At 40.1% G+C, this 133940-nt stretch overlaps 3 protein-coding genes across 6 annotated transcripts in view; all 3 read right to left on the reverse strand.

The window, feature by feature from the left end:
• The window catches only part of orc2 (origin recognition complex, subunit 2), a 72199-nt gene extending 31188 nt beyond the window's left edge, over positions 1 to 41011 (reverse strand). For all 3 annotated transcript variants that reach the window (XM_061890087.1, XM_061890086.1, XM_061890085.1), the window contains exons 1-11: positions 40862 to 41011; positions 32614 to 32687; positions 31477 to 31635; positions 27455 to 27538; positions 24878 to 24955; positions 24769 to 24800; positions 24635 to 24692; positions 18530 to 18837; positions 16560 to 16669; positions 16333 to 16465; positions 11610 to 11706 (exon numbers count right to left, since the gene is read on the reverse strand). In XM_061890087.1, the coding sequence (XP_061746071.1) occupies positions 11610 to 11706; positions 16333 to 16465; positions 16560 to 16669; positions 18530 to 18837; positions 24635 to 24692; positions 24769 to 24800; positions 24878 to 24955; positions 27455 to 27538; positions 31477 to 31635; positions 32614 to 32683 (1129 nt within the window). In that variant the 5' untranslated portion in view covers positions 32684 to 32687; positions 40862 to 41011. The remainder of the gene's footprint in view (positions 1 to 11609; positions 11707 to 16332; positions 16466 to 16559; positions 16670 to 18529; positions 18838 to 24634; positions 24693 to 24768; positions 24801 to 24877; positions 24956 to 27454; positions 27539 to 31476; positions 31636 to 32613; positions 32688 to 40861) is intronic.
• Positions 41012 to 42701: 1690 nt separating this feature from the next.
• zgc:162816 (uncharacterized protein LOC571260 homolog) lies at positions 42702 to 80857 on the reverse strand. Of its 2 annotated transcripts, XM_061890088.1 has the most exons (11): positions 80680 to 80857; positions 74189 to 74344; positions 73985 to 74114; positions 66860 to 67010; positions 63101 to 63281; positions 62884 to 63002; positions 59748 to 59874; positions 51554 to 51616; positions 51379 to 51484; positions 51220 to 51305; positions 42702 to 43382 (listed from the first exon to the last, which is right to left on the reverse strand). In XM_061890088.1, exons 2-11 carry the CDS (start codon positions 74332 to 74334, stop codon positions 43259 to 43261), a joined length of 1233 nt encoding a protein of 410 aa, XP_061746072.1. In that variant the 5' UTR covers positions 74335 to 74344; positions 80680 to 80857; the 3' UTR covers positions 42702 to 43258. The 2 variants fall into 2 exon arrangements, with proteins under 2 accessions (XP_061746072.1, XP_061746073.1); XM_061890089.1 differs by having other exon boundaries at positions 42702 to 51305; positions 80680 to 80843.
• A 2727-nt stretch (positions 80858 to 83584) lies between these two features.
• Positions 83585 to 121076, reverse strand: col6a2 (collagen, type VI, alpha 2). Its single transcript, XM_061890700.1, has 32 exons — positions 120866 to 121076; positions 116596 to 116705; positions 114043 to 114143; positions 113158 to 113301; positions 110018 to 110380; positions 109916 to 109936; positions 109775 to 109840; positions 109584 to 109682; positions 109471 to 109497; positions 109311 to 109337; positions 109158 to 109202; positions 109024 to 109077; positions 108883 to 108945; positions 108754 to 108816; positions 107878 to 107931; positions 107772 to 107807; positions 107627 to 107689; positions 107247 to 107309; positions 107107 to 107169; positions 106970 to 107032; positions 106844 to 106894; positions 106682 to 106780; positions 106543 to 106605; positions 106400 to 106435; positions 106276 to 106321; positions 106048 to 106200; positions 105891 to 105985; positions 91446 to 91627; positions 91190 to 91368; positions 91068 to 91106; positions 88030 to 88373; positions 83585 to 84338 (listed from the first exon to the last, which is right to left on the reverse strand). The coding sequence occupies exons 2-32, from the start codon at positions 116669 to 116671 to the stop codon at positions 84072 to 84074; spliced, it is 3045 nt and encodes a 1014-aa protein (XP_061746684.1). The 5' UTR covers positions 116672 to 116705; positions 120866 to 121076; the 3' UTR covers positions 83585 to 84071.
• Positions 121077 to 133940: the final 12864 nt, after the last annotated feature.

The raw sequence follows: 133940 nt of genomic DNA on the forward strand, positions 1-133940 counted from the left end.
TTTCAAAAAAAGCACAAAGTTGTTCATTTATATTAGGCCTTCAAACAAAACATGCATTCCAAAAAAATTAAAGTGCATTAAAGTGGATAAACCCACAACAAATGAATTATTGTCCTTTTGGCAAAAGTCTGCTTAGCCACAGTAGATATGCTAATAATGTAAACAGAAGGCTCAAGTAAATCTCAATAAGTGTGTGCTTGTAACCTCATACACTTATACAGGTACACAACATTGTAACCTCATACACTTATACAGGTACACAACATTGTAACCTCATACACTTATACAGGTACACAACATTGTAACCTCATACACTTATACAGGTACACAACATTGTAACCTCATACACTTATACAGGTACACAACATTGTAACCTCATACACTTATACAGGTAGCCTACACAACATTGTAACCTCATACACTTATACAGGTACACAACATTGTAACCTCATACACTTATACAGGTACACAACATTGTAACCTCATACACTTATACAGGTACACAACATTGTAACCTCATACACTTATACAGGTACACAACATTGTAACCTCATACACTTATACAGGTACACAACATTGTAACCTCATACACTTATACAGGTACACAACATTGTAACCTCATACACTTATACAGGTACACAACATTGTAACCTCATACACTTATACAGGTACACAACATTGTAACCTCATACACTTATACAGGTACACAACATTGTAACCTCATACACTTATACAGGTACACAACATTGTAACCTCATACACTTATACAGGTACACAACATTGTAACCTCATACACTTATACAGGTACACAACATTGTAACCTCATACACTTATACAGGTACACAACATTGTAACCTCATACACTTATACAGGTACACAACATTGTAACCTCATACACTTATACAGGTACACAACATTGTAACCTCATACACTTATACAGGTACACAACATTGTAACCTCATACACTTATACAGGTACACAACATTGTAACCTCATACACTTATACAGGTACACAACATTGTAACCTCATACACTTATACAGGTACACAACATTGTAACCTCATACACTTATACAGGTACACAACAATGTAACCTCATACACTTATACAGGTACACAACATTGTAACCTCATACACTTATACAGGTACACAACATTGTAACCTCATACACTTATACAGGTACACAACATTGTAACCTCATACACTTATACAGGTACACAACAATGTAACCTCATACACTTATACAGGTACACAACAATGTAACCTCATACACTTATACAGGTACACAACATTGTAACCTCATACACTTATACAGGTACACAACATTGTAACCTCATACACTTATACAGGTACACAACATTGTAACCTCATACACTTATACAGGTACACAACAATGTAACCTCATACACTTATACAGGTAGCCTACACAACATTGTAACCTCATACACTTATACAGGTAGCCTACACAACATTGTAACCTCATACACTTATACAGGTACACAACATTGTAACCTCATACACTTATACAGGTACACAACATTGTAACCTCATACACTTATACAGGTACACAACATTGTAACCTCATACACTTATACAGGTACACAACATTGTAACCTCATACACTTATACAGGTACACAACAATGTAACCTCATACACTTATACAGGTACACAACAATGTAACCTCATACACTTATACAGGTACACAACAATGTAACCTCATACACTTATACAGGTACACAACATTGTAACCTCATACACTTATACAGGTACACAACATTGTAACCTCATACACTTATACAGGTACACAACAATGTAACCTCATACACTTATACAGGTACACAACATTGTAGCCTCATACACTTATACAGGTACACAACATTGTAACCTCATACACTTATACAGGTACACAACATTGTAACCTCATACACTTATACAGGTACACAACATTGTAACCTCATACACTTATACAGGTACACAACATTGTAACCTCATACACTTATACAGGTACACAACATTGTAACCTCATACACTTATACAGGTACACAACATTGTAACCTCATACACTTATACAGGTAGCCTACACAACATTGTAACCTCATACACTTATACAGGTACACAACATTGTAACCTCATACACTTATACAGGTACACAACATTGTAACCTCATACACTTATACAGGTACACAACATTGTAACCTCATACACTTATACAGGTACACAACATTGTAACCTCATACACTTATACAGGTACACAACATTGTAACCTCATACACTTATACAGGTACACAACATTGTAACCTCATACACTTATACAGGTACACAACATTGTAACCTCATACACTTATACAGGTACACAACATTGTAACCTCATACACTTATACAGGTACACAACATTGTAACCTCATACACTTATACAGGTACACAACATTGTAACCTCATACACTTATACAGGTACACAACATTGTAACCTCATACACTTATACAGGTACACAACAATGTAACCTCATACACTTATACAGGTACACAACATTGTAACCTCATACACTTATACAGGTACACAACATTGTAACCTCATACACTTATACAGGTACACAACATTGTAACCTCATACACTTATACAGGTACACAACATTGTAACCTCATACACTTATACAGGTACACAACATTGTAACCTCATACACTTATACAGGTACACAACATTGTAACCTCATACACTTATACAGGTACACAACATTGTAACCTCATACACTTATACAGGTACACAACATTGTAACCTCATACACTTATACAGGTACACAACATTGTAACCTCATACACTTATACAGGTACACAACATTGTAACCTCATACACTTATACAGGTACACAACATTGTAACCTCATACACTTATACAGGTACACAACATTGTAACCTCATACACTTATACAGGTACACAACATTGTAACCTCATACACTTATACAGGTACACAACATTGTAACCTCATACACTTATACAGGTACACAACATTGTAACCTCATACACTTATACAGGTACACAACATTGTAACCTCATACACTTATACAGGTACACAACATTGTAACCTCATACACTTATACAGGTACACAACATTGTAACCTCATACACTTATACAGGTACACAACATTGTAACCTCATACACTTATACAGGTACACAACAATGTAACCTCATACACTTATACAGGTACACAACATTGTAACCTCATACACTTATACAGGTACACAACATTGTAACCTCATACACTTATACAGGTACACAACATTGTAACCTCATACACTTATACAGGTACACAACAATGTAACCTCATACACTTATACAGGTACACAACATTGTAACCTCATACACTTATACAGGTACACAACATTGTAACCTCATACACTTATACAGGTACACAACATTGTAACCTCATACACTTATACAGGTACACAACAATGTAACCTCATACACTTATACAGGTAGCCTACACAACATTGTAACCTCATACACTTATACAGGTACACAACATTGTAACCTCATACACTTATACAGGTACACAACAATGTAACCTCATACACTTATACAGGTAGCCTACACAACATTGTAACCTCATACACTTATACAAGGTAGCCTACACAACATTGTAACCTCATACACTTATACAGGTACACAACATTGTAACCTCATACACTTATACAGGTACACAACAATGTAACCTCATACACTTATACAGGTACACAACATTGTAACCTCATACACTTATACAGGTACACAACATTGTAACCTCATACACTTATACAGGTACACAACAATGTAACCTCATACACTTATACAGGTACACAACAATGTAACCTCATACACTTATACAGGTACACAACAATGTAACCTCATACACTTATACAGGTACACAACATTGTAACCTCATACACTTATACAGGTACACAACATTGTAACCTCATACACTTATACAGGTACACAACATTGTAACCTCATACACTTATACAGGTACACAACAATGTAACCTCATACACTTATACAGGTACACAACAATGTAACCTCATACACTTATACAGGTAGCCTACACAACATTGTAACCTCATACACTTATACAGGTACACAACATTGTAACCTCATACACTTATAACAGGTACACAACAATGTAACCTCATACACTTATACAGGTACACAACAATGTAACCTCATACACTTATACAGGTACACAAACATTGTAACCTCATACACTTATACAGGTACACAACATTGTAACCTCATACACTTATACAGGTACACAACATTGTAACCTCATACACTTATACAGGTACACAACAATGTAACCTCATACACTTATACAGGTAGCCTACACAACATTGTAACCTCATACACTTATACAGGTACACAACATTGTAGCCTCATACACTTATACAGGTACACAACATTGTAACCTCATACACTTATACAGGTACACAACATTGTAACCTCATACACTTATACAGGTACACAACATTGTAACCTCATACACTTATACAGGTACACAACATTGTAACCTCATACACTTATACAGGTACACAACATTGTAACCTCATACACTTATACAGGTACACAACATTGTAACCTCATACACTTATACAGGTAGCCTACACAACATTGTAACCTCATACACTTATACAGGTACACAACATTGTAACCTCATACACTTATACAGGTAGCCTACACAACATTGTAACCTCATACACTTATACAGGTACACAACATTGTAACCTCATACACTTATACAGGTACACAACATTGTAACCTCATACACTTATACAGGTACACAACATTGTAACCTCATACACTTATACAGGTACACAACATTGTAACCTCATACACTTATACAGGTACACAACATTGTAACCTCATACACTTATACAGGTACACAACAATGTAACCTCATACACTTATACAGGTACACAACATTGTAACCTCATACACTTATACAGGTACACAACATTGTAACCTCATACACTTATACAGGTACACAACATTGTAACCTCATACACTTATACAGGTACACAACATTGTAACCTCATACACTTATACAGGTACACAACATTGTAACCTCATACACTTATACAGGTACACAACATTGTAACCTCATACACTTATACAGGTACACAACATTGTAACCTCATACACTTATACAGGTACACAACATTGTAACCTCATACACTTATACAGGTACACAACATTGTAACCTCATACACTTATACAGGTACACAACATTGTAACCTCATACACTTATACAGGTACACAACATTGTAACCTCATACACTTATACAGGTACACAACATTGTAACCTCATACACTTATACAGGTACACAACATTGTAACCTCATACACTTATACAGGTACACAACATTGTAACCTCATACACTTATACAGGTACACAACATTGTAACCTCATACACTTATACAGGTACACAACATTGTAACCTCATACACTTATACAGGTACACAACATTGTAACCTCATACACTTATACAGGTACACAACAATGTAACCTCATACACTTATACAGGTACACAACATTGTAACCTCATACACTTATACAGGTACACAACATTGTAACCTCATACACTTATACAGGTACACAACATTGTAACCTCATACACTTATACAGGTACACAACAATGTAACCTCATACACTTATACAGGTACACAACATTGTAACCTCATACACTTATACAGGTACACAACATTGTAACCTCATACACTTATACAGGTACACAACATTGTAACCTCATACACTTATACAGGTACACAACAATGTAACCTCATACACTTATACAGGTAGCCTACACAACATTGTAACCTCATACACTTATACAGGTACACAACATTGTAACCTCATACACTTATACAGGTACACAACAATGTAACCTCATACACTTATACAGGTAGCCTACACAACATTGTAACCTCATACACTTATACAGGTACACAACATTGTAACCTCATACACTTATACAGGTACACAACATTGTAACCTCATACACTTATACAGGTACACAACATTGTAACCTCATACACTTATACAGGTACACAACAATGTAACCTCATACACTTATACAGGTACACAACATTGTAACCTCATACACTTATACAGGTAGCCTACACAACATTGTAACCTCATACACTTATACAGGTACACAACATTGTAACCTCATACACTTATACAGGTAGCCTACACAACATTGTAACCTCATACACTTATACAGGTACACAACATTGTAACCTCATACACTTATACAGGTACACAACATTGTAACCTCATACACTTATACAGGTACACAACATTGTAACCTCATACACTTATACAGGTACACAACAATGTAACCTCATACACTTATACAGGTACACAACATTGTAACCTCATACACTTATACAGGTACACAACATTGTAACCTCATACACTTATACAGGTACACAACATTGTAACCTCATACACTTATACAGGTACACAACATTGTAACCTCATACACTTATACAGGTACACAACATTGTAACCTCATACACTTATACAGGTACACAACATTGTAACCTCATACACTTATACAGGTACACAACATTGTAACCTCATACACTTATACAGGTACACAACATTGTAACCTCATACACTTATACAGGTACACAACATTGTAACCTCATACACTTATACAGGTACACAACATTGTAACCTCATACACTTATACAGGTACACAACATTGTAACCTCATACACTTATACAGGTACACAACATTGTAACCTCATACACTTATACAGGTACACAACATTGTAACCTCATACACTTATACAGGTACACAACATTGTAACCTCATACACTTATACAGGTACACAACATTGTAACCTCATACACTTATACAGGTACACAACATTGTAACCTCATACACTTATACAGGTACACAACATTGTAACCTCATACACTTATACAGGTACACAACATTGTAACCTCATACACTTATACAGGTACACAACATTGTAACCTCATACACTTATACAGGTACACAACATTGTAACCTCATACACTTATACAGGTACACAACAATGTAACCTCATACACTTATACAGGTACACAACATTGTAACCTCATACACTTATACAGGTACACAACATTGTAACCTCATACACTTATACAGGTACACAACATTGTAACCTCATACACTTATACAGGTACACAACAATGTAACCTCATACACTTATACAGGTACACAACATTGTAACCTCATACACTTATACAGGTACACAACATTGTAACCTCATACACTTATACAGGTACACAACATTGTAACCTCATACACTTATACAGGTACACAACAATGTAACCTCATACACTTATACAGGTAGCCTACACAACATTGTAACCTCATACACTTATACAGGTACACAACATTGTAACCTCATACACTTATACAGGTACACAACAATGTAACCTCATACACTTATACAGGTAGCCTACACAACATTGTAACCTCATACACTTATACAGGTACACAACATTGTAACCTCATACACTTATACAGGTACACAACATTGTAACCTCATACACTTATACAGGTACACAACATTGTAACCTCATACACTTATACAGGTACACAACATTGTAACCTCATACACTTATACAGGTACACAACAATGTAACCTCATACACTTATACAGGTACACCAACATTGTAACCTCATACACTTATACAGGTACACAACATTGTAACCTCATACACTTATACAGGTACACAACAATGTAACCTCATACACTTATACAGGTACACAACAATGTAACCTCATACACTTATACAGGTACACAACAATGTAACCTCATACACTTATACAGGTACACAACATTGTAACCTCATACACTTATACAGGTACACAACATTGTAACCTCATACACTTATACAGGTACACAACAATGTAACCTCATACACTTATACAGGTACACAACATTGTAACCTCATACACTTATACAGGTACACAACATTGTAACCTCATACACTTATACAGGTACACAACATTGTAGCCTCATACACTTATACAGGTACACAACATTGTAACCTCATACACTTATACAGGTACACAACATTGTAACCTCATACACTTATACAGGTACACAACATTGTAACCTCATACACTTATACAGGTACACAACATTGTAACCTCATACACTTATACAGGTACACAACATTGTAACCTCATACACTTATACAGGTACACAACATTGTAACCTCATACACTTATACAGGTACACAACATTGTAACCTCATACACTTATACAGGTACACAACATTGTAACCTCATACACTTATACAGGTACACAACATTGTAACCTCATACACTTATACAGGTACACAACATTGTAACCTCATACACTTATACAGGTACACAACAATGTAACCTCATACACTTATACAGGTACACAACAATGTAACCTCATACACTTATACAGGTACACAACAATGTAACCTCATACACTTATACAGGTACACAACATTGTAACCTCATACACTTATACAGGTACACAACATTGTAACCTCATACACTTATACAGGTACACAACATTGTAGCCTCATACACTTATACAGGTACACAACATTGTAACCTCATACACTTATACAGGTACACAACAATGTAACCTCATACACTTATACAGGTACACAACAATGTAACCTCATACACTTATACAGGTACACAACAATGTAACCTCATACACTTATACAGGTACACAACATTGTAACCTCATACACTTATACAGGTACACAACATTGTAACCTCATACACTTATACAGGTACACAACATTGTAGCCTCATACACTTATACAGGTACACAACATTGTAACCTCATACACTTATACAGGTACACAACAATGTAACCTCATACACTTATACAGGTACACAACAATGTAACCTCATACACTTATACAGGTACACAACAATGTAACCTCATACACTTATACAGGTACACAACATTGTAACCTCATACACTTATACAGGTACACAACATTGTAACCTCATACACTTATACAGGTACACAACATTGTAACCTCATACACTTATACAGGTACACAACAATGTAACCTCATACACTTATACAGGTAGCCTACACAACATTGTAACCTCATACACTTATACAGGTACACAACATTGTAACCTCATACACTTATACAGGTACACAACAATGTAACCTCATACACTTATACAGGTAGCCTACACAACATTGTAACCTCATACACTTATACAGGTACACAACATTGTAACCTCATACACTTATACAGGTACACAACATTGTAACCTCATACACTTATACAGGTACACAACATTGTAACCTCATACACTTATACAGGTACACAACAATGTAACCTCATACACTTATACAGGTACACAACATTGTAACCTCATACACTTATACAGGTACACAACATTGTAACCTCATACACTTATACAGGTACACAACAATGTAACCTCATACACTTATACAGGTACACAACAATGTAACCTCATACACTTATACAGGTACACAACATTGTAACCTCATACACTTATACAGGTACACAACAATGTAACCTCATACACTTATACAGGTACACAACAATGTAACCTCATACACTTATACAGGTACACAACATTGTAACCTCATACACTTATACAGGTACACAACATTGTAACCTCATACACTTATACAGGTACACAACATTGTAGCCTCATACACTTATACAGGTACACAACATTGTAACCTCATACACTTATACAGGTACACAACATTGTAACCTCATACACTTATACAGGTACACAACATTGTAACCTCATACACTTATACAGGTACACAACATTGTAACCTCATACACTTATACAGGTACACAACATTGTAACCTCATACACTTATACAGGTACACAACATTGTAACCTCATACACTTATACAGGTACACAACATTGTAACCTCATACACTTATACAGGTACACAACATTGTAACCTCATACACTTATACAGGTACACAACATTGTAACCTCATACACTTATACAGGTACACAACATTGTAACCTCATACACTTATACAGGTACACAACATTGTAACCTCATACACTTATACAGGTACACAACAATGTAACCTCATACACTTATACAGGTACACAACAATGTAACCTCATACACTTATACAGGTACACAACAATGTAACCTCATACACTTATACAGGTACACAACATTGTAACCTCATACACTTATACAGGTACACAACATTGTAACCTCATACACTTATACAGGTACACAACAATGTAACCTCATACACTTATACAGGTACACAACATTGTAACCTCATACACTTATACAGGTACACAACATTGTAACCTCATACACTTATACAGGTACACAACATTGTAGCCTCATACACTTATACAGGTACACAACATTGTAACCTCATACACTTATACAGGTACACAACATTGTAACCTCATACACTTATACAGGTACACAACATTGTAACCTCATACACTTATACAGGTACACAACATTGTAACCTCATACACTTATACAGGTACACAACATTGTAACCTCATACACTTATACAGGTACACAACATTGTAACCTCATACACTTATACAGGTACACAACATTGTAACCTCATACACTTATACAGGTACACAACATTGTAACCTCATACACTTATACAGGTACACAACATTGTAACCTCATACACTTATACAGGTACACAACATTGTAACCTCATACACTTATACAGGTACACAACAATGTAACCTCATACACTTATACAGGTACACAACAATGTAACCTCATACACTTATACAGGTACACAACAATGTAACCTCATACACTTATACAGGTACACAACATTGTAACCTCATACACTTATACAGGTACACAACATTGTAACCTCATACACTTATACAGGTACACAACAATGTAACCTCATACACTTATACAGGTACACAACATTGTAACCTCATACACTTATACAGGTACACAACATTGTAACCTCATACACTTATACAGGTACACAACATTGTAGCCTCATACACTTATACAGGTACACAACATTGTAACCTCATACACTTATACAGGTACACAACATTGTAACCTCATACACTTATACAGGTACACAACATTGTAACCTCATACACTTATACAGGTACACAACATTGTAACCTCATACACTTATACAGGTACACAACATTGTAACCTCATACACTTATACAGGTACACAACATTGTAACCTCATACACTTATACAGGTACACAACATATCCCAACGTCACACGCCACTATTCGGCCTTGTTTTTAACTCATTCCACCGAAGGCCGAATGTGGCTTTTTTTTTTGCCATATTCGGCCGAATATATTCGGTTACCGAGTAATCGGTGCATCCCTACTCGAAACATAATTTCCATTGTTTTCAAAAACACAATGTCTGAAAAATGTTAAATAAATAATGGATTGTTCTGTTCATAGTAGCAGGCTTTGTGTATTATTCTTATGACCCTTTTTTGAAGTTTATAGGGTCTATGTTTGTTTTATAATTCGAGGACGGACTGTGAAAATGTGTCGATGAAAAAACGGGACGAGGTGCGCTTACTCTCTCTCAGGGCCCGCGAGATGTACTGAATCTGGTCGGACGGCGTTCGGAAACTCCCCTGGTGCTCGAGGATGTCGCATGTCAGGGCGTTCAAGATCTGCACGGAGTACAAAAGCAAATTAAAAACTATGTTTATTAAATTACCAAGACTGTATTTTGTTTCCCACTCGGGGCGGTATAGCTCGGTTGGTAGAGTGGCCGTGCCAGCAACTCGAGGGTTGCAGGTTCGATTCCCGCTTCCGCCATCCTAGTCACTGCCGTTGTGTCCTTGGGCAAGACACTTTACCCACCTGCTCCCAGTGCCACCCACACTGCTTTAAATGTAACTTAGATATTGTAAAGCGCTTTGAGTCACTAGAGAAAAGTGCTATGTAAATATAATTCACTTCATTTCACTTTTAATAGTCTAAGACAGTGGTTCTCAATTGGGGTACTTGAAGGTATGCCAAGGGGTACATGACATCATTTTTTAAATACTGTATTTCCTTGAATTGCATATAGTATGCGCCTGCCTTGAATTACTGCCGGGTCAAACTCTCTTCCCAAAATAATTAGCGCATGCTTATTATTACCACCTGGTCAAACTCGTCATGTCATCATTTTCAAAATAGAGGAGGCTGATTTTAATACCGAAATCGCATAAAGGGAAGAAGATTAAGAGCTATTCAGTAGGATTTAAGGTCCAAGCTTACATCGCACTCACATTTTTACTGCATCCCTTTGGTAAGTGCCGGAATGAGAAGAGGTTTTTAAAATAATTAGCGCATGCCTACTTTTACCGCATGCCTTTGGTAAGCGCAGGAGTGAGGAGAGGTTTTAGATTAATTATCGGCCCGGCGGCAATTCAAGGAAATACGGTATCAATCAATCAATCAATCAATGTTTATTTATATAGCCCCAAATCACAAACGTCTCAAAGGACTGCACAAATCATTACGACTACAACATCCTCGGAAGAACCCACAAAAATTCTAAAAATAGCAAAAAACTCTAAAAATAGCAAAAAAACAAAAATCCTTTATAAATATATCCATCCATTTTCTACTGCTTATTCCCTTTCGGGGTTGCGGGGGGCGCTGGCGCCTCTTTATAAGTATATTTATTGAATATATTCAACAAAATAGGAATGTAATAAACTGTGAAAAGCAATGCAACAATGCAATATTCAGTGTTGACAGCTAGATTTTTTTGTGGACATGTTCCATAAATATTGATGTTAAAGATTTCTTCTTTTTTTGTGAAAAAATGTTAAGAGCTATTCAGTCGGATTTAAGGTCCACACTTACATCGCACTCCAATTTTTACTGCATACCTTTGGTAAGTGCCGGAGTGAGAAGAGGTTTTTAAAATAATTAGTGCATGCTTACTTTTACCGCATGCCTTTGGTAAGCGCAGGAGTGAGGAGAGGTTTTAAATTAATTATGGCCCCGGAAATACGGTATTCTAAAAATCGTCATCCATCCATCCATCCATCCATCCATCATCTTCCGCTTATCCGAGGTCGGGTCGCGGGGGCAGCAGCCTAAGCAGGGAAGCCCAGACTTCCCTATCTCCAGCCACTTCGTCTAGCTCTTCCCGGGGGATCCCGAGGCGTTCCCAGGCCAGCCGGGAGACATAGTCTTCCCAACGTGTCCTGGGTCTTCCCCGTGGCCTCCTACCAGCTGGACGTGCCCTAAACACCTCCCTAGGGAGGCGTTCGGGTGGCATCCTCTAAAAATAGCAAAAAATCAAAAATCCTTTATAAATATATCCATCCATTTTCTACCGCTTATTCCCTTTTGGGGTCGCTGGCGCCTCTTGATAAATATATTTATTGAATATATTCAACAAATGTAATAAACTGTGAAAAAAAATACAACGATGCAATATTCAGTGTTGACAGCTAGATTTTTTTGTGGACATGTTCCATAAATATTGATGGTAAAGATTTCTTCTTTTTTTGTGAAAAAATGTTAAGAGCTATTCAGTAGGATTTAAGGTCCAAGCTTACATCGCACTCCAATTTTTACTGCATACCTTTGGTAAGTGCCGGAGTGAGAAGAGGTTTTTAAAATGATTAGCGCATGCTTACTTTTACCGCATGCCTTTGGTAAGCGCAGGAGTGAGGAGAGGTTTTAAATTAATTATCGCCCCGGAAATACGGTATTCTAAAAATAGCAAAAAAATCAAAAATCCTTTATAAATATATCCATCCATTTTCTACCGCTTATTCCCTTTCGGGGTCGCGGGGGGCGCTGGCGCCTCTTTATAAGTATATTTATTGAATATATTCAACAAATGTAATAAACTGTGAAAAGAAATACAACAATGCAATAGTCAGTGTTGACAGCTAGATTTTTTGTGGACATGTTCCATAAATATTGATGGTAAAGATTTCTTCTTTTTTTGTGAAAAAATGTTAAGTGCTATTCAGTAGGATTTAAGGTCCAAGCTTAGGGGCGTGTTGGGGTGTGGTTAAGAGGGGAGGAGTATATTTACAGCTATCCACCCATCCATTTCCTACCGCTTGGGGTCGCGGGGGCGCTGGTGCCTATCTCAGCTACAATCGGGCGGAAGACAGGGTACACCCTGCACAAGTCGCCACCTCATTGCAGTATGTGTAGAAATCTTTATTTATAATTAAAATCACTTGTTTATTTTCAACAAGTTTTTAGTTATTTTTATTTTTATATTATATTTATCCAACACGCCGGATTGCAGTCAGCTGGAGGCGTGTCTTAATGAAATTAAACAATGGATGTCCGCTAACTTTTTGCAACAACGCCAAAAAAACGGAAATGCTGATTATCGGTCCTGCTAGACACCGACCTCTATTTAATGATACAACTTTAACATTTGACAACCAAACAAGTAAACAAGGCGACACGGTAAAGAATCTGGGTATTATCTTCCACCCAACTCTCTCCTTTGAGGCACACATTAAAAGCGTTACTAAAACGGCCTTCTTTCATCTCCGTAATATCGCTAAAATTCGCTCCATTTTGTCCACTAAAGACGCCGAGATCATTATCCATGCATTTGTTACGTCTCTTCTCGATTACTGTAACGTATTATTTTGGGGTCTCCCCATGTCTAGCATTAAAAGATTACAGTTGGTACAAAATGCGACTGCTAGACTTTTGACAAGAACAAGAAAGTTTGATCATATTACGCCTGTACTGTATATACCTTTATATACATATATACATACATATATACCTATACTGTATGTACCTTTATATACATATATACATACATATATACCTATACTGTATATACCTTTATATACATATATACATACATATATACTGTATATACCTTTATATACATATATACATACATATATACCTATACTGTATATACCTTTATATACATATATACATACATATATACTGTATATACCTTTATATACATATATACATACATATATACCTATACTGTATATACCTTTATATACATATATACATACATATATACCTATACTGGCTCACCTGCACTGGCTTCCTGTGCACTTAAGATGTGACTTTAAGGTTTTACTACTTACGTATAAAATACTACACGGTCTAGCTCCATCCTATCTTGCCGATTGTATTGTACCATATGTCCCGGCAAGAAATCTGCGTTCAAAGGACTCCGGCTTATTAGTGATCCCCAAAGCCCAAAAAAAGTCTGCGGGCTATAGAGCGTTTTCCGTTCGGGCTCCAGTACTCTGGAATGCCCTCCCGGTAACAGTTCGAGATGCCACCTCAGTAGAAGCATTTAAGTCTCACCTTAAAACTCATCTGTATACTGTAGCCTTTAAATAGACTCCCTTTTTAGACCAGTTGATCTGCTGTTTCTTTTCTTTTTCTCCTATGTCCCACTCTCCCTTGTGGAGGGGGTCCGGTCCGATCCGGTGGCCATGTACTGCTTGCCTGTGTATCGGCTGGGGACATCTCTGCGCTGCTGATCCGCCTCCGCTTGGGATGGTTTCCTGCTGGCTCCGCTGTGAGCGGGACTCTCGCTGCTGTGTTGGATCCGCTTTGGACTGGACTCTCGCGACTGTGTTGGATCCATTATGGATTGAACTTTCACAGTATCATGTTAGACCCGCTCGACATCCATTGCTTTCCTCCTCTCCAAGGTTCTCATAGTCATCATTGTCACCGATGTCCCACTGGGTGTGAGTTTTCCTTGCCCTTATGTGGGCCTACCGAGGATGTGGTAGTGGTTTGTGCAGCCCTTTGAGACACTAGTGATTTAGGGCTATATAAGTAAACATTGATTGATTGATTTTTTTTTTTTCCAAATATTTCAAGAAAGACCACTACAAATGAACAATATTTTGCACTGTTATACCATTTAATAAATCAGAAAGTGATGACATAGTGCTGTATTTTACTTCTTTTTCTCTTTTTTTCAACCAAAAATGCTTTGCTCTGATTAGGGGGTACTTGAATTCAAAAAAATGTTCACAGGGGGTACATCACTTAAAAAAGGTTGAGAACCACTGGTCTAAGAGACTAAATAGTCATTTTTGATTGGCTTTTGGCATATTCTAAAACTAGAAGGAATGGTATATTATCATTAGTGTTTGAACCTGACAATCATAATATTCTCTGTTAAAATAAAGCCAATAATGACATTTCTTGTGGTCCCCTTTGTTTTAAAAAGCATCAAAATGCATTTTGGTACCAGTACCAAAATATTGGTTTTCAGGACAACACTAAGTTCGACTTGAATTCTATTTTTTCTGAGTACTCACAGATTTCAGCGTGATGGAGGGGAAGAACCCGTTGACCACGAGGTGCATGTGTTGAGACAAGTAAGACAGGCGGAAGTCCTCCAGCAGAAACTTCTTGCTGCCCAAACCGTAGAGCAGCACACTGAATCCCAACCTTCAGACCAACAAACACACTTATTTCATTTCTGCGTTCGAAATGGAGGAGCGGGCGAGATGAAGAAAATGAAAAAAAAAAAAAAACCCCTCACTGTAGCTGGAGCATCCATTTGCTGAAGTGCTGTTTGTGTTTGTCGTGGAGCTGCTGGATCTCTGCCAGGTAGCACGATGGCTTCCCCTCTAAAAGCTGCACAAGCGTCTCCTGCAAGTGAAGGAGAAACTTTCAGAATCTTGTGTAGCGTCAATATTTGTACATACAGTCGTGGTTAAAAGTTGACATACGCTTGTAAAGAACATAATGTCAGGGCTGTCTTGGGTTTACAATCATTTCTACAACTTGTATTTTTTTGTGATAGAGTGATTAGAGCACTTCTTTTTATTTATTTTTTGCTGTCATGACAAAGGGAGGTTTTTGTCATGAAAAAGGGAGTTTTTTTGGGGTGATGCACTAATTGTAAGTGAGTATTGTGTTTTTTATGTTGATTTATTTAACAAAAATAAATAAATAAATAAAAATTAAATGTTTATTTATATAGCCCTAAATCACAAATGTCTCAAAGGACTGCACAAATCATTACGACTACAACATCCTCGTAAGAACCCACAAAAGGGCAAGGAAAACTCACACCCAGTGGGCAGGGAGAATTCACATCCAGTGACAATGCTGACTATGAGAAACCTTGGAGAGGACCTCAAATGTGGGCAACCCCCCCCCTCTAGGGGACAGAAAGCAATGGATGTGGAGCGGGTCTAACATGATACTGTGAAAGTATCAGTAGAAGCATTTAAGTCTCACCTTAAAACTCATCTGTATACTCTAGCCTTTAAATAGACCTCCTTTTTAGACCAGTTGATCTGCCGCTTCTTTTCTTTCTCCTATGTCCCCCCCTCCCTTGTGGAGGGGGTCTGGTCCGATGACCATGGATGAAGTACTGGCTGTCCAGATTCGAGACCCAGGATGGACCGCTCGTCGGGACCCAGGATGGACCGCTCGCCTGTATCGGTTGGGGACATCTCTACGCTGCTGACCCGCCTCCGCTTGAGATGGTCTCCTGTGGACGGGACTCTCGCTGCTGTCTTGGATCCGCTTTGAACTGAACTCTCGTGGCTGTGTTGGAGCCACTATGGATTGAACTTTCACAGTATCATGTTAGACCCGCTCCACATCCATTGCTTTCGGTCCCCTAGAGGGGGGGGGGTTGCCCACATCTGAGGTCCTCTCCAAGGTTTCTCATAGTCAGCATTGTCACTGGCGCCCCACTGGATGTGAATTCTCCCTGCCCACTGGGTGTGAGTTTTCCTTGCCCTTTTGTGGGTTCTTCCGAGGATGTTGTAGTCGTAATGATTTGTGCAGTCCTTTGAGACATTTGTGATTGGGGGCTATAGAAAATAAACATTGATTGATTGATTGAAGTCCAATCCATAGTGGCTCCAACACAGCCACGAGAGTTCAGTTCAAAGCGGATCCAAGACAGCAGCGAGAGTCCCGTCCACAGGAAACCATCCCAAGCGGAGGCGGATCAGCAGCGTAGAGATGTCCCCAACCGATACACAGGCGAGCGGTCCATCCTGGGTCCCGACTCTGGACGAGCGGTTCATCCTGGGTCCCGACTCTGGACAGCCAGTACGTCATCCATGGCCACTGGATCGGACCGGACTCCCTCCACAAGGGAGGGGGGGACATAGGAGAAAAAAGAAAAGAAGCGGCAGATCAACTGGTCTAAAAAGGAGGTCTATTTAAAGGCTAGCTCAAAAAGGCAGAATTCTTCTGCGGCCCCATACCCATCGAGCCCCGTGGTTGGGGACCACTGCTCTTGATCATCCTGACCAATTTTCTCTCAGCAGCAGGTGATAGCCTGCGTTTTCTTCCTGATCGTGGCAGTGCCAAAACTGTGCCATTCATAAAAAAATGCTGAATGAATATTTTTTGTGACCAACAAGTATGCTCTCCAATCACTCTATCACAGAAAAATAAGAGTTGTAGAAATGATTGGAAACTCTTTACAATTGTATGTAAACTTTTCCCCAAGACTTTACCTACATGATGTTTTTATACACCCACCCGGTCTAATTTAGGTGTGTGTAGACGTTGAAGGGTGCGGTCTGACGTCACAACCTTTGAGCTGCCGTGGGCCTCAAAATACTCTTCGACCATGCTGGGCCGCTTGGCAGACTCGGGAGTGCTCTTGCTCTTTTTGGAGGGGGTCTTGTAAAGTGCTGCCGACAGACCTTTACCGGGTGTTCTTAGGGCCTTGTTTTCGTTGCCGTCTTTTTCTAATTTCTGCTCGTCTTCCACCAGGACTTCATCTTCCTCCTCACCGGAATCAGACGGAGAAAGATCGCTGTCGCTGTCCGATCTTAGGCTCGGCGCTGAAAGTGTACAACCAGTGTGTTATACTAGAGATCGACCGATTAGTGGCAGCGATACTTGGCATTTTGATGCTTATCGGTATCAGACTTTTATCATCATTGTCTGACTGAAAAGAACTTAATCGGCAGACAAAATATAAACACGGTATTTCTTATATAAAATACATATAATTAGTGAAGTAGTAATAACCACTAGTAATGTGCGGATAGATACAAAACATCGACACCGCCGATACCATGAATTGATTTATGTGGACCCGGACTTGGACAAGTTGAAAAACTTATTGGGGTGTTGCCATTTAGTGGTCAATTGTACGGAATATGTACTGTACTTTGCAATCTATGTCAGGGTTTGTTGACAAACCCCAAGATGCAGAGATGGAGGCAGGCATGGAGTGAGAAAACATGATTTAATTAAAGCTGCAAGCAGCGTTGGTCGGGTCCGCCTTTGGCTGCTCCGCTTTGGCTGCTGCCCCCGCGACTGAAGCCCTGGTCTTAGTCAGACCAACATAGAGGTCTTTGTTTCATGTCTCTACGACATTCCTAACAGAAGTTACAAGCAGTTTTGTCTGGAAAAAGGTGACGGCTTTTTACAAAACTTTTATTTTGAAGGGGTAATTGCCAACTTCCTGTTGATTTTAACTGAAAGATGCCTATTATCAAAATGTAGGTCTAAGTAAGACCTACATTGAGGTTTTTGTTTCATGTCTGTCCGACATTCCTACCAGAAGTTACAAGCAGTTTTATCTGTTTCCTCTTCCTAGGAGCAGTTTTTTCTGTGTTTTATTCAAAAATTGCAATAGAGCGCAATTTTGAGTTTTAAGGTTTGGTTTTTTCACTAGATCGCAATTTTTGCCAGTCCTGATGTGTGTGCCAAGTTTGGTGAGTTTTGAAGCATTTTAAGGGGTTCAAATATCAGTTCAAAGAGACCAAAATTGAATATTTTGCGAACATTTTGTTTTGAAGGGGTTTTTGCCAACTTCCTGTTGATTTTAGGTATAGGAGTTTCTAATGGGGAATTTAGGTCTTCCTAGAAGCAGTTTTTTCTGTGTTTTATTCAAAAAAATTTCTAGAGCGCAATTTTGAGTTTTATAATTTTTTTTTTTCGTTAGATCGCAATTTCTGCCAGTCCTGATGTGTCTGCCAAGTTTGGTGAGTTTTGAAACATTTTAAGGGGGTCAAATTACAGCTCAAAGAGGCAAAAATAGCATTTTTAGCGAAAATTTTGCTTTGAAAGGGTTTTGCAAAATTTCTGTTGATTTTAGGTATAGGAGTTTCTAATGGGGAATTTAGGTCTAGGTCAGTTCTACATAGAGGATTTTGTTTCATGTCTCTACGACATTCCTAACGGAAGTTACAAGCAATCCATTTTTTGTCTTTTCCTAGGGGGCGCTAGCGCGCAATTTTGATTTTTCTGGTTTGGCTGCCTAATATGTTGGGAAGAAATTCCTGACCGACGCCTGTATCAAATTTGGTGTGTTTTGAGGCATGGTCAGTGGGTCAAAATACAGCGCATAGGCGAGTATCCGTGCGGAAGAAAGAAAGAAAGAATAATAATAATAAAACGTTACAGAAACAATAGGGTCCTTGCCTATGGCAAATGTCTCCTGTGGAGTCCTTTGCCATAGGCAGGGCGGACCCTAATAAAAATACCAAGACAAAATCAAACAAAAGGGTACTAACACTAAGGGTCTTTAGCATAGAAGCTAGCAAGAAACAAAAGAGGGCCTAGCGTGGAAACTAGCGGGTAGCAAACAGGAAAACAGAAGTCGTTACTTGTAGAGTGAAAACAAAACAGAAGCAGGGAACGAAAGACAGTAAGTTACAAACAAACGAGTGTAGCTTACCGCCACGCTGCAATAAAACGACACGATAGCGACATGTGGCAACGACAATACAAATGACAATACAATGATCCAGCCACTGACACAAGACGAAGAGGGTACAAATGGGAGCGGGCTGATTGGCAACAGGTGTGACCAGGTGCCAATCAGCCACAGCTGAGGAGGAACACAGCACTCAGGGAACAAGACAGGAAGCTGACAAAATAAGAGCACTAGACAGGAACTAAAGGCAGGAGATACTAAACACAGAGGAAACAGACAAATGCAGAGGAAAACTAAAACATAGACAAACTGTAAAGGGAAAGCCTGACAATCTACCCATAAATGTTTCAATCAATCAATCAAAACCAGATCTTCATGCGCTAATATCGATTCCCAAATGAAAAAATCGATACGTTTGATAATTTAGTTCAGAGGTGTGCATACTTTTTACGACACGGGCTGCATACTGAAAAGTCAAATTAGGCGAGGGTCATTTTTATATATTTTTTTTAAATAAAAAAAAGGCTAAAACAGAAATTGTGTCAGCTTTGTATTATAGGTGACTAAGCATATTATTAATAATTATTAGTTAGAACATAGCAATTGTGTTCTTTTTGTCTTACATTTTTAGTGTTGTTTTTTCCCCAGGTTAAAATTGAATAAAAAACAATAGTTATTGTGTAACTGCATAACTTAGTGTGTCAAAAATTGTGCCTGTTTGAAAATATTAATGTTCAGTAATATATTTACCAGTGTTTATAATTGCTGTTGTAATGTTTAAAGTTAATTAATTTATAAGTTCGTTTTTTTTTTAATTAACTAAAAAAACATTATTCAGAAGTAGATTTTGAGGTATTATAATCTGAAATACACAACTTTATAAATATCTGCAGGCACATTTGCACAAAGTATCGGCATCTCCATGAGCTTCAAGAGGTAGTCACCTGAAATGGTTTTCCCTTCACAGGTGTGCTTGAAGCTCATCGAGAGAATGCCAAGAGTGTGCAAAGCAGTAACCAGAGTGGCTTTTTGGAAGAAACTAGAATATAAAACATGTTTTCAGTTATTTATCCTTTTTTTGTTAAGTACATAACTCCACATGTGTTCATTCATAGTTTTGATGCCTTCCCGGCGAGCAGACAAAAGCTATCTTTGATCTTACCAATCGAAAGGATTGTAAAACTCCACTGTGTAGGATGGGAAGCGACATGAAGGTGTCAGTTTCTTTGATCTTTTCTAATCCACAGGAAGATTTTGTCTTGACCCGAGATCTACAAAGCGGAGAGGAAGCAGGGCCTGGTTCCCCTCCAGGCATCTTTTCTTTGAACTGTTTTGTGGCCGAGGGCAACAGCTGTTTACGACCCCCCTTCCTTTAGAAACAGCTGTTGCAATGTAATCAGGGAAGTCTTTCGTGAGAGCGTGGTGGAAGACTGTACAAATAGTACAGCCCAGACGTTTCTCCTCAATTGAGCTAAATTGAATCCAGTCTCTGTTTAATTCCTTGCTTCTTTTCTGGTCAAAGGGGAACATTATCAGCAGACCTATGTAAGCGTCAATATATACCTTGATGTTGCAGAAAAAAAGACCATATATTTTTTTAACTGATTTCCGAACTCTAAATGGGTGAATTTTGGCGAACTAAACGCGTTTCTGTTTATTGCTCTCTCAGCGACGACGTCAGAACGAGACGTCACATCGGTCGTCAACGCCATATTTCCTTACCACATCGAGTCAAATCAGCTCTGTTGTTTTCCGTTTTTACGACTGTCCGCCGGTACCTCGGAGACATAATGCCTCGTCGGTGTGTTGTCGGAGGGTGAAACAACATGATCATGGACGGATTCAAGTTGATTTACGTAGAATGTGCATCGATTAGCACGGCATGCTAATCGATGCTAACATGCTATTTAGGCTAGCCTCATTTGTGGCTATATTTACATCCAGCCTTTCCCTCCATCCACATTTAATGCCAAACAAACACTTACCAATCGACGGATTTAAGTTGCTCGTTTCAAGAGATGCGAAAGTCCCTTGCTTGGTTTTTACCGGCGATGCTACGACATGTGTCTGGATATCCTGCGACACTCAAAGCAGATGCATTCCCAACGATAAAGTCAACGAAATCACAAAGGTGAGTGTTGTTGTTATTGACTTATTGATCCAGTGTCAATGCGAAAGTCCTGATCGGTTGGTCTGCACATTTTACCGGCGATGCTAACGCATGGCCGAATAGCGCCAATAGCTATTCGCTCAATAGCTTCAGTTTCTTCTTCAATTTCGGTTTTGCTATCTGCCTCCATACTCCAACCATCTGTTTCAATACATGCGTAATCTGTTGAATTGCTTAATCCGCTGAAATCCGAGTCTGAATCCGAGCTAATGTTGCTATATCTTGCTGTGCTATTCGCCATTGTTTGTATTGGAATCGCTATGTGACGTCACAGGAAAATGGACCATGGCATCGCAAATAGCGAAAATCAAGCACTTTAAAACTTTTGTTCAGGGATGTAAAATTTTGAAAAAAACTTCGAAAAATAAAATAAGCCACGGAACTGATTTTTATTGGTTTCAACCCTTCTGAAATTGTGATAATGTTCCCCTTTAATAGATGTCATCAGTATTTGAACCTGACAGTGTTAAACCCATAAACTGCAATACAATTGAGTGTATGGCGATTTCTTGTGATCTAGAGAAATCCCATATTTTTACAGATTTTCCCAAGAGATTTCCCATTTTTTGAAATGTAAATGTTGATGTTCCTCTTAGGCACACGTAATAAAGGTGTTTGTGAAATCCCCTCATGTTTTTCGGTGCTAAATGAACCACAATTTTAACGCCGCATAAAACATTGTCGCTACAGGTCCGAAGTTTCCTTAAAAATAATGTTAAAAACCAAAATTAAAGCCGTTTACTGTCATATATTATTCATGTCTATTCGGCCACCTTGACTAATAATAATCGGTATTGGTATCAGCCCTAAAAAAACTAAATTGGTCAATCTCTAGTGCAGGGGTAGGGAACCTATGGCTCTAGAGCCAGATGTGGCTCTTTTGAAGACTGCATCTGGCTCTCAGATAAATCTGAGCTGACATTGCTTAACGCGATAATTATGAATAATTTAGCTGGTAATCACAGTGCTAAAAATAACGTGCAAAATATGAAACATTCTCATGCATTTATATCCATCCATCCGTTTCCTACCGCACCTGTTCAAGAAGTCGCATTAATGGTAAGAAGTATTGTATGTCACGATGGGGGGGTTGCAGCTTGCTGCGGGGTCGTTCTCCCAGGAAGGCAGACGGACTACTCGGGACATGGCATTTAGGTAAAAACATGATTTATTTTTAACTAAAAAAATATACAAACAAAAATAGCTCACAGCGGAGGAACAACTTGGGCTAAGGAACAAAGCTAACGCATAAACAGACTAAGAACATAAATCAAACAAAACTTACTTGGCATGGCATGAGGCACGAAACTATGGCAAGGCATGAAACAAGTCAGCACAGGGCGACTGACTGGCAAAGACGAGCTTAAATGCTGCCTCTGATTAGTGCTCGGGAAGCAGGTGAGCGGGCATTTTGTCCACCAGAGACAGGTGGACAAAATGAGCAACTAAGGAAACCAGACAAGGCAGTGGAAAAAAAACAGGAACTTAAAGAGTCCAAAGGACAAACAGCACATGGCCAAACAAAAACATGATCAACAGACATGACATTTGATTTATTATTGGTTAGCTTCAGAATAACAATGTTATTAAAAAGAATAAGACACTTATTATACTCTAAAAATGTTGGTCTTACTTAAAAATGCACGCATTTAGTTGTATTCAGTGTTAAAAAATATGATATGGCTCTCACGGAAATACATTTTGAAATATTTGGCTTTCATGGCTCTCTCAGCCAAAAAGGTTCCCGACCCCTGCTCTAGTGGATACCACAAAAAAAAATAAAATAAAGTATTGCACTTACTTGTCATTCGCTTCCTGAGCCTGTGGGGAGTTGTGGACACAAACTGCACCTTTTTGCGCTGTCGGGGGGAAAAAAGCAAACGCTAAAATGGTGCCATTTACAGCTAATTAAGTGCATTGACAAAAAAGACTCACCCTCTGTGGTGTTCTGTTGTCGGTTTTCTGGTCTGCACAGAGAGACAAAGGGAATTTAGTTTCAATAACTACTTATTGGTAAAAAAAAAAAAGAAGACGCTGGACTTACTGCGGCCTGTCCGAGTGGGAGTGGAGGGAGTTTCACTGAAGCTCACACTTTTTCCTGGGGTCCGTGCCAGCTCGCTTGCTGTCAACGCAAAGTGTTTAATGTACTTAAAAAAAACCTGTCGGAATAATTGTATCTAAGTTATCACAAAACTTTTGTGTTTCCATGAGTCCCCGGCGAGAAGGACAAAAGCGGTCTTTGATCCTACCAAGGAGAAGGCTTGTAAAACTCCACTGTGTAGGATGGGAAGCGGCATGAAGGTGTCGGTTTATTTGATGTATTGTAATCCACAGGAAGATTTTGTCTTGACCCGAGAATCTACAAAGCGGAGAGGAAGCAGCACCTGACTCCCCCTCCAGGCACCTTCCAACGGTTTTGTGACCAAAGGCAGCGGCTGTTTACGACCCCCGTCCTTTAGAAACAGCTGTTGCCATGTGATCAGGGAAAGTCCAAATAAAAGGGGAGGCGTACAATCTTTCGTCAGAGCGTGTTGGGAGACTGTACAAGAGTACAGTCCAGACGTTTCTCCTCAATTGAGCTAAATTGGATTCTGTCTCTGTTTAATTCCTTGCTTCCTTGTCTGATTAATAGATGTCATCAGTGTTTGAACCTGACATCTACTGTCAGTACCTTAGATCGATATTTTTAACCTTCTCAAAACTCAGGAAACCATAATCAACTTTACCTTTTGTTTAGTCCAGGGGTGTCAAAGTCAAATACAGAGTGGGCCAAAATTTTAAACTGAACAAAGCCGCGGGCCAAGGTTGAACAAATTAACCTTTTAATAGGGACCCAAACAAGTTTTGCGTTGAATATTAAACAAGCAAGGCTTATAACTTTATAGTGACATGCAAAATCAAGTTTCAAATAATAATAATCATAAAAAATATCAGTGGCATATCAAAAAAATCTAAATAAAAATTGAATGCCTCCTTTCTATTTGCAAGCTTCTGAGGGAAACATCAAAATGAACCTTTTCCACCGGCTAATAATACATTGGAAAATAAAATAACAATAATGAATGAATCAAACATTCAAGCTTTGAAGTAGCAAGAGAAAGTGCATGCATAAAAACGTTAATTATTGCTCAGTTTGCTGGAAGTTGCTCAGTTTGCTACACTGATTCGCTTTAACACTGAATATGGAACATGCAACGCTTTTATAACTTAATAGTGCAAAATCAACTTTGAAAAAACAAATGAAAAAACATCAATGGTATATTAAATAAAATTCAAATAAAAAAATGAATGCCTCTTTTCTATTTGCAGCCCTCTGAGGTAAATATCAACATTAACTTTTTCCGCAGGTTAATAAATTTGAAAATAAAATAATGCGGTGGTAGCGGGGGGTGTATATTGTAGCGTCCCGGAAGAGTTAGTGCCGCAAGGGTTTCTGGGTATTTATTCTGTTGTGTTTAAGTTGTGTTACGGTGCGGATGTTCTGCCGAAATGTGTTTGTTATTTTTGTTTGGTGTGGGTTCACAGTGTGGCGCATATTTGTAACAGTGTTAAAGTTGTTTATACGGCCACCCTCAGTGTGACCTGTATGGCTGTTGACCAAGTATGGCTTGCATTCACTTGTGTGTGTGTGTGTGTGTGGAAGCCGCATATAGGAAAAGCGGACGTGATGGCAGGTTAAAATGTGCCTTTAAGGCTGGCCCCCAATATTGTTATCCGGGCGGGAATCGGGAGAAAGTCGGGAGAACGGTTGCCCCGGGAGTGGCACTGAACTTCGGGAGTCTCCCGGTAAAATCGGGAGGATTGGCAAGTATGAGTATTAGCGGTGAATGCTGTATAGTACCGGCGGGTCAGCTCTAATGTTAATTTGAAATTGCCTCAAGGGCCAAATGAAATTACACAGTGGGCCAAATTTGGCCCGCGGGCCAGAGTTTGTCACCCATGGTTTAGTCTATCTAATTTTACCTCACCTTCCTTTTCTTTGATGCACTGCCATCAGAAGAGTCGGATTCATGCTTGGTAGAGAGTGAAAGGAGGTGAAAAAGGTGACTAAAAAGAAACAAAAGTGACATTATTCTTTCTTAGTGTAGTGAGGCGTGACTACCTATTAATCCGCCGCGCACATGTAACCAGTTCTCTTTTTCTTTTTGCGTATTATTGATGGTGGGAGTCCGTATGAAACTTCGGGATTGAACTAAGCAAATATTTTGGTCAGGTTTAGACTCAGCAATGTTATGTAACCAAGGAGTGACGTGAGTTGACTTTTTGGTTAGGCAGTCAGTCAAAAGTCACGGCCAAACATTTTGGGGGTGACTAAAATATGCCTGTGTGAATGGCAAACAAGTCTGTATAATAAATGGGTTGTACTTGTATAGCGCTTTTCTACCTTCAAGGTAATAATAAACACACGACTTTATATTAATGCATCATTCATTCATATTGAGAACAAATTAACTCACAGTGAAAATGAGGAATGTGTCTGAATTTGTGTGAACTGAACTAAAAAGCATAAAGACTTACAAATAAAGACATTTATGCCGCGATAACAATAGTCGTGTGATGGAAAATTTACAGCCAAGTTGTGGTCCAAAAAAAAAAAAAAAAAAAGGAGGGATGGACTCACCAGTCTGGGCCATGCTGTGGCCTCGTTTGTTTTTCTGAAAGGTGAAAATGGAGGTTCCGGAAACTCTGGACATATCTTCTTCATCTTCAATAAGAAAAATATAGAGTCAGATATTCTCGCTGCTGTGTTGGATCCGCTTTGGACTGGACTCTCGTGACTGTGTGGATTGAACTTTCACAGTATCATATTAGACCCGCTCGACATCCATTGCTTTCCTCCTCTCCAAGGTTCTCATAGTCATCATTGTCACCGACGTCCCACTGGGTGTGAGTTTTCCTTGCCCTTATGTGGGCCTACCGAGGATGTCGTGGTGGTTTGTGCAGCCCTTTGAGACACTAGTGATTTAGGGCTATATAAGTAAACATTGATTGATTGATTGATGAAATTAGTAACATAGTGCCCCATAACTAGTCATTATTAAGTACTTATTAATGCCTTATTCGGCATGGCCTTATTATAACCCTAACCCTCTAACCTTGACCCTAACCCTAACCAAATAACTCTAAATTAGGTCTTTGTTAATTAGAATATGTTCCCCTAGTGTCCAAATAATTAAATTTGTCATGATCTGTGGTCTGGATTATGGCTTTGTTATTTGGCTGTTCCAACAGGACAATAGCTAGATGGTCGGGTCTTGGGCGCAATTGGGTGTTCCAACAGGACGATCGATCTTAATTCCATTAAGTTTCAGCTTTGCAACCATACTCCCCCCGGAACCCAAAGACTTTGGTCTCCCGGACGCTGCCTGGCGGGTCATGGGTATAACACCGCCGGATCGCTAGTAGGTAGGTAGTTGGTTAGTGTTGTGTCTGACTAGCCTTTCCTCCCAGGGAATTAAAGTCATTGGTCAATCCCAAATTCTTTCAGATGGCATATATTCAGAGTAAGAAGGACCATCAAGACATCCATCCATCCATTTTCTACCGCTTATACCATCAAGACAGAATAGGAATATTATCAAGTTTTACTAAACCTTCAGGAGACCAGCCCACATCAATACAGTCATCTCGGGATGGTCTAACATTCAAACATGAAGAGACAACTTCTTGAATACGCAAACAGCCCCTGCCCTCTCCAGGAAGGAATACGGCCTCGTTGTTCTAATCCAGATAAGATACAAGGGAGTACTCCAACTCCTACATGGCTAATCTTCAAAGGTAAAGCACACTGTTTACTTGCGGACATAAGATAAAAAAATAGAAAGAGTACACTAGCTGCTCTAAACATGACTATGAATAAAGAAATAACTCTTAAACATCTTTGCATTCTCCACAGTAGATAGATAGATAGATAGAGATAGATAGATAGATAGATAGATAGATAGATAGATAGATAGATAGATAGATAGATAGATAGATAGATAGATAGATAGGTGGATGGATAGAACTTTATTGATTCCTTCAGGAGAGTTCCCTCAGGAAATGTTAAATTCCAGCAGCAGTGTACAGAATTGAGATCAAATTTAAAAAGTAAAAATTAAATAATGGGGGTATAAATGGAAATAAAACAGAAAATATTACAACAAGAACAAAAATAAAAAGCAACAATAAGAATAACAATACAACAGTAAAAATAAGAATAAAACAAGAGAAACAAGGCAGTAGTGCACTGTTATTCCACTGTTTTTTGTTGCAGTTTATTTCAATATTGTTATTGTTTTGCGTCCCCTGTCAACCTAGTACCCCCCTCTCCCACCCAGAGAGGAGATGTACAGTCTGATGGCTTGTGGGATGTCTAATGACCCCAAACACACGTCAAAAGTGATAAAGGAATGGCTAAATCAGGCTAAAATGAAGGTTTTAGAATGGCCTTACCAAAGTCCTGGCTTAAACCAGTGGACAATGCTAAAGAAACAAGACCATGTCAGAAAACCAACAAATTTAGCTGAACTGCACCAATTTTGTCAAGGAGGAGTGGTCAAAAATTCAAGCAGAAGCTTGTGGATGGCTACCAAAAGCGGCTTATTTCAGTGAAACTGCATAACAGTGTGGTACGCCAGCTGCACTGAAGCAGACAAACAGGCGATTCAGAGGGTCATAAAGTCTGCACAAAAAAATCATCGGCTGTGTCCTGCACTCCCTGAAGGATTTACACAACTCCCGTTGCCTCAAAAATGCAAAAAAAAATCACCAAGGACAGCACACACCCTGGCTTCCACCTGTTCGACCTGCTACCATCAGACAGGCGCTACAGGTGCATCAGAGCCAGAACAAACAGGCTTCTTTCCCAGAGCTGTCACTATGTTGAACTCTAACTTATAATAATATTAATTCACCACTACACAATATCCTGCCCTAAAACCCTACTGTGCAATACTAACCTTCGAGTGCAATACGTCCGTCACTGATTGTTATTTATTACTTCGGTACTCTTGTTTTGTTCTGTGTATTGTACAGTATTTTGTATTTCTATAGTGTTTTGTATATTGTTCAGGATTGCTTATTACTCTTGTGTTATTTATTTTACCCCATATTTGTTCCCACTACCGCACCTTAAGTTGGAGTCTTTAACCTCGTTATATGCAAATATGACAATAAAGTCCATTCTATTCTATTCTAAACTTGCCAAGGGACATGTAAGCAAATACTAACATTGCTGCATGTATACTTTTGACCCAGCATATTTGCACAGATTTTCAGTAGAGCCATAATGAATTCATAAAAGAACCAAACTTCATGAATGTTTTTTGGGACTGTGGATTGATTGATTGATTGATTGATACTTTTATTAGTAGATTGCACAGTACAGTACATATTCCCTACAATTGACCACTAAATGGTAACACCCCAATAAGTTTTTCAACTTGTTTAAGTCGGGGTCCACGTTAATCAATTCATGGTAATGCATATATATCTTTAAGAGTTCTTTCTTTATTCATAGTCATGTTTAAAGCAGCTAATATTTTCCCATTGTGTATTATTTCTGCTAGTATCTTATGTGCGCAAGTAAACTCTGTGCTTTACCTTAAAGGGTTGGAATGTGGGAGTATAGCATACTCCGTTTTTAACTTAATAGTATTGTAGTGGAATTTCTTACCTTTATACCATATTTTGTGTCTGTTTTAGTCCAAAAAGAAAGTCTATGTAAAAGCCTCTGAATCACTGGAAGAGCATACGTAGGTGAAAGTTGAATTTGTGGTCGCTCTAACCATTCTACAAAATGTTTTGATTGTTTGTTATGACTAAGGGATGCAAGGTTGTTGCGGAGCAAGCAGTTGCAAAACAACGGGACCTTGACACATGAGGGAAACATATAAAAAGCCAGTAGAGCCATATTTGATATGATTTTGCTTGATTCTGGATCCACTGTATGTTTACATATTTTTTTAATTTTCCCAAAGGAACTCTCCTGAAGGAATCAATAAAGTACTATCTATCTATTGATTCAATCCAACTTTGTACTATCTGATTGTGAGTAATGAAAACTGTTGTAACAAACTATTTGTCCTGTTTAAGATTCTGACTTTTTGACTACATAAAATTGGCTACCATGAGCGGGATGAGGCCCCACCGGTCCCGGGTTAAATCCCCGACATTTCCACCTCAGTATTATAACAAAGAGGCTGTATTCCTTTCTGAGCAGGGTGGGAGCTGTTTTCGTCTCTTCCTGTTTGATTTTCAGACCGCTTTTGGATGCTGGTACTGCTGCATTTGTAAGGATTGGTCTCCTAAAGGTTTAGTAAAACTTGATAAAATTCCTATTCTGTCTTGATGGTCCTTCTTACTCAGCATATATGTCATCTGAAAGAATTTGGGATTGACCAGAGAGGAAGACTGGTCAGACTCAACATGACCAACAAGTATGTGCTCCAATCACTCTATCACAAAAAAATAAAAGAGTTGTAGAAATGATTGGAAACTCAAGACAGCCATGACATTATGTTCCTTACACATTTAAATGCTGTGAAAGTTGTACAAATGATAAAGAGATGGTCATTTTTGCAGCAATACTATCGAATTGGTTAAACAAACCCCCAACTTAATAGGAAACAGTCGTTGTTTTGCCGGTTTGATCACATTTACCTTCTGCATTGTCTGCACAAATAGCTTGGACATAGTTCTGCTCATCAAGGACGCCGTTGTCATCCCCTTCCTTCCCGTACGGGTCTTCTATAGTTGGTCTTCCTGCTTGGTTCTTGAACGTGACCATCTTCTGGAAAGCCCCAGAACAGCTGTGCACCTCTTTAAAGCAAAGATTTACACATCATTTACACGGTCAATCGACTGCAATACATTTTTATATTCAAAATTAGGGATGCACCGAAATGAAAATTTGTGGCCGAAGCCGAATAATGAATGCAGTTTTTCACAATTTTTTTTATATTGCATAAATAGCCCAGAATAAATATTTAGACATGTTTTTCAAATAAAATAATTTTTTTTATTGAATACTGACATTTTTTTTAAATATTCCAGTAGCCTTTTCTTTTCAAAAAAAGCACAAAGTTTTTCATTTATATTAGGCCTTCAAACAAAACATGCATTCCAAAAAAATAAAGTGCATTAAAGTGGATAAACCCACAACAAATGAATTATTGTCCTTTTGGCAAAAGTCTGCTTAGCCACAGTAGATATGCTAATAATGTAAACAGAGGACTCAAGTAAATCTCAATAAGTGTGTGCTTGTAACCTCATACACTTATACAGGTACACAACATATCCCAATGTAGTGAAGTGAAGTGAATTATATTTATATAGCGCTTTTCTCTAGTGACTCAAAGCGCTTTACATAGTGAAACCCAATATCTAAGTTACATTTAAACCAGTGTGGGTGGCACTGGAAGCACGTGGGTAAAGTGTCTTGCCCAAGGACACAATGGCAGTGACTAGGATGGCGGAAGCGGGAATCGAACCTGCAACCCTCAAGTTGCTGGCAGGGCCACTCTACCAACCGAGCTATACCGCCCCACATGTAACCTCATACACTTATACAGGTACACAACATATCCCAATGTAACCTCATACACTTATACAGGTACACAACATATCCCAACGTCACCGCGTCAAAAACTTGCGTCACACGCCACTATTCGGCCTTGTTTTTAACTCATTCCACCGAAGACCGAATGTGGCTTTTTTTCCTCATATTCGGCCGAATATATTCGGTTACCGATTAATCGGTGCATCCCTATTCAAAATGTATATTTTTAGTAGACATACCCTCCTGTTTGTCCACGATATGCTCCACAACCTCTGCATCCCCGATGAACTTCACCTCCAACACACTCATGACTCTATGGAAAGAAGTTGAACAGTGTTACAGAAATGGGACTTTCGCGAACGAGTCAAGTCAAGTCAGTACTCTGGAATACCCTCCCGGTAACAGTTGGAGATGCCACCTCAGTAGAAGCGTTTAAGTCTAACCTTAAAACTCATTTGTATACTCTAGCCTTTAAATAGACTCCCTTTTTAGACCAGTTGATCTGCCGTTTCTTTTCTTTTTCTTCTATGTCCCACTCTCCCTTGTGGAGGGGGTCCGGTCCGATCCGGTGGCCATGTACTGCTTGCCTGAGTATCGGCTGGGGACATCTCTGCGCTGCTGATCCGCCTCCGCTTGGGATGGTTTCCTGCTGGCTCCGCTATGAACGGGACTCTCGCTGCTGTGTTGGATCCGCTTTGGACTGGACTCTCGCGACTGTGTTGGATCCATTGTGGATTGAAATTTCACAGTATCATGTTAGACCCGCTCGACATCCATTGCTTTCCTCCTCTCCAAGGTTCTCATAGTCATCATTGTCACCGACGTCCCACTGGGTGTGAGTTTTCCTTGCCCTTATGTGGGCCTACCGAGGATGTCGTGGTGGTTTGTGCAGCCCTTTGAGACACTAGTGATTTAGGGCTATATAAGTAAACATTGATTGAAGTCTTCTGAGCGAACAATGAGAACCGATTCGCAGTTGTGAGCCGTTTTTGTGAACGTGCAAATCCAGCTTCAGCAATTGCCTAAAACATTTAAGTCAATTAAACTAAAATTGGAAATAGTGGAATATGGCACCACCTTGTGGAATGTTTGCAACAAAAACAACAAAATTATAGCCAATATTTCAGAATAAAAATGGTAAATGGGTTGTACTTGTACAGCGCTTTTTTTTTTACTCCTTTTTAAGGAACCCAAAGCGCTTTGACAGTATTTCCACATTCGCCCATTCACACACACATTCACATACTGATGGAGGGAGCTGCCATGCAAGGCGCTAACCAGCACCCATCAGGAGCAAGGGTGAAGTGTCTTGCCCAAGGACACAACGGACGTGACTAGGATGGTAGAAGGTGGGGTTTGAACCAATAACCCTCAGATTGCTGGCACAGCCACTCTACCAGCTTCGCCATGCCGCCCCCTTATTATCCTTAAACAATACATCTATTAGTAATGAATTACTTTATTAAAAACAATGTACTAGGGTTGTACGGTATATCAGTATTAGTATAGTACCAGTACTATATCTCCTTAGAAAAGTACCAATCCGTGCTATGATTACGTTGATATTTTAGATGTTCATCACAATATATTCTTTCATTTTTTTTTTAATGTATATTATAAACTCAGAAAATATGTCCTTGAACAAATGAGTACTTTGAATATGACCATTGTATGATCCTGGAACTACTTGGTATCGGACTGATACCTAAATGTGTGGTATTATCCGAAACTAATGTAGAGCAGGGGTGCCCACACTTTTTCTGCAGGCGAGCTACTTTTCAATTGACCAACTCGAGGGGATCTACCTCATTTATATATATCATTTATATTTATTTATTTATGAAAGAGACATTTTTGTAAACAAGTTAAATGTGTTTAATGATAATACAAGCATGTGTAACACATATAGATGTCTTTCTTTCACAAAGACAAGAATATAAGTTGGTGTATTACCTGATTCTGATGACTTGCATTGATTGGAATCAGACAGTAATGATGATAACGCCCACATTTTCAAATGGAGGAGAAAAAAAGTGGTCCTTTCTGTACAATACCACATGAAAGTGGTTGGTTTTTGGCATCTAATTCATCCAGCTTCCATACACTTTACAAGAAAAACATTGGCGGCAAATTCCGTAGCTTGCTTGATTGACATTCACGGCACCCGAGGGTCTTGTGAGATGACGCTGGCTGCTGCCACTTCATTATTATGAAAAAATGACAGAGAGGAAGGCCAGAAACACTTTTTACTTCAACAGACTTTCGCCCCGTCCCTTCCGTCAAAACTCTGCACATTTCCTATCTTCACAATAAAAGCCCTGCTTCATGCTGCCTGCGCTAACAAAATAAGAGTCTCGGAAAGCTGGCGTGCACAAGTGATGTGCACGCCAGCTTTCTGAGGGATCGCTTGTGCACGCCAGTTTTCCGAGACTCTTATTTTGTTAGCGCAGGCAGCATGAAGCAGGGCTTTTATTGTGAAGATAGGAAATGTGCAGTCGGCCTTTAGAGTTTTGACGGAAGGGACGGCGCGAGAGTCTGTTGAAATAAAAAGTGTTTCTGGCCTTCCTCTCGGTCATATTTTCATAATAATGATCTTGCAGCAGCCAGCGTCATCTCACAAGACCCTCCGGTACCGTGAATGCCATTTAAGTGACGTCTTGGTGAAGATTGATGATCACTCATTTTTAGCTCTATTTTTTTTAAAAGCCTGGCTGGAGATGGACTGACACACCCCCCGCGGTCGACTGGTAGCTCGCGATCAACGTAATGGGCACCCCTGCTCTAGAGTATCAAACAACAGGAGAATAAATGAATATTACATTTTAACGGAAGTGGAGCTAGAAAAAAATAAGAGAGAAAGTAAGCAGATATTAACAGTAAATAAGTAGATTAATAATTAATTTTCTATATCTTGTCCATAATAATTTTGACAAAATAATAGAACTGCATACGTCAACAGCTAAATTAGGAACCTTTGTTTGCTTGATTACTAATAAAAGACAAGTTGTCTTGTATGTTCACTATTTTATTTAAAGACAAACTTACAAAACGAAACATATGTTTAATGTACCCTTAAGATTTTTTTGTTAAAATAAAGCCAATAATCAAATTAGTTTGTGATACCGAAAAGTATCAAAATAACTTTAGTACCGGTACAATATTATAATGTGCTATATTTTCAAAAGATTATGCAATATGAACACAAGTGTAAGAATACATTAATTCCAACCAATAGTGTAATATTTGTGTACATTTGTGTACTAACAGAGCCATAATTCCCACCTCTAGTTATTTTATTATTTTTTTAATCATTATTATTGAGACAAAGATAATTTATGTATTTAATAGTTGTTTACTTACTATGGTAATTTTTTAGTTTATTATTTATTGGTTCACTGTTATGTTACAGAGAACAACAAAATAGGATTACTGTATTTCAGAATAGAGTAATTCCCACCAATAGTGTAATATTTTTGTACATTTAAATTACACAAATAGAGCCATAAACCCATTCTTTAGTTTTATATATATATATATATATATATATATATAGATAGATATATATATAGATATATATACATCTATATATATATCTATTTATATATATATAGATATATATCTATATCTATATATATATCTATATATATATATATATATATATATATATATAGATATATATATATATATCTATATATATAGATATATATATATCTCTATATATATATATATCTCTATATATATATATATATATATATATATATATATATATGGGAAAAATCACAAGACTACTTTATCTCTACAGAACTGTTTCATGAGGGGTTCCCTCAATAGTCAGGAGATTTCTAATTAAGACATATATATATGTATGTATATATATATATTTTTTTATTTTTTTATTGAGACAAAGATCATTTATGTATTTAACGTTTGTTTACTTACTATGGTATATTATTTGTCTATTTTTTTGTTTACTGTTATGTTAGAGAACAACAAAATAGGATTACTGTATTTCAGAATAGAGTAATTCCCACCAATAGTGTAATATTTTTGTACATTTAAATTACACAAATAGAGCCATAAACCCATCCTTCAGTTTTATATATATATATCTATATCTATATATATAGATATATATATGGGAAAAATCACAAGACTACTTTATCTCTACAGAACTGTTTCATGAGGGGTTCCCTCAATCGTCAGGAGATTTCTAATTAAGACACATATATATGTATGTATATATATATATTTATTTTTTTTTTTATTGAGACAAATATCATTTATGTATTTAACATTTGTTTACTTAGTATGGTATATTATTTGTCTATTTATTTGTTCACTGTTATGTTAGAGAACAACAAAATAGGATTACTGTATTTCAGAAGAGTAATTCCCACCAATAGTGTACGTAATATTTGTGTACATTTAAATTACACTAATAGAGCTATAAATCCCACTTATATATGTATTTTTTTTTCTATTGAGACAAAGATAATTTGTGTATTTATCATTTGTTTACTTACTATGGTATATTGTTTGTTTATTATTTATTGGTTCACTGTTATGTTACAGAGAACAACAAAATAGGATTACTGTATTTCAGAATAGAGTAATTCCCACCAATAGTGTAATATTTGTGTACATTTAAATTACACAAATAGAGCCATAAACCCATCCTTTAGTTATATATATATATATATATATATATATATATATATATGGGAAAAATCACAAGACTACTTCATCTCTACAGAACTGTTTCATAAGGGGTTCCCTCAATCGTCAGGAGATTTCTAATTAAGACACATATATATGTATGTATATATGTATATTTTTATTTTTTATTTTCTTAATGAGACAAAGATCATTTATGTATTTAACATTTGTTTACTTACTATGGTATATTATTTGTCTATTTATTTGTTCACTGTTATGTTAGAGAACAACAAAATAGGATCACTGTATTTCAGAATAGAGTAATTCACACCAATAGTGTAATATTTGTGTACATTTAAATTACACAAATAGAGCTATAAATCCCACCATATATATATATTTTTATTTTTTATTTTTTTTATTTTTCTATTGAAACAAAGATAATTTATGTATTTAACATTTGTTTATTTAATATGGTATATCATTTGTTTAGTATTTATTTGTTCAATGTTATGTTACAGAGAACAAAAAAATAGGGTAAACTTGCTTTAGTATGAAAAGGGGTAGGATTAAAATAAACTCAGCTTCTTCCTACTCCTTTTCGGACGTGCTGGAATGAAACAACTGGAAATTATAGCCAATATTTCAGAATAGAGTAATTCCCATCATTGGTGTAATATTTGTGGACATTTAAATTACACTAACAGAGCCATAAATTCCACCTTCAGTTATATTTTTTAATTATTTTATTTTTTTATTGAGACAAAGATAATTTATGTATTTAACATTTGTTTACTTACTATGCTATATTATGTATTTATTATTTATTTGTTCACTGCAGAGAACAACACAATAGGATATACCTGTGAGTGTGAATGTTGTCTTTCTATCTGTGTGAGCCCTGTGATGAGGTGGCGACTTGTCCAGGGTGTACCCTGCCTTCCACCCGATTGTAGCTGAGATACAGGGAATACGCGGTAGAAAACGGGTGGATGGATGCTATGGTATGAAAAGGTGTAGGACTAAATAAACTCAGCTTCTTCCTATTCCTTTTCGGACGTGCTGTAAAAGAAACAACTGGAAATATGTGATGAAGTACATCGTATTGTATGCGTCTTCGGAATAAACTGAAACTGAAAAATAATAGTGTTATCACGTAAATCAGGGGTGTCCAAACTTTTTCCACAGAGGGCCGCACACGGAAAAATTAAACCATGCGGGGGCCGTTTTGATATTTTTCATTTTCAAACTATAACAAAATATATGGATTTTTTTTTTATTCTTAAGGCTCCTGGGGAGTATAGAGGGTCTCAGTCATTAAAATGTTAAAAATAAGTCAAATTATTATTATTTTTTATTTATTTAATGCTTACAGTAAATCTCTATACCAACTTCTGTCAAAGACAACTTTATTTTTTATAGTAAAACTGAAATATGCAGTATTTAGAAGGATAGATAGATAGTACTTTGATTCCTTCAGGAGAGTTCCTTTATTTAGCAATAAAAGCCCTCAAAGATCAATAATGCAGGACACCATTGATTTTAATTGTGAAGTGAAGTGAATTATATTTATATAGCGCTTTTCTCTAGTGACTCAAAGCGCTTTTACATAGTGAAAGCCCAATATCTAATATTTAAAGCAGTGTGGGTGGCACTGGGAGCAGGTGGGTCAAGTATCTTGCCCAAGGACACAACGGCAGAGACTCGGATGGCAGAAGCGGGGAATCAAACCTGGAACTCTCAAGTTGCTGGCAAATTATTTCATATTTTTGAGTAATCACAGTGGAAAATTAAATAAAATCCTACTAAATATATTTGAGATCCGAAAGCTTCCCCACTCATAAGGTGATGCGTTTTTATTAGTTTTGTTTTTACTTTTAACACTTAAATTTCAAGATCAACTTCCGATATATCCGTCGATTTTAAGTTTGAACTATTATTTTGTTTGTTTTATGCTCTGTTGTCAAAACTTTGATGTTTTTATATGGCAACTACACAACATATGCAATATTTTTTCCACATAAAACATTTTAAAGGGATCATTTTTAAGTAGTAATTCATTATAACATATATTTTTTGTACTATTTTTTTCAAGCAATGGAAAAAAAAAGAAAATAAAGACAAAAGGAACAAAAAAAACTGCCTGCATGGCAGCTTTGTGTCAATATTGCCACTTTTTCCTCATTAGATTTCACCTCATTCCACTTTTTTAAAATGTTTTTTTTAATTTTAGCAATAAAGTGATGCGTTTTTATTAGTTTTGTTTTTACTTTAAACACTTAAATTTCAAGATCAACTTCCGATATATCCGTCGATTTTAAGTTTGAACTATTATTTTGTTTGTTTTATGCTCTGTTGTCAAAACTTTGATGTTTTTATATGGCAACCACACAACATATGCAATATTTTGCCCGCATGAAACATTTTAAAAGTGATCATTTTTAAGTAATAATTCATTATAACATAGATTTTTAGTCCTTTTTTTTAAGCAATGGAAAAAAAAAAAGAAAATAAAGACAAAAGGAACAAAACAAACTGCCTGCATGGCAGCTTTGTGTCAATATTGAGACTTTTTCCTTATTACATTTCACCTCATTCCACTTTTTTAAATCTTTTTTTTAATTTTAGCAATATAGTGATGCGTTTTTATTAGTTTTGTTTTTACTTTTAACACTTAAATTTCAAGATCAACTTCCGATATATCCGTCGATTTTAAGTTTGAACTATTATTTTGTTTGTTTTATGCTCTGTTGTCAAAACTTTGATGTTTTTATATGGCAACCACACAACATATGCAATATTTTTTCCACATAAAACATTTTAAAGGGATCATTTTTAAGTAGTAATTCATTATAACATATATTTTTTGTACTATTTTTTTTTCAAGCAATGAAAAAAAAAGAAAATAAAGACAAAAGGAACAAAAAAACTGCCTGTATGGCAGCTTTGTGTCAATATTGAGGCTTTTTCTCATTAGATTTCACCTCATTCCACTTTTTTAAAATGTTTTTTTCAATTTTAGCAATAAAGTGATGCGTTTTTATTAGTTTTGTTTTTACTTTTAACACTTAAATTTCAAGATCAACTTCCGATATATCCGTCGATTTTAAGTTTGAACTATTATATTGTTTGTTTTATGCTCTGTTGTCAAAACTTTGATGTTTTTATATGGCAACCACACAACATATGCAATATTTTTTCCACATAAAACATTTTAAAGGGATCATTTTTAAGTAGTAATTCATTATAACATATATTTTTTGTACTATTTTTTTCAAGCAATGGAAAAAAAAAGAAAATAAAGACAAAAGGAACAAAAAAAACTGCCTGTATGGCAGCTTTGTGTCAATATTGCCACTTTTTCTCATTAGATTTCACCTCATTCCACTTTTTTTAAATGTTTTTATTTTATTTTAGCAATACTATCAATTTTGAAATTTTTGCAGAATGTGTGGCGGGCCGCACTTTGGACACCCCTGGTCGTAAATGCTCTTGCAGGGGGGAACATTTAGACAGTGACACAGTACCGGAAGTAGGGGAACGTTTAGACAGTGACACATTACCGGAAGTAAGCTGGCTAGTGCAAGTCGGCTAATGTAATAACTTTAGCTGAAATGTGTAATAAAGTTCAAGTGAGCATTTATACAACTCTAACCGGCAACTCTTTATGGTTGAGAACATACTTGACTAGACGAGTGAAACAAACAATAATACGAGTAGTATAGATATTTACACTGAGTATGCTAGCAGTCAACCCGCTCAAACACTGGACGGACAAGACTGAGCAACATTTTGAAAAAACATAGAAACACGACAGAAAAGTCAACCTACCAGCGAAGGGATCAACAAAAGCCGCAAAAATGTCAACAAATCTCTGCGAAAACGTTAACTGTGCGGGGTAGCAACTTCCCGCGCCATCAAAAACGAAGTTTAAATCACGTGACAAGTCAACGTTCACGCCGTGGCCAATGAGAACCTTGCATATAGGTAAAACAACATTTCCCAGCATGCAATTCGGCGGGGATGTGACGCCGCATTCAAGGCTTGTGGGAAATCGTACATTATATGTGATTATGTGTGTATATGTAAGTATGTATATGTATATATATATATATATAAATTGTATATATGTGTGTGTACACATGTGTATATGTAAGTGTGTGTGAATTTAAAAGTATTATATATAGATAATATATAGCATCTACGCAGCAACCACTGAATTGAATTATATTATATATATTATTGTATTATATATTGTATATATATATATATATATTGTATATGTATAGGGGTGGGACCTAATAAGTCTACTTCTTCCCACTCCCTTTTGAGCCAATCTTGACATCTACAAAAGATTAGTCACATGTAATGTTTTCAATGTAGGTGTAAAAATAATCCATCCATCCATCCATTTTCTACCGCTTATTACCTTTTGGGGTCGCGGGGGGCGCTGGCGCCTATCTCAGCAACAATCGGGCGGAAGGCGGGGTACATAATGTATATATATATATATTTCTTTTGTATTTTATGTCATTCTTTTGTTTTGTTTGCATGGCTCAAAATAAACCATTCATTCATTCATAGGTCAGTGTTTTTCAACCACTGTGCCGCGGCACACTACTATGCCGTGAGATACGATCTGATGTGCCGTGGGAGATGATCTAATTTCACCTATTTGGGGTAAAAAATGTTTGTTTTGCAAACCAGTAATTGTAGTCTGCAAATGATGTGTAGTTGTTGATTGTCGCTGCGGTCTAAAATAACCGTGTAATACTCTCCCATATCAGTAGGTGGCAGTGTGCAGGTAAAAAAAGGTATTTAATGCTTAAACAAAAAAAATAAACAAAAGGTGAGTGCCCCTAAGAAAAGGCATTGAAGCTTAGGGAAGGCTATGCGGAACAAAACTAAAACTGAACTACAAAGTAAACAAAACCAGAATGCTGGACGACAGCAAAGACTTACTGCGGAGCAAAGACGGCGTCCACAAAGTCCATCCGTACATGACGATCCACAATGTCCCCACAAAGAAGGATAATCCATCCATTTTTCTACCGGTTATTCCCTTCGGAGTTACGGGGGGCGCTGGAGCCTATCTCAGCTACAACCGGGCGGAAGGCGGCGTACACCTTGGACACGTTGCCACCTCCTCACAGGGTAAAAAACAACTTGATTGCTAAAACAAAATAGATGCGTGAACATGAAACTGCTGCAGGAAAATGCCCCCCAAAAATAGGAGCTCAAGACAAGAAATAAAAGACTACACACAGGAAAACTGCAAAAAATATCAAATAAGTCAGGGTGTGATGTGACAGGTGGTGACAGTACACCTACTTTGAGACAAGAGCTATAGTGATACATCCAACAATTGCGACGACGACTTTTTACTGTCTACTGAGTTTCGTTTTTTAGTGATTTCTGCCTCCGCATTTTTCCAACCCAAAAAATGTGCCTTGGCTCAAAAAAGGTTGAAAAACACTGCTATAGGTAAAGATGATCTTGTCCGGGTGTGTATTCGGTTGTAACAAACTAACAGGGACATTATTGATTATATACACATTAATACATTGATATACTGTAAAGCCAAAATATTTTGGTTTACTTTTCTAAGTTGGGGGTCCGAGGTCACCCGTTTTTCTAGTGTTACTGAAAGCACCATAAAACACCAAGTAGACTGGGTTTAGGGTATTTTATTTGATGCATTATGAATTGCTCTGCTAGTACAAACATGATTTTTTAAAAACATGACATTTATTTAACCAGGAAAAAAAAATCCCATTGAGATTAAAGGCCTACTGAAAGCCACTACTAGCCACCACGCAGTCTGATAGTTTATATATCAATGATGAAATATTAACATTGCAACAAATGACAATACGGCCGGGTTAGTTTACTAAATTGCGTTTTTAAATTTCGTTGTTCCAGCACCGTTCACAGCTATAAGTCGTCTCATAATTCATCGCATAATTCCACAGTATTCTGGACATCTGTGTTGCTGTATATTTTGCAATTTGTTCAATGAATAATGGAGACGTCAAAGAAGAAAGCTGTAGGTGAGAAGTGTTGTATTGCGGCCGGCTATAGCAACACAAACACAGCCGGTGTTTCATTGTTTACATTCTCGAAAGATTAAAGTCAAGCTTTACTATAGAACAGAGCGGTCAGGCGAACACGGTTGGATTGGACCACACACACAAAGTACAGTGTATTATGCAGCGATCATTTCGTGTTTCAAAGAGGGTCCCTTGCGAAGGGCAGGGATAGGCGTCGCCACCACCCGTCGACTGGTGCTGAAGAAAGGTGCGGGGCCGACCTCCAGGTTGTACAGGTACCACCATATAATCTCACTAAAACACTAGTAACATAATAAGCAGATTGTTAGAAAAATTGTGTGAATTATCAAAAAACTTTCAGATCTCTTTTATTTAATTGAGTAGTTGAGAGCTGTCCTTCTTCGACCAAGCAAAGTCTTGGGGCATTCCGCTGTGTACATTGGAATGCGACGAGAGGGGTTTTCTTTTGTCCTCAAAGACCTGCCGGGCATCGTCTTTCTTTTGTCTTCAATGTGACCGAAAACAATGACTGTTTATATACTCCCCATTCCTATTTTGCTGAGACCAGGACGAGCCCAAGCCCGAGGCATCTTCTTCTTTTTGTCTTCAATGTTACCGACAACAGTGACTATGTGTATGCTCCCCAGTCCTGTTTTGACATGTGTTGTTGCGTAAACATTGAATATCTAAATAAAAAAGGAGACAAAAAAACCTTTTCGCCAGAGTTTGGTGCAGGAACTGTGCAAGGTGTACAGAGGCCATGTCTCTCCTCAGCTCTGAGTCCAAATTTAAGTCCGTCTCTGTTTGATTCTTTGCCTTTTTTGTCTTGTTTAATAGATGTCAACAATGTTTGAACCTGACACAGATAAGGGATTTTCCAGAATTATCCTAGTAAATTTGTCTAATAACATCTGAATAAATCCCACTGTAGTCTTTTTTGTCTTCTTCTTCTAGTCCAGGGGTCGGGAACCTTTTTGGCTGAAAGAGCCATACAAGCCAAATATTTTAAAAAGTATTTCCGTGATAGCCATATAATATATTTTTTTAATACTGAATACAACTAAATGCGTGCATTTAAAAGTTAGACTAACATTTTTAGAGTGTTATAAATCTCTTGTTCTTTTTAATAACATTGTTATTCTGAAGCTAACCAACAATAAATAAAATACTTCTTACCATTAATGCGACTTCTTGAACAGGTGCGGTGGAAACCGGATGTGTCAGGCTTGTCCTTGACAGTTTGACTATGTCTTAGTTTTTCCTCTGCATTTGTCTTTGTTTCCTGCCTTTAGTTCCTGTTTGTCTCCCTGAGTGCTGTTTCCCCTTAACTGTGGCTGATTGGCACCTGGCCACACCTGGTGTCAATCAGCCAGCCACTATTTAGACCTGCTTTCTTCTCCAGTCAGTGCTGGATTATTGTCACTAATACCTGTCGATGTTGTGCTACTACTTGTCGCTGTTCCAGCATGCGGTGGACTGCTTTCCGTCTTTTTGTTCCTAGTTCCTGTTTGCTGGTTCCTGTTTCCAATTTGTCCGTTCCTGGTTCCTGGTTTGGGTTTTTTCTTTATATTTTGGACATTAAATCATGTTTTCCTTTACAATGCCTGCCACCATCTCTGCATCTTGGGGTTCGTCAACAACTCAACCTGACAGGATAGATGAATTAAATGCATGAGAATGTTTTATATTTTGAACGTTATTTTTGTGATTACCAGCGGAATTATTCATTACTTACCATTTTAAGCAACGTCAGCTAAGATTTATCTGAGAGCCAGGTGCAGTCATCGAAAGAGCCACATCTGGCTCTAGAGCCATAGGTTCCCTAACCCTTCACTCTCACTTTCCTCATCCACAAATGTTTCATCCTCGCTCAAATTAATGGGGAAATTGTCGCTTTCTCGGTCTGAATCGCTCTAGCTGCTGGTGGCCATGATTATAAACAATGTTCAGATGTGAGGAGCTCCACAACCCGTGACGTCACGCGCACATCGTCTGCTACTTCCGGTACAGGCAAGGCTTTTTTATTAGCGACCAAAAGTTGCCAACTTTATCGTGGATGTTCTCTACTAAATCCTTTCAGCAAAAATATGGCAATATCGCCAAATGACCAAGTATGACACATAGAATGGACCTGATATCCTCGTTTGAATAAGAACATCTCATTTCAGTAGGCCTTTAACATGACGCTCACATTACACATTAAAAATGACAGGATGGACATCAAGTCAAACAGTTACAGACAACCGAGGCTCCTTCAAATGGCCTCAGTTTAGATTTAAAAGCATTTAAGGATAAAAAAAAGAAAAATCATTATTAAATCAAGATATCTGCTAATACAGTGGAACCTCAATTTAGGAACTTAATTGGTTTTTGAACCGGGTTCGTACGCAAGAAAGTTTGCAAAGTGAAGCAAAAGTCTCCATAAGAAACCATGTCAACACGAATAATCGGTTCCAGCCTTGATAAAAAGTCTCTATTTTAGTGAAGGTTTTTTACATAATATAAAGTGCTATACAGTACTGTACAGCAAACAAACATAAAAATGAGGTATTGGATCAACTATCTCTTTACTGACAAGCTAAAACAACAACAACGACAAGCTCAACTGTGCTGTACGCACATAAGTCCCTGTGGTGCCCTAACAAACGACCAGAAATCGCAAAAATCCTCACCTTTAAAAAAACATTCGAAAAAAGTAAAAATATACTTACAGTACATCAGTACGGTCGTGCCAGCAACCTGAGGGTTCCTGGTTCGATCCCCAGCTTCTACCAACCGAGTCCTTGAGCAAGACACTTCACCCTTGCCCGTGATGGGTCGTGGTTAGCACCTTGCATGGCAGCGCCCGCCATCAGTGTCTGAATGTGTGTGTGAATGTGTGTGTGAATGGGTGAATGTGGAAATAGTGTCAAAGCGCTTTTGAGTACCTTGAAGGTAGAAAAGCGCTATACAAGTATAACCCATAACCAGAGGTGGGTAGTAGCGCGCTACATTTACTCCGTTACATTTACTTGAGTAACTTTTGGGATAAATTGTACTTCTACGAGTAGTTTTTATGCGACATAATTTACTTGAGTATATTTATAAAGAAGAAACGCTACTTTTACTCCGTTCCATTTATCAACATTCGGCTCGCTACTCGCTACTTTTTTTTATCGATCTGCTAATGTTTGTTTTGGTTTATGACAGAGCTTCAAAGTAGGATCCACGCATGCCTGCCTTTCACCAATCACATGCAGTCACTGGTGACCTTGGACCAATCAAACACAGCCAGGCGGTCACATGACCCGACTTAAACAAGTTAAAAAACTTATTGTGGTGTTACCATTTAGTGGTCAATTGTACAAAATATGTAAAGTACTGTACAATCTACTAATAAAAGTTTCAATCAATCAATCAAAAGTGTAACGTAAAAAGGACACTTTTTATTTCAACCGTACTTCCCGTCAAAAGCCTAAAGACTGATCGCACAGTTCCTGTCTTCACAATAAAAGTGCCGCTCCATCGCGCCTGCGCTAACAAAATAAGAGTCTCCGAAAGCCAGCGCAAACAATCTAGCAAGCTACGGAGTTTGCCGCCTATGTATTTCTTGTAAAGTGTATAACAACAAATGTGGAAGCTGGACAAATAAGATGCCAAAAACCAACGACTTTCATGTGGTATTAGACAGAAAAGAGGAACTTTTGTTCTCCTCCATTTGAAAACGTGGACGTTATCAGCACTATACTGTCTGATTCCAATCAATGCAAGTCATCAGAATCAGGTAATACACCAACTTATATTCTTGTCTTCATAGAAAGATAGGAATCTATGTGTTAAACATGCATGTATATTCATTAAAACACCTTCAACATGTCAACAAAAACGGCAAAATAAATAAATATAAATTGTATACTGTATATATAAATGTATGTATCCATGTATATATATATATAAATATATATGATTTGTGTGTATAAATGATATGTGTATGTATATGATATGTGTGTGTATGTATATATGAAGTAGATCACCTAGACTTGGTCATTTATTAAGTAATTGATAAACGTTGAAAAACTTATTGGGGTGTTACCATTTAGTGGTCAATTGTAGGGAATATGTACTGTACTGTGCAATCTACTAATACAAGTTTTAATCAATCAATCAAATCAATGAATGCCTACTGAGCCTATGGTGCTGTTAAGTTATTGTGGCTCAATGTGCAATTTTTTAAATTTTATTTTAATGTACTATTATTTAATATATATTATTGTTTTAGTTGCTTAAGAGATATTCCTGGCTCTGAACTTGCTCATTGCAATTTTTATGTTTTTGTGCATTATTTGTTGCCGTAATCAGGTTACTCATCAGTTACTCAGTACTTGAGTAGTTTTTTCACAACATACTTTTTACTTTTACTCAAGTAAATATTTGGGTGACTACTCCTTACTTTTACTTGAGTAATAAATCTCTAAAGTAACAGTACTCCTACTTGAGTACAATTTCTGACTACTCTACCCACCTCTGCCCATAACTAGAGATGTCCGATAATGGCTTTTTTTGCCCTATCCGATATTCCGATATTGTCCAACACTTAATTACCGATATAAACCGAAATCGATATATACAGTCGTGGAATTAACTAATTATTATGCCTAATTTTGTTGTGATGCCCCGCTGGATGCATTAAACCAGGGGTCGGGAACCTTTTTGGCTGAGAGAGCCAAGAAGCCAAAGTATTTCCGTAAGAGCCATATAATATTTTTTAACACTGAACACAAATAAATGCGTGCATTTTTAAGTAAGACCAACATTTCTAGAGTATAATAGGTCTCTTATTCTTTGTAATAACATTGTTATTCTGAAGCTAACTGTGGAGGGGGCGTGGCCTGCGGGCCTGCAGCGAACTGGGGTGTGCCAGGACCGGCCTGGAAATCAGCGAGAGCTGCGTAGACGGCCCACCTGGGCCTTTTTATCTAATCACCTGTCGCTCTGTTATAAGCAGCAGCCAGGAGGAGAGACGGGGTTGGGGCTGGAGCCAGAGCGCGAGCGAGAACGAAAGAGAAAAAGACAATTGCTGGAAAGCAACTGATAGACTTCTTGAAAAATAAAACAATATTGTAACCCTGAAACGGGCTCTGATGTCGGTGCTTGGTGGTCTGAAGAACCCCCAAGAGGACAAGCCCCACACTAACCAATAATAAATAAATAACTTCTTAACTTAACTTCTTGAACAGGTGCGGTAGTAAACGGATGGACTAAAAATGCATGAGAATGTTTTATGCTTTGAACATTATTTTCAACACTTATTACAAGTGGAATTATTCATTACTTATCATGTTAAGCAACGTCAGCTCAGATTTATCCGAGAGCCGGATGCAGTGAATTATATTTATATAGCGCTTTTCTCAAGTGACTCAAAGCGCTTTACATCAAAAAAGCCACATCTGGCTCGCGAGCCATAGGTTCCCTACCCCTGCATTAAACAATGTAACAAAGTTTTTCAAAATAAATCAACTCAAGTTATGGAAGAAAATGCCAACATGGCACTGCCATATCTATTATTGAAGTCACAAAAAGACTTATTTTTTTGTAACACGCCTCAAAACAGCAGCTTGGAATTTGGGACATGCTCTCCCTGAGGTGCGGGGTTGAGGAGGGGGGGGGGGGGGGTGTGGATTGGGATAGCGGGGGGTGTATATTGTTTGTGCTGCAAGGGGTTGTGGGTATTTATGTTGTGTTACGGTGCGGCTGTTCTCCCAAAATGTGTTTGTCATTCTTGTTTGGTGTGGGCTCACAGTGTGGCGCGTATTTGTAACAGTGTTAAAGTTGTTTATACGGCCACCCTCAGTGTGACCTGTATGGCTGTTGACCAAGTATGGCTTGCTTTCACTTGTGTGTGTGAAAAAAGCTGTAGATATTATGTGACTGGGCCGGCACGCAAGGGCAGTGCCTTTAAGGCACGCCCCCAATATTGTTGTCTGTGTGGAAATTCGGGAGAATGGTTGCCCCGGGAGATTATCGAGAGGGGCACTGAAATTTGTGAGTCTCCCGGGAAAATCGGGAGGGTTGGCAAGTATGACTGGGAGACGCAACTGCTCTATACTTCTCCCTAGGTCCGTCTACCACTCCGTACAGCGGCGTTTTAAAAAGTCATGAATTTTACTTTTTGAAACCGATACCGATAATTTCCGATATTACATTTTAAAGCAGTGGTTCTCAAATGGGGGTACGTGAAATTTTTAAAAAATATTCTTAAAATAGCAACAGTTCAAAAATCCTTTATAAATATATTTATTGAATAATACGTCGACAAAATATTAATGTAAGTTCATAAACTGTGAAAAAATCAATCATCAATCAATCAATGTTTACCTATACAGCCCTAAATCACTAGTGTCTCAAAGGGCTGCACAAACCACTACCACATCCTCGGTAGGCCCACATAAGGGCAAGGAAAACTCACACCCAGTGGGACGTCGGTGACAATGATGACTATGAGAACCTTGGAGAGGAGGAAAGCAATGGATGTGGAGCGGGTCTAACATGATACTGTGAAAGTTCAATCCATAATGGATCCAACACAGTCGCGAGAGTCCAGTGCAAACTTCATGGCTGGCTCACATCGTGGTCACTCCGTGATCACGTACGACCGCCAGACACTTCTGGATGTGGACATATCGGGCCGTTTTGGACTGATAGACGCGGGCGTGCTAAACATGCTAACTAGCATGGGGATACATCGGCGGCTACATCCAGCGGCCTGTGAAGCAGGGGAGTCTAGTAGCAGCGGGGGCCGTCTACGGAGCAGACGCCAGCGGTGTGATCGGAAACGCGGATGTCGAGCGGGGCTAAAAACAAAGCAGAAGGCTAATCCCCACAGAACACCACTTTCCTCCATCCTGAAGACGGATTTAAATGGAAAATGCGAGACTACTGGTCTGGGTAAGGAGTCTGTTAAATTAGAACAAGTTTTTTCTGCTTTGAGTGTTTCAGAGTTGGACATGTGTTTTACTGAGGTGGCAAACTATGATGCGTGCAGTTTATCAAAGCAACAAACAAACAATCAGAAAATCCCCGTTACTGAGGTGGCTAACCATGATGCGTGCAGTTTATCAAAGCAACAAACAAACAATCGGAAAATCCCCGTTACTGAGGTGGCTAACTATGATGCGTGCAGTTTATCAAAGCAACAAACAAATAATCGGAAAATTCCCGTCGTATCAATTCGTAGATATGGTCGTAATTATACTAAATGCACTGGGCATAATAAACACAACATTATTAATATTGCTACTACGGACAATTTGATCAAAAACTCCCTAAAACAGCCCACTACCTATAATATAGGTTTTTTAAACATAAGATCATTGTCTCCCAAAACGTTGTTAGTTAATGATATTATCAGAGACAACAATCTTAACGTCATCGGTCTCAGCGAAACCTGGCTTAAACCAAACAACTTTTTTGCGCTAAATGAGGCATGTCCTCCTAACTTTACACATGCGCATATTGCCCGTCCTCTTAAAAGGGGTGGGGGGGGGTCGCGCTAATATACAACGAAAACTTTGACCTTAGTCCTAACATAAATAATAAATATAAATCGTTTGAGGTGCTTACTATGAGGTCTGTCACACCGCTGCCTCTACACCTGGCTGACATAGTGCTGTATTTTACTTCTTTATCTCGTTTTCAACCAAAAATGCTTTGCTCCGATTAGGGGTACTTGAATTAAAAAAATGTTCACATCACTGAAAAAAGGTTGAGAACCACTGTTTTAAAGCATTTATCGGCCGATAATATCGGCCGTCTGATATTATCGGACATCTCTAGTGACGTGTGTGTGTGCTCTTGGAAGAGGGAGATAGTCTTCTCCGCGGTAAAATAAGTCCGCTTTGGCATATTTTCCAAGAAAAGTCCGTTCTCATCACAATTAAAAACTTGCTTCCCCAATCTCTTCAGTATGATCAAGCACAAAATGAATGAATGAACCAAGCGTTTGTACACAGAGACGTGATCTTAAAGATTGTAAAGTTGGCAAATAGAGGGGTTCGTAAATCGAGGTTCCGCTGTGGGTGCAATAGCGGCAGACATCTACAGTCATCCGTCGTTATTGAATGAATGTAGCGGTTATTGACGTTTGAATCCCGGTATATTCACCAGCCGCGCGTCGGCGTCCACTTGCCCAGAAGAAGGCCCTGACTGTGCACGTGATAGACAGGATGCATCATCGCTGTAGCACACGCCTGCAACACACGGGACACCGGGGGGGTGAGACGAGAGCAAGGCGGCGAGAAACGCACACACGGCGCCGCTTACATGGTACGGCACCAGCGTGAGCAGAGAGCCCAGAGGGTGCTGGGCGTAATCCAGCTTCCCCACCATGGACTCCACTCTTCCATGCTCCTGGGTCATAGACAGGAGCCTGCATGGAAAGGTCTCACGTCAGCCCTGCTGCCGTTTACACTTCAGATTCAATGTTGGAGTGCAGTACTTGAGGTCGGGATGCCCTTCAATCACGGCATATCCGCTTGGAAGTTTGCCAGCACCGTCCAAACTGATGGACAACAACAGAGAAATAGTTATTTCCACTTTAAAATCATCAATATGCAGGACTGCAATTTGAACTTCTCAAGGTCAAGGCAAGTGTTGCCTTAGAGGAGGGCTCAATCTTTAGGGGAGTGTTTTTTAACCTATGTTAGATCCACTACGGACTGGACTCTCACTATTATGTTAGATCCACTATGGACTGGACTCTCACTATTATGTTAGATCCACTATGGACTGGACTCTCACTATTATGTTAGATCCACTATGGACTGGACTCTCACACTATTATGTTAGATCCACTATGGACTGGACTCTCACTATTATGTTAGATCCACTATGGACTGGACTCTCACTATTATGTTAGATCCACTATGGACTGGACTCTCACACTATTATGTTAGATCCACTATGGACTGGACTCTCACTATTATGTTAGATCCACTATGGACTGGACTCTCACTATTATGTTAGATCCACTATGGACTGGACTCTCACACTATTATGTTAGATCCACTATGGACTGGACTCTCACTATTATGTTAGATCCACTATGGACTGGACTCTCACTATTATGTTAGATCCACTATGGACTGGACTCTCACACTATTATGTTAGATCCACTATGGACTGGACTCTCACTATTATGTTAGATCCACTATGGACTGGACTCTCACTATTATGTTAGATCCACTATGGACTGGACTTCCCCTATTATGTAAGATCCACTATGGACTGGACTCTCACTATTATGTTAGATCCACTACGGACTGGACTCTCACTATTATGTTAGATCCACTACGGACTGGACTCTCACTATTATGTTAGATCCACTATGGACTGGACTCTCACACTATTATGTTAGATCCACTATGGACTGGACTCTCACTATTATGTTAGATCCACTATGGACTGGACTCTCACTATTATGTTAGATCCACTATGGACTGGACTCTCACACTATTATGTTAGATCCACTATGGACTGGACTCTCACTATTATGTTAGATCCACTATGGACTGGACTCTCACTATTATGTTAGATCCACTATGGACTGGACTTCCCCTATTATGTAAGATCCACTATGGACTGGACTCTCACTATTATGTTAGATCCACTACGGACTGGACTCTCACTATTATGTTAGATCCACTACGGACTGGACTCTCACTATTATGTTAGATCCACTACGGACTGGACTCTCACTATTATGTTAGATTCACTATGGACTGGACTCTCACTATTATGTGAGATCCACTATGGACTGGACTTCCCCTATTATGTAAGATCCACTATGGACTGGACTCTCACTATTATGTTAGATCCACTATGGACTGGACTCTCACTATTATGTTAGATCCACTATGGACTGGACTTCCCCTATTATGTAAGATCCACTATGGACTGGACTCTCACTATTATGTTAGATCCACTACGGACTGGACTCTCACTATTATGTTAGATCCACTATGGACTGGACTCTCACTATTATGTTAGATCCACTACGGACTGGACTCTCACTATTATGTTAGATTCACTATGGACTGGACTCTCACTATTATGTGAGATCCACTATGGACTGGACTTCCCCTATTATGTAAGATCCACTATGGACTGGACTCTCACTATTATGTTAGATTCACTATGGACTGGACTCTCACTATTATGTTAGATCCACTATGGACTGGACTCTCACTATTATGTTAGATTCACTATGGACTGGACTCTCACTATTATGTTAGATTCACTATGGACTGGACTCTCTCTATTATGTTAAATCCACTATGGACTGGACTTCCACTATTATGTTAGATCCACTATGGACTGGACTTCCACTATTATGTTAGATCCACTATGGACTGGACTCTCACTATTATGTTAGATCCACTATGGACTGGACTCTCACTATATTATGTTAGATCCACTATGGACTGGACTCTCACTATTATGTTAGATCCACTATGGACTGGACTCTCACAATATTATGTTAGATCCACTATGGACTGGACTCTCACTATTATGTTAGATCCACTATGGACTGGACTCTCACTATTATGTTAGATCCACTATGGACTGGACTCTCACACTATTATGTTAGATCCACTATGGACTGGACTCTCACTATTATGTTAGATCCACTATGGACTGGACTCTCACTATTATGTTAGATCCACTATGGACTGGACTCTCACACTATTATGTTAGATCCACTATGGACTGGACTCTCACTATTATGTTAGATCCACTATGGACTGGACTCTCACTATTATGTTAGATCCACTATGGACTGGACTCTCACACTATTATGTTAGATCCACTATGGACTGGACTCTCACTATTATGTTAGATCCACTATGGACTGGACTCTCACTATTATGTTAGATCCACTATGGACTGGACTCTCACACTATTATGTTAGATCCACTATGGACTGGACTCTCACTATTATGTTAGATCCACTATGGACTGGACTCTCACTATTATGTTAGATCCACTATGGACTGGACTTCCCCTATTATGTAAGATCCACTATGGACTGGACTCTCACTATTATGTTAGATCCACTACGGACTGGACTCTCACTATTATGTTAGATCCACTACGGACTGGACTCTCACTATTATGTTAGATCCACTATGGACTGGACTCTCACACTATTATGTTAGATCCACTATGGACTGGACTCTCACTATTATGTTAGATCCACTATGGACTGGACTCTCACTATTATGTTAGATCCACTATGGACTGGACTCTCACACTATTATGTTAGATCCACTATGGACTGGACTCTCACTATTATGTTAGATCCACTATGGACTGGACTCTCACTATTATGTTAGATCCACTATGGACTGGACTTCCCCTATTATGTAAGATCCACTATGGACTGGACTCTCACTATTATGTTAGATCCACTACGGACTGGACTCTCACTATTATGTTAGATCCACTACGGACTGGACTCTCACTATTATGTTAGATCCACTACGGACTGGACTCTCACTATTATGTTAGATTCACTATGGACTGGACTTCCCCTATTATGTAAGATCCACTATGGACTGGACTCTCACTATTATGTTAGATCCACTATGGACTGGACTCTCACTATTATGTTAGATCCACTATGGACTGGACTTCCCCTATTATGTAAGATCCACTATGGACTGGACTCTCACTATTATGTTAGATCCACTACGGACTGGACTCTCACTATTATGTTAGATCCACTATGGACTGGACTCTCACTATTATGTTAGATCCACTACGGACTGGACTCTCACTATTATGTTAGATTCACTATGGACTGGACTCTCACTATTATGTGAGATCCACTATGGACTGGACTTCCCCTATTATGTAAGATCCACTATGGACTGGACTCTCACTATTATGTTAGATTCACTATGGACTGGACTCTCACTATTATGTTAGATCCACTATGGACTGGACTCTCACTATTATGTTAGATTCACTATGGACTGGACTCTCACTATTATGTTAGATTCACTATGGACTGGACTCTCTCTATTATGTTAAATCCACTATGGACTGGACTTCCACTATTATGTTAGATCCACTATGGACTGGACTTCCACTATTATGTTAGATCCACTATGGACTGGACTCTCACTATTATGTTAGATCCACTATGGACTGGACTCTCACTATTATGTTAAATCCACTATGGACTGGACTTCCCCTATTATGTAAGATCCACTATGGACTGGACTCTCACTATTATGTTAGATCCACTACGGACTGGACTCTCACTATTATGTTAGATCCACTACGGACTGGACTCTCACTATTATGTTAGATCCACTATGGACTGGACTCTCACTATTATGTTAGATCCACTACGGACTGGACTCTCACTATTATGTTAGATTCACTATGGACTGGACTCTCACTATTATGTGAGATCCACTATGGACTGGACTTCCCCTATTATGTAAGATCCACTATGGACTGGACTCTCACTATTATGTTAGATCCACTATGGACTGGACTCTCACTATTATGTTAGATCCACTATGGACTGGACTTCCCCTATTATGTAAGATCCACTATGGACTGGACTCTCACTATTATGTTAGATCCACTACGGACTGGACTCTCACTATTATGTTAGATCCACTATGGACTGGACTCTCACTATTATGTTAGATCCACTACGGACTGGACTCTCACTATTATGTTAGATTCACTATGGACTGGACTCTCACTATTATGTGAGATCCACTATGGACTGGACTTCCCCTATTATGTAAGATCCACTATGGACTGGACTCTCACTATTATGTTAGATCCACTATGGACTGGACTCTCACTATTATGTTAGATTCACTATGGACTGGACTCTCACTATTATGTTAGATTCACTATGGACTGGACTCTCACTATTATGTTAGATTCACTATGGACTGGACTCTCTCTATTATGTTAGATCCACTATGGACTGGACTCTCACTATTATGTTAGATTCACTATGGACTGGACTCTCTCTATTATGTTAGATCCACTATGGACTGGACTTCAACTATTATGTTAGATCCACTATGGACTGGACTCTCACTCTTATGTTAGATCCACTATGGACTGGACTCTCACTATTATGTTAGATCCACTATGGACTGGACTCTCACTATTATGTTAGATCCACTATGGACTGGACTCTCACTATTATGTTAAATCCACTATGGACTGGACTTCCACTATTATGTTAGATCCACTATGGACTGGACTCTCACTATTATGTTAGATCCACTATGGACTGGACTCTCACTCTTATGTTAGATCCACTATGGACTGGACTCTCACTATTATGTTAGATCCACTATGGACTGGACTCTCACACTATTATGTTAGATCCACTATGGACTGGACTCTCACACTATTATGTTAGATCCACTATGGACTGGACTCTCACTATTATGTTAGATCCACTATGGACTGGACTCTCACACTATTATGTTAGATCCACTATGGACTGGACTCTCACTATTATGTTAAATCCACTATGGACTGGACTTCCACTATTATGTTAGATCCACTATGGACTGGACTTCCACTATTATGTTAGATCCACTATGGACTGGACTCTCACTCTTATGTTAGATCCACTATGGACTGGACTCTCACTATTACATTAGATCCACTATGAATTGGACTTTCACTATCATGTTACATACACTCTGGACTGGAATTCCCTCTGTTATGTAAGATCCATTATGGACTGGACTCTCACTATTATGTTAGATCCACTATGGATTGGACTCTCACTATTATGTTAGATCCACTATGGACTGGACTCTCACTATTATGTTAGATCCACTATGGACTGGACTCTCACTATTATGTTAGATCCACTATGGACTGGACTTCCCCTATTATGTAAGATCCACTATGGACTGGACTCTCACTATTATGTTAGATCCACTACGGACTGGACTCTCACTATTATGTTAGATCCACTATGGACTGGACTCTCACTATTATGTTAGATCCACTACGGACTGGACTCTCACTATTATGTTAGATTCACTATGGACTGGACTCTCACTATTATGTGAGATCCACTATGGACTGGACTTCCCCTATTATGTAAGATCCACTATGGACTGGACTCTCACTATTATGTTAGATCCACTATGGACTGGACTCTCACTATTATGTTAGATTCACTATGGACTGGACTCTCACTATTATGTTAGATTCACTATGGACTGGACTCTCACTATTATGTTAGATTCACTATGGACTGGACTCTCTCTATTATGTTGAATCCACTATGGACTGGACTTCAACTATTATGTTAGATCCACTATGGACTGGACTTCCACTATTATGTTAGATCCACTATGGACTGGACTCTCACTCTTATGTTAGATCCACTATGGACTGGATTCTCACTATTATGTTAGATCCACTATGGACTGGACTCTCACTATTATGTTAGATCCACTATGGACTGGACTCTCACTATTATGTTAAATCCACTATGGACTGGACTTCCACTATTATGTTAGATCCACTATGGACTGGACTCTCACTATTATGTTAGATCCACTATGGACTGGACTCTCACTCTTATGTTAGATCCACTATGGACTGGATTCTCACTATTATGTTAGATCCACTATGGACTGGACTCTCACTATTATGTTAGATCCACTATGGACTGGACTCTCACTATTATGTTAAATCCACTATGGACTGGACTTCCACTATTATGTTAGATCCACTATGGACTGGACTCTCACTATTATGTTAGATCCACTATGGACTGGACTCTCACTCTTATGTTAGATCCACTATGGACTGGACTCTCACTATTATGTTAGATCCACTATGGACTGGACTCTCACACTATTATGTTAGATCCACTATGGACTGGACTCTCACACTATTATGTTAGATCCACTATGGACTGGACTCTCACTATTATGTTAGATCCACTATGGACTGGACTCTCACACTATTATGTTAGATCCACTATGGACTGGACTCTCACTATTATGTTAAATCCACTATGGACTGGACTTCCACTATTATGTTAGATCCACTATGGACTGGACTTCCACTATTATGTTAGATCCACTATGGACTGGACTCTCACTCTTATGTTAGATCCACTATGGACTGGACTCTCACTATTACATTAGATCCACTATGAATTGGACTTTCACTATCATGTTACATACACTCTGGACTGGAATTCCCTCTGTTATGTAAGATCCATTATGGACTGGACTCTCACTATTATGTTAGATCCACTATGGACTGGACTCTCACTATTATGTTAGATCCACTATGGACTGGACTCTCACTATTATGTTAGATCCACTATGGACTGGACTCTCACTATTATGTTAGATCCACTATGGACTGGACTCTCACTATTATGTTAGATCCACTATGGACTGGACTCACACACTATTATGTTAGATCCACTATGGACTGGACTCTCACTATTATGTTAGATCCACTATGGACTGGACTCTCACTATTATGTTAGATCCACTATGGACTGGACTCTCACTATTATGTTAGATCCACTATGGACTGGACTCTCACTATTATGTTAGATCCACTATGGACTGGACTCTCACTATTATGTTAGATCCACTATGGACTGGACTCTCACTATTATGTTAGATCCACTATGGACTGGACTCTCACTATTATGTTAGATCCACTATGGACTGGACTCTCACTATTATGTTAGATCCACTATGGACTGGACTCTCACTATTATGTTAGATCCACTATGGACTGGACTCTCACTATTATGTTAGATCCACTATGGACTGGACTCTCACTATTATGTTAGATCCACTATGGACTGGACTCTCACTATTATGTTAGATCCACTATGGACTGGACTCTGACTATTATGTTAGATCCACTATGGACTGGACTCTCACTATTATGTTAGATCCACTATGGACTGGACTCTCACTATTATGTTAGATCCACTATGGACTGGACTCTCACTATTATGTTAGATCCACTATGGACTGGACTCTCACTATTATGTTAGATCCACCGTGCTGCCCCCTATTATATTATATAGTTATGATGTAAAATTTACTAACTTTGCTTAATGTGATGAATGACAAATCCACCATACTTCCAGTGGTTAAAAACCCTCATTTGAAGGACACTGCAGCACCTCCAGTGAGCCACTTTGTCCAAAAGATGGCGCCATAGCAAAAACAATTAAAAAAAACATGTAAGTGTTTTTGCTTTTTTTTTAATTTATTTATATGTCGGCGAAGAAAATTCCATAAATTATAGTCCGGAATTTACGATATTTAATATTTTTGGCCCCTGTAACATTACACACAGTTAGAACAGTAACACTGTGTTTGAATATGGTCAAATAAAAAGCCCTACTTTAATCAAGTGAGTCTTTCTACCACAGTTTGACAATCACTGGACTATAATAATACAAATATAAATTACACAGCATAAAGTACTTTATTCAAATGAATTGTCTGTGGAGCAACTCCTGAAAATTAACATAATAAATCCTTATCTTTTAAATGGTTTAAACTTTTTCATTCCAATTTCCATTGAAACAAAGGGGTGTTTCTTTTCAAAGGCATTTGAATGTTTGATGCACGCTGTACCTTAAAGCGGTCCACCCGCAGTCAATCAACAGCTGCTTCCTGTGGGGACAATGTCCGATGACTCGGGTCAAAACGCGCACGGCCACGTCCTCCAAACTGCATGAGCCAATCAAAGACTGCTGCACGTCTACAAGCAGAGACGACGTCATGTGTTTTGGTTTTAGGACAGGGGGGTCAAACTCAAATACAGAGTGGGGCCAGAATTTTAAACTGAACAAAGTATGAACAAATGAACCTTTTAATAGGGACCCAAACAAGTTTTGCAATGAATATTGAACAAGCAAGGCAGGGGTTAGTGCATCTGCCTCACAATACGAGGGTCCTGAGTAGTCCTGGGTTCAATCCCGGGCTCGGGATCTTTCTGTGTGCAGTTTGCATGTTCTCCCCGGGACTGCGTGGGTTCCCCTCCGAGTACTCGGGCTTCCTCCCATGGAACAGGCAGAGCTTATATAACGGTATAGCTCGGTTGGTAGAGTGGCCGTGCCAGCAACTTGAGGGTTGCAGGTTCGATCCCCGCTTCCGTCATCCTAGTCACTGCCGTTGTGTCCTTGGGCAAGACACTTTACCCACCTGCTCCCAGTGCCACCCACACTGCTTTAAATGTAAAAATTAGATATTGGGTTTCACTATGTAAAGCGCTTTGAGTCCATTTGAGAAAAGCGCTATATAAATATAATTCACTTCACAATAGTGCAAAATCAACTTTCAAAAATATTAAATACAATTTAATTAAAACAATTAATGCCTCTTTTCTATTTGCAGCCTCCTGAGGTAAATATCAACATTAACTTTTTCCACGGGCTAATAAATTCGAAAATAAAATAAAAATGAGGTGGGCGGGGTTTTGGTGGTAGCGGGGGGTGTGTATTGTAGCGTTCCAGAAGAGTTAGTGCTGCATGGGGTTCTGGGTATTTGTTCTGTTGTGTTTATGTTCGGGTGTTCTCCCGGAATGTGTTTTGTCATTCTTGTTTGGTGTGGGTTCACAGTGTGGCGCATATTTGTAACAATGTTAACGTTGTTTATACGGCCACCCTCAGTGTGACCTGTATGGCTGTTGACCCAAGTATGTGTGTGTGAAAGCCGCATATATTATGTGACTTGGCCAGCACGCTGTTAATATGGAGGAAAAGAGGACGTGACGACATGTTGGAGGCAGTGCCTTTAAGGCAGCGTTTCTCAAAGTGTGGGGCGGGACCCCACCTGTGGGGAATAGAGACATGACAGGTGGGGCGCGAGGAACGGGAGGGAATTTCACTTAAAAACATTTTTTTATTATTATATTCTTGCGGTGGCAATGACCAAGAAGAACGCGGAGTTGGAGTATAATTACAACACTTTATGTACATATTTATATTAGGGCTGGGCAACGATTAAACATTTTAATCGAAGTTAATCGCACTCTTTCTCCGATTAATCGCGATTAACTACATTGTATACGCAAAGCCCAATAATGAATTCAAAAGTAGTGTGTAGTGCACCTTTATTGGAATATTCTCCCACATGAACAAAAGCACCAAAACATTTGTTGTGCAAACACAATTTAAATCAGTCCTTGTTAAACAGTAGCAGTTAAATAGCATATTTGATGAAAATCAACTCCAAAAATGTAAATGTAAACATTTAAGCTTATTGCCACTGCCAGGGTATTTAAGTTATCCTGTTTGTTATGGAAAATAAATATAATCTACATACAAATCTCTGAGCCACAATCATAACATCTGAACAGGCAATTTCTGAGGTAACAGCAGAAACATTTTTTTTATCAGGGATCTTATGTATAAAAAACCTATATTATAGGTAGTGGGCTGTTTTAGGGAATTTTTGATCAAATTATCCGTAGTAGCAATATTAATAATGTTGTGTTTATTCTGCGTAGTGCACTTAAAATAATTATGACCATATCTAGGATTTGATATGATGGGAATTTTCCCATTGTTTGCTTGGTGCTTTGATAAACTGAAGGCATCATATACATGGTACTATATTGTGATGTTATGAGCCAGGGAATAAAAGAACTACCCTACCCAGCATGCAACAGGAGTGAGGAGCATGTATAGGTTGTGTCGCCATGACGACATCTTGTATGTTGTGATATGCACGCTCTGAAAGCAAACGTTAAGAAGTCAGCCAACACTCCTGGTCTGCATTATTCATAAATAGACAGACAACACATATACTCCGCTGCTTCACAGGCCGCTGGATGTAGCCGGCAAAGTATTCCCATGCTAGCTAGCCGCTCTAGCAAGCACGCCTCATTCAGTCCAAAACGGCCCGATCTATCCACATCCAGAATTGTCTGGCGGTCGTAAGTGATCCCGGAGTGACCACGCTGTAAGCCAGCCAGGACATTTGCAGAATTGTCCGCTATTTTTTGCCAAATGTTCCATCTTTAGCAAGAGCCCCTCCACGCCGGGCGACGCCATCTCGTTAAGAAAAGGCGTTAACAAAATAAAAGCATGTAAACATACGCAAATGTGCGATAAAATAATTGCCGGCGTTAATAGATTGATGAGTTAACTCATAATTAACGCATGAATATGCCCACCCCTAATTTATATATATATTTATATCATATTTACATATTTATATAATATGTAACTACAAGCTCCATTCACAAACAGAGTCCCACTGCTTTTATGAGCGGTCAAGCGATTCAAAAGCCCAATTTTTTTTTAATCTGTGGCGGCCGTAATTCTTTCGTGGCGAGCCGCCACAAATAAATGAATGCGTGGGAAACCCTGACTTGAATGTTACTTGATGTTCAATAAATTTGAAAATGTTAAGCTTGGCATTAGCGTTCTGTTGTGGGGCTTGAAAACTCCCCCTTGTCCAAGGTGGGGGATGACAAAAAAAAGTTTGAGAACCACTGCTTTAAGGCAATCTCCCAATATTGTTGTCTGGGTGGAAATCGGGAGAATGGTTGCCTAGGGAGATTTTCGAGAAGGGCACTAAACTTCGGGAGTCTCCCGGGAAAATCGGGAGGGTTTGGCAAGTATGAGTATTAGCGGTGAATGTGGTGATCCCGGCGGGCCAGTTCTAATGTTCATGTGGTATTGCCTGAAGGGCCAAATGAAATGAAACAGGCCAGAGTTTGACCCCCATGTTTTAGGAGCACGGCGACAGTGCCTGCACGCACCGTAGAAGACGTAGTTTCCTGGGTGCACCTCACTCAGCTGCGCCATGTCTCGGACTGGGTGACTGCAGGAAGGCGTGGAGCCGATGCTTGATTTGCAGCTTATGCCGACAGCCTTCAATCTGCCGGTGTCAAACACACATACAGTAAACATGATACTTTCCGCCCCAAAAACGGGAGCTTTAAGTTAGAAAGTTGCGCATCCATGAATGGAATTTACCTTTCCATGAACTGAAGAGTGAGGTCGGTGGTTTCCTTGGCGACGGCCTGGATTTCCTTCACTCCCGTGCAGTTGTAGGTGTTCCCGCAGTGAGCGTACACCCCTGTTAGGTCCACGCCGGGCGTCCCGGCGATGGCCTGCGCTAGTTTGAGCGCCTCGGGTTCTGAATGGAGGATGCCGGCTGCAAAGAAAAAAAAAAAGCATACAAATGTGGGGCGGTTTAGCTCGGTTGGTAGAGTGGCCGTGCCAGCAACTTGAGAGTTGCAGGTTCGATTCCCGCTTCCGCCATCCTAGTCACTGCCGTTGTGTCCTTGGGCAAGACACTTTACCCACCTGCTCCCAGTGCCACCCACACTGCTTTAAATGTAACTTAGATATTGGGTTTCCCTATGTAAAGCGCTTTGAGTCACTAGAGAAAAAGCGCTATATAAATATAATTCACTTCACACTTCAAATGGAGAACATTGGACTGTCTGCCCTGCAGGATGAATTTGAGGACCAGTCGTTGACAATTTAGAGTGAAAAGTAGGTGTGTGGGAAAAAATCGATTCAAATTTGAATCGCGATTCTCACGTTGTGCGATTCAGAATCCGTTCTCATTTTTTTTAAATCGATTTTTTTATACTTTTTAATTTTTTATTATCAATCCAACAAAACAACACACAGCAATACCATAACAATGCAATCCAATTCCAAAACCAAACCTGAGCCAGCAACACTCAGAACTGCAATAAAGACACAAACACCACACAGAACAAACACAAAAGTAGTGAAACAAAAATGAATATTATCAACAACAGTATCAATCCATCCATCCATCCATTTTCTACCGCTTATTCCCTTTTGGGGTTTGCGGGGGGCGCTGGCGCCTATCTCAGCTACCTGGACAAGTCGCCACTTCATCGCTATTAGTTATAATTTCAGCATGGCAGTGATTAAAAATCCCTCATTGACATTATCATTAGACATTTATAGAAATAAAAAAAAGAACAATAGTGTCACAGTGGCTTACACTTGCATGGCATCTCATAAGCTGGACAACACACTGTGTCCAATGTTTTCACAAAGATCAAATAAGTCTTATTTTTGCTTCCTTTAATAGTTAAAACAAATTTACATTATTGCAATCAGTTGATAAAACATTGTCCTTTACAATTATAAAAGCTTTTTTTTTTCCAAATCTACTACTCTGCTAGCATGTGAGCAGACTGGGGTAGATCCTGCTGAAATCTATGTTTTGAATGAATACACAATCCTTTTCAATCGGAAAAATAACATTTTTTAATCAAGAATCGCGTTTAATTGAAAAAAATCGATTTATAATCGAATCGTGACCCCAAGAATCAATATTGAATCGAATCGTGGGACACCCAAAGATTCGCAGCCCTAGTGAAAAGCAAATTGTATTTTCACTCGCGTACAAAACATTCTAACTTGGATTGTGTGGAGGGGCGTGTGGTTGGCACGCCTGCTGCTTGTGTTTGAACTGGTTGAATATGAGCGTCACTTTTGTTCACTTGCGATCGCTACAATTTAAAGGCCTACTGAAAGCCACTACTAGCGACCACACAGTCTGATAGTTTATATATCAATGATGAAATATTAACATTGCCACACATGCCAATACGGCCGCTTTAGTTTACTAAATTCCAATTTTAAATTTTGCGCGGAAATATCCTGCTGACACGTCTTGGTATGATGACGTCACGCATTGTGGAGGACATTTTGTACCAGCATCTGTTTTCATCGCATAATTCCACAGTACTACGGACATCTGTGTTGCTGAATCTTTTGCAATTTGTTCAATGAACAATGGAGACGTCAAAGAAGAAAGCTGTAGGTGGGAAACGGTGTATTGCGGCCGGCTTTAGCAACACAAACACAGCCGAAGAGGACGGTGAAGCTTTACTATGGAACAGAGCGGTCAAGCGAACACGGTTCCCTACCACATGTCAACCGGCAGGTTTCGGTGAGAAGATGGTGGTAATAAGTCGGCTCTTATCGTAGACATGAGCGGAGAGCTTGCCTCGTTCCTCCTGCACATGTCGATTCTCTTGCCTCCTCCTCCCATCGGCCGCCCCCGACTGTCGAATGCTTCCACCGTGGAGGAGGGGGGAAAAAAAAAAATCTCAGCCCGGCCCCACCGGCCGCCTTCGCCTCGTTGAGAAACGTGGTTTCCCTCAGAGACACTGGCGGTCACCACATCCCTCCGGCTTTTTTTTCCCCCTTTCTGTGCCAAATTCCGTTGACAAAAGTTCCAGGTTTACGCTAATTTCTTGCCGCACACTATTGCTATTGCATTGGACCACATACACAAAGTACAGTGTATTATGCAGCGATCATTTCGAAAGATCGGGTTTCAAAGAGGGTCCATAGCGAAGGGCAGAGATGGGCATCGCCACCACCCGTCAACTGGTGCTAAAGAAAGGTGCGGAGCCGACCTTCAGGTTGCACAGGTACGACCATATAATCTCACTAAAACACTAGTAACACGATAAGCAGATAAGGGATTTTCCAGAATTATCCTAGTAAATTTGTCTAATAACATCTGAATCGCTCCCACTGTATAGTTTTTTTTCTTTCTAGTCCTTCACTCTAACTTTCCTCATCCACAAATTTTTCATCCTCGCTCAAATTATTGGGGAAATCGTCGCGTTCTCGGTCCGAATCGCTCTAGCTGCTGGTGGCCATGATTGTAAACAATGTTCAGATGTGAGGAGCTCCACAACCCGTGACGTCACGCACACATCGTCTGCTACTTCCGGTACAGGCAAGGCTAATTTATTAGCGACCAAAAGTTGCCAACTTTATCGTGGATGTTCTCTACTAAATCCTTTCAGCAAAAATATGGCAATATCGCGAAATGATCAAGTATGACACATAGAATGGAGCTGCTATCCCCGTTTAAATAAGAACATCTCATTTTAGTAGGCTTTTAAGTCTGCATATAAATCTTATACCAGAGGAAAAGTTTTAGCAAACATGATAGCGAGCATCTGAAGTATAAAAATGCATAGAAGCAGCGATGAAGCCTATTTTTTGGGAGAAGCTTTGCCAGTGTGCGTTCACATGAAGACACGCTGACACTGCAGTTTAGAGATGTTAATAATTCAATATTTGGGACAGCAAATTCAACAATTGGTATAGCAGAATAATGTACGTTCGTATATTCTGAAAACGCCAGTTGTAAGTCCTTAGATCGCGACCGCGGGCCACTGTTGCCTGGAGGGGCTGAACAATGAGGCGTTCATGAAGGAACAACTTTTTGAGAAATGATTCCCAATTATTGCGCGGTAATAATAATGATGTTATTTTGCGATCAAGTACTCATTGCGATGTGGCGGCAAATTGTCCAGGGTGTACCCTGATTTTTGCCCGAGTGCGGGAAAATGATGGAGGAGATTCGTGTAAAAGAGCCGTTCAAAATATTCGATCGTCCGGTTAGTGCACAGCGGTTGAGTATGGTAGCTGTGCATGACTATGAAATAACTACTCATGTTCACTTCATCATCTTTTTGCTTTAGGGGCGGTATAGCTCGGTTGGTAGAGTGGCCGTGCCAGCAACTTGAGGGTTCCAGGTTCGATCCCCGCTTCCGCCATCCTAGTCACTGCCGTTGTGTCCTTGGGCAAGACACTTTTTTACCCACCTTCTCCCAGTGCCACCCACACTGCTTTAAATGCAACTTAGATATTGGGTTTCACCAGGTAAAGTGCTTCGAGTCACTAGAGAAAAGCGCTATATAAATATAATTTTCTCACCTCTCCCGTTGCCACAGTCCAATTTCAACCACACACGCCACCGTCGAGCGTCTCTCAAAGGTCGCTTTTTGAGCTGCTCCAGAGCTTCGGGGTGGTCCAGTAGAACCTGGAAGAGCTCCAGCCTCTCGGACAAGATGGCACACCGCTCCACCTGGGCGACGTGCCAAGGGATACGGTATAAATAGAAGTCATGTTTTGGAATGCATGTATGTAATAAAATGGAACACATTTCCCTTAGTAAGGTCTGGTCCACCGTGTTGTTGTTACTAAAAAGTGCCCGTTAGATTTGAAAGTCTATAACAGGGGTTTGCAAACATTTTGACTGGGGGCCAAGCTATCTATTATTGCAGGGGTAGGGAACCTATGGCTCTCGAGCCAGATGTGGCTCTTTTGATGACTGCATCTGGCTCTCAGATAAATCTTAGCTGACATTGCTTAACGCGATAAGTAATTAATAATTCCGCTGGTAATCACAGTGCTAAAAATAAAGTTCAAAACATAAAACGTTCTCATGCATTTTAATCCATCCATCCGTTTCCATCGCACCTGTTCAAGAAGTCGCATCAATGGTCAAAAGTATTTTATTTATTATTGGTCACCTTCAGGATAACAGTGTTGTTAAAAAGAATAAGAGATGCACACATTTAGTTGTTATAACCAAGGAAGATCCAAATAAAAGAGGTGTACAAGGTACAGGTCTACACGTTTCTCCTCATTGAGCTAAATTGAATCCAGTCTCCTTGCTTCTTGTCTGTTTAATAGATGTCATCAGGGTTTGAACCTGACCGTTGTATTCTGTGTTAAAAATATTAAATCAATCAATCAATGTTTATTTATATAGCCCTAAATCACAAGTGCCTCAAAGGGCTGCACAAACCACAACGACATCCTCGTTAGGGCCCACATAAGGGCAAGGAAAAACTCACCCCAGTGGGACGTCGACCATGATGACTATGAGAAACCTTGGAGAGGACAACATATATGGGCCCCCCCCCCCCCCCCCCAAGGGACCGAAAGCAATGGATGTCGAGCGGATCTAACATGATATTGTGAAAGTCCAATCCATAGTGGATCCAACGTAACCGTGAGAATCAAGTCCAAAGTGGATTCAATACAGTAGCGAGAGTCCCATCCAAAGTGGAGCCAGCAGGAAACCATCCCAAGCAGAGGCGGATCAGCAGCGCAGAGATGTCCCCAACCGATGCATAGGCGAGCGGTCCATCTTGGGTCCCGACTTTGGACGAGCGGTCCATCCTGGGTCCCGATTTTGGACAGCCAGTACTTCATCCGGACCCCCTCCACAAGGGACGGGGGGACATAGAAGAAAAAGAAAAGAAACGGCAGATCAACTGGTCTAAAAAGGGGGTCTATATAAAGGCTAGAGTATATAAATACGTTTTAAGATGAGACTTAAATGCTTCTACTGAGGTAGCATCTCGAACTGTTACCGGGAGGACAGTCCAGAGTACTGGAATATTATACGGCTCTCAGGGAAATACATTTGAAAATATTTGGCTTTCATGGCTCTCTCAGCCGAAAAGGTTCCCGACCCCTGTATTAGTGGGTTGTGTGTGTGTGTATGTATATATATATATATATATATATATATATATATATATATATATATATATATATATACACCGTATTTCCTTGAATTGCCGCCGGGGCGCTAATTAATTTAAAACCTCTTCTCACTCATGCGCTTACCAAAGGCATGCGGTAAAAGTAGGCATGCGCTAATTATTTTAAAACCTCTACTCACTCCGGCACTTACCAAAGGCATGCAGTAAAAATTTGAGTGTGAAGTAAGCTTGGACCTTAAATCCTACTGAATAGCTCTTAATCTTCTTCCCTTTATGCCATTTCAAATTACCGGTATTGAAATCAGCCTCCTCACTCGTGACGCCACTCATTTGTCTCTGGTACTCACCGAGGGTGGACGCTCCCCTTTCTTCTCCTGCTCGCTTCTTTGTTTTGTCTTGTCTTAACTTTCTTGTTGCCTCTTTTTTGCACTGCTCTCCAAATCTAAACATTGGAACTATTTAACTGGCCTCAACAACATTGACAAAATCTTGGGTTTGGGGGAACCTGCTGTCGTGACGAAGCGGTTGTTGCTGGACACACCACGGACTCTTGGGAGAAGAAGGAGCCTGGCGACCCTTTTCTGTCGAGGACGTGAAGATATCCACCTATTGGGAATTATGACAACAACACATCTGCTGATTGGAGTAAGCGTTGCTCTGGTTTGTCGACAAATTGGAAGTTGCTGGCAGTCTTCAAAGTACCCCAAAGCTGCCACAAGAACTGTGGATTACATCGGACTGTCTACCCCGCAGTTTTTGAGGACCAGTCATAGATCATTTTAGAGTGAAAAGCAATTTTTATTTTCACTCGCATACAAATCATTTTAACTTGGATTGTTTCCCTGGCTTTGAGACTCTCCCGAAGGACAGTGCAGTGAAGACACAACAAACTCCCTTCTTGTCTCTCATGGACACACACCTGTTGTTGTTGACTTTGGACTAGCGACGGCAAATACATCAAGGCCGCGTAACAGAGACACACTATGGGCTTATACACACACACACACACATCCACAAAAAAATATACGCCACACATACACCCTCCTGTCCCCCAATCCAACGCCCTTGACGCAAATCCCATAAGGGTGATGAATGGATGGTCAGCACCTGAAGAGCTGCAACCTACCACCATGACCCCGAACTCCCTTCACTCTGTTGCTAGATATCTGGAGATGTATGTTGTAATATGTATATGTGCTTTGCCATAGAGGTTTTTTCTCACTCCGAACTGGGCCCCCTTAAGAGCCCAGTCTGGATTGTATTTTTTTTACTCATTCTTCCCCAGCGTTTACCTTTTTCCCATTTTTACGGGGCGCCTTATGGCGACTAGGGTTGGGTATCGAGTATCGATTGGAACCGGGACTAACTTTCCGATTCTCCCGGTATCGTTCAAAAGTTTAAATTCCGATTCCTAGTTTCGAAACCCAGTCCGCCGACTGGGAAAAAAAATGTCCGCCGACCCGAAAGAAGAAGCCGTTGAACACCAACGAAGAAGCGCCCACCGCCGGAAGTGTTAGCATAGCCGAGCCTATGTAGCCGAGCGAGTCAGTCAAGCATGGATAGCGGTCGTAAGTGTGGCTTTATTTTACAAAAAAAAAATGAAATATCGTCCAAATGCAACACGTGCGACAGGACTGTTTGGTGTTTAGGAGGGTGCACGTCGGACATGATGAAGCACCTCCGAGTTCATGGAGTACAAATAAATGCGTGTCCCGTCTTCGACGCGCTGTGCCGACCGTCCTCCTCTGCCTCTTCCTCTGGCTCCGGCTCCGACGCCCAGCCTGGCACCTCGGTGACTGCACTGCAGTCCGAATCCGGTAAGTAAAACAATATATATGCAATAAATAATATGTTTTGCGCCAACGTTGAGGCAGCTAACAAATTATCCAGCGTATTTTTTCATAGACAATTTACAACCTGCTAGCCAGGTTCCGCCATGTGCTCGGCGAACTCCGTTCACCGTAGCGGCAATGGGGAAGATGTTGGTAACACAGACGGAAGAGTTTTTTTGACCCTGCCTTTTTATTTAATTTAATTTTTTATTTTTTTAAAGAAAGAATCGGAATCGAGAATCGTTAGGAATCGGAATCGAAACAAAGAATCGGAATTGGAATCGTTCGAATTCAAACAATACCCGACCCTAATGGCGACCCATCAGCGTTCTTGTTCTGTAACCCTGTACGCTGTTTGTTTGTCTAATCTTGAACAGGTTTGTGCTGAAAACAAAGTTTCGTTGTACTTGTTGCAATGACAATAAAGACCTACCTAACTACGAGTTTGACCAGGTGATAATACTAAGAATGCGCTAATTATTTTGCGAAGCGAGTTTTAACCCGGCAGTAATTCGAGGCAGGCGCGTACTATATGCCCTGTGAAAATTCAAGGAAATACGGTATATATATATATATATATATGTATGTACAAATATATATATATACATACATACATACACAAATATATATTTGTGTATGTATGTATATATATCCATCCATCCATCCATTTTCTACCGCTTATTCCCTTTTGGGGTCGCGGGGGGCGCTGGCGCCTATCTCAGCTACAATCGGGCGGAAGGCGGGGTACACCCTGGACAAGTCGCCACCTCATCGCAGGGCCAACACAGATAGACAGACAACATTCACACTCACATTCACACACTAGGGACCATTTAGTGTTGCCAATCAACCTATCCCCAGGTGCATGTCTTTGGAGGTGGGAGGAAGCCGGAGTACCCGGAGGGAACCCACGCATTCACGGGGAGAACATGCAAACTCCACACAGAAAGATCCCGAGCCTGGATTTGAACCCAGGACTGCAGGACCTTCGTATTGTGAGGCAGACGCACTAACCCCTCTGCCACAAATATATATTTGTGTATGTATGTATGTATATATATGTATGTATATATATATATATATATATATATATATATATATATATTTATATATATGTATATTTGTGTATGTATATACACACACACACACACACACACACACACACGATTTAATTCGATCCTTGGCGGTTCAGAATCGCTTCAAAATCAATTTTTAAACGACAATGGGTGCAAGTTCTAAGATTTACTACGTTTCACCATAAAATAAATAAACAGCCGTGATAATTTGTATATTACTTAAAAGAAAAATGTATATTTGTGTATGGATGTATATATATATATATATACACATACACAAATATATATATATATGTATGTATATTTGTGTATATACACACACACACACGATTTAATTCGATCCTTGGCGGTTCAGAATCGATTCTCGATTCAAAATCAATAATTTTTAACTACAATGGGTGCAAGTTCTAAGATTTACTACGTTTCACCATAAAATAAATAAACAGCCGTGATTAATTTGTATACTACTTAAAAGAAAAATGTTTTTTTTTAATAAAATTCTACCCAAACATTGAATAAAGTCAAATACATATAAGGCAAGAAGAGAACTATCCAACACTTCCATTTTGTAAACTTTATCTGTACAGTTGATATTGGCATCTACATTAAAAATATGATTTGCAAATAATAAATAATAACATTTAAAAACATATATATATATTTTTTTTTAACTTGGTACGTCCCACGGGTCAGCCCATCGTAGTTTGGCCTATAAGATCAATGCGGTTAGCTTCATCATTATCGATTTATCATCACTCGTTCTCCTTATGTAAATAACGTATTTCCTTGAATCGCCGCCGAAGTGCTAATTGATTTAAAACCTCTTCTCACTCTGGCGTTTACCAAAGGCATGCGGTAAATTTAGGCCTGCGCTTATAAATTTGAGTGTGATGTAAGGATACATCATGAAAAGCACATTTGATAAAAAAAACAACTTTATTATGGTCTTCCCTTTACTTATGAATGAAGTCCATGCGCAGCTCCTTCTGATCAAAAGCATTGATAACTTGTTTATAGAAGTCTTCCTTATCTTTCTTCAGTTTTAAAAGTCTCTCTGTCTTGATGGAGATCTTCCTTTATTACCTTTTTTTTTTATTGATACTTTTATTAGTAGATTGCACAGTTCAGTACATATTCTGTACAATTGACCACTAAATGATAATACCCGAATAAGTTTTTCAACTTGTTTAAGTCGGGGTCCACGTTAATCAATTCATGCTTCAATTGAAAGTCCGGTTTAGAAAACTGTTTTATTTTAGATATGTAATCCTCCATGTTAAAAGCGCAAGCGAGAGGAAAAAAATAAACGCTCGCTGCTCACTCTTGCTGCTTGTTGTCACTTCTTCTGCAGCCGAGTAGTCGCAAGAAGGATCACTAGCGCCCTCTACCACCAGGAAGCGGGAGTCATTTAATGACTCATATTTGACACACGCAGCTATGGTATATTAAAAAAAACATAGCTGCTTACTGTTCTTTTTAGCATATTCAATAGCTTGGACCTTAAATCCTACTGAATAGCTCTTAATCTTCTTCCCTTTATGCGATTTCAAATGATTGAAATCAGCCTCCTCCATTTTGAAAATGGTGACAGGTGAAGTGTGTCGTGGAAATTTCTTAAAGACGATCCTTTAGTGACAAATAGCTTTAAAATGATTTATTAAAGTAACAAACAAGTAATAACAAGCTTTGCAAAGTGAGACCAAACCAGAACAACACATCCGTTCGTTCCAGCTTGTTCTAACTCCTTTAGAACTTGACATGACAATTATACATTCTCAGAAGTCCCACCCTCCATGCTCATTTCTCTTTCTCTCTAAAATTTATATAGCGCTTTTTCTCTAGTGACTCAAAGCGCATTACATAGTGAAACCCAATATCTAATTTTTACATTTAAACCAGTGTGGGTGGCACTGGGAGCAGGTGGGTTAAGTGTCTTGCCCAAGGACACAAAGGCAGTGACTAGGATGGCGGATGCGGGAATCGAACCTGCAACCCTCAAGTTGCTGGCACGGCCCCTCTACCAACCGAGCTATACCGCCCCAATTTACATACAGTACACCAGTGGAATGAATACCCAAATTCCTGGGAAGGGGAGAGGGTGTCGTTTGCCCAGAGGGGGGTGGGGTCACTCAGGAAAGCGGAACAATTTAGCTCTGTTGGGGGTAAGGGAGAGGGAAAACACATGCCCACGTCAACTATAGTCCACATGTCACATCAAAGACACCGGAGACAGAGCTTGATCAGATAATAGATCTCTTGCTAAGTGTCACATTCCTGAGCCCAATAAACAACTTTTGACGACCCGTTCGAAGAACATCCTCAACTAAAACGAGTACAAGTAATTTTGCAATCACAAGTGTCACTTGTGACGTGACGAGTTTGACCCGGTGGAAATTCTAGACATGCGGTGATAAAAATAATATTTCGCGAAACGAGTTTGACCCGACGTTAATCCTGAGCCGGCGGTAATTCTAAGCATGCGCTGATTATTTTACGAAACGAGTTTGACCCGGTAGTAATTCTAGTCAGGCGCATACAATTCAAGGAAATACGGTATGGAAAAAAAAAATGTTTTTTTTACATGTTTTTGTAATTCTGTGTACAATGTGGTGGATAGAGTGGACAGGGGGGAACCTTATCGAAAGGAAGGGAATAAGCGTAGAGGATGTCGTCAAATCCATGGTCGGCATAGAAACAGGCCTCCGCCAGAGTGGAAACCACGATGCACCGCCGTGACCCTCCTGTCATTATGTCAGCACACTCACTGCCAACGGAGGGGAAAACCACACAAACAAGTCAGCGTCATGGCCGAAAATACCAAAATGTGTGTGTTCATACAGGGTTTTGTGGGTCTTCATGTGAGGGCGAAGCTCAACTCCCAGCTTCTCACACCGTTCGATCATAGATTGGGCATTTTTCTTTACTTTCTCCACATCCACCACCAGAGCGGGGGTACACAAGGCTGAAAGAGGCTCCCCGTCCATGCTGGCAGTACTGGAGGACACACACATTTGTGTATTTGTTACCTTCAAGAAACCCCCGAAAAATGCCTACCTCTTTAGGACCACCCTTTCTAGATGTATAAAAATGTGTATTTACAACATTAATAATATATACAGTACATACTATGCAAATATCAAAAGCTTCTTGTGAAAAATGAGTTGGAATTTCACAGGAAAAAGGTCACAATTTCACCAGAAAAATGTCGAATTTTGGCGGTATTATAATAAAAGTCGTCATTTTACTCGACGCGAGTCAGAATTTTGCAAGAAAAACTGAACATTTGTGCGATATTATGATAAAAGTTCAAATTTTACTCGAACAGTTGCAATTTTACAAGAAAAAGCCTAACATTTTGGCACTGTTATGAAAAGAGTCGTAATTTTACTGTACAAAAGTCAGAATTTTATAACAAAACTTTAAAATGTTAAGATGGCGGCGAGGAGGCGGCGACGGCGAGCAAGCGGCAAGGCGGGGCGCACCGGGGGCGAAGCCTCGATCAAGATCAGGTGAGTGGATGGCGCACCTGGGGACAATCCAATAATCCTCTCACACTGTTTGAAAGGGCGACAGCTGCGAATGTCAGGGGGAGAGGCGGAGAGACTGGAAGGAGCAAGAGTGCAGGAGAGCCGAAGACAGACGACGAGCGAGCGGAGAAGAGGAGCTAAAAAAAAGCGACGTGGACTGAGGTTTTTATTGAAAAGAATAAACAAAGTCAGACTGCTCAAAGAAATGTCCTTCCTTGGTGGTCCTGGGAACCCGCGCGACAGCGTGAGACTGTTACAGTTGGCAATATTATAATAATCGGAATTTTACTAAGCAAAAATGATGACGAAACTCAAACAAATCCCGTTGTTTTACAAGAACGACAAAAAAATAGAAATATGGTGATAGAAGTCCGATTTTTATATGACAAATGTCGCCAGTTTGCTTTACAAAGTAATTATTTTGTGCGATATTATGATAAAAGTTCTAATTTTACTCGAACAGCCGCAATTTTACAAGAAAAAGCCTAACATTTTGGCACTGTTATGAAAAGAGTCGTAATTTTACTGTACAAAAGTCAGAATTTTATAACAAAACTTTAAAATGTTAAGATGGCGGCAAGGAGGCGGCGACGGCGAGCAGGCGGCGAGGCGGGGCGCACCGGGGGCGAAGCCTCGATCAAGATCAGGTGCGTGGATGGCGCACCTGGGGACAATCCAATAATCCTCTCACACTGTTTAAAAGGACGACAGCTGCGAATGTCAGGGGGAGAGGCGGAGAGACTAAAAGGAGCAAGAGTGCAGGAGAGCCGAAGACAGACGACGAGCGAGCGGAGAAGAGGAGCTAAAAAAAAGCGACCTGGACTGAGGTTTTTATTGAAAAGAATAAACAAAGTCAAACTGCTCAAAGCAATGTCCTTCCTTGGTGGTCCTGGGAACCCGCACGACAGCGTGAGACTGTTACAGTTGGCAATATTATAATAATTGGAATTTCACTCAGCAAAAATGATGACAAAAAACTCAAACAAATCCCGCTGTTTTACAAGAACGACAACAAAATGGCAATATGGTGATAAAAGTCCGATTTTTATATGACAAATGTCCCCATTTTGCTTTAAAAAGTAATTATTTTGTGCGATATTATGATAAAAGTTGTAATTTTACTCGAACAGCCGCAATTTTACAAGAAAAAGCCTAACATTTTGGCACTGTTATGAAAAGAGTCGTAATTTTACTGTACAAAAGTCAGAATTTTATAACAAAACTTTAAAATGTTAAGATGGCGGCGACGGCGAGCAAGCGGCGAGGCGCACCGGGAGAGAAGCCTCGAACAAGATCAGGTGAGTGGATGGCGCACCTGGGGACAACCCAATAATCCTCTCACACTGTTTAAAAGGGCGACAGCTGCGAATGTCAGGGGGAGAGGCGGAGAGACTGGAAGGAGCAAGAGTGCAGGAGAGCCGAAGACAGACGACGAGCGAGCGGAGAAGAGGAGCTAAAAAAAAGCGACCTGGACTGAGGTTTTTATTGAAAAGAATAAACAAAGTCAAACTGCTAAAGCAATGTCCTTCCTTGGTGGTCCTGGGAACCCGCGCGACAGCGTGAGACTGTTACAGTTGGCAATATCATAATAATCGGAATTTTACTCAGCAAAAATGATGACGAAACTCAAACAAATCCCGCTGTTTTACAAGAACGACAAAAAAATTGGAAATATGGTGATAAAAGTCCGGATTTTTTATGTGACAAATGTCGCCATTTTACTTTACAAAGTAATTTTGCGACATTACAGAAACAGAGAGAATGAGAAATTGTTCCCAATTTTATGAGAAAAACGTCGACGCATTGAGAGAAAAAGACTGCTTTTAGTAAAAAAAATATACTTTTTAATGTTTTCTTTGTAATTGCTTTTTAATCTTCATTATTTACAGTATCTCCCGATATACATATTTATTTTATTAGTGTTGTTGATTTTGCCCAATAGGGGGGTCATTTCAATTTCTTACACACACTTGTTATTTCATATGTTGACCAAAACGGGAGCACTTCAAAAAAAATGTACACACACTTGTTATTTCATATGTTGACCAGCGTGGGGAGCACTTTTAAAACCGACACAGTCAATTTGAAAAATCCCTCCTTTTTAGGACCACCCTCATTTTGATAGATTTCCCCACCAGGGGTGCAAATGAGATCTCTATTTTTTCGTTTTTGTAATGTGCTTAAGGCTGATGACAATTGAGTCACGGACCACAGATGGCCCCTGTGCCACACTTTGGGCAACTTTAGAAGCTAACTGTTAATGGCAACTATAGTCTTAGTACCGTAGTGTATTTGTTCATCCTACGGTCACACATTGGACGCGGGTTGTCTTACGTCGGCACCGGATGTCGTAAAATCAGCTGTTCACCTGGCAGCTTTTTTCGGGAAATAATAGTGAAGTTCTTCTTTAGCTACCGCTTGTTTTATCATACATTGCTGCCTTTGCACCCGTCAATGTTTACTTTTGTATGCACATTAAATCGACAAAAAAAAAATCCTGACTTTGGAGCAATGTTCACGGACTCTAGTATTTGGCTCTCTGTTAGATGCAATGTTTTTTTGCGTATTGGGACCATGATTTCGGTCCTAACTTGGTACTTTTTCTTGTTGATGTCTCAGAAGGGTAGAAATACAAGAACACACACACACACACACACAAATATACAAATGCAACACAATTATTATGCATGAATGACTTGAAATCTCATACCCAAGTGGTGGCCTAGTTTTTTTTTTTGCAACAAAAAAATGGGATATTTGCTTTAAATATATTTGTAAAATAGGTCGGGTCGCGGGGTCTGCTTAGGCTGCTGCCCCCGCGACCCGACCTCGGATAAGCGGAAGAAAATGGATGGATGGATGGACATTTATTTAAAAAAAAATCAAAAAATACCTAACATTCAAAAAATCAATAATAGATCACATAAACAATTAATTTGTACGTTTTTAAATCAGCCCTGTTCTCTACACATGCTGTTCGTTTTTGTATCACGTGGTTGTTCAATAAAGTTTTGTAAAAAAAAAAAAATAAATTATGCTAATGCTCACTGTTACCCACCATTTAAAGCAGGGGTGTCCAAACTTTTTCCACAGAGGGCCGCACCAGGAAAAATGTACGCATGCATTTTGATATTTTTCATTTTCAAACCATAACAAAATATATGGATTTTTTTTTGTTTAATCCTTAGGGCTCCTAAGGCATAGCTCGGTTGGTAGAGTGGCCGTGCCAGCAACTTCAGAGTTCCAGGTTTGATTCCCCGCTTCTGCCATCCGAGTCTCTGCCGTTGTGTCCTTGGGCAAGGCACTTGACCCACCTGCTCCCAGTGCCACCCACACTGGTTTAAATGTAACTTAGATATTGGGTTTCACTATGTAAAGCGCTTTGAGTCACTAGAGAAAAGCGCTACATAAATATAATTCACTTCCTGGGGAGCATAGAGGGTCTTAGTCACTAATATGTTAAAAAATAAGGCAAATTATTATTATTTTTTATTTAATTAATGCTTACAGTAAATCTCTATATCAACTTGAGGTTGATATAATGTAAAACAAATAAGGTTTTATGCCTTTTCTGTCAAAGACAACTTTCTTTTTTATAGTAAAACTGAAATATGCAGTATTTAGATGTATAGATAGTACTTTATTGATTCCTTCAGGAGAGTTCCTTTATTGATCAATTAAAGCCCTCAAAGATCAATAATGCAGGACATTATTGATTTTAATTATTTCATATTTTTGAGTAATCACAGTGAAAAGTTGAATAAAATCCTACTAAATATATTTGAGATCCGAAAGCTTCCCCACTCATAAAGTGATACATTTTTATTAGTTCTTTTTTTTACTTTAAACACTTAAATTTCAAGATCAACTTCCGATATATCTGTCGATTTTAAGTTTGAACTATTATTTTGTTTCTTTTATGCTCTTTTGTCAAAACTTTGATGTTTTTATATGGCAACCACACAACATATGCAATATTTTTTCCACATAAAAGAGTTTAAAGTCCTACTGAAAGCCACTACTACCGACCACGCAGTCTGATAGTTTATATATCAATGATGAAATATTAACATTGCAACACATGACAATATGGCCGCTTTAGTTTACTAAATTGCAATATTTAATTTCCCGCCAGGTATCCTGTTGAAAACGTCGTGGAATGATGACGAGTGCTTGTGACGTTATTGGTTGGAGCGAACATTTCAGCCCAGCACCACACACGGCTAAAAGTCGTCTGTTTTCATCGCATAATTACACAGTATTTTGGACATCTGTGTTGCTGAATCTTTTGCAATTTGTTCAATTAATAATGGAGACGTCAAAGAAGAAAGATGTAGGTGGGAAGCGGTGGATTGCAGCTGCCTGTAGCAACACAAACACAGCCGGTGTTTCTTTGTTTGTTGTGGAGCTTTAATATGGAACAGAGCGGTCAAGCGAACATGTTTCGGTGAGAAAATTGTGATATTAAGTCGGCTCTTACCGGTGAGATGAGCGGAGCTCGCGTCCTCCTGCACCGGCTGTCAAAGAAGCAGCTGTGACTTTCTTGGCTCCTCCATATGGCTTCCCTCAGAGACACCGAAGCCCCCTGACTTTCAGGTATGACTTTATAATCTCACTAAAACACTAGTAACACAATAAGCGGCATGGCGTAGTGGGTAGAGCGGCCGTGCCAGAAACCTGAGGGTTGCAGGTTCGCTTCCCACCTATGGACATCAAAGTCGCTGCCGTTGTGTCCTTGGGCAGGACACTTCACCCTTTGCCCCCGGTGCCGCTCACACCGGTGAATGAATGATGAATGAACGATTGGTGGTGGTCGGAGGGGCCGTAGGTGCAAACTGGCAGCCACGCTTCCGTCAGTCTACCCTAGGGCAGCTGTGGCTACAGATGTAGCTTACCACCACCAGGTGTGAATGAATGATGGGTTCCCACTTCTCTGTGAGCGCTTTGAGTATATAACAATAGAAAAGCGCGATATAAATCTAATCCATTATTATTATTATTATTATTATAAGCAGATAAGGGATTTTCCAAAATTATCCAAGTAAATGTGTCTAATGACATCTGAATCGCTCCCACTGTACAGTCTTTTTTTTCTCCTAGTCCTTCACTCTAAATTTCCTCATCCACGAATCTTTCATCCTCGTTCAAATTAATGGGGAAATTGTCGCTTTCTCGGTCTGAATCGCTCTGGCTGCTGGTGGCCGTGATTATAAACAATGTTCAGATGTGAGGAGCTCCACAACCCGTGACGTCAAGCACACATCGTCTGTTACTTCCGGTACAGGCAAGGCTAATTTATTAGCGACCAAAAGTTGCAAACTTTATCGTCGATGTTCTCTACTAAATCCTTTCAGCATAAATATGGCAATATGGCGAAGTGATGAAGTATGACACATAGAATGGAGCTGCTATCCCCGTTTGAATAAGAACATCTAATTTCAGTAGGCCTTTAAAAGGTTCCAATGCATGTTAAATAAAGTTTTGAAAAAAAAAATGCTAACTGCTAGCTACCATTGAGACAGGTTCAAATGCACCATACAGGACGGTGTGTAAGATGGACTTTGCCCACATTCTGACTCTCAACCTAAAGTCCAACTGTTTGTTAGTTTTTTGTATTTTCAAACTAGAATGAAAAACATTTTATGTTTCAGAGTGACGTCACTCAGCAAGTCTTGTTACCCACAATGCATTGCAATGTACTGGTAAAGTTGAGGAAAGACCTTAACGGGTGTAATACTTATAAGAAACGACGATATTAAAACATTATACAAACATTCAACACGAAAATCAAGTACGACAAACCTGAGTTTGATGCGAATGAGAAGTCTTCAGACGACGGAGGACTTAATGCCGTCAAACGAGTGCGTCGTTGAGTAGGGATGTGCGTTGCCAAATGGGAAATGACACATTATCGTACCGGACTCCCTAAAATTCTTATAATTTAGAAAAACCTAAGTAAATATCTGATTTAATGTTGATATGTTACAGTTAATCATTGTCACATACCGTGTATAGTGTAACTTATACTGATGTTTACCTTAAATGAACTACGAGCACATTAAACAAAACTGTCAGTAGTAGAAGAGCACCTCGATATGGCGGTAATGAGGCAGGTCAGGCACGTCTGGCAACGTTGAAAAGAAGGGACCGTCAACAAATCTCACAACCGAAAATAGGTAGGAGCGGTAAAATAATGTAAGAGGACAGTCCCTATAAGACTATCCATCCATCCATCCATTTCCTACCGCTTATTCCCTTTCGGGGTCGCGGGGGGCGCTGGCGACTATGCAATCTAAATGTAAGCAAACATGCACAAAAAATGTGTGTGTGTGTGTGTGTGTGTGTGTGTGTGTGAAGTGAATTATATTTATATAGCGCTTTTCTCTAGTGACTCAAAGCACTTTACATTAAGAAACCCAATATCTAAGTTACATTTTTTTTAAAGCAGTGTGGGTGGCACTGGGAGCAGGTGGGTAAAGTGCCTTGCCCAAGGACACAACGGCAGTGACTAGGATGGCAGAAGCGGGAATCAAACCTGCAACCCTCAAGTTACTGGCACGGCCACTCTACTAACCGAGCTATGCCGGTGTTTTTTTCTATACCTTTTTCCATACTTGCCAACCCTCCCGGATTTTCCGGGAGACTCCCGAAATTCAGCACCTCTCCCGAAAACCTCCCGGGACCAATTTTCTCCTGAAAAAAATCCCGAAATTCAGGCGGAGCTGGAGGGGGCGTGGCCTCCAGCTCCATGCGGACCCGAGTGACGTGTCGACAGCTTGTATTCACATCCGCTTTCCCACAATATAAACACAGTGCCTGCCCAATGAGGTTATAAGTCTGGCTTTATTGTTAGGCAGTCTCATTAACGCCCTCCCAGCGCGGTAACAACACACAACAACAGCAGTCACGTTTTCGTCTACCGTAAAGCAGTTCGTCTGCTATAAACAGCAATGTTGTGACACTCTTAAACAGGACAATACTGCCATCTACTGTGCATGCATGTGTGACAATGACATCCACGGCTTTTAGCGCAGTGGTTCTCAGCCTTTTTTTCAGAGATATACCCCCTGTGAACATTTTTTTTTAACTCAAATACCCCCTAATCAGAGCAAAGCACTACGTTTTTCTTGTGAAATTGTGACCTTTTTCTTGTGAAATCCCAACTTTAATTTTACAACAAACTTTTTTATATTTGCATAGTGTGTATATATTATTAATGTTGTAAATACAACTCTTTATATATCTAGAAAGGGTGGTCTTAAAGACGGAGGCATTATTCGGAGGTCTCAAGAAGGTAACAAATACAAGAACCTGTGTGTGTGTGTGTGTGTGTGTGTGTGTGTGTGTGTGTGTGTGTGTGTGTGTGTGTGTGTGTGTGTGTGTGTGTGTGTGTGTATGTGTGTGTGTGTGTGTGTGTGTGTGTGTGTGTGTGTGTGTGTGTGTGTGTGTGTGTGTGTGTGTGTGATTGTTCCATCTGCCTCTGTTTGGGGATTTTAGGACACTCACCTGTTGACAACCACAATCTCAAGGCTTTATACTCCAGTGCCGCATCACAGACGCTGCTGGTGCATTACCGAGTGTGCACACACTACAGTTAGTTACTTCATGCCGCTTCTCTAGCCAACAGTCGTCCTTATGCTCACACACCGCCTGCCTCCTCTGCATCCTGGGATCCTGCCGACAATGCCAAGCCGCAACGGGAGAATACTGTCTTTTAGTCGGGAATTACAGAAATTAATCAGTTAATTTTTTTCTGGATTGTAATTTTATTCAAATATTTATTGTACTTTTTAAATCCATTTTTTCTAAAATAATTGCCCTTCTCAATTAATTTCTGTCCCCCCCCCCCTCTAGGAAGAAGGAAACATTTTGGGGTCCGCCGCGACAAAAAAAAAAAAGTATAAATTGTCTAAAAAATTGTTATAAATACACCTCTGCATAAAATTGTATCCTTATTAACATAAAAATAAATAATATGAAACTGACAACTCACAGCAAATAATATATTTATTAAAATTGTTTAAAAAAAAAATAAAAAATAAAAATAAATATATATATATACATATACAGTATATATATGTATATATATATATATATATATATATATATATATATATATACATACATACGTATATATAAATATATATATATATATATATATATATATATATTCTAAACATTGATTTATGTCAGGGGTCCCCAAACTTTTTGACCCTGGGGCCACATTGGGTTAAAATAATTTGTAAATATATATATATATATACATATATATATATATATATATATACGATATGACGTCATCGATTGGAAAATACATTTTTAGACAATGTGATTTGCCTGAGCGGCTAGGAGACTCGGAGAGTAACAAGCAACAAGTGGTAGAAAATGGGTAAAAAGGACAGATTAAAAAAAAAGAATAGTAAAAACTAAAATAAAAACATTTTTTAAATTGGGACTTCCCGCGGGCCAGATCTCGAACGTTGGCGGGCCGTAGTTTGGGGACCCCTGGTTTATAATATATTTATTTTTATTTTCGAAGCCGGTCCTGGCACACCCTGCTTCGCTGCAGGCCCGCAGGCCACTCCCCCCACTCCACATTTATATATTTTCAGAACATATTATATAAAGCCTTTTAATGCTCCACTTTCTGCGCCTTACCTAACTTTGTTCATCGGTTTCATGACCATGTATGTCACACAGAGACAAGTTGGAGTTACCACATTTGGATTTATTGGATTTTTGTGTTTACAGATGGGGTTTTGTGTGTCTGTGAATTAATATGAGCGTGTGTTCGAATCTCGTGGCATTTATTCCGTTTCCATCCCCCTGACAAACTATAGTCGTACAGAATAATATGGTACAAAAACCTCAAAACTTTGTCCTTCTCTCTCGTTTAGCACCTTTTAATGTAAATATTGACGGTGAGAAAAAAAATATTTATCTTCTGCAAAAAAAAAAAAAGGAAATAAAAGCCTTATCGTACAAATCGTCGACGAGTGTCTTTTGGCGGGACATCTGACCGTAGAGTTAGAAAGAATAGAACAATCTAGTGATTGGCCCGAGTTAAAAAAAAAAAGTCACGTTGAAACTGTCTGAACCTATCAGTGCTTTGCCTCCGGTTCCCATCAAGTTGGTGGTTGACGTTGCCCCCTTCCTCCGTTCTACAAACCCTGATCCTGCGGCGCCGCTCCTCACTAGCAGATCCAGCGGATGAAGCGCTCGAAGAAGGAGGGCTTGTTCAACACGGCGTAGTCGGCGCCCCGGAAGATGGACGACGTGTCGCCGAGCGCCACCTTGGTCAGCACCTCCTCGTCGGTGTCGGTCCCCAGGGCGATGACCGTGGGGACGCCCTCGGCGCGCTTCATGGAGGACACGCCCTCGTCCAGCTGCTCGCCGGAGGTGATGCCGTCGGTGATGAAGACGAAGGCCAGCTCGGCGTTGCGGCGAGCAAAGCGGGTTCCCTGCAACAAGACCACGTTTGTAACAATATTGTTTTCTGCATTTGTTTACAAACCCCGTTTCCATATGAGTTGGGAAATTGTGTTGGATTTAAATATAAACAGAATACAATGATTTGCAAATCCTTTTCAAGCCATATTCAGTTGAATATGCTACAAAGACAGACACCGACCTCCATTTGACAACCAAACAATTAAACAAGGCGACACGGTAAAGAATCTGGGTATTATCTTCCACCCAACTCTCTCCTTTGAGGCACACATTAAAAGCGTTACTAAAACGGCCTTCTTTCATCTCCGTAATATCGCTAAAATTCGCTCCATTTTGTCCACTAAAGACGCCGAGATCATTATCCATGCGTTTGTTACGTCTCGTCTCGATTACTGTAACCTATTATTTTGGGGTCTCCCCATGTCTAGCATTAAAAGATTACAGTTGGTACAAAATGCGGCTGCTAGACTTTTGACAAGAACAAGAAAGTTTGATCACATTACGCCTATACTGTATATACCTTTATATACATATATACATACATATATACTGTATATACCTTTATATACATATATACATACATATATACTGTATATACCTTTATATACATATATACTGTATATACCTTTATATACATATATACTGTATATACCTTTATATACATATATACATACATATATACCTGTACTGTATATACCTTTATATACATATATACATACATATATACCTATACTGTATATACCTTTATATACATATATACATACATATATACCTATACTGTATATACCTTTATATACATATATACATACATATATACCTATACTGTATATACCTTTATATACATATATACATACATATATACCTATACTGTATATACCTTTATATACATATATACATACATATATACCTATACTGTATATACCTTTATATACATATATACATACATATATACCTATACTTCATATACCTTTATATACATATATACATACATATATACCTATACTGTATATACCTTTATATACATATATACATACATATATACTGTATATACCTTTATATACATATATACATACATATATACCTATACTGTATATACCTTTATATACATATATACATACATATATACCTATACTGTATATACCTTTATATACATATATACATACATATATACCTATACTGGCTCACCTGCACTGGCTTCCTGTGCACTTAAGATGTGACTTTAAGGTTTTACTACTTACGTATAAAATACTACACGGTCTAGCTCCATCCTATCTTGCCGATTGTATTGTACCATATGGCCCGGCAAGAAATCTGCCTTCAAAGGACTCCGGCTTATTAGTGATTCCTAGAGCCCCAAAAAAGTCTGCGGGCTATAGAGCGTTTTCCGTTCGGGCTCCAGTACTCTGGAATGCCCTCCCGGTAACAGTTCGAGATGCTACCTCAGTAGAAGCATTTAAGTCTCACCTTAAAACTCATCTGTATACTCTAGCCTTTAAATAGACCTCCTTTTTAGACCAGTTGATCTGCCGCTTCTTTTCTTTTTCCCCTATGTCCCCCCCTCCACAGGGTGTCCGGTCCGATGACCATGGATGAAGTACTGGCTGTCCAGAGTCGAGACCCAGGATGGACCGCTCGCCTGTGTATCGGTTGGGGACATCTCTACGCTGCTGATTCGCCTCCGCTTGGGATGGTTTCCTGTGGACGGGACTCTCGTTGCTGTCTTGGATCCGCTTTGAACTGAACTCTCGCGGCTGTGTTGGAGCCACTAGGGATTGAACTTTCACAGTATCATGTTAGACCCGCTCGACATCCATTGCTTTCGGTCCCCTAGAGGGGGGGTTGCCCACTTCTGAGGTCCTCTCCAAGGTTTCTCATAGTCAACATTGTCACTGGCGTCCCACTGGATGTGAATTCTCCCTGCCCACTGGGTGTGAGTTTTCCTTGCCCTTTTGTGGGTTCTTCCGAGGATGTTGTAGTCGTAATGATTTGTACAGTCCTTTGAGACATTTGTGATTTGGGGCTATATAAATAAACATTGATTGATTGATTGATTGATTCCCGAGATAGGCACCAGCGCCCCCCTCGACCCCAAAGGGAATAAGCGGTAGAAAATGGATGAATGGATAATAAATACATCGAGCAATATTGCCCCCTCGTGGTTCTGTGCTGTCACAACTCCCTCCTCCAACCATAACAGGGACAATGAAAAAGTGGGATTACCTCCAAATTCTTCAGGACAACCTAAAATCATCAGCCCGGAGGTTGGGTCTTGGGCGCAGTTGGGTGTTCCAACAGGACAACGACCCCCAAATACACGTCAAAAATGGTAAAGCAATGGCCAAATCATGCTAGAATTAAGTTTTTAGAATGTTCTGACTTAAAAGTGTGGACAATGCTGAAGAAACAAGTCCATGTCAGAAATCCTATCTTGCCGATTGTATTGTACCATATGTCCCGGCAAGAAATCTGCGTTCAAAAGACTCCGGTTTATTAGTGATTCCTAGAGCCCCAAAAAAGTCTGCGGGCTATAGAGCGTTTTCCGTTCGGGCTCCAGTACTCTGGAATGCCCTCCCGGTAACAGTTGGAGATGCCACCTCAGTAGAAGCATTTAAGTCTCACCTTAAAACTCATTTGTATACTCTAGCCTTTAAATAGACTCGCTTTTTAGACCAGTTGATCTGCCGCTTCTTTTCTTTTTTCCCCTATGTCCCCCCCTCCCTTGTGGTCCGATGACCATGGATGAAGTACTGGCTGTCCAGAGTCGAGACCCAGGATGGACCGCTCGCCTGTATGGGTTGGGGACATCTCTACGCTGCTGATCCGCCTCCGCTTGGGATGGTTTCCTGTGGACGGGACTCTCGCTGCTGTCTTGGATCCGCTTTGAACTGAACTCTCGCGGCTGTGTTGGAGCCACTATGGATTGAACTTTCACAGTATCATGTTAGACCCGCTCCACATCCATTGCTTTCGGTCCCCTAGAGGGGGGGGGGTTGCCCACATCTGAGGTCCTCTCCAAGGTTTCTCATAGTCAGCATTGTCACTGGCGTCCCACTGGATGTGAATTCTCCCTGCCCACTGGGTGTGAGTTTTCCTTGCCCTTTTGTGGGTTCTTCCGAGGATGTTGTAGTCGTAATGATTTGTGCAGTCCTTTGAGACATTTGTGATTTGGGGCTATATAAATAAACATTGATTGATTGATTGATTGATTCCCGAGATAGGCACCAGCGACCCCCTCGACCCCAAAGGGAATAAGCGGTAGAAAATGGATGAATGGATAATAAATACATAGAGCAATATTGCCCCCTCGTGGTTCTGTGCTGTCACAACTCCCTCCTCCAACCATAACAGGGACAATGAAAAAGTGGGATTACCTCCAAATTCTTCAGGACAACCTAAAATCATCAGCCCGGAGGTTGGGTCTTGGGCGCAGTTGGGTGTTCCAACAGGACAACGACCCCCAAACACACGTCAAAAGTGGTAAAGCAATGGCCAAATCATGCTAGAATTAAGGTTTTAGAATGTTCTGACTTAAAAGTGTGGACAATGCTGAAGAAACAAGTCCATGTCAGAAATACCAACAAATTTTGCTGAACTGCACCAATTTTGTCAACAGGAGTGGTCAAATCAAATCCATTTTTATTTTGATCTGATTTGATTATCCCCAAAGTAAGGCATCACCAACTTGAGTGTGGGCGGTCTTACCTGAGCGCCTGATCGATAAACCACATTGTTGACCGCATGGATGATGGCGTTGCCCAGAGCCGAGGAAGAGTCCATGTAGGTCACTCCCGCCAGCGAGTCGGCGATCACCGTCAGGTTGTGCGTGAGCGGGAACTCCACTCGCTGTTCGGCGGGGCTGCCGTACTGCACCAGGGCGACGCGGGCGTTGCGCTCGTCCGACTGGCCGTTGGCGAGGGTCAGGCGCCGCGCCACGTTGTCGATGAACTCCTTGGCCCGGCGGTGGTTCTCCAGACCCATCCTCTCGGAGCCGTCCAGGAGGAACACCACGTCCACGGGACGCTGCACACAGCTGGCCACATCGGGCTCTGCATAATTCACACAAATGTGGACGTGACTACTGAGGAGCATTTAAAAACAAAAAGAACATTTCTAATTAAATATGACATGATCAAGCCTGGAAATCACTTAGGCATCTTCAGAATGGATCTGACTATTATTTAAAAAGCACTTTGTCCAGTTCACATTCTGCCGTGACAACTAGAAACACAGCAGCCTCCACCAGGGGGCAGTGTAGCGTACCCAGATGTAAAACATCTTTTGCACAATCAGCCTTTTCATATAAAGCCATAAAGGAATGGAACGACAAACTTGAAACTTGAAAACTTAAACAGATAACTTTTCGTTTACAATTGAAGTTAAAAAGCTGCTCACCCGGTCAATAAGGTGGCCACTATGTTTGATGGATCAATTTAATGTGTTTCATATTTATCCGTGACACCATTTTTGTTGTAAATTGGGAGGTTGGTGTGTTAAAATATTTTTGTTTTTTTTACAAATGATGACATATGTGAACAAGAGCATGTATTGTCTTTGTGTGATGATGTAAATGAGGTGTGGTTGTATTGTATATTAAGTATGTGTCCCTGAAAAGGCATTTTATGACTTTTCTTAATTTGATAACATGCTATGGTATGATTTTATTGTCATAATTTGATTGCATGATTTTTGTATCCCTTTAATTTAGGAAATGGAAATGAGCTATTTAGCTAAACATCTGGTACAGAACATATCTGCGCGCAAATTTTCCAGACTCATGCAGATCCCAAATACGGATCAGCAGGTACCAAACGGTAAGAAAAGTTGCTTTTCCATAGTATTGCTAAATAAAATGCCAGATAACCTTTTTGATGGATTTGTTTGCACCGCGTGCAATGTTTTATATTTTCAAAGGAACGTATAAAAAAATGTTAGCGTTGTTTACTCGAGACACGTATCTCTTATGTGTGACTGCCATCTACTGGTCAGACTTGTCCTTTCACCATATGCCAAGTCAAATAGCTTCGAGGTCGGCAAGCACAACCAAAAGGATTCCGTACAGTAGGCGCACCGGGCTATAAGGCATACTTCAACCCTAACCCCCTAACCCCCTCACCCTAACGTCGGGTACGTCGGGTTTTGAGAAAATGAAAGGATTTTACAGTCTGAAAAATATGGTATTTACATCAAATACCATATCTTTTTTTATTTATTTTTTTAATAAATGCGACTAGCTTATGAGTATGAACCCACACAAACACAAAAAACACTTGTTCCTCCATCGTATCAAAGGCATTGTCCCTTCAATTAAACACTAAACTAGACTAAAATAATAATGTTAGTCCGTTACGGACTACAAAGGCGGACGCGCGCAAATTTTCCGGACTTATGCAGATCCCAAATACGGATCAGTAGGTACCAGACGGTGAAAAAAGTTGCTTTTGCATAGTATTGCGAAACAAAACGCCAGATAATATGTCTTACCTTATACACACACTATAATAAAACTCCTATGTTGAAGCACAGTAGCATCCATCAAGCGGTGCGGCTTCATAGCTTACCAAAAGTCGTACAAAAACATTTTTGATAAATTTGTGAGCGCCGCGTGCAATGTTTTATATTTTCAAAAGAACGTATAAAAAATGTTAGCGTTGTTTACTCGAAACACATTGGAGTCTACACGTATCTCTTATGTGTGACTGCCATCTACTGGTCAGACTTGTCCTTTCACCATATGCCAAGTCAAATAGCTTTGAGGTCGGCAAGCATAACCAAAAGGATTCAGTACAGAAGGCGCACCGGGCTATAAGGCGTACTTCAACCCTAACCCTGACCCCCTAACCCTAACGTCGGGTTTTGAGAAAATTAAAGGATTTTACAGTCTGAAAAATATGGTATTTACATCAAATACCATACCTTTTTTTTATTTTTTTTTTTTATATATGCGATTAGCTTATGAGTATGAACCCACACAGACACAAAAAACACTTGTTCCTCCATCGTATCAAAGGCATTGTCCCTTCAATTAAACACTAAACTAGACTAAAATAATAACGTTAGTCCGTTACCGACTACAAAGGCGGACGCGCGCAAATTTTCCGGACTTATGCAGATCCCAAATACGGATCAGTAGGTACCAGATGGTGAAAAAAGTTGCTTTTGCATAGTATTGCGAAACAAAACGCCAGATAATGTCTTACCTTATACACACACCCTAATAATACTCCTATGTTGAAGCACAGTAGCATCCATCAAGCGATGCGGCTTCATAGCTTACCAAAAGTCGTACAAAAACCTTTTTGATAGATTTGTGAGCGCCGCGTGCAATGTTTTATATTTTCAATGGAATGTATAAAAATGTTGGCGTTGTTTCCTCGAGTCACTTTGGAAGTCTACACATATCTCTTATGTGTGACTGCCATCTACTGGTCAGACTTGTCCTTTCACCATATGCCAAGTCAAATAGCTTCGAAATCAGCAAGCACAACCAAAATGATTCCGTACATTAGGCGCACCGGTTTATAAAGCGTACTTCAACCCTAACCCTAACCCCCTAACCCCCTAATCCTAACCCTAACGTCGGGTTTTGAGAAAATGAAAGGATTTTACAGTCCGAAAAATATAGTATTTACATCAAATACCATACTTTTTTTTTTTAAATATGCGACTAACTTATGAGTATGAACCCACACAAACACAAAAAACACTTCTTCCTCCATCGTATCAAAGGTTGAAAGTCGTACCTGTCTTGCATGGGAGGTCAGGGCATACAACCACAGGATCTGAATGAAAGACAGAAACCATGAACCTCTGAGGATGTGCTGTTAAGACTTGTCGTGTCTTCCACGGCGTCTACTCTAAATACCTGGGCAGAGCACGGTTTCAATCTTGTCAATGAACTCCTCGGCCACCAGGTCGGCGAAGCGCCTCATGCCCAGAACTCTGCCGTCCCTCTGGCAGGCTATGCTCTTCAGAATCTCGTTCTCCTCAATCTGGTCGAACATGTCTCCGATACCGATGGCGCTCACGTCCACACTGGGATCACTGCGCACAGAGACGATCACATACGCTATAGCGATGCTGATTTGACATCCCCCGGATTTGTCCCCGGTGCCGGTCACCTGCAGAGGTAGGTGAGCAAGGAGTCGTCGTCTCTGGGGTCGAAGCGTCCGTCAGTGATGACCACCACGGTGACGTTGGCTTTGGCTCTACGGCTGTCCCTGATCAGGTTGTCGTAGGCGTACTTCAGAGCAGAGGGAGTCCAGGTTCCCCCGGCGATCCACTCCATGCGCTTCACGGAATCCTGAATATGACAGACATTGAGTCCGGAATTAGAATAGCAGACGGCGTTCCATACCACGGACAACATGAAGAAAAGTAGATAAGTTCGTACCGTGGTACCTGAAAGGGGAACATTATCAGCAGACCTATGTAAGCGTCAATAAATACCTTGATGGTGCAGAAAAAAGACCATTTATTTTTTTAACCGATTTCCGAACTCTAAATGGGTGAATTTGGGCGATTTAAACGCCTTTCTGTTTATCGCTCTGGAGGCGATGACGTCAGAATGTGACGTCACCGAGGTAACACAGCCGCCATTTTCATTTTCAACACATTACAAACACCGGGTCTCAGCTCTGTTATTTTCCGTTTTTTTGACTATTTTTTGGAACCTTGGAGACATCATGCCTGGTGGGTGTGTTGTCGGAGGGTGTAACAACACTAACAGGGAGGGATTCAAGTTGCACCACTGGCAAGAAATCTGCCGCCAGACCCCCATTGAATGTACCAGAGTGTCTCCACATTTGACCGGCGATGCTAAGACAGACATGGCACAGAGATGTATGGATAACCTGCAGATGCATTTGCAACGATAGTCAACGAAATCACAAAGGTGAGTTCTGTTGATGTTGACTGCCAGCTAATCGATGCTAACATGCGCCGCTAATCGACGCTAATATGCTATTTACCAGCGGTGCTAAAGCAGACATGGCACAGAGATGTATGGATAACCTGCAGATGCATTTGCAACGATAGTCAACGAAATCACAAAGGTGAGTTCTGTTGATGTTGACTGCCAGCTAATCGATGCTAACATGCTACGCTAATCGACGCTAACATGCTATTTACCGGCGGTGCTAAAGCAGACATGGCACAGAGATGTATGGATAACCTGCAGATGCATTTGCAACGATAGTCAACGAAATCACAAAGGTGAGTTCTGTTGATGTTGACTGCCAGCTAATCGATGCTAACATGCTACGCTAATCGACGCTAACATGCTATTTACCGGCGGTGCTAAAGCAGACATGGCACAGAGATGTATGGATAACCTGCAGATGCATTTGCAACGATAGTCAACGAAATCACAAAGGTGAGTTCTGTTGATGTTGACTGCCAGCTAATCGATGCTAACATGCTACGCTAATCGACGCTAACATGCTATTTACCGGCGGTGCTAAAGCAGACATGGCACAGAGATGTATGGATAACCTGCAGATGCATTTGCAACGATAGTCAACGAAATCACAAAGGTGAGTTCTGTTGATGTTGACTGCCAGCTAATCGACGCTAACATGCTATTTACCGGCGGTGCTAAAGCAGACACGGCACAGAGATGTATGGATAACCTGCAGATGCATTTGCAACGATAGTCAACAAAATCACAAAGGTGAGTTCTGTTGATGTTGACTGCCAGCTAATCGATGCTAACATGCTACGCTAATCGACGCTAACATGCTATTTACCGGCGGTGCTAAAGCAGACATGGCACAGAGATGTATGGATAACCTGCAGATGCATTTGCAACGATAGTCAACGAAATCACAAAGGTGAGTTCTGTTGATGTTGACTGCCAGCTAATCGATGCTAACATGCTATTTACCGGCGGTGCTAAAGCAGATATGGCACAGAGATGTATGGATAACCTGCAGATGCATTTGCAACGATAGTCAACAAAATCACAAAGGTGAGTTTTGTTGATGTTGACTGCCAGCTAATCGATGCTAACATGCGCCGCTAATCGACGCTAATATGCTATTTACCAGCGGTGCTAAAGCAGACATGGCACAGAGATGTATGGATAACCTGCAGATGCATTTGCAACGATAGTCAACGAAATCCCAAAGGTGAGTTTTGTTGATGTTGACTGCCAGCTAATCGATGCTAACATGCTACGCTAATCGATGCTAACATGCTAATTACCGGCGGTGCTAAAGCAGACATGGCACAGAGATGTATGGATAACCTGCAGATGCATTTGCAACGATAGTCAACGAAATCACAAAGGTGAGTTTTGTTGATGTTGACTGCCAGCTAATCGATGCTAACATGCTATGCTAATCGACGCTAACATGCTATTTACCGGCGGTGCTAAAGCAGACATGGCACAGAGATGTATGGATAACCTGCAGATGCATTTGCAACGATAGTCAACGAAATCACAAAGGTGAGTTCTGTTGATGTTGACTGCCAGCTAATCGATGCTAACATGCTACGCTAATCGACGCTAACATGCTATTTACCGGCGGTGCTAAAGCAGACATGGCACAGAGATGTATGGATAACCTGCAGATGCATTTGCAACGATAGTCAACGAAATCACAAAGGTGAGTTCTGTTGATGTTGACTGCCAGCTAATCGACGCTAACATGCTATTTACCGGCGGTGCTAAAGCAGACACGGCACAGAGATGTATGGATAACCTGCAGATGCATTTGCAACGATAGTCAACAAAATCACAAAGGTGAGTTCTGTTGATGTTGACTGCCAGCTAATCGATGCTAACATGCTACGCTAATCGACGCTAACATGCTATTTACCGGCGGTGCTAAAGCAGACATGGCACAGAGATGTATGGATAACCTGCAGATGCATTTGCAACGATAGTCAACGAAATCACAAAGGTGAGTTCTGTTGATGTTGACTGCCAGCTAATCGATGCTAACATGCTATTTACCGGCGGTGCTAAAGCAGACATGGCACAGAGATGTATGGATAACCTGCAAATGCATTTGCAACGATAGTCAACGAAATCACAAAGGTGAGTTCTGTTGATGTTGACTGCCAGCTAATCGATGCTAACATGCTATTTACCGGCGGTGCTAAAGCAGATATGGCACAGAGATGTATGGATAACCTGCAGATGCATTTGCAACGATAGTCAACAAAATCACAAAGGTGAGTTTTGTTGATGTTGACTGCCAGCTAATCGATGCTAACATGCGCCGCTAATCGACGCTAATATGCTATTTACCAGCGGTGCTAAAGCAGACATGGCACAGAGATGTATGGATAACCTGCAGATGCATTTGCAACGATAGTCAACGAAATCACAAAGGTGAGTTCTGTTGATGTTGACTGCCAACTAATCGATGCTAACATGCTACGCTAATCGACGCTAACATGCTATTTACCGGCGGTGCTAAAGCAGACATGGCACAGAGATGTATGGATAACCTGCAGATGCATTTGCAACGATAGTCAACGAAATCACAAAGGTGAGTTCTGTTGATGTTGACTGCCAACTAATCGATGCTAACATGCTACGTTAATCGACGCTAACATGCTATTTACCGGCGGTGCTAAAGCAGACATGGCACAGAGATGTATGGATAACCTGCAGATGCATTTGCAACGATAGTCAACGAAATCACAAAGGTGAGTTCTGTTGATGTTGACTGCCAGCTAATCGATGCTAACATGCTACGCTAATCGACGCTAACATGCTATTTACCGGCGGTGCTAAAGCAGACATGGCACAGAGATGTATGGATAACCTGCAGATGCATTTGCAACGATAGTCAACGAAATCACAAAGGTGAGTTCTGTTGATGTTGACTGCCAGCTAATCGACGCTAACATGCTATTTACCGGCGGTGCTAAAGCAGACACGGCACAGAGATGTATGGATAACCTGCAGATGCATTTGCAACGATAGTCAACAAAATCACAAAGGTGAGTTCTGTTGATGTTGACTGCCAGCTAATCGATGCTAACATGCTACGCTAATCGACGCTAACATGCTATTTACCGGCGGTGCTAAAGCAGACATGGCACAGAGATGTATGGATAACCTGCAGATGCATTTGCAACGATAGTCAACGAAATCACAAAGGTGAGTTCTGTTGATGTTGACTGCCAGCTAATCGATGCTAACATGCTATTTACCGGCGGTGCTAAAGCAGATATGGCACAGAGATGTATGGATAACCTGCAGATGCATTTGCAACGATAGTCAACAAAATCACAAAGGTGAGTTTTGTTGATGTTGACTGCCAGCTAATCGATGCTAACATGCGCCGCTAATCGACGCTAATATGCTATTTACCAGCGGTGCTAAAGCAGACATGGCACAGAGATGTATGGATAACCTGCAGATGCATTTGCAACGATAGTCAACGAAATCCCAAAGGTGAGTTTTGTTGATGTTGACTGCCAGCTAATCGATGCTAACATGCTACGCTAATCGATGCTAACATGCTAATTACCGGCGGTGCTAAAGCAGACATGGCACAGAGATGTATGGATAACCTGCAGATGCATTTGCAACGATAGTCAACGAAATCACAAAGGTGAGTTTTGTTGATGTTGACTGCCAGCTAATCGATGCTAACATGCTATGCTAATCGACGCTAACATGCTATTTACCGGCGGTGCTAAAGCAGACATGGCACAGAGATGTATGGATAACCTGCAGATGCATTTGCAACGATAGTCAACGAAATCACAAAGGTGAGTTCTGTTGATGTTGACTGCCAGCTAATCGATGCTAACATGCTACGCTAATCGACGCTAACATGCTATTTACCGGCGGTGCTAAAGCAGACATGGCACAGAGATGTATGGATAACCTGCAGATGCATTTGCAACGATAGTCAACGAAATCACAAAGGTGAGTTCTGTTGATGTTGACTGCCAGCTAATCGACGCTAACATGCTATTTACCGGCGGTGCTAAAGCAGACACGGCACAGAGATGTATGGATAACCTGCAGATGCATTTGCAACGATAGTCAACAAAATCACAAAGGTGAGTTCTGTTGATGTTGACTGCCAGCTAATCGATGCTAACATGCTACGCTAATCGACGCTAACATGCTATTTACCGGCGGTGCTAAAGCAGACATGGCACAGAGATGTATGGATAACCTGCAGATGCATTTGCAACGATAGTCAACGAAATCACAAAGGTGAGTTCTGTTGATGTTGACTGCCAGCTAATCGATGCTAACATGCTATTTACCGGCGGTGCTAAAGCAGACATGGCACAGAGATGTATGGATAACCTGCAAATGCATTTGCAACGATAGTCAACGAAATCACAAAGGTGAGTTCTGTTGATGTTGACTGCCAGCTAATCGATGCTAACATGCTATTTACCGGCGGTGCTAAAGCAGATATGGCACAGAGATGTATGGATAACCTGCAGATGCATTTGCAACGATAGTCAACAAAATCACAAAGGTGAGTTTTGTTGATGTTGACTGCCAGCTAATCGATGCTAACATGCGCCGCTAATCGACGCTAATATGCTATTTACCAGCGGTGCTAAAGCAGACATGGCACAGAGATGTATGGATAACCTGCAGATGCATTTGCAACGATAGTCAACGAAATCACAAAGGTGAGTTCTGTTGATGTTGACTGCCAACTAATCGATGCTAACATGCTACGCTAATCGACGCTAACATGCTATTTACCGGCGGTGCTAAAGCAGACATGGCACAGAGATGTATGGATAACCTGCAGATGCATTTGCAACGATAGTCAACGAAATCACAAAGGTGAGTTCTGTTGATGTTGACTGCCAACTAATCGATGCTAACATGCTACGTTAATCGACGCTAACATGCTATTTACCGGCGGTGCTAAAGCAGACATGGCACAGAGATGTATGGATAACCTGCAGATGCATTTGCAACGATAGTCAACGAAATCACAAAGGTGAGTTTTGTTGATGTTGACTGCCAACTAATCGATGCTAACATGCTACGCTAATCGACGCTAACATGCTATTTAACGGCGGTGCTAAAGCAGACATGGCACAGAGATGTATGGATACCTGCAGATGCATTTGCAACGATAGTCAACGAAATCACAAAGGTGAGTTCTGTTGATGTTGACTACCAGCTAATCGATGCTAACATGCTACGCTAATCGACGCTAACATGCTATTTACCGGCGGTGCTAAAGCAGACATGGCACAGAGATGTATGGATAACCTGCAGATGCATTTGCAACGATAGTCAATGAAATCACAAAGGTGAGTTCTGTTGATGTTGACTGCCAGCTAATCGATGCTAACATGCTACGCTAATCAACGCTAACATGCTATTTAACGGCAGTGCTAAAGCAGACATGGGACAGAGATGTATGGATAACCTGCAAATGCATTTGCAACGATAGTCAACGAAATTACAAAGGTGAGTTCTGTTGATGTTGACTGCCAGCTAATCGATGCTAACATGCTATTTACCGGCGGTGCTAAAGCAGACATGGCACAGAGATGTATGGATAACCTGCAAATGCATTTGCAACGATAGTCAACGAAATTACAAAGGTGAGTTCTGTTGATGTTGACTGCCAGCTAATCGATGCTAACATGCTATTTACCGGCGGTGCTAAAGCAGACATGGCACAGAGATGTATGGATAACCTGCAAATGCATTTGCAACGATAGTCAACGAAATCACAAAGGTGAGTTTTGTTGATGTTGACTGCCAGCTAATCGATGCTAACATGCTACGCTAATCGACGCTAACATGCTATTTACCGGCGGTGCTAAAGCAGACATGGCATAGAGATGTATGGATAACCTGCAAATGCATTTGCAACGATAGTCAACGAAATCCCAAAGGTGAGTTTTGTTGATGTTGACTGCCAGCTAATCGATGCTAACATGCTATTTACCGGCGGTGCTAAAGCAGACATGGCACAGAGATGTATGGATAACCTGCAGATGCATTTGCAACGATAGTCAACGAAATCACAAAGGTGAGTTCTGTTGATGTTGACTGCCAGCTAATCGATGCTAACATGCTACGCTAATCGACGCTAACATGCTATTTACCGGCGGTGCTAAAGCAGACATGGCACAGAGATGTATGGATAACCTGCAGATGCATTTGCAACGATAGTCAACGAAATCACAAAGGTGAGTTCTGTTGATGTTGACTGCCAGCTAATCGATGCTAACATGCTACGCTAATCGACGCTAACATGCTATTTACCGGCGGTGCTAAAGCAGACATGGCACAGAGATGTATGGATAACCTGCAGATGCATTTGCAACGATAGTCAATGAAATCACAAAGGTGAGTTCTGTTGATGTTGACTGCCAGCTAATCGATGCTAACATGCTACGCTAATCAACGCTAACATGCTATTTAACGGCAGTGCTAAAGCAGACATGGGACAGAGATGTATGGATAACCTGCAAATGCATTTGCAACGATAGTCAACGAAATTACAAAGGTGAGTTCTGTTGATGTTGACTGCCAGCTAATCGATGCTAACATGCTATTTACCGGCGGTGCTAAAGCAGACATGGCACAGAGATGTATGGATAACCTGCAAATGCATTTGCAACGATAGTCAACGAAATTACAAAGGTGAGTTCTGTTGATGTTGACTGCCAGCTAATCGATGCTAACATGCTATTTACCGGCGGTGCTAAAGCAGACATGGCACAGAGATGTATGGATAACCTGCAAATGCATTTGCAACGATAGTCAACGAAATCACAAAGGTGAGTTTTGTTGATGTTGACTGCCAGCTAATCGATGCTAACATGCTACGCTAATCGACGCTAACATGCTATTTACCGGCGGTGCTAAAGCAGACATGGCATAGAGATGTATGGATAACCTGCAAATGCATTTGCAACGATAGTCAACGAAATCCCAAAGGTGAGTTTTGTTGATGTTGACTGCCAGCTAATCGATGCTAACATGCTATTTACCGGCGGTGCTAAAGCAGACATGGCACAGAGATGTATGGATAACCTGCAGATGCATTTGCAACGATAGTCAACGAAATCACAAAGGTGAGTTCTGTTGATGTTGACTGCCAGCTAATCGATGCTAACATGCTACGCTAATCGACGCTAACATGCTATTTACCGGCGGTGCTAAAGCAGACATGGCACAGAGATGTATGGATAACCTGCAGATGCATTTGCAACGATAGTCAACGAAATCACAAAGGTGAGTTCTGTTGATGTTGACTGCCAGCTAATCGATGCTAACATGCTACGCTAATCGACGCTAACATGCTATTTACCGGCGGTGCTAAAGCAGACATGGCACAGAGATGTATGGATAACCTGCAAATGCATTTGCAACCATAAAGTCAACAAAATCACAAAGGTGAGTTTTGTTGATGTTGACTGCCAGCTAATCAATGCTAACATGCTATTTACCGGCGGGGCTAAAGCAGACATGGCACAGAGATGTATGGATAACCTGCAGATGCATTTGCAACGATAGTCAACGAAATCACAAAGGTGAGTTCTGTTGATGTTGACTGCCAGCTAATTGATGCTAACATGCTATTTACCGGCGGTGCTAAAGCAGACATGGCACAGAGATGTATGGATAACCTGCAAATGCATTTGCAACCATAAAGTCAACAAAATCACAAAGGTGAGTTTTGTTGATGTTGACTGCCAGCTAATCAATGCTAACATGCTATTTACCGGCGGTGCTAAAGCAGACATGGCACAGAGATGTATGGATAACCTGCAGATGCATTTGCAACGATAGTCAACGAAATCACAAAGGTGAGTTCTGTTGATGTTGACTGCCAGCTAATCGATGCTAACATGCTACGCTAATCGACGCCAATATGCTATTTAACGGCGGTGCTAAAGCAGACATGGCACAGAGATGTATGGATAACCTGCAGATGCATTTGCAACTATAGTCAACGAAATCACAAAGGTGAGTTCTGTTGATGTTGACTGCCAGCTAATCGATGCTAACATGCTATTTACCGGCGGTGCAAAAGCAGACATGGCACAGAGATGTATGGATAACCTGCAGATGCATTTGCAACGATAGTCAACAAAATCACAAAGGTGAGTTTTGTTGATGTTGACTGCCAGCTAATCGATGCTAACATGCTACGCTAATCAACGCTAACATGCTATTTACCGGCGGTGCTAAAGCAGACATGGCACAGAGATGTATGGATAACCTGCAGATGCATTTGCAACGATAGTCAACGAAATCACAAAGGTGAGTTCTGTTGATGTTGACTGCCAGCTAATCGATGCTAACATGCTATTTACCGGCGGTGCTAAAGCAGACATGGCACAGAGATGTATGGATAACCTGCAGATGCATTTGCAACGATAGTCAACGAAATCACAAAGGTGAGTTCTGTTGATGTTGACTGCCAGCTAATCGATGCTAACATGCTATTTACCGGCGGTGCTAAAGCAGACATGGCACAGAGATGTATGGATAACCTGCAGATGCATTTGCAACGATAGTCAACGAAATCACAAAGGTGAGTTCTGTTGATGTTGACTGCCAGCTAATCGATGCTAACATGCTACGCTAATCGACGCCAATATGCTATTTAACGGCGGTGCTAAAGCAGACATGGCACAGAGATGTATGGATAACCTGCAGATGCATTTGCAACTATAGTCAACGAAATCACAAAGGTGAGTTCTGTTGATGTTGACTGCCAGCTAATCGATGCTAACATGCTATTTACCGGCGGTGCAAAAGCAGACATGGCACAGAGATGTATGGATAACCTGCAGATGCATTTGCAACGATAGTCAACAAAATCACAAAGGTGAGTTTTGTTGATGTTGACTGCCAGCTAATCGATGCTAACATGCTACGCTAATCAACGCTAACATGCTATTTACCGGCGGTGCTAAAGCAGACATGGCACAGAGATGTATGGATAACCTGCAGATGCATTTGCAACGATAGTCAACGAAATCACAAAGGTGAGTTCTGTTGATGTTGACTGCCAGCTAATCGATGCTAACATGCTATTTACCGGCGGTGCTAAAGCAGACATGGCACAGAGATGTATGGATAACCTGCAGATGCATTTGCAACGATAGTCAACGAAATCACAAAGGTGAGTTCTGTTGATGTTGACTGCCAGCTAATCGATGCTAACATGCTATTTACCGGCGGTGCTAAAGCAGACATGGCACAGAGATGTATGGATAACCTGCAGATGCATTTGCAACGATAGTCAACGAAATCACAAAGGTGAGTTCTGTTGATGTTGACTGCCAGCTAATCGATGCTAACATGCTACGCTAATCGACGCCAATATGCTATTTAACGGCGGTGCTAAAGCAGACATGGCACAGAGATGTATGGATAACCTGCAGATGCATTTGCAACTATAGTCAACGAAATCACAAAGGTGAGTTCTGTTGATGTTGACTGCCAGCTAATCGATGCTAACATGCTATTTACCGGCGGTGCAAAAGCAGACATGGCACAGAGATGTATGGATAACCTGCAGATGCATTTGCAACGATAGTCAACAAAATCACAAAGGTGAGTTTTGTTGATGTTGACTGCCAGCTAATCGATGCTAACATGCTACGCTAATCAACGCTAACATGCTATTTACCGGCGGTGCTAAAGCAGACATGGCACAGAGATGTATGGATAACCTGCAGATGCATTTGCAACGATAGTCAACGAAATCACAAAGGTGAGTTCTGTTGATGTTGACTGCCAGCTAATCGATGCTAACATGCTATTTACCGGCGGTGCTAAAGCAGACATGGCACAGAGATGTATGGATAACCTGCAGATGCATTTGCAACGATAGTCAACGAAATCACAAAGGTGAGTTCTGTTGATGTTGACTGCCAGCTAATCGATGCTAACATGCTATTTACCGGCGGTGCTAAAGCAGACATGGCACAGAGATGTATGGATAACCTGCAGATGCATTTGCAACGATAGTCAACGAAATCACAAAGGTGAGTTCTGTTGATGTTGACTGCCAGCTAATCGATGCTAACATGCTACGCTAATCGACGCCAATATGCTATTTAACGGCGGTGCTAAAGCAGACATGGCACAGAGATGTATGGATAACCTGCAGATGCATTTGCAACTATAGTCAACGAAATCACAAAGGTGAGTTCTGTTGATGTTGACTGCCAGCTAATCGATGCTAACATGCTATTTACCGGCGGTGCAAAAGCAGACATGGCACAGAGATGTATGGATAACCTGCAGATGCATTTGCAACGATAGTCAACAAAATCACAAAGGTGAGTTTTGTTGATGTTGACTGCCAGCTAATCGATGCTAACATGCTACGCTAATCAACGCTAACATGCTATTTACCGGCGGTGCTAAAGCAGACATGGCACAGAGATGTATGGATAACCTGCAGATGCATTTGCAACGATAGTCAACGAAATCACAAAGGTGAGTTCTGTTGATGTTGACTGCCAGCTAATCGATGCTAACATGCTATTTACCGGCGGTGCTAAAGCAGACATGGCACAGAGATGTATGGATAACCTGCAGATGCATTTGCAACGATAGTCAACGAAATCACAAAGGTGAGTTCTGTTGATGTTGACTGCCAGCTAATCGATGCTAACATGCTATTTACCGGCGGTGCTAAAGCAGACATGGCACAGAGATGTATGGATAACCTGCAGATGCATTTGCAACGATAGTCAACGAAATCACAAAGGTGAGTTCTGTTGATGTTGACTGCCAGCTAATCGATGCTAACATGCTACGCTAATCGACGCTAACATGCTATTTACCGGCGGTGCTAAAGCAGACATGGCACAGAGATGTATGGATAACCTGCAGATGCATTTGCAACTATATTACGTGTCCTTCCACCCACATTTAATGCGAAACAAACACTTACCAATCGACAGATTTAAGTTTCTCCCGCGTCAAAAGATGTGAAAGTCCTGATCGTTTGGTCCGCACATTTTACCGACGATGCTAACGCAGCTATTCGGCCATGCTATGGCTATGAATTCGCTCAATAGCTTCAGTTTCTTCTTCAATACTTTCATACTCCAACCATCTGTTTCAATACATGCGTAATCTGTTGAATCGCTTGAGTCGCTGAAATCCGAGTTTGAATCCGAGCTAATGTCGCTATATCTTGCTGTGGTATTCCCATTGTTTGTTTACATTGGCAGCACTGTGTGACGTCACAGGGAAATGGATAGTGATTTCGAAGATAGCGAAAATAAGGCACTTTAAAGCTTTTTTTAGGGATATTCCGAGACCGGTAAAATTTTGAAAAAAACTTCAAAAAATACAACAAGCCAGTGGGAACTGATTTTTATTGTTTGTAACCCTTTTGAAATTGTGATAATGTTCCCCTTTAAGCTAAGCACGCATTGCATACCACAACCAAGCTCTTGACTCGGAATACTTGCATCCCAGAGCCGTCTGTAGCCAGAATACGGACAACTTGGTTTCAGAGTTGAGTCATGATCCGTGGTCGGATCTTGTTTTGTTTAGTTATGTTCTGTTTGATTTGGAATCTCTTAGTTCCTGTGTTGTGTACTTCAAGTTTTGTTTTGATTACCATGAGTACTAATTGGTTTCCCCTGCTTCTGTTTAGTGTTCGGCATGTTCACCTGCCATCCAGAGAGCTATTTACTCACATTGCTCGCCAGACCGAGTCATTGTTCGCTTCGTGCCTTGTCTACGTAAGATTTGTTCGCCATATGGTAAGTATTTGCTTGAGCTCCAAGTGCGATCAGCTCGTTGTGCCTTCGCCTTTGTGGAGAGGCAGAGCTGGCAGTCCAACGGCGGGGCGGCGAGGAGGCGGAGATGACGACCGAGCGGAGAGGCGGGGCGTGTTGGGAGCGACGCTACAAGCGAGATCAGGTGCGTGGCTCGCGCACCGGGAGACAAATAACGTTTTTCCTCTCAGTGTAAAAAATAGAAGAAGGAGGAAAGAACGGGGCAGAAGGAGGCGGAGAGCCCGCAGCAGTGATCGAAGAGCGGAAGCAACAGAGAGCAGACGACGACCAGCCAACGAGCAGTGGAGGAAGGAGCTGAAAAGTGTCCTTGACCTACACTGGGGTTTATTGAAAAATAAACATAAGTCAAACCTGCTCAAGCAAGATGTCCTTCCTTGATGGTCCTGGGAACCCGCACGACAGCAAGAGTCCGTCAAAGCCTTGTTTTGATAATAAAATCATGTTTTTACCTGCTCGTAGTCCGTCTGCCTTGCTGGGAGAACGACCCCGCAGTAAGCTGCGGAAACCACGTCGTGACAAGTCGGTCCCAAACACGGCGCCCTATTGTCGCGTGAGCGGCTTTTGACGAATCGGAAACAGTATGGCCAGAAAATCTCTAAAATGATTGGCTAAAAGCCCTTGGCGTGACTGCAGGGTGCCATGTTTGGGAATAAATCTGGAATTGACTTGTCCATGACTCTGTTTTGTCCTTAAAAGGGAACTGCACTTTTTGGGGAATTTTGTTTATAATCATAACCAACACTGTTATAAACATGTGCCTTATAGTAAAACCGCACTAAACAACAATGACAAACACATTTTGAGAGAATATTTGCACCGCAACACAACATAAACACCACAGAACAAATTCCCAGAATTCCCTGCAATACCAACTCTTCCGAGACGCTACAATACAAACAAACATTGGTGGATCGACACCTGATATCCACTGTAATGATACCAAGTACAGGAGCGTATCCAGTTGATACTACTATGATGACGTCGATATTTTTTAGCATCACAAAATCTTCTTTCGTTTTTAAAAAAAATGTACATTATGTTTATGAACTCCGGAAATAAGTTCCTGAATATGACAGATAACACACTTGCAATTAGAAACATTTGTTTAATGTACCCAAAGATTTTTTTTTTTCAAATCAAGCTAATAATGACATTTTTTGTGGTCCCCTTTATTCAGAAAAGTACCAAAAAGTACCGAAATACATTTTGGTACCTTTCCCAAAATACTGGTATCGGGACAAAAATTAGTCTGCTTACTGCAAAGCCAGTAAGAGCTCCTCTATTTCTCCCATAAAACCCGATAAATAACCATTCAAAAACCGCCAACAATATTAACCAAGTACTAGTGATACTGTTATCACAAGCGCTAACGCAGACAAACAATTAATAGCGGCGCCGTAATCACTACCGTGTGTACCAATGTTCACGCCATCGAGTGGTCTGCTGCTTCCTCGCTTCCCATCTCCCTGGAAGTTTCTTCTAAATAATAAATCATGCTTCTCACCTGGACATAAGAAGTCTGAGTAGGTATTCCGATGAGTTGGTACACTCATTTAGGACCCGAAACTAACGAGGACGACACAAAAAGACGCTTGCTCCCCCCGCCCACCGCCCAAACCCTTTTCTTCGTGAGTATTATGAGCCATTCTTCATCTAAATGGGAATATATGAACATCCCAGCAGTCGGTATCCTAACGACAGAAGACCTTGTACAGTTTGTTAGCGATAATAAAGTCTGCTGTGATGAATCCCAATCCAAAGCATGATAAAAAGCCAAGGAATACATGGAATTGCAAACTACTGTGTGTGTGTGGGACCTTGAATGAGGAAAGCGAATCAATCTTGGGGTCATCGAGTCGGATGGCCTGGAACGTTCCGCTGTGACTGTACTGAACCACTCCCACTCTTGTGCCTGAAATCAAACCAAACGTTTTGGGACAAAACACTTGCTTGCCCAGGCCTTTGCGACTCTACCTGTTTCCGACTGGGGGTCCTTGGCGAGAGATCCCAGTCGGTTGATGGTGTTGATGACAAAGTTCTTCTCCAGGGTGAAGTTGGTCAGGCCCACGGACTCGGAGCTGTCGATGACGAACACGATGTCCAAAGCGCCGCACCGCTTCTCACAATCTGCGGGCAGAAAAGGAAGACCTTGAGGACGTGACACTCCATGGGATGTTCCCCACGAGATCCCGGATGGCTCACCACAGCAGCCGCATGTTTCCCTGATGTAGCTCATGACATCACATTCCTGCAGGAAGAAACGCTCGTTACATAAATCAAGCCTTTTATCTGATATCGGGACGAGCCAGTGGATAAACATTCTTACTGTGAGGCCAGGATCTCCTTCATGACCCGGGTCCCCCTGAAAAAGACAGGATAACTTATTGCCTGCTCAGTCCAACCAGACACTTCTCCCAGTCTCCATTTGGGCTGTCAAAGATCCTTTCAATACCGTTTCTGTCTACTTACATCGCGCCCAGCGTCTCCTCTGGGTCCACGGGTTCCAGGCTCTCCATTAGGTCCTGGTTCACCCTATTATTTAAAGGGGAAACGTTAACAATGTGTAAATCCTTTAAGTTCCCACAATGAACTCGGAAGTGAAACTCACGGCCTCTCCTGAGGGTCCTTTAGTTCCAGGCTCACCCTTCGGACCGCAGTCCCCTCTACTGCCACGAGGTCCACGGTTTCCCTTCTCTCCTCTTTCACCCTATAGAAATATGTTGTTAGGCGCTTCCACGTTTATGTTTAAATGCATGCCAGTTTTTAGTACCGATGATCCCCTTGGTCCAGGATAGCTGAAACCAGGTCTTCCAGGGTCTCCCTGAACAGATGTGGAGGAAACAGTCAAAACACTACAATTGACGACATCACGAGTTAAAGACGGATAGAGATCCACCTTAGGTCCAACTGATCCTGGATCTCCTCTTGGTCCAGCATCGCCAGCATCACCTCTTGTACCCTATGATAAAAACCCACAGTATATCTCCAAAGTTGAGGTTTTTGTGACGTACCCAAATAAGACCTTTGACTCACATTGCGTCCAGCCTCTCCTGGGATTCCTGGTGGTCCTCTTGGACCTGGAAGACCATTGTCGCCCTGTTCGGATAACAGAAAGTTACAATATGCATGAAAGAAATGAAAAGGAAGCTGAGAAATAATCCAGGTCCTCTCACCTTTGATCCTTTGTTTCCTGATTCGCCTGGAAGCCCCCTCAGGCCTTCTGAGCCCATTTCACCCTAAGGATAGAGCACGACCAATATCCAGTTGAACAATTTACTCCTTTGAAGTCACTGGTTCGAATCAGTTTATGGGGTTTACAGCTGGACCCAGGTTCAATTTCAATGAACTCATTTATCTTATTGGTTGTATGCACACAAAAAGGAGGTTTGGGTAATGGAACGTTGCCAATAAACACATGAAGAAAAGTTGGCCTTGATGTGCACACCTGAATAAACAGACTGCCCCAAAGTGTAAAGTAAACAATCGTTGACTGAAATGGATCAAATGTTGCATGTGTGAAAGCAGCCTTAACGTCTTGTCGTTAATGTCAAACCTTTTCTCCGTTAGGCCCATCTGGTCCTTGAGCGCCTTTGGTTCCATAATCTCCTCGCCTTCCCTAGAAGACAAGAACCGGTTCAAACCTTTAACCAACGCAGAGACGGGGAAATAAACCAAACTAGTGGATTGGACGGTCTTACTGGCTCTCCTCTATTCCCAGGAAGTCCAGGAGTACCCTAGAAAATATACATTGGTTTAAAAGAGGAAATGAATTACTTATGTTTTGGTAGTGTTTGGTAGTCTTACAGCAGTTCCTTTCTGTCCAGGTTGGCCAGGTGATCCAGAACTTCCCCTTTCTCCCTGTGGACATTGTGGACAAGGTTTTACCACAAATAACATCCATCCACCTTCTTTCACTTATCCGAGCCCAGACTTCCCTCTCCCCAGCCACTTCCTCCAGCACCTCCCGAGGCGTTCCCAGGCCAGCCGGGAGACATAGGCTCCCTAACGTGTCCTGGGTCTTCCCCGTGGCCTCCTACTGGTTGGACGTGCCCTAAACACCTCCCTAGGGAGAGGTTTGGGTGGCATCCTAACCAGATGCCCGAACCACCTCATCTGGCTCCTCTCCATGTGGAGGAGCAGCGGCTTTACTTTGAGTTCCTCCCGGATGGCAGAGCTTCTCACCCTATCTCTAAGGGAGAGACCTGGAAACTCATTTGGGCCGCTTGTACCCGTGATCTTATCCTTTTAGTCATGACCCAAAGCTCATGACCATAGGTGAGGATGGGAACGTAGATCGACCGCTAAATTGAGAGCTTTGCCTTCCGGCTCAGCTCCTTCTTCACCACAACGGATCGGTACAACGTCCGCATTACTGAAGACGCCGCACAGATCCGCCTGTCGACCCCAAGATCCACTTTTCCCGCACTTGTGAACAAGACTCCGAGGTACTTGAACTGCCCCACTTGGGGCAGGGTCTCCTCCCCAACCCGGAGATGGCACTCCACCCTTTTCCGGGCGAGAACCATGGACTCGGACTTGGAGGTGCTGATTCTCATCCTAGTCGTTTCACACTCGGCTGTGAACCGATCCAGTGAGAGCTGAAGATCAGGACCAGGCCGGATAGTCGAACCACAAAAAACATCATAAGTCATTTCCTGTGCCAGCTATTTGGTTTATTACCTTTGGTCCACCTTCACCAGGAGGGCCAGAAGGACCAGATCTTCCTGGACGTCCCGGATCTCCCTAGAAACAAACAAATAATCACAATAAGTAGTCGGCACGGGGATTCAATTTCCGCCGTTGTATTACCTTATCTCCAGCAGTTCCAGGAAGACCATATTCACCAACGTCTCCAGGGTGACCATCCGAACCCTGCAGGTGTCAAACCACACATTTTAGGAGGCCATACCACCTTCGGTCTGCAAGGTGTCATTGGTAATGCGGTCGTACTCTGTCGCCTGAGTCTCCTTTGCAGCCAGGAGCACCGATCCGTCCGATTTTACCCTGTAAGGAAAGGCGGTAGGACAATCAGAAAATGGACTAAACAAAGATGCAGTTACTACCAACTGTTGCGGATCGCTTACTTTCTGTCCGTCTGTCCCATTGCGCCCTGCGATACCGGCTACACCCTGATGATAAAGGAAAGAGGCAAGTGGGAAAACGAATCTGAACAATCCACAACGGAAGGGAGACTAAAGGTGTCAAAAGGATATCATCCAAAAGAAAGTAAGACGTACCTTTTTCCCTTGAGTGCCCAGCTCTCCCTGTAAAGAAACAAGCCATTCATGGTCATTGGGGTACGATAATCCTTCGTTTACCAATTTGCTACAGACATTTATCCAGTATTTCTCGGATCGCCTTCGTAGTAATTGACTATGATAACATGTCAGGACTGACCTTGTCGCCTTTAAGACCCGACTCTCCCTACACGGGTTAAGAAAGAGAGCGAATCAGAGATACAGTTTTCATATCACAAAGAAATATTGGGATGTATAAGATTGGTGTCTTACTTTAATACCGGGCTGACCGATGGGTCCTTCAATACCTGGGTCACCTGGACGACCTCTCTGTCCTTTCGGACCTGGGTCACCATTGTCTCCTTTGGCACCCTGCGGTGAAAAAGAAGACCGATGAATGGGTGCATGCGCATGAAAGTGACATAAGTTGAGGAGCATGGTAAGTAAACGTAGGTAGATCTCACTTTCTGTCCTCTGTGGCCTTTTGGACCGAGTGGACCGGCTGTTTCGAGGCAGGACACTTTGTAGCACTTTGGTATTGGACGTGAAGGGAACAGTTAGGGAAGCGTTCTGGAAATCCGTGTCTTTGGTTTTGTTTGACTTACCTCTATGTATGATAAATGTTTCTGTCGAAAGACAAAAGACGGAGTGTAATTAGGGAGGGAGGCTACAGGCGGGAATCGTGACTGTGGGTTTGTGTTAGTTACCATGGTCTTAATGATGCGGTCGATGGTGTCCGTCTGGATCACAGCTCTGCCCGAGCTCAAGTCCACAGCCATGAAGTCCCTCCTGTAGACTGTCGCCGGAGTGTTAGCAATCTCCCGGAGTCCCGTCTCGTCGATGTTCTTGGAAGCCGCCACCACAAAAATGCGGATGCCCTCGTCCCGAGCCCTTTCCGCCGCCACTTTGATGCCCCCGCAGGGGTTGCCGGTCACGTGGCCGTCGGTGATGACCACGGCAAACCTCAGAGCGTTGGGGTAGAAGGGCGAGCGTCGCATTTCCTGGGTCATGTTGGTGAGGGCGCAGTCCGTGTAGGTGCCCTTCCCGAGGTAACGGATTCCCCTGACACCCTAGAAAGAGTTAAGGGGACCACCAGGTTCTTACAAATCCAGGGTCAGCAATTCAACATAAAATGTTACACAGCAACCAATATTTTTATGGACAACCTCTCGTGTGATTTCTTGGCGAGGGACTGATATTTTCTCGAAAGAGGCATTTGAAAATGTTTAAGGGACAAGCAGTAGAAAATGGATGGATGGATGATTTAAAGCATGAGTTAAAACCTTGACCGTATCAGTACAGTCATGGAACAGACTGTGCAAGGTACTAAAAGTTTGTACCAACCTGTTTAAGACGCGGTATAAGAAAATGTTGTCTATAGGGTATAAATAGTATATAGAGAATCTCAGCGTCTGTTATTAATTATCCTGGATTCATTCATTTACAGTATTATTGATGACCACAAACCAGTGTCTGATATCATTTATTGTAAATTAATTATTTACAGTATTATTGATTAATTCAAACCAGTGTCTGATATTATTTATCCTGAATTCATTAATTTACAGTATTATTGTTTAATTCAAACCAGTGTTTGATATCATTTTTGTGAATTTGTTCATTTTCAGTATTATTGTTTGATAAAAACAATTGTCTGATATCATCAATCCTGAATTCATTGAATTACAGTATTATTGATTAATTCAAACCAGTGTCTGATATCAATTCTTGTCAAATAATTAATTTACAATAATATTTTTTAAGGAAAAACAATGTCTGATATAATTTATCTCGAATTAATTAATTTACCGTATTATTGATTAAGTCAAACCAGTGTCTGATATGAATTATTGTGAACTCATTGATATTTAGTATTATTGTTTAATGAAAACAACAGTGTCTGATATTGTTTATCCTGAATTCATTTATTCACAGTATTATTGATTACCACAAACCAGTGTCTGATATAATTTATTTTGATTTCATTAATTTACAATATTATTGATTACTACAAACCAGTGTCTGATATCATTTCTTGTGAATGCATACATTTTCAGTATCATTGTTGGATGAAAAACAAGGTCTGACATAATTTATCTTGAAATCAATCATATACAGTATTATTGTTTAAATCAAACCAGTGTTTAATAGTACTTTTGTGAATTCATTAATTTCCCGCATTATTGTTTGATAAAAAAACAATGTCTGATATAATTTATAATGAATTCCTTAATTTACAGTATTATTGTTTAATTCAAACCAGTGTCTAATATTATTTATTTCAAATTAATTGATATTTACTATTATTGTTTAATGAAAACTACAGTGTCTGATATCGTTTATCCTGAATTCATTAATTTACAGTGTAATTGATTAATTCAAACCAGTGTCTGATATCAATTTTTGTGAATCCATTGATATTTAGTATTATTGTTAAATGAAAGCTACACTGTCTGATATCGTTTATCCTGAATTCATTTATTTACAGTATCATTGATTACTACAAACCAGTGCCTGATATCATTTATTGTGAATTCGTCAATTTAAAGTATTATTTATTACTAAAAACCACTGTCTGATATCATTTATTGTGAATGCAAACATTTTCAGTATCATTGTTTGATGAAAACCAAGGTCTGATATGGTTTATCCTGAATTCAATCATTTACAGTATTATTGTTTAATTCAAACCAGTGTTTGATACCATTTTTGTGAATTCATTCATTTTCCGTATTATTGTTTGATTAAAAAAACAATGTCTGATATAATTTATGCCGAATTCATGAAATTTACAGTATTTATGATTAATTCAAACCAGTGTCTGATATCCTTTATTGTACCAGTAAATTAATTGGTATTTAGAATTATTGTTTGATGAAAGCTACAGTGTCTGATATCGTTTATCCTGAATTCATTAATTTACAGTATAATTGACGAATTCAAACCAGTGTCTGATATCAATGTTTGTGAATCCATTGATATTTAGTATTATTGTTTAGTGAAAACTACAGTGTCTGATATTGTTTGTCCTGAATTTATTTAATTACAGTATTATTGATTACTACAAACCAGTGTTGATATCATTTATTGTGAATTCATTTATTTACAGTTTTATTGATTACTACAAACCAGTGTCTGGTATCATTTATTGTGAATTCTTAAATTTTCAGTATCATTGATAAAAAAACAAGGTCTGATATCATTTATCTTGAATTCCTTAATTTACAGTATTATTGTTTAATTCAAACTAGTGTCTGATATCATTTATTTTACAATAATTGATGTGTAGTATTATTGTTTAAGAAAACTACAGTGTCTGATATCATTTATCCTGAATTCATTAATTTACAATATACTTGATTAATTCAAACCCGTGTTTGATATCATTTTTGTGAATTCATTAATTTACAGATTTATTGATTACTACAAACCAGTGTCTGATATCATTTATTTTGAATTCATTAACTTACAGTTTTATTGATTACTACAAACCAGTGTCTGATATAATTTATGGTGAATTCATAAAATTTTAGGTATCGTTGATAAAAAAAACAGGTTTGATATCATTGATCCTGAATTCCTTAATTTACAGTGTTATTGTTTAATTCAAACCAGTGTCTGATATCATTTATTTTACATTATTTGATATGTAGTATTACTGTTTAAGAAAACTACAGTGTCTGATATCATTTATCCTGAATTCATTAATTTACAGTATAATTGATTAATTCAAACCAGTGTTTGATATCATTTTTGTGAATTCATTCGTTTTCCGTATTATTGTTTGATAAAAAAAACCCATTTCTGATATCATGCATGTGTGAAGGCGTGTATGAGTGTGACTTACGTTGATGAAATCGTTCTTGGAGCCCATGCGGCTGAACACCTGCTGTGTCTGGGAGAAGTGCAGTCCGCCGATATTCCAGTTGATTCGCACGGTGCCTTGAAGTTCGGCGTCCTCTAACCGTTCGGCAAAGCGCTCACTGAAGGTCTGCACGGACAATAAAGCGCAACATCATTTGTCGTAACGTAATTTCTGGATAAATGTGTGCTTTTCTACACCAAAATTCATCTATTTATCCTACTTATTCTTCTTCTGCAGATTTTGGCGCTTTCTAACTTTCACATTTTTCACCCGATTCAAACCGTTCCAACGTCAAACTGTTCAGCCTGTTTGGGAATTGCCGCATTTCCCTTGAAAAATCCCCCAAATTTCCAGATTTGCCAGAATTCCTGGTTTTCCAGGACATTTTTTCTCTATTCAAAATGATTTAGCCATTTTTCAAAATTCCACCATTTCCACATTTTTCAACTGTTTAAAACCATTCAACCAACAAATTTCAACATTTTTCAACTGTTTAAAACCATTCAAATATTATTGATGCGCGGTTTTGTCCACCCCAAGATGCAAGAAGACCAGTCCAGGTAAGAGCTTGATCTAATATAAAAACAAACAACACTGGTACAAAAACAGACAGGCAGGCTTAAATACTGAAGTAAGCAATTACCACAAGTGCGCGTCAAAAAGCAGAGCAGGTGGAACAAATGCGAAACCATGGTAACAAGATAAACAAGGAAGTTCCACGCATTTCCTTCAGGAATTGCCTCATCTGGGTAAGTAAACCTTTTTGTTCCATGCTAATAATAATAATAATAATAATGTGAACATGTTGGCCGGAACTGGGATGGACGAGTACTACCACAAATGTTACTAAAACGTTAATAGAATGACCTTGAGGCTCTCCACGAGGGATCCGGGTGGTGTCTCCTGCAGGGCGATGGTCTCTGACGTGTCGATGGTGAAGTACACGTCAATGGGACACTCTCTCTTCTCTGGGGGGGGGGGTTAAAGAAAAGTGTGTTGCGTTGTTGACTACACAACGAGGATGTTTGATTCAACCATGATGAGGTGCACAAGCCCCAAAACCAGTAAAGGTGGCACGTTGTGTGTAAATAGTAAATAAAAACAAACAAAAAAAAAGATTTGCAAATTCTTTTCAACCTATATTCTATTGGGCCCAGCAGCGTTTCCGGGTGTAGTTGATAAATGGCTTTCGCTTTCCATAGTAGAGTTTTAACCTGCGCTTACAGATGTCGCGACACACTGTAGTTACCGACAGAGGTTTTCTGAAGTGTTCCTGAGTCAATGTGGTGATATCCTTTACACACGGATGTCGATTTATGATGCAGTACCGCCTGAGGGATCCGTCTATTCAATTGAATAGATATTTAACGTTCGAACTGGAAAACCTTGTTATTTTGTGTAAATAGTAGCTCATTTGGTGTTTGATGCCTGCGACATGTTTCAAAAAAGCTGGCACGAGTGGCAAAAAAGACTGAGAAAATTGGGGAATGCTCATCAAGCGCTTATTCGGAACATCCCACGGGTGCTTATTGGGAACAGGTGGGATGCCGTGATGGGGTGTAAAAAGCAGCTTTCGTGAAATGCTCAGTCATTCACAAACCAGGACGAGGGTCACCTCAAAGGAAATTGTTTGAGAAGGACATTTCTCAACCAGCTGCTGCGAGGAATTTCGGGATTTTGCCATCTACGGCCTGTAATATCATCAAAATAATCAGAGAATCTGAAGAAATCAATGCACTTGACATTGAATGCTCGTGTCCGTGGACCCCCACAGGCGGGTAGCATCAAAAAGCGACATCAGTGTGTAAAGGATATCACCACATGGGCTCAGGAACACTTCATAAAACAACTGTAAGTAACTACAGTTGGTCGCTGCATATGTAAGTGCAAGTTAAAACTCTACTATGCAAGGCGACAGCCATTTATCAACAACACCCGGAGACGCCGCCGGCTTCGCTGGGCCTGAGCTCATCGAGGATGGACTGATGCAACACGTAAAAGTGTTCTGTGGTCAAATGAGTCCACTGTCATCATAATTTTCCACCACAAGAGGGAAATATTGGGTCGAGCCATGATCAGTACCTGACCTTAAAGCCTTGAGTCAGTTTCTACTGCAAGAAATTTGGGGATTTCACCATCTACAGTCCGTAATATCATCAAAAGGTTCAGAGAATCTTGAGAAATCACTGCACGTAAGCGGCAAGGCCCAAAACCAACATTGAATGCCCGTGACCTTGGATCCGTCAGACAGTACTGCATCAAAAAGCGAGATCAGTGTGTAAAGGATATCACCGCATGGGCTCAGGAACACTTCAGAAAACTTCTGTCAGTAACTACAGTTCGTTGCTACATCTGTAAGTGCAAGTTAAAACTACTATGCAAGGCGAAAGCCATTTATCAACAACACCCGGAAACGCCGCTGGCTTCTGAGCTCATCTAGGATGGACTGATGCAAAGTGGAAAAGTGTTCTGTGGTCAGACGAGTCCATTGTCGTTATAACTTTCCACCACAAGGGGGAAATATTGGGTGGAGCCGTAATCAGTACACGACCTTAAAGCCTTGAATCAGTTTCTACTGCAAGGAATTTGGGGATTTCACCATCTACAGTCCGTAATATCATCAAAAGGTTCAGAGAATCTGGGGAAATCACTCCACGTAAGCGGCAAGGCCGGAAACCAATATTGAATGCCCGTGACCTTCGATCCCTCAGACAGTACTGCATCAAAAAGCGAGATCAGTGTGTAAAGGATATCACCGCATGGGCTCAGGAACACTTCAGAAAACCTCTGTCAGTAACTACAGTTCGTCGCTACATCTGTAAGTGCAAGTTAAAACTCTACTATGCAAGGCGAAAGCCATTTATCAACAACACCCGGAAACGCCGCCGGCTTCTGAGCTCATCTAGAATGGACTGATGCAAAGTGGAAAAGTGTTCTGTGGTCAGACGAGTCCATTGTCGTTATAACTTTCCACCACAAGGGGGAAATATTGGGTGGGGCTGTAATCAGTACACGACCTTAAAGCCTTGAATCAGTTTCCACTGCAAGGAATTTGGGGATTTCAACATCTACGGTCCGTAATATCATCAAAAGGTTCAGAGAATCTGGATAAAGGCCGAAAACCAACATTGAATGCCCGTGACCTTCAATCCGTCAGGTGGCACTGCATCAAAAAGCGACATCAGTGTGTAAAGGATATCACCACACGGGCTCTGGAACACTTCAGAAAACCTCTGTCAGTGTGTCGCTACATCTGTAAGTGCAAGTTAAAACTCTACTATGTAAAGCGAAAGCCATTTATCAACAACACCCGGAAACGCCGCTGGGCCCAACCTTAACTAGGTTGCAAATCTTTGTATTATTTTTTTAATTTACAAACTACACAAGGTGCCAACTTTGGGTTTTGGGTTCCGTACTTACTGCTGCACTCAGGGGCCTGGGCGTTGCTCAGGGCCCCGAATAGAAAACACAGTGCCACGATCTTCAAGCCCTCCATCTTCTTCTTCTTTTTCTTCTTCTTCTTCGCCGCTCTGACACACACAAATTGCCACAAAATGTAGTTCAGTCAACAAGCTCGACATCTCATTTTGCGTCAGCATGTGGTTAAAAAATGTCAAATCGGGGGCCAAAATTAGAGAAAAAAATGTGTCTGTGGGGCCGGAATGTCTATTTTTTTAGGAAGACTAATACAAAACCTCACAATAAATGCTAAAAACGGAATGGAATTTTACATTTTTATACTGATTGAAATAGCAGCACTTACCAGTGAGCTGCCTCTATTTTATAATATTGTATTTATTTACTAGCAAGCTGGTCTCGCTTTGCTCGACATTTTTAATTCTAAAAGAGACAAAACTCAAATAGAATTTGAAAATCCAACAAAAAAATTTAAAGACTTGGTCTTCACTTGTTTAAATAAATTCTTTTTTTTTTTTTACTCTGCTTTTTATTACTTTCAGAAAGACAATTTTAGAGAAAAAATACAACCTTAAAAATGATTTTAGGATTTTTAAACACATTTTTTACCTTTTAAATTCCTTCCTCTTCTTTCCTGACAATTTAAATCAATGTTCAAGTATTTTTATTTTTTTCAAAAGAATAATAAATACATTTTAATGTAATTCTTCATTTTAACTTCTGTTTTTTCGACGAAGAATATTTGTGAAATATTTCCTCAAACTTAATATGATTAAAATTAAAAAAAAATATTCTGGCAAATGTAGAAAATCTGTAGAATCAAATTTAAATCTTATTTCAAAGTCTTTTGAATTTCTTTTAAAAATTTTGTTCTGGAAAATCTAGAAGAAATAATGATTTGTCTTTGTTAGAAATATAGCTTGGTCCAATTTGTTATATATTCTAACAAAGTGCAGATTGGATTTTAACCTATTTAAAACATGTCATCAATATTCTAAAATTAATCTTAATCAGGAAAAATGACTAATTAATAAATTATTTTTTTTAATTTTTTTTTTCAAAAAGATTCGAATTAGCTAGTTTTTCTATTTATGTTTTTTCGGTTGACTTTTGAATTTTAAAGAGTCGAAATTGAAGATAAACTATGTTTCAAAATTTCATTTTCATATTTTTCCTGTTTTCTCCTCTTTTAAACCATTCAATGAAGTGTTTTTTTTCATCATTTATTCTCTACAAAAAACTTTCCGTAAAAGGAAAAAAAATGTACGACGGAATGACAGACAAAAATACCCATTTTTAAAAAAAAAAATATATATATAGATTTATTTATTAAAGGTAAATTGAGCAAATTGGCTATTTCTGGCAATTTATTGAAGTGTGTATCAAACTGGTAGCCCTTGGCATTAATCAGTACCCAAGAAGTAGCTCTTGCTTTCAAAAAGGTTGCTGACCCCTGATGTACATAAAAGTAAAGATTTACATGATTAACTTCGAAGGATAAAACACTGAATATTGACAACATATGTGTATTGTGTTTAAAAAAAACAACCTATTAGTTCATAAATATTCCTAGTATAGTGTAGACCTGGAAACCACACCCTGAAAATGACCACGTTTTTATTCTATGGTAATTTGGAACCCAATTTTTTTTTTCGTTTTTTACGATCTTTTAGATATGCCTCTGTGTACGAACCTTTCATTCTTTAATTTCCAGTCATTTTTTCGCTCTTAAGAGATTAAGAAAGCCCGCTCCGTACCCCGGCAAGTTTTTTAATTGTGATGAGAGACTAACGCGCGTTCAGCGGCGCCTCTTCCAAGAGCACATACCCTCCCATTCCCCCGCTGTCTGCTCCTTTCTCTCCTCTGGTGAGCTACTGCTTTGCCAATGTTAAAGGAATGTTTATTATCGTAGCCATATGGTCGTTAAAGTTAAGGGATTTTGTGATTTCTGTGAAGTGAAGTGAATTATATTTATATAGCGCTTTTCTCTAGTGACTCAAAGCGCTTCACATAGTGAAACCCAATATCTAAGTTACATTTAAAGCAGTGTGGGTGGCACTGGGAGCAGGTGGGTAAAGTGTCTTGCCCAAGGACACAACGGCAGTGACTAGGATGGCGGAGGCAGGAATCGAACCTGCAACCCTCAAGTTGCTGGCACGGCCACTCTACCAACCGAGCTATGCCGCTCTGATCGTTTGTGAGGGCACCAGGCTTGTACGCTATACCGGCAGTAATGAGTTAAAACGGTACTAAAACGGCATTAAAAAATATAGAGTTTTTTTCCATCTGCATGCTGTCTTGTTTGTCAACACGTACACACAAAGCGCGTACAAGCAGAAACAGAACGGAGATGAAAAAATGCTTTTATATATATATATATATATATATATATATATATATATATATATATATATATATATGTGGGAAAAAATCACAAGACTACTTCATCTCTACAGAACTGTTTCATGAAGAGTTTCCTCAATAGTCTGTGGATTTAAAATTTAAAAGATTTTAAAGATTTTAAATCTCCTGACGATTGACATACATACATATAAATATATGTATATATATATATATATATACATATATATATATATATATACACATATATATATATATATACATATATATATCTACATATATATATGCATATATATATATATATGCATATATATATATATATATATATATATATATATATATATATACACATATATACATATATATATACATATATACACATATATACATATATATATACATATACATATATACATGTATATATATACATACATATATATATATATATATATATATATATATATATATATATATGTATATGTATGTGTGGGAAAAATCACAAGACTACTTCATCTCTACAGAACTGTTTCATGAAGTTTTTCCTCAATAGTCTGTGGATTTAAAATTCAAAAGATTTAAAAGATTTTAAATCTCCTGATGATTGAGGGAACCCCTCATGAAACAGTTCTGTAGAGATGAAGTAGTGCTGTGATTTTTCCCACACATACATATATGTTATATATAAATGTTTTGTATGTATATATAGGCTTTTGCCACTTTTTTGAAACTCAAACAAAATAGCCACCAGTTTCATTTGCTAGCTAGCCCGCTATTATGTTAGCGTTTTCCCCGGATGAACAGAGCTAAACTAATTAGTCAGCTGTCGCCCTCCATTTATCTTTGAGCAATAAATGACGGCAATACGGAGTTAATGGATGAGATTGTGGGCGGTCTAAAAAGAAACAGTTTTTTTTCCGCCTGGCACTACTGCTTGACTTGCCTCCATTGAATATAGCTTAACATACATTTTGGACGGTGAAAAGTGCATGGGGCAAAAACTCCCTAAATGCCCTAAAATTTCACAAAATGCTTTTAAAACTTCAAAGGAAAAAATACTCTTTCTTCTAAAGAAGGTTTAAATCAAAAATATGACGAATAAAATGATCTATTTATTGTCAAATTATCTTATATTAAAAAAAGTACACATGCATTTTCTGTGCCACCGATTTTGTACATACATTCATACTGTTAGCATGCTAATATTAGCATTTTGGTTCAATTTACACACATCGGCGGCTGATTAGTCAGCTGTTGCCCTCCATTAATCTTTGACGGCAATACGGAGCCAATGGATGAGATTGTGGGCGGTCTAAAAAGAAACAGGTTTTTTCCGCCTGACACTTCTGCTCTACTTGCCTCCATTGAATATAGCTTAACATACATTTTGGACGGTGAAAAGTGCATGGGGCAAAAACTCCCTAAATATCCCAAAATTTCACAAAATGCTCTTCAAGTTCAAAGGAAAAAATAATTTTCCTTCCAAAGAATGTTGAAATTATTAATCTGATGAATAAAATCCTCTCCTTAATGTCAAATGTATTAAAAAAAAACACATGCATTTTTCTGTAGGGACCTTTTTCAATCCCCATGCAATAATGCGCCCAACTGTGGCTCCCTCTAGAGGACAAACTAGGAAAGACACAGAAAAGTTGCGCCTGCAAATGGTTCACTACTCTTAATACTTAATGCCCAGGCCAGAAAAGTGACCGCACAGGTAAAAAAAACAAAAAAAAACATGCAAACTTTGGAGAAAAGAGATAATAGAGGCCATGAAAAGAACTTAGTTTAAATTTAGTTGGAAGAGTCACAACTCTAGAAAAGACAGAAAAAAGAGTGGTAAAGATGATAAGAGAGACGAAAGCCATTTATCAACAACACCCGGAAAATTTCTGTGCGTAAAAGTGCCACTCACCCAAATTCTCTCCAACTTCAGAAGTGTTTGTGCGCAGCTGGTCCCGCGTGGATTATGTCCTCATTTCCACAGACGCGGAGAAAGAAGAACAAAAAGGGGGGTTAGAAACGGGGAATAAAGCCCCTGGATACGCGCTTACTTTGCCGCAGAAGAGCCCTCCGTTCGCTCTCCTGTCCCGGTCCTGCCCCACCAGCTCGGAGAACTGATCCCTCCTCCTGTGCGCGCACCCACCAGGAAGTCCCCGGCCGTCCGCTTGGGGGCGCCCTGGGTCTGCAGCAACAGCGGACGTCATCAACGGCCCTTTGCAAGTGTGGCTACTGTGGCGGGGAAGTGGGCCAAAGCTGCGGCTGGGAGTGTTAACCCCTTAACACACACACACACACACACACACACACACTTTGTCACACACACACCTCAAGAATGCATTTTAAAGCTGCAGTAAGTCAAAGTCTGGGGGGGGGGGGGACGTTAAAAGAAGACGGGTGGCCAAAGTGAGGTGAGACCCGGATGCTTTTTTGCAGATTGTTGTTGCACAAAACCCCCCAAAAACCAGTGAAGTTGTAACGTTGTGTAAAACGTAAATAAAAACAGAATACAATGATTTGCTAAATCATTTTCAACCTAAATATTCCAAATTCAACTTTATTCCAAGAAAATGGAAGATTTTGGGAACAACAGCAACCCAGCCACGAAGTGGTAAGCCATGTAAACTGACAGAGAGAGTGGTCAGTGGAGGTATTATGGTCTGGGGTTGTTTTTCAGGAGTTGGGCTTGGCCCATTAGTTCCGGTGAAAGGAACTTTGCGAATCCTTTTCGACGTATATTCAATCGAATAGACCGCAAAGACAAGATACTTAACGTTCGGACTGTAAAACGTGGTTATTTGTCACGACTGGGTCGCATCTTACTGCGCAGTTCGTTCCCCCGAGATGCAGCAAACCACTCCGGACAGGACGTGCGGGTAGGAACATGATTTATTTGTCGAAATCGAACAACAAATCAAGGACCAAAAATGGAAAACAAGCCAGAGGAAGTCAAATGGAAGAAAATGGAAGATTTTGGGAACAACAGCAACTCAGCCACCAAGTGGTAGGCCATGTAAAATGACAGAGAAAGGGGTCAGGGGAGGAATTATGGTGTGGGGTTGTTTTTAATTTGGCTTGGCCCCTTAGTTCCGGTGAGAGGAACTTTGTGAATCCTTTTTGACCGACATTCAATCGAATAGACCGCAAAGACAAGATACTTAACGTTCGGACTGGAAAACCTGGTTATTTTCACGATCTTACTGCAGAGTTTGTTCCCCCGAGATGCAGACGGACCACTCCGGACAGGACGTGCGGGTAGGAACATGATTTATTTGTCGAAATCGAACAACAAATCAAGTACCAAAAACGTAAACACGCCAGAGGAAGTCAACTTATCATAAGAAAATGGAAGAGTTTGGGAACAACAGCAACTCAGCCACAGAGTGGTAGTTCACGTAAACTGACAGAGGGAAGGGTCAGTGGAGGAATTATGGTGTGGGGTTGTTCTTCAGGAGTTGGGCTTGGCCACTTAGTTCAAGTGAAAGGAACTTTGAATGCTCCAGGATACCAAAACATTTTGGACAATTCCATGCTTCCAACTTTGTGGGAACAGTTTGGAGCGGGGCCCTTCCTCTTCCAACATGAGTGTGCACCACTGCACAAAGTCAGAGTCTGATGTATTGATGAACTTGACTGGCTTGCACAGAGTCCTGACCCGAACCCGATAGAATACCTTTGCAATGAATTAGGACGGAGACTGGGAGTCAAGCCATTTAGTATCAACAACACCCAGGTTGTCCATTTTTATACAATCTTAGGGACTTTGACCAAATGAGCCACAATTAAAATTCCATATACTCGACTGATGGACAATGATAAAATTGCAAAGGAATTTTGTCTACATCATAGAATGTGGGCGTGTCATTTTTCAAAATCCTACTTTGTTCTATTGGATTGCATTTTTGAGACACCTAACAAGCATGAGAACTCACCAATTTTTGCAAGAGCGTCAGATTCGATAAAAAGTTAGATTTTCAGGGGGTCCCGAACACCAAATTTCAAAATGATGATATCCTTTACACACTGATGTCGCTTTTTGATGCCTGTACCGCCTGAGGGATCGAAGATCACGGACATTAAATGCTGGTTTTCGGCCTTGCCGCTTACGTGCTGTGATTTCTCCACATTCTCTGGACATTTTTGATGATATTATGGACTGTAGATGTTGAAATCCTGAAATTCCTTGCAGTAGAAACTGATGCAAGGCTTTAAGGTCCAGTACTGATCCTGGCTCCACCCAATATTTCCCCCTTGTGGTGGAAAGTTATAACGACAATGGACTGGTCTGACCACAGAACACTTTTACACTTCGCATAAGTCCATTCTAGATGAGTTCGGGGCCAGCGAAGCCGGCTGCGTTTCCGGGTGTTGTTGATAAATAGCTTTCGCCTTGCATAGTAGAGTTTTAACTTGCACTTGCAGATTTAGTGACGCACTGTAGTTACTGACAGTGGCTTTCTGAAGTGTTCCTGAGCCCATGTGGTGATATCCTTTACACACTGATGTTGCTTTTTGATGCAGAACCGCCTGAGGGATTGAAGGTCACAGGCATTCAATGTTGGTTTTCGGCCTCGCCGCTTACGTGCAGTAATTTCGCCACATTCTCTGAACCTTTTTGATGATATTATTGGTTAAATCCTGAAATTCCTTGCAGTAGAAACTGATACAAGGCTTTAAGGTCGGGTACTGATTATGACTACACCCAATATTTCCCCCTTGTGGTGGAAAGTTATAACGACAATGGACTGGTCTGACCACAGAACACTTTTACACTTCGCATCAGTCCATCCAAGATGAGCTCGGGCCCAGCGTAGCCGGCGGCGTTTCTGGGTGTTGTTGATAAATGGCTTTCGTTTTGCGTAGTAGGGTTTTAATTTGCACTTACAGATGTAGCGACCGACTGTAGTTACTGAGAGAGGTTTTCTGAAGTGTTCCTGACCATATGAGGTGATATCCTTTACACACTGATGTTGCTTTTTGATGCAGAACTGCCTGAGGGAATGAAGGTCACGGGCATTCAATGTTGGTTTTCGGCCTCGCCGCTTACGTGCAGTAATTTCGCCACATTCTATGAACCTTTTTGATGATATTATTGTTGAAATCCTGAAATTCCTTGCAGTAGAAACTGATACAAGGCTTTAAGGTCGTGTACTGATTATGACTACACCCAATATTTCCCCCCTTGTGGTGGAAAGTTATAACGACAATGGACTGGTCTGACCACAGAACACTTTTACACTTCGCATCAGTCCATCCAAGATGAGTTCGGGGCCAGCGAAGCCGGCGGCGTTTCTGGGTGTTGTTGATAAATGGCTTTCGTTTTGCGTAGTACAGTTTTAATTTGCACTTACAGATGTAGCGACGCACCGTAGTTACTGACAGTGGCTTTCTTAAGTGTTCCTGAGCATATGAGGTGATATCCTTTACACACTGATGTTGCTTTTTGATGCAGAACTGCCTGAGGGATTGAAGGTCACGGGCATTCAATGTTGGTTTTCGGCCTCGCCGCTTACGTGCAGTGATTTCTCCACATTCTATGAACCTTTTTGATGATATTATTGGTGAAATCCTGAAATTCCTTGCAGTAGAAACTGATACAAGGCTTTAAGGTCGGGTACTGATTATGACTCCACCCAATATTTCCCCCTTGTGGTGGAAAGTTATAACGACAATGGACTGGTCTGACCACAGAACACTTTTACACTTCGCATCAGTCCATCCAAGATGAGCTCGGGCCCAGCGTAGCCGGCGGCGTTTCTGGGTGTTGTTGATAAATGGCTTTCGTTTTGCGTAGTAGGGTTTTAATTTGCACTTACAGATGTAGCGACGCACCGTAGTTACTGACAGTGGCTTTCTGAAGTGTTCCTGACCATATGAGGTGATATCCTTTACACACTGATGTTGCTTTTTGATGCAGAACTGCCTGAGGGAATGAAGGTCACGGGCATTCAATGTTGGTTTTCGGCCTCGCCGCTTACGTGCAGTAATTTCGCCACATTCTATGAACCTTTTTGATGATATTATTGTTGAAATCCTGAAATTCCTTGCAGTAGAAACTGATACAAGGCTTTAAGGTCGTGTACTGATTATGACTACACCCAATATTTCCCCCTTGTGGTAGAAAGTTATAACGACAATGGACTGGTCTGACCACAGAACACTTTTACACTTCGCATCAGTCCATCCAAGATGAGTTCGGGGCCAGCGAAGCCGGCGGCGTTTCTGGGTGTTGTTGATAAATGGCTTTCGTTTTGCGTAGTACAGTTTTAATTTGCACTTACAGATGTAGCGACGCACCGTAGTTACTGACAGTGGCTTTCTTAAGTGTTCCTGAGCATATGAGGTGATATCCTTTACACACTGATGTTGCTTTTTGATGCAGAACTGCCTGAGGGATTGAAGGTCACGGGCATTCAATGTTGGTTTTCGGCCTCGCCGCTTACACGCAGTGATTTCTCCACATTGTATGAACCTTTTTGATGATATTATTGGTGAAATCCTGAAATTCCTTGCAGTAGAAACTGATACAAGGCTTTAAGGTCGGGTACTGATTATGACTCCACCCAAAATTTCCCCCTTGTGGTGGAAAGTTATTAACGACAATGGACTGGTCTGACCACAGAACACTTTTACACTTCGCATCAGTCCATCCAAGATGAGCTCGGGCCCAGCGTAGCCGGCGGCGTTTCTGGGTGTTGTTGATAAATGGCTTTCGTTTTGCGTAGTACAGTTTTAACTTGCACTTACAGATGTAGCAACCGACTGTAGTTACTGAGAGAGGTTTTCTGAAGTGTTCCTGAGCCCATGTGGGGATATCCTTTACACACTGATGTCGCTTTTTAATGCAGGTAGGGCTCCACCCAATATTTCCCACTTGTGGTGGAAAGTTATAACGATCATAACATCTTCCCTGAATATTTCCCACACTTTCTACATTGCTTCGTCAACACCCCCCCCCCCCCCCCCCCCCCCCCGCCCCCCGCATTGTCGAGTCATCTTGTTGTAAGAACGCCAGTGAAAGAAAACCGGATGAAAGGCAGACTCCCAGACTTACTCGTATAAGTCCACACACAGGCCCCCTCGTTAGTGTCCGGGGGTCTGGTTGCGATTAAAGTCAAAGACGTTTTTTCGCAGGGTAAACGCCGACAGACCGTCTTTGAATCATCTCGCGGCGTGCTCATTTGCCCGTTATTGCACGCTCAAGTCTTCGCGGGCACGCCGGGGAGGTCTACGGTTTTCGCACACCTCACTTCCGGGCCACTTAATGACGCGTCATTTAATGTTGGAATTGGAAAACGTTGTTATTTTGTGCAAATATTAGCTCATTTGGAATTTGACACCTGCGACATGTTTCAAAAAAGCTGGCACCAGTGGCAAAAAAGACTGAATGCTCATCAAACACTTATGGGGAACATCCCGCAGGTGGACGGGCTCATTGGGAACAGGTGTGTGCCGTGCTTGGGCATGAAAGCATTCACAAACGAGGACGGGGCGAGGCGTCACCACTTTGTGAATAACGAATAATGACGAACAGTTTAAGAGAAACATTTCTCAACGAGTGCGAGGAATTTAGGGATAATCACCATCTACGGTCCGTAATATCATCAAAAGGTTCAGAGAATCTGGAGAAATCACTAAACGTAAGCGATGATATTACCTGACCGCCGATCCCTCAGGCGGCACCGCATCGAAAAGCGATATGAGTGTGTAAAGGATATCACCACATGGGCTCAGGAAGATTTCAGAAAACCACTGTCAGTAACTACAGTCGGTCGCTACATTTGTAAGTGCAAGTTAAAAGTGGAAGTCTTGTATCAACAACACCCGGAAACACCGCTGGCTTTGCATATATATATATATATATATATATATATATATATATATATATATATATATATATATATATATATATGTGTGTGTGTACTGTAATATATATTTACAAACCCCGTTTCCATATGAGTTGTGAAATGGTGTTAGATGTAAATATAAACAGAATACAATGATTTGCGAATCCTTTTCAAGCCATATTCAGTTGAATATACTGCAAAGACAACATATTTGATGTTTAAGCTCATATTTTTTTTTTTTTATAAATACTGATAAAGTTGAGGAATGCTCATCAAACACTCTTTCGGAACATCCCGCAGGTGTGCAGGCTAATTGGAAACAGGTGGGTGCCATAATTGGGTTTAAAAGCAGCTTCCATGAAATGCTAAGCAATTCACAAACAAGGATGGGGTGAGGGTCCCCACTTTACGGACCTTAGAACCCTCAGGCGGTACTGCATCGAAAAGCGACATCAGTGTGTAAAGGATATCACCACATGGGCTCAGGAAGACTTCAGAAAACCACTGTCAGTAACTACAGTTGGTCGCTACATTTGTAAGTGCAAATTAAAAGTGAAAGCCATTTATCAACAACACCCGGAAACGCCGCTGGCTTTGCATATATATGTATATATAAACACACATACATACTGTATTAATTACTTACAGTAAATAGTAATAATATTATTAATAAAGATAATAATATTAATAACAATAGAGATACTACAATACTATTGTTAATGATTTTTACAATTATATTAAAAAACGCTAATTAGCACCAGCATTTAACCCATCCATCCATCCATTTTCTACCGCTTATTCCCTTTCGGGGTCGCTGGCGCCTATCTCAGCTATAATCGGGCGGAAGGCAGGGTGCACCCTGGACAAGTCGCCATCTCATCGCAGGGCCAACACAGATAGACAGACAACATTCACACACTAGGGCCAATTTAGTGTTGCCAATCAACCTATCCCCAGGTGCATGTCTTTGGAAGTGGGAGGAAGCCGGAGTACCCGGAGGGAACCCACGCATTCACGGGGAGAACATGCAAACTCCACACAGAAAGATCCCAAGCCTGGATTTGAACCCAGGACACTGTAATATATATATATATATATATATATATATATATATATATATATATATATATATATATATATATATATATATATATATATATATATATATATGTCACGATGGGGGGGTCGTGCAGGTATAAACATGATTTAATCTTCTAAAAAAGGTACTAACAAAAAGCGCTCACAGCGGACGCACAACTTGGGTAAAGAAACAAAACTAACACTTCAACAAAGTATGAACACAACGCAAACAACACTTACTATGGCTGGAGAACGCTGGCAAGGACTTTGGCATGAAAAACCTGGCATGGAGAGAGCATGAGAAGAACACGATGACGCCAGGCCGACCAACAGAAAAAGACAGGCTTAAATAACAGTGACATGATTACACAGGTGCGTGTGTCCAAATGAGCAACAGGTGAAACCAAACAGGAACTTAAAGAGTCCAAAGGTCAAACAGAACATGACTTAAACCAAAACATGATCACAGATATGACTATATGTATATATATATATATATATAAAATAATGAAAAATATATTCTATTATCATAATTACTCTTATTTTTCTTGTTTTTAAATCTATCGAATTGTTTGTCATTTATGTTTAAATAATTTCTTGTCCACTGTGTTTTGGGTTCGCATTTAGGTGTACTTACCGACTTACACTAAAATTCGACTTAGAACGCTTTGCACGGACGAAACTGTTTCAAAAACTGAGGACCCATGAAACTATCCCATGAAACTCTGCCAAGGGTTTGCACATGTGGCGAGCAACAATCCATTCAGGCGACATCGGCCGTTATTTTGAAGAGAGTGACCATAGGCTACATGGCTCCGTAGCCCCCAATTCCTCCCCCCTCTGTTGCAAGTCCTGTGGATTCTATGTAACATGTTTGCGTGTCCTATGGCTATTGCATTTCTTTCCCCCTGGCTTCAGCCCCTCAGGGGTGCAGCCTTAGATTGAATTTTTTTTTTTTTTACTTACCCCCCCCCTGTCCCCCACACACACACCCCTTACCCCCCCACCCCACTTGAATGTCCTTTGATGGAAGTCATTAAAAACGAGTCGAAAACAAATGAAACCGCTACCACATTTCTAGGGGTCACCGTGTCCTCCCAATACGGACTATGGAACAATGGAAGACACGGTCCTACATCTGTTGGAGCCATTTGACCGTTTGAGATCTGAGTCACCATGGAATTATTTCTCCGACACTTCAGCCTTAGACTGAATATTTTGTATTTTTTTACTCAACCCCCGCTTTAATCCCATAGGGGTGATGTGTGACTGGCAGCGCTTGGATAACAGCAGCCTTCCTCCGTCGCCCCCACCTCCTCCCCTCTGTTGCAAGTCCAGTGGATTCTATGTAACCTGTTTGTGTGTCCTGTGGTTTTTCTTTTTTTTTCCTGGCCTCAGTCTGGACCCGGGAGTCCAGCCTTAGACTGAATATTTTGTATTTTTTTACTCAACCCCCGCTTTAATCCCATAGGGGTGATGTGTGACTGGCAGCGCTTGGATAACAGCAGCCTTCCTCCGTCGCCCCCACCTCCTCCCCTCTGTTGCAAGTCCAGTGGATTCTATGTAACATGTTTGTGTGTCCTGTGGTTATTCAGTTTTTTTCCTGGCCTCAGTCTGGACTCGGGAGTGCAGCCTTAGACTGAATATTTTTTTACTCAACCCCCGCCCCGCTTGAATCCCATAGGGGTGATGTATGGCTGGGCAGCGCTTAGATAGCAGCAGCCTGTCCCCGTAGCACCCACTCCCTCCCCTCTGTTGCAAGTCCTGTGGATTCTATGTAACATGTTTGTGTCCTACGGCTATTGCGTTTTTTTTTTTCCTGGCCTCAGTCTGGACCCAGGATTCCAGCCTTAGACTGAATATTTTTTTACTCAACCCCCGCCCCGTTTGAAATCCATAGGGGTGATCTATGCCTGGGTAGCACTTGGATAGCAGCAGCCTGCCCCCGTAGCACCCACTCCCCTCTGTTGCAAGTCCTGTGGATTCTATGTAACTTGTTTATGTGTCCTATGGCTATTGAGTTTTTCCCCCAGCCTAAGTAGGGACCCCCGCCCCTGGAGTCCAGCCTTGGACCGAATATTTTGTGCTGAAAAACAAATTTCGATTCCTTGTATGTCTTGTACATGTGAAGACTGTTGAGCACCATTACCATTACATAATCCTCTTGGACACGGAATTTACTAAAGCGGCAGAGGTTGTTACCGGAATCCTCTTCCACTCCTTCCTGATGACATCATGGAGCCGGTCTACGCTCCGCACTCTCTTTGCCTTCCTCTTCTTTCCGCTTGAGGTTGTCCCCAGAGGTAGCTCAACCGGGTTCAGGTCTGGAGTCGTACTCGGACACTCCATTCATCTTTAGCTTTGTCAGCAAGTCACTAAGGGAACCCTCTTTGGCTGAGTTGGGGTTTTCAGAACTTTTTTCAGAAGAATCGACTCAAAAGGGTGTGGGGCCGACCTACTTAAAATCAGATTAAATACAAAACATTCTGTAAATAAATCACAGTTAAAATGCATAAAAATTGTGCAAAAAACCCCGCAAAGAGGTAAAAGATAGAAAATAATAAAAATAATTAAAATCACAATGAATACAAGACATTCTATATATAAAACACAGTTTACATGCCTAAAAATTGTGCAAAAACCCCCCAAAAATGGTTAAAGTTAGAAAACATAAAAAATAATTAAAATCACAATAAATACAATACATTCTATGATAAAAACAGGTTTAAAATGCATTAAAAATGTGCAAAAAAAGCAAAGAGGTACAAGATAAAAATCTAAAAGATAATTAAAACCACATTACATACAAAACATTCTGTATATAAAACACAGTTGAAATGCATACAAATTTAGCAAAAAAGCCCCAGTTGTAAAAGATAAACATATTGGAAATAATTAAAATCACATTAAATACAATTATTCTGTATATAAATCACAGTAAAAATGCACAACAATTGTGCAAAAAACACAAAGAGGTACAAGATAAAAATATAAAAGATAATTAAAATCACATTAAATACAAAACATTCTGTATATAAAACAGAGTCAAAATGCATAAAAAGTGTGCAAAAACCCCAAAGAGGTAAAAGATAGAAAATATTAAAAATAATTAAAATCACAATAAATACAAGACATTCTATATATAAAACACCATTAAAATGCATAAAACTTTTGCAAAAAAACCTAAAGAAGTATAAGGTAGGAAATATTAAAAATAATTAAAAATCACAATAAATACAAATTATTATGTATACAAAACACAGTTAAAATGCATAAAAAATGTGAAAATAAACCCCAAAGAGATGTTGGATAAAAATATTAAAAAAATAATTAAAATCACATTAAATACAAAACATTCTGTTCATAAAACACAGTTAAAATGCATAAAAATTCTGCAAAACCCCCCAAAGAGGTACAAGATAAAAATGTAAAAAATAATAAAATCACATTAAATACAAAACATTCTGGAAATAAAACATAGTTAAAATGCATTAAAAAAAACCCCAGAGGTAAAATATAAACATAATGGAAATAATTAAAATCACATTAAATACAATCATTCTGTATACAAAACACAGTTAAAATGCATAAAAGTTGTGCAAAATAAAAAAAAACAAAGAGGTAAAAGATACAAATATAAACAATATTAAAATCACATTAAATACAAAACATTCTGTGTATAAAACACAGTTAAAATGCATAAAAATGTTTGCAAAAAAAAAATCCCCAAAGACGTAATAGGTAAAAATGGTCAGAGTGCAGAAGTGCTACTACGGAATATTCCGAGCGGAATAAAAACGGCCGACTAAATTTCGTGGCATTTTGGGGATTGTACAAACAATTGGATAAGGTTTGATGCGTTAAATGAATAAATGAGCGTATTAAGTTCATTTGTCTTTCCACTCGACTGCTGCTTGAACGCATTATGAGGCATTAAAGGAGAAACCGGGGAGAGGGGGATGAGGAAGAAAGGAGGAGGAGGAGGCCAGCTGTTCGCCACTCAATCTCTCCTCTGTCTCAGCCGGGGAAAAGTTTTCCCTTAAAAGCGAAAGAAGAGGAGCGGACGTGCATGTGATGGAGGAATAAAGCGTTGGAGGGGGTGTTCTGGTCTCTCTTAAAAGTGTGAGTCATGAACGAGGAATGACCCCCCCCCCCCCCAATAAGAGTACAGCACTTCCTCGCCTTCACTCCCTCTTCACAAATGCTCTCTCAGTCCTTCATTTTTTCCCCCCGTCTAAATTTCTTTCACATGGACCAAAAAAAGGCTTCTCAGTCTAAGGGGGATTTCTGCATAATCTATCCCAGAATCGTCAACATTCCCCCCCCCTTCATATTCTGTTCATCCGGGCGCTCTGCAGAACATCTCGCAGAGCTGACAGAACATCTGGGTGGATGTTTTCCAGTCTGCAAAAAACGCTCAGATTTCAGCTAAACTGGTTTTAAGCCAACAAGCACCCCCCCTCTATCTCGGAAAATCTCTAATCTCATTTTAATCACAATAAATACAAGACATTCTATACATTAAAACATTTAAAATGCTTTGAAATAGGACAACAACACCCCAAAAAGAGGTAAAAGGTGAAAATATTGAAAATAATAAAAATCACATTAAATACAAAACATGATATATGTAAAACACAGTTAAAATGCATAAACATTATGCAAAAAAAAAAAAAAAAAGAGGTACAAGATAAGAAATATGAAAAATAATTAAAATCACATTAAATACAAAACATACTGGGTATAAAACACAGTTAAAATGCATAAAATATGTGCAACCCCCCCCGCCCCCCCCCAAAAGAGGTAAAAGATAAGAAATCTAAAAATAATTAAAATCAGATTAAATACAAAACATTCTATATGTAAAACACGGTTAAAATGAATAAAAATGGTAAAAAAAACAAACAAAAGAGGTAAAATATAAGAAATATTAAAAATTAAAACCACAATAAATACTAGACATTCTATATATAAAACAGAGTTAAAATGCATAAAAATTATGCAAAAATAAATAAATAATACAAATAAAAAAGAGGTACAAGATAAGAAATCACATTAAATACAAAACATTCTGGGTATAAAACAGTTAAAATGCATAAAATATTTGCAAAAAAAAACCCCAAAGAGGTAAAAGATAAGAAATATTAAAAATAAATAAAATCACACTAAATACAAAACATTCTATATGTAAAAAAACTGTTAAAATGAATAAAAATTGTAAAAAACAAAACAAAACAAAGAGGTAAAAGATAAGAAATATTAAAAATAATTAAAATCACAACAAATACAAGACATTCTCTATATAAAACACAGTTAAAATGCATAAAAAATTTGCAAAAACCCCCCCAAAGAGGTAATAGGTAAAAATATTGAAAATAATTAAAATTACAATAAATACAAGACATTTTACACATAAAAACAATTAAAAATGCATACAAATTGTGCACAAAAACCCCTTAAAGTGGAAATAGGCAAAAATATTGAAAATAATTTAAATCATAATAAGCAAAAACCATTCTACTGTATACATAACACAGTTAAAATGCATACAAAGAGTGAACCCCCCACCCCCCAAAGAGGTAAAAGATAGGAAATATGAAAAATAATTAAAATCACAATAAATACAAGAGATTTTGTATATAAAACACAGTTAAAATGCATACAAATTGTGCAAAAAACAAAAACAAAGTGGTAATAGGTAAAAATATTGAAAATGATTAAAATCACAATAAGCACAAATCATTCTATATATAAAACACAGTTAAAATGCATACAAATAGTGCAACCCCCCCCCAAAAGAGGTAAAAGATAGAAATGTAAAATATAATTAAAATCACAATAAATACAAGACATTCTATATATAAAACACAGTTAAAATGCATACAAATTGTGCACAAAAAAAAACCCCGAAGTGGAAATAGGTAAAAATATTGAAAATAATTAAAATCACAATAAGCACAAACCATTCTACTGTATACAAAAAACACAGTTAAAATGCTTAAAAATAGTGGTACCCCCCCCACCCCCAAAATAGGTAAAAGATAGGAAATATAAAAAAATTAT

The sequence above is a fragment of the Nerophis ophidion genome, linkage group LG28 (genome assembly GCF_033978795.1).
Source record: "Nerophis ophidion isolate RoL-2023_Sa linkage group LG28, RoL_Noph_v1.0, whole genome shotgun sequence".
Classification (NCBI taxonomy): Eukaryota; Metazoa; Chordata; class Actinopteri; order Syngnathiformes; family Syngnathidae; genus Nerophis; species Nerophis ophidion.

What these genes read in the sequence shown, in the direction of transcription:
- zgc:162816 (XM_061890088.1), bottom strand. Translation starts at nt 74,334, where the DNA reads ATGGACGGGGAGCCTCTTTCAGCCTTGTGTACCCCCGCTCTGGTGGTG. An exon ending in GGACTGTGGCAACGGGAGAG is followed by an intron (nt 63,282 to 66,859) that starts GTGAGAAAATTA and finishes TTTTCTTTGCAG; the next exon opens with CCGGCATCCTCCATTCAGAA. An exon ending in TGGACGCCGACGCGCGGCTG is followed by an intron (nt 43,383 to 51,219) that starts GTGAATATACCG and finishes TTATGTTACTAG; the next exon opens with TGTTTTAGTGAGATTATATG.
- col6a2 (XM_061890700.1), bottom strand. Translation starts at nt 116,671, where the DNA reads ATGGAGGGCTTGAAGATCGTGGCACTGTGTTTTCTATTCGGGGCCCTG. An exon ending in ATGGGCCTAACGGAGAAAAG is followed by an intron (nt 107,310 to 107,626) that starts GTTTGACATTAA and finishes CTCTATCCTTAG; the next exon opens with GGTGAAATGGGCTCAGAAGG. An exon ending in AAGGACCCTCAGGAGAGGCC is followed by an intron (nt 106,606 to 106,681) that starts GTGAGTTTCACT and finishes TTTAAATAATAG; the next exon opens with GGTGAACCAGGACCTAATGG.